The sequence below is a fragment of the Canis aureus genome, chromosome 1 (genome assembly GCF_053574225.1).
Source record: "Canis aureus isolate CA01 chromosome 1, VMU_Caureus_v.1.0, whole genome shotgun sequence".
Classification (NCBI taxonomy): Eukaryota; Metazoa; Chordata; class Mammalia; order Carnivora; family Canidae; genus Canis; species Canis aureus.
The window spans coordinates 101,599,134-101,743,312 of NC_135611.1; the positions used below are offsets into that span (position 1 = coordinate 101,599,134).

At 41.6% G+C, this 144,179-nt stretch overlaps 4 protein-coding genes and 1 long non-coding RNA gene across 10 annotated transcripts; 2 read left to right on the plus strand and 3 right to left on the minus strand.

Moving 5' to 3' along the window:
- Nucleotides 1-11,091: 11,091 nt before the first annotated feature.
- Nucleotides 11,092-31,004, minus strand: LOC144322631 (uncharacterized). Of its 4 annotated transcripts, none has more exons than XM_077912873.1 (4): nt 30,768-31,004; nt 29,046-29,130; nt 20,968-21,063; nt 11,092-13,893 (listed from the first exon to the last, which is right to left on the minus strand). In XM_077912873.1, the coding sequence occupies exons 2-4, from the start codon at nt 29,077-29,079 to the stop codon at nt 12,287-12,289; spliced, it is 1,737 nt and encodes a 578-aa protein (XP_077768999.1). In that variant the 5' UTR covers nt 29,080-29,130; nt 30,768-31,004; the 3' UTR covers nt 11,092-12,286. The 4 variants fall into 4 exon arrangements, with proteins under 4 accessions (XP_077768999.1, XP_077768991.1, XP_077768983.1 ...); XM_077912865.1 differs by having other exon boundaries at nt 30,581-30,909; XM_077912857.1 differs by having other exon boundaries at nt 29,046-29,172; nt 30,581-30,908.
- On the plus strand, nt 30,790-32,343 carry LOC144322667 (uncharacterized). The gene is made up of 2 exons (XR_013388319.1): nt 30,790-31,473; nt 31,820-32,343. It is a non-coding gene; the product is annotated as an uncharacterized LOC144322667 (long non-coding RNA).
- Nucleotides 32,344-34,352: 2,009 nt separating this feature from the next.
- On the minus strand, nt 34,353-38,018 carry AURKC (aurora kinase C). Its single transcript, XM_077912907.1, has 7 exons — nt 37,790-38,018; nt 37,668-37,704; nt 37,292-37,483; nt 36,818-36,956; nt 35,951-36,099; nt 34,794-34,968; nt 34,353-34,618 (listed from the first exon to the last, which is right to left on the minus strand). Exons 1-7 carry the CDS (start codon nt 37,848-37,850, stop codon nt 34,448-34,450), a joined length of 924 nt encoding a protein of 307 aa, XP_077769033.1. The 5' UTR covers nt 37,851-38,018; the 3' UTR covers nt 34,353-34,447.
- A 12,280-nt stretch (nt 38,019-50,298) lies between these two features.
- Nucleotides 50,299-67,138, minus strand: LOC144322647 (uncharacterized). Of its 3 annotated transcripts, XM_077912881.1 has the most exons (5): nt 66,736-67,138; nt 65,499-65,681; nt 65,032-65,158; nt 56,954-57,049; nt 50,299-53,370 (listed from the first exon to the last, which is right to left on the minus strand). In XM_077912881.1, the coding sequence occupies exons 2-5, from the start codon at nt 65,532-65,534 to the stop codon at nt 51,770-51,772; spliced, it is 1,860 nt and encodes a 619-aa protein (XP_077769007.1). In that variant the 5' UTR covers nt 65,535-65,681; nt 66,736-67,138; the 3' UTR covers nt 50,299-51,769. The 3 variants fall into 3 exon arrangements, with proteins under 3 accessions (XP_077769007.1, XP_077769015.1, XP_077769024.1); XM_077912889.1 differs by lacking the exon at nt 65,499-65,681; XM_077912898.1 differs by lacking the exons at nt 65,499-65,681; nt 66,736-67,138 and adding an exon at nt 57,513-57,657 and having other exon boundaries at nt 65,032-65,153.
- DUXA (double homeobox A) lies at nt 66,917-97,532 on the plus strand. Its single transcript, XM_077867852.1, has 5 exons — nt 66,917-67,094; nt 92,623-92,777; nt 93,268-93,376; nt 93,805-93,950; nt 97,272-97,532. Exons 1-5 carry the CDS (start codon nt 66,917-66,919, stop codon nt 97,530-97,532), a joined length of 849 nt encoding a protein of 282 aa, XP_077723978.1.
- The last annotated feature ends 46,647 nt before the right edge of the window (nt 97,533-144,179 follow it).

The window sequence follows — 144,179 nt, forward strand, 5'->3', positions numbered from 1 at the left end:
CCCCCCGGGTACATTTTAGAGCATACTGGAAACATTCCACCCTCCTAATAGCCTACAAAGTACTACACAATGTCTCCATTTATCTGTCTCATTTTGTCCAACTTCAACCCCTACAGACTGGACACTAGCCTTCTTGCCCTTCTTCAGGCACTCAGTGCTCCCCCCACTTGTTTCATTGTCCTAGGTATTTTCTGTGTGACACAGTTCCTTTGGATAGCTACTGGGCTGGGTGACTCATTATCTGAGTACAGACTCTGAGGAAGGAAATGATTATCACGGAGGAAAAATTTATTCTTATAGATCCCTAGACTCAGGATGCAGGGCACACAATGCAAGGCCACGTGAAAACCAGGATGAGTCAGGAGGCAGCAGTGGAGGACAAAAAAATGGTCCAGAACTTTTGTATTTAACACAGGAAAGGTGAGGCAGGGCAGGGGAGACAGCTTAGGATTGACCAGTTTGAATGCTATTGGTACGCTTTAAAGGAGAGGGGCTGTCCCTATTGGTCTGGTACTAGGACCTGGGATGGTCAGTACAGAATATTGTCTCCTGAAGTAAAAAGGCCAAAAAGAGCCTGTCTCACCACTCTCTGTACTTTGTCACCATTAAATTATACCCTACTTTGGAAGAATATCCACTGTGACCTAATTGATTTAGTTACAATGGTTTACATGTATATAAGCCATCACCTCAAAGCTAGGATTCTTTTTCATTGCAGTGGACTCTGTTTAATGCTTGTAAAAGATATTTGAATTTACTCAACCTTTTAGTACCATTCAAGTCACTGTGAAGAAGAGCTGATGTAACAGGCCTGAGACTGCTATCCATTGGGCTTCAAAGTTTGCCTTGGCTGGAGTTTGGGACTTTATATTTCAGGTTTCCCGTAATTCCCAGAAATGACAAATGGCTCAGTGTGCCTATTGTGTCAACAATGTGGCTTATGCTGGTGACCTGCTATCCGTCTGGAGGTCTAGAATTTGATTTTAGAGAAAGAGTGCCTAATAAAAACCCTGGACAGTTTCTAATGTGCTTCCCCGGTAAACATTTCACAAATGCTGTCATAATTCATTGACGGACCTTAAGCACTCAAAACCCCTGAAGAACTTCAGTCCTTCTGCCTTTTCCCTTGCCTGAGTTTGTTTGCATCCTTTTGTTGTAATAAATCATAGTTGTTAAGTATATGCTGAGTCCTTCGAGTTGCCTTAGTAAATCATTAAATCTGGGGTAGTCTTGAGGACTCTCAATACCACCATTCATTATGACTTTTCAAGTCTTAGAGATCTGGCCATAAAAGCCTGTGTGATTTCTGAGGTCAACATATGCTCTTTACTGTGCCGATTATATCACAGCTTTATGTAAACTCTGTGAGGGACCCAAACATTAAAATAAAAATACACTGCTGTGTATGGCCATTTACTAAGACACACATATATTAAGTGTCTACTAAGGAAAAGAAAATGTAAGGACAACAGAATGAGACACTGGCTGGATATGGGGATGATGAAAAAAAACATGGCTGTAAAGTATCCAGCTCAGGCAACAAGACAGAACATAATGGACTTTAGTGAGATGTTTCTCAGGCACCTCGAACACTGTGTGTAAAACCAAATGCCTCCTGTATCCCTCTTTTACCTTCCTACCACCTCAAATCCAGAGATTTTCTGAAATTTTCTACATTATAACAGATTATGTAGCAGTTAAAAAGTACAGTTGGTTTACTTCACTCATCCTGAAGGAATGATCAAGGTATATAGTCCAATGAAAAAAGGGGATTATAGCTAAATGAACATAATTTGATCCATTTTAATAAAAATGATGGTGACCAGGAAAACAAAAATGATATTATCCTATGAGAGGGAATATAGGAAAGGATACGGACATGAATCCTGCAGCTACCCTAACTGGCCTCAAACCCCTAATCATACTTCCTGGTTCAATGTACAACTCTGTTAATTCCTTACCCTTTCTGTTCCTCAGTTTCCTGATTTGTAAAATGGGGATAATATTACCTAACACAGGCTAGTTGCAAAGATTAAGAGTTGATGTGTATAAAACATTTAAAATAATGACGGAAACATAGTAACATACCATGTCTAGTTGCTCTCATGATTATTAGGGGCACATCCTCAAGGTGATGACTGACCACATGACACATGCATACAGGCTCAGTATGTATGAATACTGACAAGGCGTGGAAGGATGACCAGAGAGAAACAGTCAACCTGGAGACAAGGATTTAGGGAACTCTGTATTTCGCCAAGCATAAAATGCCTCAAGGGGGAAATTAACTCAGTCATGGAACACCTCACAAATGAGAGCAAGGGTGACAGATTCTGAACAGCACAAATGTTTAATAATAGATGGAAGACGATACAGACCCTCTGAAGTAGGGCAGGAGCTCACAGAAACCAGGAAAGTCTCTCTTTCAAGTCAGAGGTGGGCAGCAGTACAAAGTTCCAATCAGAGTGCATGTGTTGGGTGGAGGGGAGTGGGGGGGACAAGAGGGAACTTTGTGAGACTTGCTTAAGTCCAGTGACAGTGGTGGAGACCATGGTTTAGTCGTCAGTGGGGTGAAGGGACATGAGAAGGTGGGGACAGACAGTGGACAGAACAGTTACACAGGGTGTGTCTAGGAGAGAGAAGGGCAGAGCTCACTGGGCATGTGGGGCAGAAAGCACCTGGGGTGACACTAGAGACCAGTACACAAGTATAGATTAAGAGGATAGAAGGGGATTAAGAAGAAGTTAAAGACCAAGCAGTGAGGGTATAAAATAGGTCCTAGACAAATCAGGGATTTAGGACACGAGTGTCCAACCACAAAGAGTAAGAGTGATCCATGAAGAGGAAGGACCTCTTTCTTTTTTGATGCTATACAGGTATTTCCTTTGTTTACACCACTTTGCTTTTATAAAAGACCTATATTAGTACGTGTTTTCACTAACTGAAAGAAATCTGAGGATTTTCGCTTTTACCAAAAAAGTTGAGAAGCAAAAACAGAGTTCATCATGTTTTGTAGCGCGCTGTTATAGAGGCAGTGTACATTCCAAGCAGCAAGACTAGAACTGCCAAGGTCCTTTCCCAGGAACAATTCAGAATCTCAGCATCAAGCCACCATAGCTTTGAACTTTGTGAGCATCTGGGATTTATCTTGGCTTATTTTGTGCATCTGTTGCCAAGATGTCCAAAGGTATCAGAAAAGCCTATAAAAGGTTATTTTTTGAGTCTGGGATGCTAACAAATTTTTTCCATATAAATTAATATAATTGTTTCTTTGCTTTATGCCATTTCCATTTAGGAAAATTTTTAAAGAAATGCTCTACTTTCCAATAGTGAGGATAGCAGAGTATAGAGAGCTGGGGAATTTTACACAGAAATCTTTCCTGGAATATAATACTCTGAACATTCTGCAGATCACTCTCAGTTCTAATGTCTGTTCTTAGAAATATACATGGATACCAACACAGAAGACTGCAGTCCTTCCATTCCTCCATATAATCTAGGACTTCTATTCCAACATCAAGATAAACCACAGAAAATATTACTTTGGACTACATAGTATTGCCTGTTTTCTCAGAGCCCTTCTTTGGCATTACAAACTAGACAGAGAAAAAGACGCATAGAGAAACAAATAGAAAGTAAACAATTGAAAAATTTGAAAACCAAAATGAAAACTCACTGGGTGAGCTCACTGGATTAGATACGAGAGAAAAGGTTCAGTGGGCTCAAGAGAAATCAATGGAAATTAATCACTCTAAGCAATAGGAGAAAACAGAACTGGGGTAGGAGGGAGAAGTGGGAGTCCAAGGACCCTCTGGGATAAAAAGAAAAGATCTAGCACTCACATTACTAGAGTCCTGAAAGGGAGGAAAAAGTGTGGGGCTGAAAAAATACTTGAAGACTATCTAAAGTATACATCAACAGATCCAAAAAGCTAAGCAAATGCCCAACAGGATAAACCCCCAAAATTTCATGCCAGGCTCTATCATAATCAAACTCCAAACTCTATCCATATACAATAAAAAAAACCACTTGAAAAACAGCTTGACAGAAAAGTCTATTACAGATAGAAAAACAATGGGTCAAATGGCAGACTTCTCATCTGAAACTGAGAAGAGAAGGAAATGACATGCTTTTCAAGTACTAGGAAGAGAACTGCTGACCCCAAATACTAGATCCCACAAAAATATCCCTACAGAATGAAGGAGGCGTAATTTTTACGTAAAGGAAAACAAAAACATTTGTTACCTAGAAGACCTTCCCCATAAGATTACAGATGATCCGACTTAGAATGGTTTTATGATTTTTTTGACCTTATGATGACCATATGACTGTAAAAGTGATATGCATTCCGCAGAAACCATACTTCAAAATCTGATTTTGATTTTTGTCTCAGACTAGCAATATGCAATGTGATACTCTCTTGTGTGATGTGAGGGGCAGCACATCTCCCAGGCACCTGGGCAATCACAAGGGTAAACTACTGATGCTCCACAACGTACTATGTTGCCATCATTTTTGGATATTGTTTTGTGTTTTCACATCCCATCATGTCTACAAAACACCCATCTGTGTCTCCCACTTCTGGTGTGAAAACAAAGGCAATTATTCTTGTGAACAAACTCAAGATAATTACCTAGCATGGAAGGCAGCAAGCTAATAATGGCCATCACATGTGAGTTAGGATTTTCTTAATCAACAACCATATTAATGGTCAGTATTGGATAAATCTACTGTCATCATTAAGAAAAGAGATGGGCCAATTGATGACATGGAGAAATTACCTGTCACATGGATATCAGACAATACAGAAGGGCATACTGCTTAGCTGACAATCCAGGCTAAGGCAAGAAGTCTTTTTGATATACTAAAAGAGCATGCTGATGATCCTCTACATACACAAATGTTTATAGAAAGTCGTATAAAAAAAAAAAGTTGTATAAGTGATTCCAATGCTTCATAAGCACCCATAATTTTCATAATGTGAAGGCCAGCAGTGAGAAACGAATACTGCCAATACTGAAAGTACTGAAGCTTTTAAGGAAGAGCTACATAGGGTAATTGTGGATGAGAAATATTTTCCAGAACAAATATTTAATGTCAATAAAGGAAGCTTGTTCTGGAAGTGTATGCTGGGGTATTCATACATCCGTCAAGAGTCCAAGACAGTGTCAGGATTTGAAGCACTGAAAGACCATATAATACTGTTCTTGAGTGGAAATGTGGCAGAGTTCAAATGAAAGTCCTTTCTACTTTACTACCAGAGAACCCTAGAGTATTCAAGAATGTGAACAAGTATATGGTTCCTATTTATTATTACCATAACAAGAAAATTTGGATGACATTAGCACTGTTTAAACACTGGTTTTCAAACTGTTTTATTCCACAGGCAGAGACTATTGTAGTCAAGACGTCTCATTCAAGATTCTTCTTATCTGAGATAATGCTTCAGGGCATCCACAGCATTTGAGGGACATGCATCCTGATGTAAAGGTTGTGCAGTTGCCAAAAAACACAACTGTACTCATTCAATCAATGGACCAAGGTACAATAGCTATATTCAAAGCATACTATTTATTTATGTCATTCATGCAGGCCATTGAAGTGACTGAATCTAGCCAAATGCTAAAAGTTTTAGAAAGATTTTCACATTCTAAATGCTATCCAGAGTAGATCTACAAAATGAGAAGTCATGTAGCAATGCATGATGGAAGAAAGTTTTGAAGATATATGTGAACACATTCAAAGGCTTTAGCAAAGACTTGCTGTTGATAAAACAGTAAGTAACAAGATATTAGTGCTTGGGAAACAGCCAGAATTGGACATTAGTGATGAGGATATTCTTGAGCTTGTTGCATTGACGCTGAAAGCATTCTATTAAGGAGCTAATCAAACTAGAAGAGCAAAAAAATAAAGAAGCTGACAGAGAAGAAGTTGCACATGAAGTACCAAGAAAGGTCACAGCAAACAAACTAACAGAGGAATCTGCTACTATCAGCAGTGGCATTTAGATGTTAGAAGAAACACACGTCAGTCACAAGACATTCACAAGAGCTGATGGGCAGATACAGGATGCTTGCTACAGAAAAATATATAATAAGAAAAAAAATATATAGAAAGAAAAAACAAACTGCACAAAACTTGGTACCTTCCTAAAGAACACTACATGGCTAAACCATCAACAAGTGTTGATGCCCTAGGGCCTTCTACCAGCTATTCCTGATCCTCATCATAATAAACTGATGATCCTATCATTGTAGCATCACCATTATCCAGCAATTAATTTTAGTTCACCATTTCAAACATTCTTTAGGCTTGGCTGTGTATGTTAATGATAAGTACCCACACAATCATAGTTTTTCACTTTCAGAATAGTATTCAATAAATTACATGAGATATTCAACACTTTATTATAAAATAGGTTTTGTGTCAGATGACTCTGCCCAACTGTAAACTAATGTAAGTGTTCTGAGTATGCTTAACATAGGCTAGGCTAAACCATGATGTTCAGTAGGTTAGGTGTACTAAATGCATTTTTGACCACGATATGTTCAATTTACAATGGGTTAGTTTATCGACACATAACTCCATCATAAGTCAAGGAAGAGCTGTATGAGTTTGCAAAAAAAGAAAATGTTAACAGAAAAAAAAAAATCTTGAAATTTCAAAGAACAGAATGGAAAAAGTAAACACTACACTTCTCACAGGTTTTGTAAAAATTGCTTGATAGTTAAAACAAAAATGTCAACCAATATGATGCTCAGTGTATAAAGAAGAAATACTTAACACAATTATTAAAGAGTGGGGAATGTGAAAGGATCCAATGAAAGGAAAGCTTCTACATATCAAAGTGCTGATAGCATAGGCTGTGATAAATTATAGATGTATAAAGCAATACCTAAAATAATCAGTAAAATACAAAGAGATATACTCAAAAAATCACAGATATATCAAATGGAATTCTGAAAATTAAAGTAACCCACAGGAAGGCAAAATAAAAATAACAAACAAAACCCCCCAAAACAATAGAGGAAAAATAAACAGGGAACAAAGAAAAAACAAATCATAAACAGGCAAACCTAACACATCAATAATTATTTTAAACTCAAATGATCTAAACATAACAATTTTAAAAGAAATCAGCAAAATGGGGATGCCTGGGTGTCTCAGCAGTTGGGCACCTGCCTTTGGCCCAGGGTGTCATCCTGGAGTCCTGGGATTGAGTCCCACATTGGGCTCCCTGCATGAAGCCTGCTTTTCTCTCTCTCTCTCTCTGTCTCCCATGAATGAATGAATAAAATCTTAAAAAAAAAAAAAAAGAAAAGAAAAGAAAAGAAAAAAGAAATCAGCCAAATGGCTAAAAACAAAGCACGACCAAAAATATAAACCAAGAAATGCAAAATATTAACCAAAAACTGCAACAGTGGCTATATTAATAACAGATAAACTATATTCCAAAAAAAATTTAGAGACAAAAAGGTACATAGCATAATGATAAAAAGGTCAACACACCAAGATGAACGAGCAATCCTCAATGTGTACACACCTACAACAGAGCTTCGAAATACTCAAAGCAAAAACTGATAGAACTTAAAAGAAGAAACAGACAATTCCAGATTATACTGCAGTCTTCAAAGTCCCTCTCTCAGCAATTGAAATACTAAACAGAAAATCATCAAGGATGCAGAAAATCTGAATAACATCATCAATCAACAGGATCATGTGGACATTTACACAAACTCCATCCAACAGCAGAATACACATTCTTCTCAAGAAACCAAACATTCATCGAGATAGACCATTTTGGGTCATAAAGCAAACCTCAACAAATTTAGACAACCAGATCAAATACAAAACAAACTAGAAGTCATTAACAAGAACATGAAACACTCCAAACACTAGGAAATTAAGCAATATACTTCTAAATGACTTATGGGTTAGAGAGGAAGTCTTGAATAAATAAATTTTTAGAACCAAATGAAATGTAATTAAAATGTATTACAACTTGTGAGGAAAGTGCTGTGACGAAAATTTATAGAATATAAAGCTTACATTAGAAAAGTAAAAAAATCTCAAATTCTAAGCATCCGTCCCAAGAAACTACAGAGGAAAATACCACAAAAGCAGGTGGAAGAACAAATATAATAAAGGTCAATACAGGTATCAGTGAAATTAGGAAAAAAAGGTAACAGAGAAAAAACAGTGGTGTAAAGTGCTGTTTCTTTAAAAAGATCCAAAAAAAAAAAAAAAAAAAGGATAAATAAGAAGACTGACAAAGTGGCAGGATACAAAATCAATGCCCAGAAGTCAGTGGCATTTCTATACACTAACAATGAGACTGAAGAAAGAGAAATTAAGGAGTCAATCCTTAATTAATATGCACCCAAAAGCATAAGATACCTAGGAATAAACCTAACCAAAGATGTAAAGGATCTATACCCTCAAAACTATAGAACACTTCTGAAAGAAATTGAGGAAGACACAAAGAGATGGAAAAATATTCCATGCTCATGGATTGGCAGAATTAATATTGTGAAAATGTCAATGTTACCCAGGGCAATATACACGTTTAATGCAATCCCTATCAAAATACCATGGACTTTCTTCAGAGAGTTAGAACAAATTATTTTAAGATTTGTGTGGAATCAGAAAAGACCCCAAATAGCCAGGGGAATTTTAAAAAAGAAAACCATATCTGGGGGCATCACAATGCCAGATTTCAGGTTGTACTACAAAGCTGTGGTCATCAAGACAGTGTGGTACTGGCACAAAAACAGACACATAGATCAGTGGAACAGAATAGAGAATCCAGAAGTGGACCCTGAACTTTATGGGCAACTAATATTCGATAAAGGAGGAAAGACTATCCATTGGAAGAAAGACAGTCTCTTCAATAAATGGTGCTGGGAAAATTGGACAGCCACATGCAGAAGAATGAAACTAGACCACTCTCTTTCACCATACACAAAGATAAACTCAAAATGGATGAAAGATCTAAATGTGAGACAAGATTCCATCAAAATCCTAGAGAAGAACACAGGCAACACCCTTTTTGAACTCGGCCATAGTAACTTCTTGCAAGATACATCCACGAAGGCAAAAGAAACAAAAGCAAAAATGAACTATTGGGACTTCATCAAGATAAGAAGCTTTTGCACAGCAAAGGATACAGTCAACAAAACTCAAAGACAACCTACAGAATGGGAGAAGATATTTGCAAATGACATATCAGATAAAGGGCTAGTTTCCAAGATCTGTAAAGAACTTATTAAACTCAACACCAAAGAAACAAACAATCCAATCATGAAATGGGCAAAAGACATGAACAGAAATCTCACAGAGGAAGACATAGACATGGCCAACATGCATATGAGAAAATGTTCTGCATCACTTGCCATCAGGGAAATACAAATCAAAACTACAATGAGATACCACCTCACACCAGTGAGAATGGGGAAAATTAACAAGGCAGGAAACCACAAATGTTGGAGAGGATGCGGAGAAAAGGGAACCCTCTTACACTGTTGGTGGGAATGTGAACTGGTGCAGCCACTCTGGAAAACTGTGTGGAGGTTCCTCAAACAGTTAAAAATATACCTGCCCTACGACCCAGCAATTGCACTGTTGGGGATTTACCCCAAAGATACAAATGCAATGAAACGCCGGGACACCTGCACCCCGATGTTTATAGCAGCAATGGCCACGATAGCCAAACTGTGGAAGGAGCCTCGGTGTCCAACGAAAGATGAATGGATAAAGAAGATGTGGTTTATGTATACAATGGAATATTACTCAGCTATTAGAAATGACAAATACCCACCATTTGCTTCAACGTGGATGGAACTGGAGGGTATTATGCTGAGTGAAGTAAGTCAGTCGGAGAAGGACAAACATTATATGTTCTCATTCATTTGGGGAATATAAATAATAGTGAAAGGGAATATAAGGGAAGGGAGAAGAAATGTGTGGGAAATATCAGAAAGGGAGACAGAACGTAAAGACTGCTAACTCTGGGAAACGAACTAGGGGTGGTAGAAGGGGAGGAGGGCGGGGGGTGGGAGTGAATGGGTGACGGGCACTGGGTGTTATTCTGTATGTTAGTAAATTGAACACCAATAAAAAATAAATTAAAAAAAAAAAAAGAAGACTGACAAAGATAAAAAGAGAATTGACACACTTCTAATATCAGGAATCTAACTGGAGATGTAAGTACAGATTCTTCCATCATAAACAGTATATTAAAGGAATACCTGAAACAAATAAAAACATTTAGATGAAATGGAACAATTCCTAAAAAAGGACAACTATGAAAATTCATCCAATATGAAATAGATATTCTGAATAGTTCTATACATATTAAATAAAATAAATACATAATTAAAAAGCATTCAAAAGAAAAATCTCCAGGCATACATGGCTCACTGGAGAATGCTACCAAACATTTATAAAACAAATGAAAGCAATTCTAGACACTATCTTCCACATTATAGAACACTCCCAATACATACTTGGAGGCCACTATCACCTAGACACCAAAACCAATGACAGTACGAAACAAAGATAAAAGACAAACAAAAAAGAACAAAAGAAAGGAAACTACATATCATTACCACTCATGAAATTAGAGGAAGATTTCCTCAACAACATGCTAGCATATTAAATACTGTAACACAATATATAAAAGTAATTATACTCTACAACCACGTAGGGCTTATTTCAAGAACACAAAGCTGGTTCCACATTCAAAACTCAAATCAATATCAACAAGCTACAGAAGAAAAAACACTATTAATTGGTAAAGAAGTAGTATATGGTAATATTCAACACCCATTCACAATAACAGAAAAAAACCCAGCAAATTAGGAATATGGGAAACTTACTAAACTTGGTAAGAAAATTCTATAAAGAAAAAAAACCTTATACTAACATCATACTTGATGAAAAAGTGTTTTCCCACTATCAGAAACCAGACAAGGATATTCTTTCTTACTACTACTGATCAACATATTGGAAATCCTAGCTAGCAGACAAGAAAAGACAATACTAGGTATATATATGATGATATATATATGATGAGGAAAAAAAAGAACTGTCTATTTGCAGATGATATTTTTAAGTTTTATAACCCCAAGCATTCTACCAAAACAAATAAATGCCTACAGTTCAGCAAGGTTGCAAGATACCATAATGACATCCAAAATTTAATTACATTTCTGTATACTACCAAAACTTATGTGGAAATTGAAAGTTCAAAAGTCAATGCCATTTATAATAAAAGAAAAAAACATTTAGATGCAAATCTTATAAAATTCATACAAGACCTATTATTGAAATCTATAAAACAGTGATGAAGTAAATCAAGCAATAGAGACATCCTGTGTTCATAAATTGAAGAGTTAACACTGTAAAGATGCCAATTCTCAACTGATCTGACAATTTAACCCAATTTCTATAGAAATTCCATAGATTTTCTTCATAAAAATAGGCTTCTCCAAAACTTTATGTGAAGTTCAAAGTAATACAGAGTGCTAAATTAGGTTTAAATTAAAAAAAAATAAAGAGAGAGAAATCATTTTATAAAGCTGGAGGATTTACACTTAAACAATCAAGGAAACCAATCGTAAAGGACAAGAAAAAGTCTAAGTATCATCTCTTTAAAACCACATGAAGATTAAAAAAAAAAAGAGCCTTAAAGAGTCTTAAATGGTGCAATAAAATGGGCTCGCATTCGTATGTGTATTTTTATGTCCTCAAATATAAAGGTGTTTGATGGGTCCAGCCTTTATAGTTCTCAACAAAAATTAAGCTCCTTAAACAGAGACAATGTTTTAGAACAAAGAAGATGTTCATAAAAGTTTCCAAATCTGCCCTCAATTGTCTAACTCTCTTGACACTGGACAACAATGAATGCATATACACAACACATAAAAGTCTAGGTCCTTTACTGCTAAAACAAAACCCTCCTCCTGCCAAGTAAACTAGAGACTCCATGACAAAGTGCCAAAGGCTTGGCAAGGAAATCTGGGGGAAAAAAAAAGTGTTTGTTTGCCGTTCATTCTAAGTCTCCTTTCTTTATTTAAAAAAAAAAGAAAAAAAGAAAAAAATTCCTGAGATAATACTGCAGTGTAAATTAAGGAAAAATATGTAGCTGAAGGTTTTCCTATGTGCATATATAATCACTGAGTCTCTCTCTGGATGAGTTCTCAGATGTAGAATAAGGCTCTAGACTGGGTAAATTTTCAGTATGACTCCTTAGATGACAAATGATATCTTGCAACAAAAGGGTTTCTCATAGGGAAGGAAACTGAGGAGTTTCTTTTTGGTATGAATGATCAGATTCTGAGTAAGAGGTTTCCTCAGTGGTTACATTCAAGAAATCTTTCCCCAACAGAAGGTCTTGGAGGTGGACTGACGACTGCCCACTCGTGAAGGGTCTTCCCACTTCCGTTGCACTGACAGGCTTTCTCCCAGTATGAATCCTCTGATGCTGAGTGAGGGAGGAGCTGCGACTAAAGGCTTTTCCACATGCACTGCACTCATAGGGCTTCTCTCCAGTGTGGATAATAGAGTGTCGGATGAGGTTTGTGCTCCAGCAGAAGGTTTTTCCACACTCCATGCATTCGTAGGGCTTCTCTCCACTGTGAATCCGCTGGTGCCTTGTGAGCCCTGAGCGGCGGTTGAAGGCCTTTCCACACTCCATGCACTCATAGGGCTTCTCTCCAGTGTGGATGCTAAAGTGTCGAATGAGGTCTGCACGATTGCTAAAGGCTTTCCCACACTCTTTGCACTCAAAAGGTTTTTCTCCAGTGTGGGCCCTTTTATGCAGGATGAAAGTAGAGCAGTGGGTGAAGGCCTTTCCACACTCACTGCACACATAGGGCTTCTCCCCAGTGTGAATTCTCTGATGCCTCTTGAGGTAGGACCTGTGGTTGAAGGCTTTCCCACACTCTAGGCACTCAAAGGGCTTCTCCCCAGTGTGGATGACATAGTGGTGAATGAGGGCTGCACTCTCACAGAAGGCTTTCCCACACTCACTGCACTCATAGGGCTTCTCCCCAGTGTGAGTCTGCTGATGCCACATGAGGTATGATCTGTGTTTAAATACCTTGCCACACTCAAAGCATTCATAAGGATTCTCACCACTGTGGATTATGTAGTGACGAATGAAACCTGGCCTATCTCGGAAAGCTTTTCCACATTCTTTGCACACAAAGGGTTTTTCTCCAGTGTGGCTCCTGTTATGCAAGACAAAAGTGGAGCGATGGGTGAAGGCCTTTCCACATTCATTGCACTTATAAGGCTTCTCTCCACTGTGAATCCGCTGGTGTTGTGTAAGGTGTGACTTACGGTTGAAGGCCTTCCCACACTCCATACACTTATAGGGCTTCTCCCCTGTGTGGACCATGTGGTGTTGAAGGAGATAAGTGCTTTTACTAAATGTTTTCCCACACTCGGTGCACTCATAGGGCTTCACTCCAGAATGAATCCTCTCATGTCGAGCAAGGAGGCGTTTCTTGTTAAAAACTTTCTCACATTCATTGCATTTAAAGATATTTTCTTCTTGAATCATGGGATCTTTATCTGATCCACATGAGTCATGGTCACGGACAGCACTTCCCAGAGGGACTGGCTCCTGTATAATCCTTGAACGCACATTATTAGCTGTTCCTATGTTGCCATGTTCAGAGTTTGATTTCCCAGGGAGTTTCTCCTGGGGGTTTATCTCTGATCTCCAGTGTCCTTCTTGCATTTCCAATGATCCATCCTGATCCTTAGTTCGGCCCACCTGGGAATCCCCTGGGACTCTTTGTGTTAGTTGTTCCTGGAGGGCGACTCCCTCAGACAGGGCTGGCTCATTAGTGGTAAATTCTGTGATCTTGGGTTTTCCTTTGTCACCTGAAAGAAATCCAACACATAAAAAGGTCTGTCTGTAATGCCAACGTAGAATAAAAATGAGCACTTCAGTGAAATGAAGAGGGGGAAAAAGATGAAAATAGTATCTCTGTGTCTTGCTACCTCTAAATCCCAGGTAATAGTATCTTTCTTTCCTGGTCCTAGAACTGCTGACACCATGAAAGGGGAACCGGGAGAGTGATTGGGTTAGAGGACAAAGACATAGTCAATTCCAGACTGGATATTTATGCAAATAGGTAACTCATTAGGCTCCCAGAAAGTTCACACTTAAAAGATGACTCAGGGCAATGCTTGACCACATGTAATTAGAAGGTTGGTACTTTCAGCTATAAGATAGCAAGTAGGCTTCTGGAAAGAGATGGGGGAGGGGCAGGAGTCATGTAGGAAAGCATTCAATCAATTGTGCTTATATAATGACAGTCAATAAAACTTTGGATACTCAAGGCAGGTAAAAATCTTAGGTTACCAATACTTTCTGCATGTATTGTTATACATCAATGACAGAAGGGTAACTAGTTCCCGAGGATAAGGTAGCTAATGTATGCAATCCCTCCAAAAACTGTTTCTAAAAAATACCTGATGCAGACTTACTGGACATGACTTTACAACAACCATGCTAAAGAAGCTCAGAGAGCTAAAGTAAGATATGGAGAAGGTCAAGAAGACTATGTATAAACAAAGTGGAAATATCAACAAAAGCCAGAAACCTAAAAACAAACCAAAATGAAAAGTGTAATAACTGAAATGAAAAATTCATTACGAGGATTCAAAGAAAGATTTTAGTAGGATGAAGAAAGAATCAGAATACTTAAATATAGGAAATGGAAATTACATCCAAAGAACAGAAAAAAAAAATATGTAAGAAATAGAACATATCCTAATGGGCCTGTAATACAGCACTAAAGGAACCACTATACTACTCATTGTGGGATTATCAAAAAGAGAAATGGTCAAAAAAAGTATTTGAATAAATGGCTGAAAATGTCCCCAATTAGATAAAAGACATCAATATAAACATCCAAAAAGATCAGCACGTTCCAAGAAAGATGGAATAAAATAGATTCACACCAATAAAAAACTTACAATCAAACTTTTGAAAGCCAAACATAAACAGAGTATCTTAACAGCAAGTTTGAGGCAACTCAAGAAATTCTCAGTAAGATTATCAGCAGAATTCTCATATGAAACTTGGGAGCCAAAAGACAGGGTCAGTATATTCAAGGGTAAAAGAAAAAAAAAACTGTCAACCAAGAATCTTTTAAGAGTGAGGGGGAAATTAAGACAGTACCATATGTAAAACAGGAGGAATTCTGTTATCACTAGAACTGCCCTGCAAAAAATTCTCAAGGAAATCCTGCAGGGTGAGCTGAAAGACACTACACAGTAATTCAAAGGCATATAAAAAAATAAAGACCACAATAAAAGTAAATGCACAATTATAAAAATTTTAACTGCTTTATAATTCTACTTTGTTTTTTTATGTGACTTAGGAGACTAAAAAAATATACTAATCTAAAAGCAAGTGTTATTTTAAGTGCAGGTTATAACTCCACATGTTGTTTGCTACATAATTTGAAAGACTAATGCACTTAAAATAGTTACTAGTATAAGTTGAAGGGCACACAATACACATAGATATACTCATGCAACATGAACAACTCAGGAGGTGAGAACAGGAATGTAAAGGAGAATTTTTTTATGTGTTGAAGGTAGGCTAGTATAAAATCAAATTAGTGTTATAAACTTAAGATGCTAAATGTAATCCCCATGGTAACAACAAAAAAATAGCTATAGAATATACACAAAAGGAAATGAGAAGAATTAAACATTTCACTACAAAAAATCAGCTAAGCAGCACCTGAGTGGCTCAATGGTTTACACATTTGCCTTTGGCTCAGGTCATGATCCCGGGTCCTGGGACTGAACCCCTCGATGGGCTTCCTGCTCAGTGAGGAATTTGTTCCTCCCTTTCCCTCTACCTCTCCCCCTCTCTCATGCGTGCTCTCTCTGAAAAAAATAAAATATTTTTAAAAAGGTCAGCTAAACACAAAACAGGAAGGAAGAAATGAGAAACAAATCTATAATGTATATAGAAAGCAAATATCAAAATGATAGAAGTCTCCCCCCATCAGAAATTACTTTAAATGTAAATGGATTAAACTCTCAAATTGAAAAACAGAGACTGGGACACCTGGGTGGCTCAGCAGCTGAGTGTCTGCCTTTAGCTTAGGGCATGATCCTGGGATTGAGTCCCACATTGGGCTTCCTGCATGGAGCCTGCTTCTCCCTCTGCCTATGTCTCTGCCTCTCTCTATGTGTCTCTCATGAATAAATAAATAAAAATCGGGATCCCTGGGTGGCGCAGCGGTTTGGCGCCTGCCTTTGGCCCAGGGCGCGATCCTGGAGACCCGGGATCGAATCCCACGTCGGGCTCCCGGTGCATGGAGCCTGCTTCTCCCTCTCCCTGTGTCTCTGCCTTTCTCTCTCTCACTGTGTGCCTATCATAAATAAATTTAAAAAATAATAATAATAATAAAATAAATAAATAAATAAATAAAAATCTTTTAAAAATAATAAATAAAATAAAATAAAATAAAATAAAATAAAATAAAATAAAATAAAATAAAATAAAATAAAATAAAAAACAGAGACTGGCATAATTGATAAATTACATGATCCAACCATATGCATCTAACAAGACACTTACTATAGATCCAAAGGCACAAATAGATTAAAAGTGAAAGAAAGGAAAAAAGATATTCCATGTAAATACTAACCAAAAGAGAGCAGGGGTGGCTTTGTTAATATCAAACAAAATAGACTTTAAGTCAGAAAAGATTACAAAAAGCAATGAAGAATACTGTATTTTAATAAAAGGTGTAATACATCAAAAAATTATAACAATTGTCAACATGTACTTAAGGACAGACTATCAAAATACATGAAGCAAAGAGTGACACAATGAAGGAAGAAAAACACAATCCTAAGGTAATAGGAAACTCCAATACCTCATTCTCAATAATGGATAGCACAACCAGACAAAATATAAGTAATGAAGTAGAAGACTTAACATAATAAATCAACCAGACATAACAGACATATACATAATATTCTACCCAACAACAACAGCATTTAAATTCTTCTCAAGGAGGGGGACACCAGGGTGGCTCAGTGGTTGAGCGTTTGCCTTTGGCTCAGGGCATGATGACAGGTCGGGGGATCAAGTCCTGCAGCAGGTTCGCTGCAAGAAGCCTGCTTCTCCCTCTGCCTATGTCTCTGTACTCTCTGTGTCTCTCATGAATAAATAAAGTCTTAAAAAACAAAACAAAACAAAACAAAACTGGAGCCTTGAATAAATCTACTAAAAAAGGGACACCTGGGTGGCTCAGTGGTTTAGAGCCTGCTTTTGGTCCAGGGCATGACCCTGGAGTCCCGGGATCGAGTCCCACATTGGGCTCCCTGCATGGAGTCTGCTTCTCCCTCTGCCTATGTCTCTGCCTTTCTCTCTCTCTCTCTCTCTCTCTCTCTGTCTCTCATGAATAAATGAATAAAATGTTCAAAAAAAAAAAAAACAAAACTTAGACAATGAAAACTATAAATCATTGCTAAAAGAAATTAAAGATGTAAATAAATGTAAACATATACCATGCTCTTGGACTGGAAGTCTTCATACTGCTAAAATATTGATACTGCACAATGATCCACAGATTCAATGCAATCCCTATCAAAATCCCAAAGGCACTTTCTGCAGAAATAGAAAAATCCACAGTAACATCCATATGGTATCAGAATGGATCCTGAGTAGCTGAAACATCTTGAGAAAGAAGAACAAACCTAGATGACTCAAAATTCCTGATTTCAAAACTTCCTACAAAACTCCAGGAATCAAAAAACAAAACAAAGCTACAGAAATCAAAATAGTGTGGTACTGGCGTAAAGAAATATAGACCAAGGGAATATAATCAAGAACCCAGTAATGAACTCTAACATATATCATCAAATCATTTTTGACAAGGCTGCCAAGGCCACGTAACAGAGAAAAAGACAGTGTTTGAAAGAAATAGTGCTGGGGAAAACTAGATATCTACATGTCAAAGAATTAAACTGAACACTTATCTAACATCATATAAAAAAATGAACTCAGGGACATCTGGGTGGCTCAGCAGTTGGGTCTGCCTTTGGATCAGGGCATGATCCTGGGTTCCTGGGATCAAGTCCCGCATTGGGCTCCCTGCATGGAGCTTGCTTCTCCCTCTGCCTATGTCTCTGTATCTCTCTCTCTCTGTGTCTCTATTGAATAAATAAGTAAAATCTTCAAAAAAAAAAAAAAAAAAGAACTCAAATGGATCAAAGACTTAATTAAATGTAAGACTTTTAAAATATAAAATCCTTAGATAACATAGAGCAAAACCTCTATGTCACTGGATTGGACTATGACTTCTGAGATATGACACCAAAGGCATAAGCAACAAAAGAAAAAATAAATTTTAGTCATAACAATTAAAAAACTGTGCATCAAGTTATTATCAACAGAGCAAGGCAACAACCCAAAGAATAGGACATTTCTGCAAATCATATTTCTAATAAAGGATTAATATTCAGAATATATAGAGAACTAAAACTCAACAATAAAAAATCAAATACAGTCCTGAAAAAAAAAAATCAAATACAAAAATGGGAAAAGACTTGAATAGACTTTTCACCAAAGACGACAAACAAATCATCAATAAGCACAAGATGTTCAATACCACTATTACTATCACTTATCATTAGAGAAATGTAAATCAAAACTACAAAGAGGTATCCTCTCACATCCATTAGGATGGCTATCAAAAAATCAGAAAATAACAAATACTTTAGGATGTAGAGCAGTGGGAACTCTTGTACACTGCTGGTGGGAATGTAAAAAGATATAGTCTCTGTTGTAAACAATATGGCAGTTCCTCAAAAAGTTAAAAATTATGAGATGATCCAGCAATTTCATTTCTTGTTATATGCCCAAAAGAATTGAAATCAGGTTCTCAAATATATTTGTACACCCATCTTCACAGTGGTATTATTCACAACAGGAAAAACATGTGAACAATCAAAGTATCCATTGAAGGATGAATGGATACTTGGTATGTGTGGTATGTGGAATATTATCGAGCCTTAGAAAGGAAGGAAAATGTTGACATATGCTACACTATGGATAAAACCTGAGGACATTATGCTAAGTGAAATAAAGCCAGTTATAAAAAACACATAAATACTGCATCATTCCACTAATATGAAGTTCTTAGAGTAGTCAAAATCATAGAGAAAGTAAAATTGTGGTCATGAGGGTCTAGGGCAGGGAGATTGGGGGGGTTACTGAATAGTGGATATTGAGTTTCAATTTTACAGAATGAAGTGCCTTGGAGGTATATGGTGGTGATAGTTGCATGGCATTATGAACATATTTAATATCACTCAACTATACTTCAAATGGATAAAATGATGTTTTATGCTATGAATATTTTACCATGAAAAAAATAACACAGGGAATATACAAAGAATCCCTACGAATCAAAAGCTATGAGTTAATAGAAAAATAGGTACTAACAGGAAATGACATTTCTTTTTTATAAGATTTTATTTATTTATTCATGAGAGACAGAGAGAGAGAGGCAGAGACACAGGAGGCAGAGGAAGAAGCAGGCTTCATGATGGGAGCCCGATGCAGGACCCGATCCTGGGACCCCAGGATGACGCCCTGGACGGAAGGCAGGCAGCACAGGAAACCGCTGAGCCATCAAGGGATCCCCATAAAATGACATGTCAAAGGAAAAATTACAGACTGACCAATAACCATATGATCAGGTACGAAAGCTTCTCAGCAATGAAGGAAAAGCAAATCAAGACCACATGAGATACAGTTTTGGGTTCATTTGATTGTCAATGATTCAGAATGCTTAGAGTAGCAAGTATTGGGCAAAGTTATAGGTCGAAGGAACTTCCACGCTTTCCGGTGAAAGTGTAAATAGGTACATGTCCTTTAGAACACAATGGCAATTATCTAGTAAACTTGAAGGCTTACATAGCTTATAACCCAACAATTTCACTCCAAGAAACATCAAAGACACTATATTGTGTGCAAGATGACCCATACAAGACTGCTCCTGACAACATCATGTATGAGGGTAAAAAATGTGAATAACTGAATACACACAAAGTGGATGAATACAATGTGAGACAGGAACTTTCTTATTGATTTTTCTTTGAGGGTAAGGTATCTCAGCATATTTTTACATTGAGAGGAGAAAGGATGAAGTTACACTACAAGAAATAAGAGTATGAATGAAGAAAACATTTTCCTGAAAAGGTGTGCTCTAGACTCTGGTTAAGGGACTGGCCAGGGCCAGGAGCAAGACCCCTCCCGCTAGATGGAAGGGGAAGCTGCAGACACGAGAGCCCGAATGAGGGTGGTGGGGTGGAGGATCAAGCAATAGAGGTGGCGGACTGTGCTTTCAACATAAAGACCTGCTGACACCTTAGGGGTCATATACTGAGACATCCACGACTGGGTCAGCATCTGGGACAAAGTCTGAGCACCTGGGCTAGCTCATGCAGGACACGGAGCTGACTAGAGGCACCAAGCAGATGCAGAGACAGGTTATGAGACTAGCAGCATCTCCCAGAGAGAAGATGGGAGCGTGGGTCGAGTATGGGGATGGCTCTGATGGAGGTAGTGCAACTGATACATTCAGGAGATGTACAGGATGTGAAACGGACAGGATCTGGGGAATGGCTGGATGAGGGACTGAGGGAGGTGGAGGTGTAAGGAATTCTCTGAGGCTGTATCCAGCCTCTAACCTGCTTGAGTGGCAGGACCATTCACTGAAACTTGGAAGGTGGAAGGAACAACCAACATTATGGTCCCTTACTGGGCACGCTGACTCTGGGTTAAAGGGCTCCATGGCTTCCAAACCACCAAAGAGGCCAGAACAGGAAGCTTCCCCAGGGGACCAGGGCTGGTGGTCTCCTCCCAGTCTCCAGCCTGCAGGGTCTCCCATCTGCCCACATCTTGGCTCCTACCTGGATAGGTGCTTTGACACAGGTCCTTCTTCACCATCCATAGCTCCTGCCCGTGCTTCAGCTGGTAGAGCAGCTCAGGTCTAGGAACAGGACACCCTGTTCACAGACAAAGAAAGACGACACTAGGATTTTTGTGAAAAAGAAATAAAACCTCTCAATCTAGTCTGGGATTTCAGAATGTGGATATGACCCGGGAATGAAGCTACCCCCATCCACACAAACAAAATACTAACCTATCACCTGGAAACAGGCACAAAGTCCAGTGTTGGGATTCAAAGACTTTAGACAGTAGTGCTGGCTGTGTAGACAGCACCTATTCCCTCTGACTGCCAGCACACAGAATCCCAGGGAATATGACCCCCTCCCCTCCCAGAAAATATTTTCTAATTAACTCAGGTAAGTGAGTCTCAAACCATGTGTGCGTCAACATCTCCTGCGATGTCGGGTTCATGTCCAACTGAAAGGAAATTTCTGGTGAGGCCTGGATATCGGTAGATTTTAAAACCTCCCCAGATGATTCTGGCGTTAAAGGAAGGTTGACAAACCAGTCTCTACCAACCTGCAAGTGGCATAACTCAATCACCAACAGTTAGAGGTGTGCAACTTTAGAAAGCTTTATTCCAGGATGGCTGAGTAAGGGGATCTGCTGCTCCTGTAGTCTGTCAGCATCCCAGGACTTTTGTGAGGGAACCTGCCTATAAGATCTAGAACACAGAGAGGAAGTAAAGAAACCCACAGCTGGGTTATCACCCACCATTGTGAGATAATAAATTTCCTTCAGGATGAAGACTGAGCTGCTCTGTCACATGTAGCCAAACACAGATGCAGGGGAAGACGACACAGCACTCTGTAAGGAGTCAAGGGTAGAGGCACCAGGACCCACAGAAGGCTGCTCTGGAAGATCCTGAACCACAGCCCAAGATTATCAGTTGTCACTGAGCAAATCTCGCTCACATCTGCTACCCACTCAGGACAGGGTCTGGTGATAAGGCAGTGGAAAGGGAGTAAGCTCTCCCTTCAGCCATCAGGAGTCATGCTCCCTGTGATATAAGGAACCTACTGCCAACAGAGTATGGGGCACCCACCTCAGACACCATGGCACAACAGGCTTAAATTGCTTCGAGGACAAATCTCCCATTCGTCACTTACCTAACTGTTGTAGTCTGACTCTCAATCCAGCAAGGAATAAAAGACCCCATTCGTGGAGACCCGGGGTTCAATATAAAATGGAGGGAAAAACGTTATGGAATATTTTGTTCCTGCTCCCTCTTAAGATACCTCAGGATGTTTCCAGGCTTTACAACCCCTGGCCAATGAGTTTGGGGACTCCTGACTGCTGCTGCCCACTGGCATGTCACGCGTCTCCTCCTTAAAACCAAACTGACACAATCAGGATACTGATGCCACCACCACCGCTGCCCTAGAGGTAAGCTCCAGCCCCTGGGACTGCCAGAAGCTTATCAGGTAAATATCCAAAGAAAAGAAAAATGACCAGAGACAAGAGAGGTGACAAAAACAATTATGCTGTAGACCAGGGCCCATCTCAGGGAGGCTGCTGCCCAGAGGCCCCAGGACCTCCCCCACTCCTCTCACCAGCAGGAGACAAAGTCAGTATGGGGCTTCAGGAAGCTAAAGCCCCAAGAGAAAAAGGAGGGGGGTCTACTTTAGAACTTATGTACCAAAGAAATACCGGGTCTAGAAAATATAATACTCATTCTAAACTATTTAATGACTTAAAAATAGTAATAAAAACAAACTCCTAGAAAGAGAGGAAAAAATAAAAGAGAACTAAGTAAGACATAGAACTAAAACACTGTCTATAAAAACATGAGAGACTCCTAACTCTGGGAAACGAACAAGGGGTAGTGGAAGGGGACATGGGTGGGGGGGATGGGGTGACTGGGTGATGGGCACTGAGGGGGGCACTTGACGGGATGAGCACTGAGTGCTATACTGTATGTTGGCAAATCTAACTCCAATAAAAAAATATACAAAAAATAAATAAAATAAAACACTGTCTATAATTTGACCCAATGGGAAATGCAAAATTTATATATTAAAAACATATATGATAAATTACATATAATAACTATGTACAGCATAACAAAACTTATATTCCAAAAAAAATTGTATCACCAAAACAAAACACGGCACTGACAGACTTTTCTGACTCCACAATACAGGTTCTGAATTAACTTCAGAATTTGCTAAATTGTACCAACTGACAAAACTTCATAAATTTAATCAAAACTGGGGCTCAAATCATAGTTATACCTGGAGATTCCGCTAAATTTAAATATTGCTCTGCCCAAACTGAAAAAGTAGCTAAATACAGGGGAAAAATAGGTATGTCTCACTCTAACTATAGACTCACCTATACTTCCACTACTCAGAGTACCACTGTCCTAAAATACCCCACTTTGGGCAAGGATGCTCTGACACAATTAAGTAAATTTTTGGTGCTTAATTGGACTCGGTGCAATGGGACCCACAAAAAGCAGTTAAGATAGTGAAAGGCCCAATGGAAGCTGGAAAAGAGACTCCAGAGAGTAACACTTCACATAAAAGCTAATCAAAAAAGGAATGACTGCCACACTACTTCTCCGTTTGACAGCCTAGTTGTGTCTGTTATTAACCCCGGGGCCAATAAAAGCACTTCACAGTGGGTTCCAACAATCTTAACAGGGTGGCCCATCCAGGAGGGCTCCTGCTGCACTGAGTGTGCCTGCCCCTAGGTGTCATTACTATGTGCTCACACATGGAGAAAGGGCCTGTAGGGAGGTAATTCACGTTAAATGAGGTCACGGGGATGTGGCCCCAATCTGGTAGGACTGGTGACCTTAAAAGCCAGAGGAAAGGCCATGTGAGGACACAGCACAAAGGTGGCAGCCAGGAAGAGATCATCATCTGTCTGCCAGCACCTTGGGTCTGAGACTTCCAGTCTCCAGAATGACGTGAAAATAAAGCTGTTGTTTAAGCAGCCAGAGCTGGTTCACACAATCCACACACCCAACACCCCATATGAATAAATCAATAACATTATCCAATCAACAACCCGGTGATTGTTCTGGGCTTACAGATCTGGCTGACCCTGTTCTGTTCAGCACCTGTTTGGACAACTTCTCAGCCAGCCAGCCTCTACCCCGAAGGTGAACACTTCTTCCCCAGGCTGCCCTGTGAGCGTGGCTCCACAGCTCTGCCGCTGCACATGATCTCTGCAGACAAGATCTTCACTGCACCTACCTTCCTCCAGTAGCACAGCTATGACGGCACATCGATGACAACCGTGTCCGAGGAAATTCATTCCACACATTCATTACGGACACACAAATCCAACATCTCTAATACTAATATTAGAGATAGTTTAGTTTCAGCTAATACTACACTTAGTATTATTTGGGGGCTCGTTTATAAAGTTTATCTCACTGGTACTGTTAGTTACAAATCAGTCCACCTTAAATGGGGTTCTTGCCAACAAAGACTAAGGTCTACTCAAAATATTGTTTTTTTTGTTTTTTTTTTTAATTTTTTTAATTTTTATTTATTTATGATAGTCACACAGAGAGAGAGAGAGAGAGAGAGAGAGAGAGAGGCAGAGACAGGCAGAGAGAGAAGCAGGCTCCATGCACCGGGAGCCCGACGTGGGATTCGATCCCGAGTCTCCAGGATCGCGCCCTGGGCCAAAGGCAGGCGCCAAACCGCTGCGCCACCCAGGGATCCCTACTCAAAATATTGTTAACAGCACGAGCTCAGCACAGCTACTGAGGACTCTGTAAGACAGAACGGAACCCAATCTGGGCCCTCTGGCAGAACTCCACTTGTAGGAGGTGGCAGCTTCTCCCATCCTCTGTCCCTTGCCAGATGCTTTGGTGTTGGAGAGGGCCAGCCCTCCTACAGGCCCTTTGGCTACCTGGAAAGCCCTTTGAGTTTAACAGAGAGAACAGTTATAGGAGTTCATGAACCAGAAGAAGGATGCCACTATCCATCACACATGATAGAGACCAATGGAATGCTGCTGCTTTCTATCTCTTAGCCAGAATGTTCTAAATAAAAAATGGATCTAAGAAACATTACTGGGCCAAACTTCGGGGGGGCGGGGTATCTTAGCACTGATGAACAAATGGTCCCATCTCCAAATTCATTATAAACTGTTGAGCCACTGCCTAAAAATGGTCTCCTTTGGGGTAAAGAACTCTTAAGACTCTCTTGTCTCACAGACACCCCAAACAAAAATCAAAACCACACATCTCTACACATAAAAGGGCCACAATACAAGGCACTTGTATTCCTTACTCCCTTCAGAGTTGCAGACAATACTGTAAGACACACACATTTCACTTCTCGAATTATGCAAGGCTAGGCTCTGGGAAGAGATATTCCACAGAACTTTCATGCCCCAAACATGCCTCCAAAACCTGGTTTAAGTAAAAGACATAAAGGTTGCTTCAAATAACTCCTTTCCAAATCCCAATATGACAAACCCCTAAATGGGTCTCTCTCTTGCCTTAATAAGAAGCCTCTTGGCCAACTCACACCTCACATTAACACACTGTTTCAACCAAACATGGCAAAAGCTGAGGACCCCATCAACTTGCAATGGATACCATGGTCACACAACCAGACAACATGGTCCCACACTGGCAACTCATGGTGAAGACAACTCCACCCCCTCTGGCTAAAACTTGCAACCCCAGCAGATGTCCATGGACGGCCTCTCCTAAGACGAAATTGGACACAAGACCTTTTTGCTTTCTTGCATTAGGAATTCTATTTTGTTCCTGAGGTGACTTTTAAAAAACTCCTGAGGAGGAGGGGCCAGGGAAAGCAATCATGTGATTAGAACGCTAGAAAATCTGTTCTATCTCTTAACCTCTGTGGAGGCAAGAAGGGCTGGAGAAGGAGTTCAATCATCAATGGCCAATGAGTTCATCAGTCAGGCCCATGTAAGGAGCTTTAACAAGAAGCCCCAAGTAAAGTGCTTCAGTGGGTTGCCAGATTGGTTAACGCATCAAGATGGCAGAAGAGTGACAAGCCAAGAGGCCATGGAAACTCAGTGTGCTGTTCTACATACCTTGTCCTTTGCATCTCTTGCATTTAGCCGTTTCTGAATTTAATCCTTTAAATAAACAGGGAATATGCTTTTTTTTTTTTTAAAGATTTTACTTATTTATTCATGAGAGGCACACAGAGAGAGAGAGAGAGAGGCAGAGACACAGGCAGAGGGAGAAGCAGACTCCCTGCAGGGAGCCCGATGCGGAACTCGATCCCCAGACCGAGGATCATGTCCTGAGCTGAAGGCAGATGCTCAACCGCTGAGCCACTCAGGCGTCCCATTAACAGGTAATACTGAAGTGCTTTCTTAAGTTTTGTGAGCCACCCTAGCAAATTATCAACCCTGAGGAAGGGGTCATATCTCTGATTTACAGCCAGTTGATCAGGACAGGTGACAACCTGGCATCTGAAGTGGATTGTGCGGGGGTGTCTGTGGGGGTGCTGTCCTAGGAGACTGAGCCCCCAACCTGTGGGATCTGTGCTAACTCCAGGTAGTTATGTCACAACTCATGGTGTGGAAAACAAGATTTTGATATCAAGAACTGTTGCCGAGTAGAGGAAAAATATTTTTTTCTTATACATACAACTACCACACATACACAGGCATGTATGTACAGGTGTGCTCAAGCGTGTGCGTGTGTGTACACACACAAAATATGTACGTACGCTAAAGACATACATACAAATATGTAAAACGTACACTAGCATTAATCTCCCTGTATTGCCTGTCCCTAAGTCATCTCTACAAATTAAAATCTTAGAAGTGCAAACTCATACATGTGGGATACTGTGGGAATTTAAATGAGTAGAGCACCAATAAGCCCAAACAGTCCTGCTTAGTCAGTGCTCAGGGTATCTCAGCTGTGCTGATGATTATGAACTGCTTTCTAACATGACCCATATTTAATTTTTCTTATTTTCTTCAAAGAAGAAATCTTGCATCAGTCCAGTGAATGGGAAACGTTGAGTCACTTCCTTTGGTAGCAGGTCACCACGAAAACTCGGCAATGGAATACAAATGTTAAGCCCCAGTGAGCGCATACTGCCCATTCAGGGCTGCAAACTCAAGGCTACTCTGTTTTAAAGGGAAAAGGACCAACCATTGGAGGGAAGGAGGAGTGAAGAAGGTTCAGCACTAAAACCAGACTTGTCATCAAAAACAATCAGAAGGCAGGAAACGATTATGTCAGGGTGTCCCTCAATGCCAGTTGATGAAGTGTTCCTACCTCTCTGAAACAAGTTTCTCAACCTGGCGTAACTATTCGGGTTACATGGGCATGATTACTTCGGTCAAGATAATGCTTTGCTAGGAAAGCAGGGAGGAAACTGTCCTGAGCATTTTAAGGATGTCTGGCAGCATTCCAGGTCTCCTCCCACTAGGTGCCTGGCACACCTCTGTCCCACCTGTGACAACACTGCCCCAGTGTCCCTGGGGGATGACATCATCCCTGGATGACAACCAGGGGCACAGAGAGTTATAATCGGGATGATGAGAGAAAGTGAGAGGGATCGGGGAGGGGCCTCTACGAGATCTGGTGGTCAGGACACAGCTGGCGAGGTGTTCATTTTACACAGAAGGGGCAACCTTGTGAGTGGCTGAAATGCCCAAGAACACCAACCAGGCAGACACAACAGCAAGCAGAGGCCAGAGGCTGGTCCGTGTGTGGGGAAATCACTAGACACCCAGCATGGCCAGGGCAGAGTGAGCCCAGGGAAAACACTGAAGGTGAGTGATGAGGTCAGCAGAAGACAGAGGGGCCTCTTTATTCTTAAACATTTTGTTACGAAATACTAACCTATCCAACTTTCCTAATCTTGCTCTTTCTCTTCTCACTGACAGACGTAATTCTATTTCTCCCAAAATAGGCAGGTCTCATCCTAAGCTCTGGAATTACAGCCCTCCTTTCCCTCCAACTGAAGGGCCTTGTGGTGATTATCTTCAAGCAGAGAAGCATCTAAGCTGGTGTTTCTCAACTATGGCACTCTGGATTCTGCAGCGGGGACAATTCTTCAGTGAGGGGGCTGTCTTGTCCATCCAAGGATATGTGTGGCACCTTTGGACTCTAACCACTAGATGCCAATACCACCTACACTCCAGGCAGGACACAATACCACCTACACTCCAGGCAGGACAACCCATTGCCAAATGTGTCCTGGGGGCAAAACTGCCAAGTGCTGGGAAGCAGTACTCTACCTTCTCTCTTGCAGTGGCAGAGGACCTTGGCCCTGGAAACAAGTGACAATGACGAAGGCACATGAACACAAAGAAGCACCATAACCGAGATCATGTTGTTTAGAATAATACCTGTTGGCACTGAAGGCAAAGGCCTTCTGGAGGCCTGCCTGACTCACTCTCTTCTAGGAGAATATCCCATCACTCACAGCCCTGCTAAGGACACTTGAGCCAATCAGGCTCACACAGTCAGCTCCCTCTCTGGAATGTGAAATAAGAACCTCAGACGGAGGCCAGTGTGTACCAAGCACTGGGGTGGGAGGTCCTGACAAGTACCGGCTCGGGCGGCCATCCCTGTCTCAAGGACACCCCACACAGCCCAGCAGCAGACAGAGAAAGAGAACATAAGCATGCAAAGATGCAGAAACGAGGAATCTGGGGGCCAGTCCTGGCACAACCTGATGAGGCAGAAAAAACCTTTCTGTGTACAGTACTGTGAGCAGAGAGAGCCAGAGAGAGAAGCCAGGACAAGAGACCAGAAGCCAGGACCTAATCATGGTGGTTCCTAGTTCCTCTATCAGCCCCTCAGAGGGCCCAGCTGGAATCCTGGCTTTGGCTTCTGCCAACAGCCCCCTTTCCTCCCATTACTTTCTAGGAGCCAAAGAAGAACCATTTCTTGCCCAAAGAGACACAGGAGAGCAGGCACAAAGAGATAAGTCTAGAAAATGACTGAAGCTGCAGGCAGGAGGCAGGGGAAGGCTCCAGAGGCCTTCTTGACCAGCCAGGCCTGGAGCCACAGGGTGCTCTGACAAGGAGGTGGCAGGACCCCCATGGAGGAGTCGGGAGGACTTACCCAGAGACACCAGGAGTCCACAGTTTTCCAGCATCACCTCCTGGTACAGGGTCCTCTGGGCCGGGTCCAGCTGCCCCCACTCCTCCTGGGTAAATATCACGGCCACATCATCAAAGGTCACAGATACCTGGAAAGTCAAACAGAGGTAGCAGCGTTGGCCTGGGGGCTGTTGGCTGGGATCACAGCTCCTCTCTACATCCCTGGTAAAGATGCAGAGTGATCAAGGCTCGAATCACCGAGTACCTCCTGAGGGCCAAACTCTGTGCAGGGCTCAAGGGGGAGGTGGGCAATGCTCTGGATGTAATATAGGAACGTATGGGAGGAGCCTCCTCCCTGGGAGCCACTGGAAGGCCACACAACACAATGGAAATGACGCGAGGACTGGGAGATGCAGACAGCAAGGGCTCTAGGACATCAGAGGAGTGAGTGAATAATGATAGTAACGGTATCAGTAACAACAGCAGTACCTGAGCCTCAGTGGTCCTGCTAGCTGCCTGCCCCATGCTGAGGGTTTCACATCCTGGTTACAGGGACCACAAGTGCTCAGTTCTTAAGTTATCTTAGGTTTCCACTAGTGTTGCCTTCTGATTTAAAAAAACTTCATATATGTTTTGTTTTGTTAGTTGTACCTCCTCATTATATTCTACAGTTTTCCAACGTGAAATGTCCAGCACATGGAGGACCACATCCCCACATGTGATTAGACCCAGGGTAAGTATAAGTAAACTCAGCTACTCCACTGTTAGATGGGAGCCCCAGTACCATAGATGTGTAATTTAAATGCTCCAAGACACTGGCTCATGGTGTTTCATATTCACTTTCTTGCTTTGTCCTAATAGTGTTCTAGAATTTTATTTCAATTTAACCCCTGGAAATTCCTGATGAACTGGTTCTTATATAGGAACCCTGCAATATTACTCAGTTCTGGTGCTCGATAAATTCCCATTGCCAGGCACATTTTGGGCAGACAGATAAACAGAAAAGTCAAGGACGGCCTCCATTTGACTACCTGGTGGTATATGTGTAAATTATGAGAACTCTGACATGCACTCACCAAGCATCATAGATGAAGGGATAGGGATGCAGATACGGGTTTTTGTGGTCGGTCTTAAGTGGACAATGGGAGGAAAAATAGGGAGGGTCAGTTATTCACCAAATCCTGCCATCTTGGGCCATCACTCCTACGGAGTCCCTTTTAGCTTCCAGGACTGTGAGTAACGCTAGTAATCTGGCTTCCGGGAAGAGGGTCAGAGCGGACTGGTTTTCTGGGTCGCTTACGGTCGATAAGGGATTAGCTTCTCTGGGTCAGAGTTCTACTTTATATGCGGCCTGCCAACTGTCCTCCTATACGTTCAATATCTCCTGTTCTGAGGCTGGAGATCGAGTAAGTGACAAGCCTGCTCCACCCGTCTTAACGCGAACACACCTCGAAGAGAAGTCGAGGGCCTCTCTCGACCTCCAGCCTGCCCAGGAGCCGCCCCCCGTTCCCGTCCCGCAGCAGAGACGGAGAAGCGCCCAGAGCATCCTCCACTCACCTGCGCAGGGTCCATCCAGGCCGCCGCCATCATGGGACCCCGTACCCCGTGCAGGACCGGGGCGGGGGGGTGGGGGGGGCGGCCACAGAGGCGGGTCCAGCGGGCTCGACCGACCGCCACTCCTCCCCTGCCCCGGGAGGAGTGGCCTCGGCTGATTTTCGCACCCTCCGGTCACCACGAGGCTCACCGGTCCTTCACAGGCGCGGAGGTGAGTCGTAGCCTCCTTTCCGCTCTTCTTCAAAGAGCCTTCCTGGAAGTGGCCACAGAACAGCAATCCCCCTCCCCACAGCTGGCGTGGACGGAACCGTCGCACACAAATGACGTACGCCACCGGAAGACCGGAAGCCCCGTCCCCACCAAGAGGGACGCCCGGCGCACAGCCTTCTGGGCAATGTAGTTTTTGTTCTACAAAGGAGCAGAAGATTTTGTTCCAGGGCCTGTCTTCCTAAACCTCAAAGAATTATCAGAAAAAATGAAAATAAAATAAAAATAAAAATAAAAGAATTATCAGGCCCAGAGCTCGCTGTCAGACCCATCTCTTCACAGCGAACACAACTCGCGAGTACTGAGAAAGGGCGAGGCAGTCCCTTGCCTGTCCGGGGAAGTCGAGGCTCAGGAGGCGGGTCAAGGCATTTGCCGGGTCCTTTAACCAGGCCCTAGCTTGGCTTCTGACTTCCCCGTGCGCCTCGCGAGGACGGATGCTCTAGTGGCAGGGTGACCGCAAGGACCAGGACGGGGAAGCCCCTGCACCTTGGCGCATGCGCATCGCCCAACCTCTCTGGGGCATCCTCTGTCAGGGCACCAGCGTCTTGTGCTGCAGGGCTTCCTCTTGGGGAGTAGGCAACCGAGGACTGGAGGATCCATGTGTGAACCCGGAGGTGGGAAGGCCGAGCGTAAGCAAGGCTGGGGGCGGTCAGGACTCCTGTGTGTAGCAGGGGCAGTTGTGAGTGTCTGTTTGACGTGGGCACTTACTTGGACCTGTGTCTGAGTGCTGGCAGAAGGGTCGTGCGTGGATATGGAGATTGGGGAACTATTGGCGTGTACTGCAACCTCAGGTCTCCACCAGAGAGAATAGATGGAGGAAGGAATGGACACGGTGAACCCTGAACCCACCAGGCATTAGGTAGTTGCAGACAAGAAATCAACAAAGTCATGTTAGGAATCCTAAAAATCCTTTCAGAATTATATTGGTAAAGTCTTAAAAGTCACCATCAGTGACTTCTTTTGCTTTCTTCTCAGGACTATGAAAGTAAGAGAATGAAATACCACTTCTGGGCAGGGTCTGAGGAAGGGGCAGCAGGCGGTGTGTCCGGCTGAAACGATGGCAAGAAAAAGCCTCTGAAGTAGGCAAGAAGCAGGCCAAGGAAATGGACGAGGAAAATAAGGCATTCAAGCAGAAACAGAGGGGCGGAAGAAACTGGAAGAGCTAAAAGCAATGGCTGCAGAGAAAAGGCCCTCTGGCCACAGGTGGAATTAAGAAATCTGGCAGAAAAAAAAAAATAAAAAGAAATCTGGCAGAAATCTCCTTGTGCCCAAGGCATTGGTGATCCTTAATTCCATTTCTGTTTAAACATCTGGATTCCTTGTCATAGCATCTGTTCCCACTTATGGCTGGAATGAAGTGTTGTCTTACATTCTGTTGTACAATTAAGAATAAACTTTTCTAAAAAAAAATAATAAAGTGATCATCATTAAAAAATCTCACTTCTAGGGCAGCCCAGGTGGTTCAGCGGTTGAGCATCTGCCTTCAGCCCAGGGCGTGATCCTGGAGACCTGGGATCGACTGGCACATCAGGCTCTCTGCATGGAGCCTGCTTCTCCCTCTGCCCCTCTCTCTCTCTCCTCTCTGTCTCTCAATAATAAATAAATAAAATCTTTTTTTTAAGACTATTTATTCATGAGAGACAGAGAAAGAGAGAGGCAGAGACATAGGCAGACGGAGAAGCAGGCTCCATGCAGGGAGCCCGATGTGGGACTCGATCCCAGGTCTTCAGGATCATGCCCTGGGCGGAAGGCAAGCGCTAAACCACTGAGCCACCCAGGCTGCCCAATAAATAAAATCTTAAAAAAAAAAATCTCACTTCTAATGAGTTGAGAATACATATGGTTATGAAAATGGAAACAATATACAGAAAATGTGGAGATGTAATTTTATGGAGTATTCCTCAACCATGAGAAAGAATGAAATTTTACCATTTGTAATGACATGAATAGAAATAGAGTGTATTATCTGAAGCAAAATAAGTAGAGAAAGAAATATGATTTCACTCATATGTGGAATTTAAGAACCAAAACAAGTGATCTTAGGGGGGGAAAAAAAGAGGAAAATGAAGAAACACTCTTAACTATAGAGAACAAACTGACGGTTGCCAGAGGAGAGGTGGGTGGGGAATGGGTTAAGTAGGTGATGAGGCTGAAGGAGTGCACTTGTGATGAGCACCAGGTGATGTATGGAAGTATTCAATCACTGTTGTACACCTGAAACTAATATTACTCTGTATGTTAGCTGGAATTTTAAAAAAAAAGACAATTTTAAAAGTAGAAAAAAGCATAGTGACTGAATCAAGGATTGGGATGGAGTTAATTTCCTAGAAGACGCTTTTTATAAAAGGAGGTCGTGGAGAAATGTGACTTAATCAGAAATGTGACAAGGAACAGTGTGATCCATCATTGGCCATAGTAATTTGACCAAATTGAAAAAGACTTTTTTCAGATGTGGCTGACACGGTTTAATTGAATGGTTTGAGGAAAGGATGTACATCAGATAGCAAAGTTAAGAATTTATATTCTGTGTCATAGGAGGCAGAATGTCCAGAATCAGTGGTGAGGAAAACTATGTAGCTATTGGAGAAACTTTGAAATCCCTATTGTAAAGCATGTCTGAGAGTTTTCATAATTTAGACATAAATCACCTGATAGTCAATGTGGAAGCCCTAGTTGACTTTTCTCTGTGTATCTACCTCCCAAAAATGTGCCCAGTGATGTCCAGCACCAAACTGAGTAATATTGCAGGTACCTATGAACAAACCAGTTAATTAGGAATTTCTAGGTGTTTAACTGAAATATTCATTAAAGAGCACTGATAGGACAAAGCTAGAGAGCACAGAAATATGGGCCTTGGAGGTGCAGATGAAAACTCATGAGCCAGCGTCCTGGAGCATTTAAATTACAGATCTACAATAGTGGGGCTGTCCATCTGAGAGTCAAGTAGCTGACTTATATTACTGGGTCTGGTCATACACAGAGATGTGGTCCTGCATGTGCTGGACATTTCACATTGAGGAAACCATGTAGAATATGGTGAAGGAAGTAACATTAACTCCATATAAACTATTTTTAAGTTAGGAGATGATTTATTTCATGTAATCAGAATATGACACACCATGGAGGTGCTAGTGAATTCGAGAATTGAATGGCATTGTTGTGCAGTGAAACATTTTATCTCAGAGATGGTAGCATGCTGAATATCAGTATAAAGAGGGTGGACCTCTGGATTAATCAGAGTCCTGTTTTACAAATGGCATACTCCTGAAAATATGGGGTATAGTAAATTGAGTCTAGAAGCCAATGTAACAGGTAGTATGTTATACACCACCAGAGTGGTTATCTGTACAAAATAGTTACTAGTTTTTAAGGTGAATAGTTGAGTCACCATCCCTGGGGGCCAGGAGGGACATCATCTTGGGACACTCTTATGGGAAAGAGTTTCTACAAGAAATAAAGATTTTGCCCAGTCACATGCCAACTCAAATAACTATACACAACTAGTACAAAATGATTCAGCTTTTATTAATTAGCATCTTAGAAGAAACAAAAGAGAGCCAGCAAAGCTCTGAACAAACACAATGAAACAGGTGCAGACAGGCCTCAAGAAGCCATTTGAACAGATGGAGGCAACACCCTCCTCGAGTGGGCCCTGACCCAGGGGTGCTCCATGATCTGGGCCAAGGGTAGCCTTTCCAAAGGCTGGTATCTGAGAAGCTTGGAGACTAAGTCCTGGGCCCCCAAAGGTAATGATGGGGGAAATCGTAGGTCTACCTGATGAGGCCAGAGAAGACAGAAGAGAATGTGGTTAATTTGTGTGCTGTGTGTTTTATCCATTCCTTGAGACCATTCAAGGCACTGTTCTGGATCTTATTAGACAACTTTTGTGTGCACCCCAGGCCCTGCAGTCTTAGCTACCCAGTGAATGCCCAGCGTGTAGCCTTCCTACCTTGAGGATGCGTCTGTAGGTCTCATTATGGGAAGGGCTCTCAAAGGGTGGATATCCTACCAACAGCTCATAGCAAAGTACTCCAATGCACCACAGATCAACCTTCTCATTGTATGTTCTCCTCTCAATCATTTCTGGGGGCAAGTAGTCCAGAGTCCCACACATTGTCTTTCTCCTAGAAGACAGCAGAGAAGGGACCACTGTGCAGAGGCCCAGAACAAGGGTAACCCTCCTTTTCTAGATTCTGATGAGACAGGAGACCCTAAAAAGTCCAAGCAGTCCCTTCCTGTGCATAGGAATTTGGAAACACCAAGATTTTTTTTTTTTTAAGATTTTATTTATTCATGAGAGACACACAGAGAGAGGCAGAGACACAGGCAGAGCTAGAAGCAGGCTCCCTGTGAGGAGCCTAATGCAGGACTTGAGCCCCAGTCCCTTGGGATCATGCCCTGAGCCCAAGGCAGACACTCAACTGCTGAACCACCCAGGTGTCCCTGGAAACACCAAGTTTTTATAAGGATCAAGGGGGACTCCTGGGTGGCTCAGCGGTTGAGCGTCTGTCTTCAGCTCAGGTCATGATCCTGGGGTCCTGGGATCAAGTCCTGCATCAGGCTCCCTGCAGAGAGCCTGCTTCTCCCTCTGCCTGTATCTCTGCCTCTCTCTCTTTGTCTCTCATGAATAAATAAAATTTTTAAAAATAATAATAAGGGTCAAGTTTTAGGAGAGGAAAATACTGGGACCTATCAATTCCATATTTTGGAATTATTCATATAGTTATGTAGCTCATGATCCAGAATATTTTCAGAATATTCTGGGCATCAATAGAGATTTTGAACAAACTCATGATACATCAAGAGGGACCAAGTAAAATTCCTGGAATTATGGAGCAATGATTCTTATTTACATGGAAGCTAACTGGGAAAATTCTATGTTAACAGAGAACAAAAGGTAAAAGATAAGGTTGAGCCACATTCTTTCAATCTACAAATGTACATTAAATATATGCATATGAAAAAGGCAGTACTAAAAAAAAAAAAAAAAGGAAAAGGCAGTACTCAAATACAAACCTAACTTTGTATCTGGGTCTTATACGTGGAATAAATTAAATTGGATCATTCCTAACTGGCACCCAGGGCCCATGCCATCACCTGACCTACCTCAGAGATGGTGTGTGCACAGACCAGCCAAAGTCTGCAATTTTCACCTCACCCTTGAACCCGAGCAGTAGGTTCTCTGGTTTAATATCCCGGTGAATCACCTTTTTCTCGTGGCAGTAAGTCAGAGCATCTGCCAATTCCTCCATTATCTGAGTGAGCAAAGAAAAAGTCGAGAAATGAAGCCAGCCACAATTTCCATGATAAAATACTCACATGAATTTTATAGTTGTAATGGAATCTTTTTATTTCCTGCTTACCAACCATTACTTCCTTAATGGCACCACAATTATTGGTGGGGAAGGGATTCATCTCATTTTATGAAGTCTTATAGGATAGATGCTAAAGTATACAGAACCTCCCTTTTGCCCTACCACAGCAAGTAGCTAGACACAGGTCCTGAGGCCTGAAGAAATGATACAAAAACAGGAGGAAAATTGCAAGAATATTCAGATAGCAAGTTGACCCAACCCGTCTGCTGGGATAATTGTTGCTCTGATTTCCCATCTGGAGCCCTCTAGAAATCTCTTGCTTCCTATTCTAAGCCGGCTCCACTCACTTATTCAGTGAAATCCTCCATAGGCTTTCAACATGCTTTTCTGCATAAAGTAGTGGAGTTAGATTGTCTTGCTTACAACCAAAGAATCCAAATTCATACACACTAATTATTAATATTCTGGGGTAATTAGAGTATCAAAATTTGAAGTTATGGGATATATGTATCATTATATCAAAGGTATAGAATTCAGAAATAAAGGAAAAAAAACACTGGACACTAATGACAACCACAAGTAGTGATGCACCCCCCACACACACACACTAGTCCACAGTAAACTCATGGGCCCCAAAGCCCGCAGGCCTCCACCTCACCGTGGCTGTGTGCTGTTCATCTAATGTGTGGCTCTTTTGCAGCTCCTTATAGAGCTCACCCCTTGGAGCATATTCCAGAATCAGGTACACGCGGCGTGCATCATGGAAATAGTTGTACAGGCGTAGGATATTGGGGTGTCTGGAGAAGGGACAGAGGAAAGGTCAGATTTGTAAGACCCAATTCCTGATGCTATTACAAGTGACTGGTCACACAAGGGGCAAACTGCTGGGACCAGAGTAATAGCAGTTTGATACTCGAGTGTGTGAGACAACCGGAGCACACATCAAGATTTTGGCATCTGAAACGGAGGATACATGGTATAAGTGTAATGAAATGCAGAAACAAATCTTCAAGGTGGAATCAAGGTGGCCTATTTGAGGGTCGTTTGGGGGAAATGGGTTCAGACTCCAGAGATGGAAGAGAGAACAGAAGAGTGGGAAGCCAGTGCCAGATTCTCATGCAGACTGTCCTACTGTAGATGCGCCTGGATTTCAATTTCCCTGCGCAGCTGGTGCTCCAGTCCTTCCTTTTCTATCTGGGACTTGAAGAGGACTTTCAGGGCCACAATGAAGTGGCTTTCCTTGAGCCGAGCCAGGTACACGTTCCCAAATTTTCCCTTGCCAAGAGGGCGCCCGATTTCAAAGTCATCGATGGTGAGGCGCCGCCTGAAAGGAGTGGAAAAAAGGAGCCTGTTTAGGAGGTGGGTGGAGGGCAAGCGGGGAGTCTCCCCCGGCCCCGCCCCTGCCCCTTGCCCTTCTCGAGGCACAGCGCTCAGGCCAGAAGCGGACACACCACACGTGCCGCCAGCTCTTCATTTCTTTGCTCCCCCTTCCCACTCCAGTCTCTCACCCGGGCGGGACGCTGAGCTCCACGTGGCCTGCTGCATCTACGTGAGGCAGACGAACAGACAGAAGTCAGCACTTCCTTCTGGGCACCCTCCACCCCAACAACTGACACCAGCCCTTCTCAACCTTTGCTCTGTTCCTGGGTCTTCTCGCCTTCGCTTGCGGGCTGAGCACTGCCCGACAGCATCACGGTGTCCGGGCGACTCCCGAGGGGAAAAGGCGAAGGCGCAGGACGCTTTCGTGGAAAGGCGCAGGGGAGGTGGCACTGAGCGCGAGGCTCCTTGGACGCCACCCTGCTCCACGCGGCCTGCGTGCTCCCACACAAGGCACCCCAGGAGGCTCCCCGGATGAGGGTCCCTGGATCCACCAACGCCTAGGATACCCGGAGGATGGCGCCCGTGGGCTTTTATTCCAGCGTCCCACTCATTGGCTGAGCCGACAGTTCCTGGCCGACTCCCATTGGTGGAGGCTTATGAGCGCTTAGGCAGCGTCTCCAATAGAGGAGGCAGGAATGGGAGCTTCCGCTCAAGCTTAGCGAAGAGACCGGCGGGGGGTGGGGGGACACGGGGAGCTGGGGCTTCAGGAGCCTCAGAAGACGAAAGAATTGAGGGCCGCGGAGAGGGTACGTTGCCAATGGTCTCGTTGGATGAGGCCTACATGGTGGACTCCATGAAAGCGCGAATGCATTAATGAACTGACACGGTGCACGTGTGAATGAGTAGACACCAACTGCAAGAAGTTGCCGGGGTGCCCACGTGGCGTCTGCAAACCCTCAAACCACGTGTGCGCCGCCCTCACGGCCCCCACGTGTCCGACTCGGGGTTTGTTCTCCAGGGCCCTTCTCCATCACGCTTCCCAATATTTCTGCCTCCTCCCCCAATGTCCTGCAGCTCTTACTCTGTCCAGTTCATCCCCAACCCCCGAGGCCAGCCCCCCCACCCCCATCCCAGGACTACAGGCTCGTTCAGAGCGATGACGCACGGTCAATTCACCCCTTGCCTCCATGTGTGTGTTGGACCAGCAGAAATATTTTACCAGCAAAAAGAAAAAGGATGGGGGTTATTTGGAAATAACAAGCTATTACAATTAGAGACAAGGAAGCTACAACAAAAACCATAGGCTAGTCCCTCAAACCTAGGAAAGGAACACATGTTATGGAGAAGGAAATTTGGGAGTTGTTTTGAAGGAAAGTCCGTTGGAGAAAAGCAACAAACACTTTAGTAAAAGGCAGTTTCTCATTGTTCGAGTTGCAAGGGGTGAGGGTGGGGGTCGATTTCTTATAGAAAATGCTATCTTTTCTCCTTGGGGCTTATTATTGATGATTTTTTCCTGTTGTGGATTTTTCTGTTGGGGTCTGTGATTGACATCCGTAGGCCACATGTGAGAGCTTCTCCTCTGGCCTCCTGACTCCATTTTAGTGAAATTTCCTTTTATTAATTTTCACAGACCGTGTAATCAGTTTTCATTTGGGGTCTCAAATAGTAAAATCAGCCCCCATGTTTATTTGTTTGGCAAACACAGAAGTTTCAAAAAGTTTTAAATGGAATTCTTTTAGATAACAATATAAGTTGCTGGAGAAATATAACTTAAAAAGAAAAAAATCTTTTCCCAACCCAGAAAACTCCACAAAGATAGTAGACAAGTAAAAAAAGTTTATTACTGAAATAGCTTTAAACCAGAATGTGATGCCATATCACAAATTATTGCTGAGAGATGGCAAAGTCAGAAAAATACCCTTTCATACATCCATGCAGACACCGGCTTTCTCAATGTCTCCCATTACATATTTTCAACATAGACAATAATTAGTCCTCTCAAGTAGGAAAACATGACAGCACCATTTGTTATACATAATTCATCCTCAATTTACCTCATAATTGGGGTAAATTGGCTGCTATATTGGCTTTCTATAAGGGAAAACAAACTTCTCATTACCTGAGGGTAGAAGGTAGTGTTAACCTTAAAAAGTTATTTTACCAGCAAAAAATGAGGTTATTTGGAAATAGCATAGAATTGCAACTAGAAACATGCAAGCTACGGTAAAACCATAGGCAAACCTAACAGAAAAGTTATTTTATGAAGGAAGAGGAAGTTGGGACAGTTGTTTTGAACAAAACCCATTGGAGAAAAGCAACAATTCAAGGTGATGACAGTTTCTCATTGGCAGAGTTGCAGGGTTGATTGATCTTGTTTTGCAACTTGGAGCAAGGTGCCCACCAAAGTTAGGTGTCTACCTTCCCAGAGGAACTGGGAGATAAGGATTCTCTCTCCCATGATGTCTGCATTTCAAAGAGATAGCTCCTAAGTCTTTTGAGAAAGACATTCTTGGTTTGGGAGAGCACAGGGTGCCTGAGGAAAAGCCAGAAGGCTAGTGTGTCTAGAGCTGCAACTGCAGGGGTTCAACTGGGATTACATGAGTTAGAGAGATAAACGGAGACAAATTGTGCAGAAACATACCAGCCTTTGTAAGGAGGTTGTAAATGCTCCAGAATGTTATCTAAAATGTACCTGTGATTTGTTTAATCAGATATGGTAAGGCAGCAGACCTAGAAGTAGTTGTCATGAACGAAGTTTATGCTCCCACATCCCTAACAAATAAGAGTTAGGGCATGTTACTGGTAGGAGATTCTGTGTTGTATATTTGGAGATCTCAGTTCTTGGATTCCCCACAAAAGATTTACTTGGGGATCTACTCTCAGATAAAGACAGGAAGAAGGAAGGGAGCAAGCACAAAGCAGTTTATTAAGGACAGTACACTGTCAAGGTGGGAAAGCAGGCAGGTCCAGAGGTGATCACTCCCTAGGCTACAGGGATCTTCTTAAGTAAATGGGGGTCATGGCTCAGGGAGGGAGTGGTCTCTACTTCCAATCATTTGGGAGATTCCTCCCACTGGTTGGGAGGGGGAGTTGTCTACCCTACAAGATTTTTTCTTTTTTAAGATTTTATATATTTATTCATGAGAGACAGGGAGAGAGAGGCAAAGACACAGGCAAAGGGAGAAGCAGGCTCCATAGAGGGAGCCTGATGGGGGACTGGATCCCAGGACTCCAGGATCATGCCCTGGGCCAAAGGTAGGCTCTAAACCGCTGAGCCACCCAGGGATCCCGACCCTAGGAGATTTGTATCAGAACCCTTTTGGCAACCTTCTCTCATGGGGGGGGAAGGGGACAAAACTGCAATGCAAATGCATTATAATGACCCTAGGGGTTACCCTAGTGTACGGTGGAAGAGGAAAGCACGGGCTCTGCACCCGTGGCTCGAGATCTGTCAGCCCTGGGGTGTTGGAAGCCATAGGCAGGATGTTGTGACTATCCTTGCCTCCAGCTCATCTGTCTTTTTTATCAGGCATACCACACAAGGTGATATGGAGAAGCACCAGGGTGGGTCAGGAGGCGACAGCCGTGATGTAGAAAGCACATTTATAATGTGTAGGTTTTTTGTTTTGTTTTTTGGCAGGAAAGGTAAGGCAAGACAGGTAAACAGTTTAGGACTGACTTATTTGAATAATACTGGAGGGACTTTAGAGCATGTGTCACTTCCGGTCTAGTACCTGGTCCTGGAGTTTCAGGGCAGAGGAATATTACCTCCTGGAGTTTGGGAGCCAGGGAGAGGTAGGTAGTTTGCGTATGAATAGTGAGGTCCTGGCAAAGCTGTTAGCTAGTCCTGGTGGGGGGTGGGGAAGGGTGGGAGTGGGGGGAATGGGATAGTGTCTCCCCAGGCAGAAAGGCTCCAGATGCCAGACCACAGAGAAATAAAAATATATAGTTAGTACACTGTGAAATAGATAACCATCCTGGGGGGGAGGGGGAGTTGAGCTGAATGGTAATGGAATCTGGTTCACGTCACTTAAAAGACCAATCTGAGGGATCCCTGGGTGGCGCAGCGGTTTGGCGCCTGCCTTTGACCCAGGGCGTGATCCTGGAGACCCGGGATCGAATCCCACGTCGGGCTCCCGGCATGGAGCCTGCTTCTCCCTCTGCCTGTGTCTCTGCCTCTCTCTCTCTCTCTCTCTGTGTGACTATCATAAATCAATAAAAATTTGTTAAAAAAAAAAAGATCAATCTGGGTATTGTGTGGAAATTAAACCATAGAAGGGGCATGAAAAGGGAAGATCTATTAGGCTATTTTCCAGATGGGTGAGGATGAGGATTTAAATTAAGATTCGGACAGGGGAGGCGGTCTATCACAAATTACAAATATCGGTTGATCAAAAGAGACAAATAAATTAGTACAAAACTTATGAATATATATGTAATTATTCTGCAATATGGTTGTTATTTAGCTCTACCCATACTCCACACTGCCCCCTTCAACAATAAGATTTCTGATACTACAGTTACCTTCATAGAAATGCTTTACTACAGAGACACCATGCAGAGATCACTGTTCTGTCACAGAGCCCAGGCCAAGGGCCAAGGTGGACTGTGCAGGAAGTGTTAATTGAACAGGCTTTCATGGCTCAAATGCTACACATTCCAAAGGACTGGCCCTTGAGCAGCTCCAGGAAGACAACCTGCGTCCTTGTAGTATCTCAACTGGTTAAGAGTGACTTTATGCCTGTTACTGTTATCTGCAAGCCCCGCTGCATCAGTTTGACCAGATTTATCCAGTTTGTATGCCTGAGTCTCTGTATCTTTGCCTTCTGCGACCCCACTGAGCATCCGTGTTCAGTCATGAAGGTACTGCATGCCTCATAAGAAACCCTGGACACTGAAGCTTGTGTGGCTTTCCCTCATCGGTGATGTTTGCACATAATGTCACACATCTTTGCCAAAGACTTCAGCAAACCCCTGTACAACTGCACTGGGAAGGAACACCTGGCAGCTTGTGCTTGGTTTCCCCTGGACTTTTTACCCTGTGTGACCTTGACCTTGGTGACATTGACCTGTGTCCCTGTGCTGTACCAGACAGTGTGAATGTAAAAGCAGTTCTGAGTCGAGCGAATCCGCCTAGCACACCATCAAGCAGGAAGGTGGTTTAAGGGAGCAAAGAACCCTATGTGTACATGATTATGATCTAGATGGGTGTTCCAGTCAAGGTTCCCTGATGAAATGCCATTTGAAATTATATGGGAGGGATGAATGTGCCCTAAATGTGCAGCAGGCAGAGGGAAAAAGGCCATAGCAGGTGCAAAAACGAAGGAAAGGGAAGCAGGAAGTGGAGACCAGAGTCTTGCAAGAGAAAAGGTAGTAAATTAGGCACATCTCACCCCAGTAAGGCTTTATGGATGGGCCATGTGAAGGATTTGGTTTTTCTCCCCAGAGTGAAGGGAAGTCATGAAACATTTCGGGGAAAAGGCTGGGGGTGAGCCCTACACGACCAAGTCTGAGCCCTATCTCTGGCCTCCGGGTGGAGAATCAACTTGAGGATAAAAGTGGAAGGTAAAGCAGAAGCTGAGGTGTTAGATGATGTCTGGATGGACCAGGGAGATGGCAGTGGATGCATGGCAGCAAGGTCACAGTGGGAAAACACCTGTTTGACACAGAAATAGAAGCAGAATAAATGGACTTTTAAAAGTCATCCAGCAGCTAAGAACAAGCCAGGAAGTATGTCCAGGCAGTCTGACGAGGGGCCCCATGCTCTTAATGCTCCACTGCTACAAGAAAGGCAAAAAGAGCTGCCTATTTACTATTTAGTTCAAACCATTCAACTGTGAGACGTGTAACCTATCTGTAAGATTACAGGTCGTTGACCCTCAGAACTCAAGGATGACATCACTGAGCATTCCTGATGCATCCCTGCATGCCACAACTGAGACAGGAAAGACTGTCCGTGGGCCAGGGTGTGAGGAGAGGGAGCTGCAGATTCCCAGAGGCCAGACTCCCACAGGTTTCCTGCATCATGTCTCTGTGGAGGGCCCTCTCAGCTGGAGCCCAATGCTTCCACTCCCTCCCAGTCACACTGAAGGATCCATCAACTTGATGATGCCTGCAACACACTAATCTCAAGTAATACACATATTTGGTATTGTTTGTTAAAGTCAGAGGTGGCGTATGAGCAGCAGGAACAAAGAAATGAGATTATTGCTGACATGTACTATAGAAAACACATCACATCAATCTGGCCTATTTTTATAAAGGTAATAAATGGGTATACTTGGAAGTCAGGCCACTTGAAGCCATATATACACACACATACATGTAACATACATCTCAGGTATATACATATGTATGTGTGTATATAGTCATTAGTGGTGTGTATACACACAATCAGCATTTGTAAGAAATAAAGTCCTTTCTCACCAGATTTCCCTGTACCTTGTGTTCACTAATTTAAATCCTGGCTTGTTTCTAAGTTCAACTGTGTCTGTTTTTTTGGTTTTGGTGCATTATGCTCATAAGCCTCCAAATATACGACTCTTAACTTGGTGCTGTAAGAACTGCCTTTCTGTTGTTACAGAAATTTAATCAGCTTTTTTTTTTTAAGATTTTATTTATTTATTCATGAGAGACATACAGAGAGGCAGAGACACAGGCAAAGGGAGAAGCAGGCTCCATGCAGGGAGCCTGATGTGGGACTTGATCCAGGGTCTCCAGGATCACGCCCTGGGCTGCAGGTGGCACTAAACCACTGCGCCACCGGGGCTGCCCAGCTTTTCTTTTTTAAACCATTTCAGTCTGTATAAGGAAGGAACACTGCAGGTCAGAGAACAACTCTCCTCTGAGTTTGTAAGGTTTGCCCTTGGCTGAGGCTTGAGAACTTAGGTATCAGTAGGTTTCCCAGTAGCCAGGACAGGAGTAGCTCAGTGTGCCCAAGTTTCTGGGGTAAACAATGTTGTTTACATTGAATGCCTGCCATCCCTTTGGAAATCTAGAGCTTGTTACATGATAGGAGAGCCCCACCCCTAGAAAAAACCTGGGTACTGAGTGTCGTATGAGCTCCCCTAGAAGAGTTTTTAAATCCTGGTCGTAATTCTTTTTTTTTTTTTCCCTGGTCGTAACTCCTTGATGGAACTCAAATTAAGCCTGTCCTGTGTGACTTCCCTGAGACAGGACTCTGGATGCTTGTCTCATGTCCTCTGGCCTTCCTCAGTCCTTGTATCTCATCCCTTGGCTGTGTTTGCTTTCTCTCTTTTTGCTATAATAAGTCATAGCTATTGAGTCTGATAAAATGTCAAGTCCTATGAGTCTTCCTAGTAAATCACTGCAACTGGGGATGATCTTGAGGATTCCTGACACAAGCATTCACTGGGATTTCTAAAAATTTACTAATATGGCCATACAGGCCTGTGCAGATTCTCTTTGAGGTCAACAGGTCATGTACTGTGCCAACTATACAAACAGCTTTGTGTGAACAGTCTGTGAGAGACCCAAACATTACGATAAACTAAAAAACACCCTGTGCTGTGTCAGCATCGTTAAGTCACACATACTGAATCTACAAGGGGAGGGGGGGCAGAGGTAAAATGAACACCACAGTGAGACAATGGCTAGAAGTGGGGATGATCAAAAATGGGTGCAAAGTGTCCGACTTGGGCAACAAGGCAGAAGACGGTGACATTCACTGAGATTTTGAGCACCTCAAACAACACTAAAAACCAAATGCATGCCTTAGCTTCTCTCTACCTCACTGCCACCTCAAGCCCTCCTCTGTACTTTCTGCACAGTTGTAACAGATTATGCAGCTGTTAAAAGAGTTTGATTTATCCAACGTATAGGGATAGTCAAGATATACTGGCAAATGAGAAAAATAATTTGCAGACAAATGACAGCACTCTATTCTGTTTTGAAGGAGTGCATAGACCTGCCCTGGGAGAGGCAGTAAAGTGATAAGGACATGGATTCTGCAGCCTGTCTACCTGACCTCCAATCCCAAATCCCACACTTCCTAATCAACTATGAAACCTTCGACACACGCTTTTCACTTCTTTGCGCCTTAGTTTTCTGATCTGTAAGATAGGGATAACACAATCTGCCACATAGAATTATCACAAAAATTAAAAGAATTAATGTATATAAAGGTGTAGAGCATTCAAAACAATGAGGGAAACATAATAACATACCATATCTGCTTGCTCCCATGATTATTAGGAGTGCATCCTCAAGGTGATGACTGTGACCACATGACACATGCCTACAGGCTCAGTATGTAAGAATACTAACAAGGCGTGGAAGGATGACCAGAGAGAAACAGTCAACCTGGAGACAAGGATTTGGGGAACTCTGTATTTCACTGAGCATAAAATGCCTCAAGGAGGGAATTAACTCAGTCATGGAACACCTTACAAGTGAGAGAGCAAGGGTGACAGATTCTGAGCAGCACAACTGTTTAGCAATAGATGGAAGACGGTGCAGACCCTCTGAAGTAGGGCAGGAGCTCACAGAAACCAGGAAAGTCTCTCAAGTCAAAGTGGTGGGCAGCAGTAAAAAGGTCCAATCAGAGTGTGTGTGTTGGGTGGAGGGGAGTGGGGGGGACAAGAGGGAACTTTGTGAGACTTGCTTAAGTCCAGTGACAGTGGTGGAGACCATGGTTTAGTCGTCAGTGGGGTGAAGGGACATGAGAAGGTGGGGACAGACAGTGGACAGAACAGTTACACAGGGTGTGTCTAGGAGAGAGAAGGGCAGAGCTCACTGGGCATGTGGGGCAGAAAGCACCTGGGGTGACACTAGAGACCAGTACACAAGTATAGATTAAGAGGATAGAAGAGGATTAAGAAGGAAAAGTTAAAGACCAAGCAGTGAGGTTATAAAATAGGGTCCTAAAAAAATCAGAGATTGGAGATATGTGTCCAACGGCAACGAGCAAGAGTGACCCTTGAAGACCTCCTCTGGGACTGTAACAAGGCTTAGAGACCTGGGGAATTTTACACACAATTTCCCATGGAGACTAAAACCCTGAATAATCTGCAGTTTTCAGTTTTAAGATCAGTTTTAGAAATATTTGTGGATAACAGGATCTTCATTTCTCCAGATATGTTAGGACTTCTATTCCAACATCAAGATAAACCACTAGAGAATCACAACTTTGGACTACACAGTATAGCCTGTTTTTTAAGAGTCCTTCTTTGGAATTATATACTAGATACTAGACAAGGAAATAGAAAATGTAAAAAAGAATTAAGTAGAAATTAAACTGAGAAAAAAACTGGGGTGCCTCAATCAGTTAAGTGTCTGCCTTTGGTTCAGATTATGATCCCAGAGTCCTGAGATCGGGCCCCATGTTGGGCTCCTTGCTCAGGAAGAGCATCTACTTCTCCTTCTGCCCTGCCCCTCCCCTCACTCATGTGCTTGCACTCTCTCAAATTAAAAAAAAACAAACAAAAAAAACAAACAAAAAAAACCCCTAAAAAAACCTTACTAGAAAGCCAAAAGCACAACACATAAAACTGATGAAATCTATAGATAAAAACACCGTAAAAGTCCTTGACAGAAAGGATGCACTACAGACAGGGTAACAATGGTGAATAGCAATAGATTTCTCATCTGAAACCAGGAGGACAGAGGGAGGTAACATGTTTCTCTTCTACTATAAGAACTGTAAACCCCAAGTCTTTTTTTTTTTTTTTTTTTTTTTTATGATAGTCACACACAGAGAGAGAGAGAGGCAGAGACACAGGCAGAGGGAGAAGCAGGCTCCATGCACCAGGAGCCCGATGTGGGACTCGATCCCGGGTCTCCAGGATCGCGCCCTGGGCCAAAGGCAGGCGCCAAACCGCTGCGCCACCCAGGGATCCCAACCCCAAGTCTTTTATCCCACAAAAAACATCCTTCAGGGATGAAAGGGACATAGAAACCTTTTTAGATAAAGGAAAACAAAGTCCTTTGTCAACAGCAGACCTACCTCAGAAGAAAGGGTACAGGAAATTTGCAGGGAAATGTTAACAGAAGGCCTGGGTCTTCAGGAAGGGAGAAAGAACGGAATGGTTAATAATAGAGGTAAACAGACCATACACTTCATGAATTTTGTAGAAAATCTTTTGACAGGTGGGGCACAAATTATAACATCCAACATAGTGCTCCATGTATAAAGAGAAAATACTTAGAATAATTAAAAATGGAAAATGTTAAGGAATCTAATGGAATTAAGGTTTCTATACATCAAAGTGCTAAAATGCTGATATTAGACTGTGATAAGTTATGTATAATACTTAGAATATAAAAATTAAGACAATACTCAAAAATGTTATAGATACATCAAATGGAAATCTAAAAAATGCTGAAGTAACCTACAGGAGAGCAAAATAACAAACACAAAACAGAAAAGCAAAATAACAAAAACAACCAGAAAACAAGACGTACAATATAAAGGGAACACAAACAAAAAACAAATTTCATGTAACTTACCAATTAAAAGATAGAAGAATGGATTAAAAAGTAAAGTATGACCCAACTATATGCTGTTATAAGAAACTACTTCAAATATAATGATACAGATAAAGTTGAAAATTATAAAGATATAAACCATGCAAAATATTAATCAAAACATGCAGTAGGGACCATATTAATCACTCAAAGTATGCTTCAAAGGCAAGAAAATGAACAGGTACAAAAAGGATATTACTTAATGAAAGGGTTAACATACCAATATTAAATGTGAACCATTTAGTGCACCAAACAACAGAGCTTTAAAATACCCGAAACAGGGATCCCTGGGTGGCTCGGTGGTTTAGTGCCTGCCTTTGGCCCAGGGCGCGATCCTGGAGACCCAGGATCAAGTCCCGCATCAGGCTCCCAGCATGGAGCCTGCATCTCCCTCTGCCTGTGTCTCTGCCTCTCTCTCTCTATCATGAATAAATAAAATCTTAAAAAAAAAAAAAAAATAAAATACCGAAATAGAAAATGATAGAATTCAAAAGATGAACAGTATACTTCAGGACAGCTATACATCAGAACTTCATCATCCCTCTCTTTGGAATTGACAAAAATACTAAACAGTTTAGGTCAGTAAGGTTATAGAAAATTTGACTACTACCAAGAGGACTGTCCAGACTGTGAAGGCTGAGAAACTGGGGCCGTTGGGTTTAATATTACACTTTGTCAGCCATCTCAGACCAAGAACTGAACACCATCCCTGTTACAGGAAGAAACCACTCCCCCACTCTAGACAAGCCACCGGCTCATATAGGAATGTGGAACACCCAACCATCAAAGAATATAAACCCCGCCCTTTGCCCACCAAACTTGCGTACCAATTCTGACCAGAATAACAGGCTAGTTCAAACGGACCTTAGAGGGTGAATCGTAATTCAATTGGTCACCTGCTTGTGGACCGACATGACCATGTAACTTTCTGTATGTTATAATCCTCATTGGCCACTGGCCCCTATAAAACTGCTATACCTCTTAACCTCGGGTCCAAGCCCCTGGTCTGTTGTGTCGGGTATACTTGGACCCAAGCTCGAGCTTGTAAATAAACCCTCGTGCGTTTGCATCGGTGTCGGCTCCTTGGTGGTTTCTCCACAATCTTGGGCACAACACAGACATTTACAGAAACTCCACTCAATGACAGCAGAACACACATTCTTTTAGGAGGTCTTTTAGGATATTCAATAAATTAGGCTATATCTTAGGTCATAAATACTTTAACAAATTTAAACATACCAAACATAAACTAGAAATCAAAAGATAAGGAAAATACTCCAGAACACTAGAAAACTAAACAATAATCTATGAACCCATTAGAGTTTCTAAAGAAATCAAGAATCATTAGAGCTGAATAAAATGTAATGAAAATTTGCAGGATGAAGTCACAATGCTGTGAGGAAACATTATTGTACTAAATGCTTACTTTAGAATACAACCAAGGTAAAGGAGAAGATATAAAGATCAGAACAGAAATTAGTGAAATTATCAACAGCAATAGGGAACAAAAGAATAAATGAAATAAAGTGCTAGTTCTCCAAAATGATTAGTACGATTGATAAATGCCTAAGAAAATGGGCAAAAATAAAGCAAAGAGTGAACATATTTCCAAAATCAGGAATCAAATGGGATATTATAAGTACAGATACTGCTCCCATTAAAATGGTAATAAGGAAATATTTCAAACAAGTTTATTAACTAAACAGAAAATTTAGATGGAACAATTCTGGGCAGCCCCGGTGGCTCAGCGGTTTAGCGCCACCTTTGGCCCGGGTTGTGATCCTGGAGACCCAGGATCGAGGCCTGCGTCGGGCTCCCTGCATGGAGCCTGCTTCTCCCTCTGCCTGTATCTCTGCCTCTCTCTCTCTCTTTCTCTGTGTGTGTGTCTGTCATGAAGAAAGAAAGAAAGAAAGAGAGAGAGAGAGAGAGAAAGAAGAAAGAAAGAAAGAAAGAAAGAAAGAAAGAAAGAAAGAAAGAAAGAAAGAAAGAAAGAACGAACAATTCCTCGAACAGGACAAAGTTCAAACTATCAAATGTATCCAACATCAAAATTATTCTGAATTCAAGAAATTAGAAGGACGCCTGTGTGGCACAGTGGTTGAGCGTCTGCCTTCAGCTTGGGGCATGATCCCAGGGGTCCAGGATCGAGTCTGCATCGGGCTCCCCGTGAGGTGCCTGCTTCTCCCTCTGCCTATGTCTCTGCCTCTCACGAATAAATAAAATCTTAAAAAAAAAAAAAAAAAAAAAAAAAGAGAAATTAGAGGAAAACTTCCTCAACAAAATACAATCAAATGGAATGTTTTAATATCTGATATGCAAAAAAAATTCATACACTTCAACCAAATGGGATTTATTCCAAGGATGCAAGGCTGGTTCAATATTCAAAACTAGTCAATATAATACATTATATCAACAGGCTATAGAAATCAGATGATCACATCAATTGATGGAGGCAAAGTATTTGACAACATCTAACACTCATTCATAATAACAAAAATCTCAGCAAATTAAGAATAGATGGAAATTTTCTAAACTTGATAAGAAAACTTCGGATAAAAATACTTCAACTAACATCATATCTACCTAATGAAAACCTGAACATTTTCCTCCTAATATGAGGGATCAGTCAAGGGCATTCTTTCTTATTACTCCTATTCAACATCATGTTGGAAGGCCCACTAGTGCAGTAAGAAAAGAAAGTAACATAATACAGATAGGAAGGAAAAAGAAGTAAGACTCTTATGCAGCTGACATATCTTTGCAGAAAAGCCTGAGGATTCTACCCAAAGAAATGGCTACAAATAATGTGAGTTCAGTATGGTTGCAGGATGCCAAAATATCACTCCAAAAAACAATTATCTTTCTGTGTACTACTAAAGACCATATGGAAAAATAAGTGTAAAAATCAACACCATCACTCAAAACAAAAACAAAAAAACCAAAAAACCCTAGATAGAACTCTTAACAAAAATGTACAGGCTCTGTATGCTAAAAATTATAAAACAGTAGTGAAATATCAAGAATTACTTAAATAACTGAAGTGTATATCATTTTTCAGTGTTCATGATGCTGCTTTTCAACAAATAGATCTACAGATTTCAACCAATTCCTATAAAAATGCAAGATTTTTTGCATCCTACGATTTATAAGAGAAGTCAAAGGAACTACAGAAAACTAAATCAATTTAAATAAGAATAAACAGAGAGGAATCACTTTACCCAATTTTGAGATTTACCATATAGCTACAGAAATTAAATAAATTGGATCAAAAACAATTCTGGAAAAGTCTGTTTCATGTTTAAAACCATATAAAGAACAGTTTGTTTTCTGAATATGTAAGCTTTAAAGTCTTAACTAATGCAATAAAATGTGCTGTTTTTATATGTATACTTATCATTTTAATACCTGTCTGCAATTGTCTAACTCTTCTGACACTGGACAGCAATGAATGTATATACATGACACATACAGGGTGGTCAAGGCTCACTGCCTCTGAAACATCCCCTGACCCCAAGTAAACTAAAGAATCCATGACAAAGTGCTATAAGCTTGACAGAGAAGTCTCAAAAGTTTTTCATTTCATTTGCTGTTCTATATCTCCACCTTCTTTTAACAAAAATTCCTGAGATATTACTGCAGTGTAAACTAAGGAGAAACATGTAGCTGAAGGTTTTACTCCGTGCACAATAAACGCTGCTCTCTCCCTCACAAATGAATTCTCAGATGTACAGTAAGGCTCTGGGCTGGGTCAACCTCTAAAATGCATCTCTACAGGACTACTGATGGTCTGGGATGGAAGATCTTCTCAAAGTGAAGATACTTGGGAGGTTTCTCTTTGGTATGTCCGATCAGATGCTGTAGTTGATGTTTTCTCTGGCAAAAGGTTCTCCTCAGTGGTTACATTCAAGAAGTCCTTCCCCAAAAGCAGTTCTCGTAGGGTGACTGAGGATTGCCCACTGGTGAAGGCTCTTTCCACTTCCGTTGCACTGACAGGCTTTCTCCCAGTATGAATCCTCTGATGCTGAGTGAGAGAGGAGCTGCGACTAAAGGCTTTTCCACACTCACTGCACTTATAGGGCTTCTCCCCAGTGTGGATAATAGCATGTCGAATGAGGTTTGTGCTCCAGCAGAAGGATTTCCCACATTCCATGCACTCGTAGGGCTTCTCTCCACTGTGAATCCGCTGGTGCCTTGTGAGCCCTGAGCGGCGGTTGAAGGCCTTTCCACACTCTGAGCACTCAAAGGGCTTCTCCCCAGTGTGGATGCTAAAGTGTCGAATGAGGTCTTTTCTAGTGCTAAAGGCTTTCCCACACTCTTTGCACTCAAAGGGTTTTTCTCCAGTGTGGGCCCTTTTATGCAGGATGAAAGTAGAGCAGTGGGTGAAGGCCCTTCCACATTCAGTGCACACAAAAGGCTTCTCCCCAGTGTGAATTCTCTGATGCCTCTTGAGGTAGGACCTGTGGTTGAAGGCTTTCCCACACTCTAGGCACTCAAAGGGCTTCTCCCCAGTGTGGATGACATAGTGGTGAATGAGGGCTGCACTCTCACAGAAGGCTTTCCCACACTCACTGCATTCATAGGGCTTCTCTCCGGTGTGAGTCTGCTGGTGCCACACAAGGTATGACTTATGTTTGAAGACCTTGCCACACTCAAAGCATTCATAGGGATTCTCGGCACTGTGGATGATGTGATGTCGAAGGAATCCTGGCCTATGTCGAAAGACTTGCCCACATTCTTTGCACACAAAGGATTTCTCTCCACTGTGTCTCCTCTTATGCAAGACAAAATTGGAGCGGTGGGTGAAGGCCTTTCCACATTCATTACACTTATAAGGCTTCTCTCCACTGTGAATCCGCTGGTGTTGTGTAAGGTAGGACTTGCGGTTGAAGGCCTTCCCACACTCCATGCACTCGTAGGGCCTCTCCCCTGTGTGGATCATGTGGTGCTGGAGGAGGTGAGTGCTCTTAATAAATGTTTTCCCACACTCAGTGCATTCATAGGGCTTTACTCCAGAGTGAATCTTTTCATGTCCGGCAAGAAGGTGCTTCTTATTAAAAGTTTTCCCACATTCATTGCACTTAAACGTATTTTCCTCTTCCTGAATCATGGAATCTTTACCTGATCCACATGAGTCATGGTTATGGACAGTACATACACCATCAGCTATCCCTAAACCATCATGTTCAGGGCTTGTTTTCTCAGGGAGCTTCTCCCTCTGGGGTTCTAACCCTGGTCTCAAGTGTCCTTCCTGCATTTCTGATGGGCCACCCTGATCGTTGGTTTGGCTCAGCTGGAAGTTCCCTGGGTCTCCCTGTTTTAGTTCCTGGAATAAGGGCCCCTCAGGGGACTTATTCAGGGCTGGTTCACAAGTGGTAAGTTCTATGGTCTTGGGTTTTCCCTTGTCACCTGAAAGAAACCCAATACACAAAATGGCCTGTTAGTTATGACAACATAGAAAAAAAAAAACCCAAAATCAGCATTTCAGTGAGAAAAATATAGGTGAAAATAGTGCCTGTCTCTGTTATGTATTATTACCTCTGAATCTAAGGATTCCAATTTCTTTTTATGCCCTGAACCTTGGACTGCTGATACCATGAAAGGGAGACCCAGGAGAAGCTAGGTGATAGGACAAGGGGTCTGAAGTGGAGACACCACTACATTTCCACACTGGATGCAGCTGGAAAGACTAACAATAATGCTGTATGTTTTACTTCCTGTCGGCGAGGATACTGCTATAAGAACAGTAGGAAAGGGCCTAATGTAGCCCTGATAGAAGAGAGAAAGTAATCCAAGATTAATTCTCCCCTAAAAGAAGTTTGGTCTTTGTTCCAGCTCTAAGGAAGTAACTTCTATACCCTGCATACTTCCAGAGTGATAGATATATCATCTTTGTTATTTACGGTGGGCATGTAGGAATATATCTGATAATTCATGATAACACATAACTCATCATGGCTATACAGTTTATATTAAAGAAGATGATTCAGAGTAAGGTCTGGCCACATCAGAAAAACCAACTGTATAATTAGAAAGTTGGGGCTTTGAGCCACGAGATATCACCTGCACCTCTAGAAAGGAAAAAAAGGGTTAGAGACAGAGTCCCATTGGCAATGATTCAATCAGTCACGCTTATGCAATGAAAGCTCAGTAAGTCTGGATACTGAGGCTCTGGCCAATTTCGTGGGTTGGTAATATCCATGCACTTATTGTCACACATGGATGCCAGCCAGCAGGTAACAAGTCACCAAAGACATGGGAATCTTCTATTTGGAATACTTCTGGCCCCTCTTCTAAGTTGTACCTTTGTCTGTAACAAACATGATTGAGAGTATATACTTTAATAGACTTTAAGAAGTTTTTTGAGTTTTTCCACCTGAGAGTAGTTTTGGGAAATCTCTGAAATTTCAGTGGTTTTGGATGACCTGGGCAGACCTGACAGTCTTTGGAGTTCTGTGTTCTTAGCCTTGAGCTTGCCTGGCTAACTGTGCAGAAAGTTATCAAAGAGTTTTCCAATAGGAGGTGCCCATGATGTGACGACTTCCACTGGTATAAAAGGAACTGCTACAAAAGACAAAGTACAAAGGGCAGAGTAGCCTAAGGAGACAGAATGTACAAAGGGACTGACCACATGAAGAGGATACTAATAAGGATTCAGGAATGGGTAGGAGAGAAGGGAACAGAATTCCTAAGGTTCTGATGGGAGTGACAGTGAGACCTCCCAGGACAAGGCTCATAAGCAGGAGGTGAGCAGGACTGGACTAGACATAATGAGTCTGGTTTGCCTGAGGAGCACACTGATGAAAAAACTCACAAAATACACATGATCTAGACAAGAAAATGAGAATACTATACTTAAAGACATCAAAGAAGAACTCTATCAATGAAGAATTTAATGTGGCAGATAGGGGAGTTGGAGAAAAGTGAGCTGAAAAGTATAAACTTCTAGTTACACTCCAGTACTAGGAATGTAATATAAAACACAAGAAACACAAGCTAACATTGCTGTTATGATGTGCAAGAGAGTGAAGAGAGTAAATCATTACAGTTCTCACAAGACCAATTTTTTCCTTTTTAATTTTAGACCTACATAAGCACCTGTTTTTACAACTGAAAGAAATTAGATTTTCACTTTTATGAAAAACGACAAAAAACAAAAATAATGCTCAGCATTATTATTATTATTTGTTTTGCAGCAAGTTGTTAGAGGCAGCATGCACCAGGGGCAGCTCTTTCACCAAAACTACACTCAACAGCAAGCCACCACAGACTTGAACTGTGTGAGCATCTGAACTTTCATTTCAATTTATTTTGTGAATATGTTAGCAAGATGGTGAAAGGTATCAGAAAACTCTAAGAAAAATTATTTAGAGTCCACGAATGGTCAGAACATTTTCCATATAAATTAATGGTAATTTCTCCTAACATTAATGCGATTTCCGCTAATGAGAAGTTTAACAGGAATGCTCTACTTTCTCATAGGGGGAAACCTGCATGTATGTCAATCATTACTCAACAAAACAAAAGTTTAAAAATTATTAGCATAAAATAAACACCAGTATCTTTTTGTTTGTTTTTAAATATTCATTCATTCATTCATTCATTCATTCATTTATGAATGAGAGAAACAGGAAGAGACACAGGCAGAGGGAGAAGCAGGCTCCATGTAGGAGGCTGATGCAGGCTTTGATCCTGGGACTCTAGGATTGTGCCCTGGGCCAAAGCAGGAGCTAAACCTCTGAGCCACCCAGGAATCCCCTCAAGAGTATCTTTTTGATGTTGGGGATAAAGCAAGATTTTTATACAAGACAAAATCATTATTTATATAAGAAATGGCATAAATTACACTGAAATAAGACCTCTATTCAATAAAACGTACTTTAAAGGAGTGAAAAAACAATATTGAAAAGTAGAAAATTATATCTGCAGCACCTATTAACTGATGAGGTAAGTATAAGGAAGATACAAAAAAAATCCCTACAATCAAGAGCATGCGGGTTGAGTGGAGAAAGGATGAAGTTACATTACACAAGAAATAAGAGTATAGGGATCCCTGGGTGGCGCAGCGGTTTAGTGCCTGCCTTTGGCTCAGGGCGCGATCCTGGAGACCCGGGATCGAATCCCACATCGGGCTCCCGGTGCATGGAACCTACTTCTCCTTCTGCCTATGTCTCTGCCTCTCTCTCTCTCTCTCTCTGTGACTATCATAAATAAATAAAAATTAAAAAAAAAAAAAAAAAAAAGAAGAGTATAAATGAAGAAAACATTTTCCTGAAAAGGTGTGCTCTAGACTCTGGTTAAGGGACTGGCCAGGGCCAGGAGCAAGACCCCTCCCGCTAGATGGAAGGGGAAGCTGCAGACACGAGAGCCCGAATGAGGGTGGTGGGGTGGAGGATCAAGCAATAGAGGTGGCGGACTGTGCTTTCAACATAAAGACCTGCTGACACCTTAGGGGTCATATACTGAGACATCCACGACTGGGTCAGCATCTGGGACAAAGTCTGAGCACCTGGGCTAGCTCATGCAGGACACGGAGCTGACTAGAGGCACCAAGCAGATGCAGAGACAGGTTATGAGACTAGCAGCATCTCCCAGAGAGAAGATGGGAGCGTGGGTCGAGTATGGGGATGGCTCTGATGGAGGTAGTGCAACTGATGCATTCAGGAGATGTACAGGATGTGAAACGGACAGGATCTGGGGAATGGCTGGATGAGGGACTGAGGGAGGTGGAGGTGTAAGGAATTCTCTGAGGCTGTATCCAGCCTCTAACCTGCTTGAGTGGCAGGACCATTCACTGAAACTTGGAAGGTGGAAGGAACAACCAACATTATGGTCCCTTACTGGGCACGCTGACTCTGGGTTAAAGGGCTCCATGGCTTCCAAACCACCAAAGAGGCCAGAACAGGAAGCTTCCCCAGGGGACCAGGGCTGGTGGTCTCCTCCCAGTCTCCAGCCTGCAGGGTCTCCCATCTGCCCACATCTTGGCTCCTACCTGGATAGGTGCTTTGACACAGGTCCTTCTTCACCATCCATAGCTCCTGCCCGTGCTTCAGCTGGTAGAGCAGCTCAGGTCTAGGAACAGGACACCCTGTTCACAGACAAAGAAAGACGACACTAGGATTTTTGTGAAAAAGAAATAAAACCTCTCAATCTAGTCTGGGATTTCAGAATGTGGATATGACCCGGGAATGAAGCTACCCCCATCCACACAAACAAAATACTAACCTATCACCTGGAAACAGACACAAAGTCCAGTGTTGGGATTCAAAGACTTTAGACAGTAGTGCTGGCTGTGTAGACAGCACCTATTCCCTCTGACTGCCAGCACACAGAATCCCAGGGAATATGACCCCCTCCCCTCCCAGAAAATATTTTCTAATTAACCCAGGTAAGTGAGTCTCAAACCATGTGTGCGTCAACATCTCCTGCGATGTCGGGTTCATGTCCAACTGAAAGGAAATTTCTGGTGAGGCCTGGATATCGGTAGATTTTAAAACCTCCCCAGATGATTCTGGCGTTAAAGGAAGGCTGACAAACCAGTCTCTACCAACCTGCAAGTGGCATAACTCAATCACCAACAGTTAGAGGTGTGCAACTTTAGAAAGCTTTATTCCAGGATGGCTGAGTAAGGGGATCTGCTGCTCCTGTAGTCTGTCAGCATCCCAGGACTTTTGTGAGGGAACCTGCCTATAAGATCTAGAACACAGAGAGGAAGTAAAGAAACCCACAGCTGGGTTATCACCCACCATTGTGAGATAATAAATTTCCTTCAGGATGAAGACTGAGCTGCTCTGTCACATGTAGCCAAACACAGATGCAGGGGAAGACGACACAGCACTCTGTAAGGAGTCAAGGGTAGAGGCACCAGGACCCACAGAAGGCTGCTCTGGAAGATCCTGAACCACAGCCCAAGATTATCAGTTGTCACTGAGCAAATCTCGCTCACATCTGCTACCCACTCAGGACAGGGTCTGGTGATAAGGCAGTGGAAAGGGAGTAAGCTCTCCCTTCAGCCATCAGGAGTCATGCTCCCTGTGATATAAGGAACCTACTGCCAACAGAGTATGGGGCACCCACCTCAGACACCATGGCACAACAGGCTTAAATTGCTTCGAGGACAAATCTCCCATTCGTCACTTACCTAACTGTTGTAGTCTGACTCTCAATCCAGCAAGGAATAAAAGACCCCATTCGTGGAGACCCGGGGTTCAATATAAAATGGAGGGAAAAACGTTATGGAATATTTTGTTCCTGCTCCCTCTTAAGATACCTCAGGATGTTTCCAGGCTTTACAACCCCTGGCCAATGAGTTTGGGGACTCCTGACTGCTGCTGCCCACTGGCATGTCACGCGTCTCCTCCTTAAAACCAAACTGACACAATCAGGATACTGATGCCACCACCACCGCTGCCCTAGAGGTAAGCTCCAGCCCCTGGGACTGCCAGAAGCTTATCAGGTAAATATCCAAAGAAAAGAAAAATGACCAGAGACAAGAGAGGTGACAAAAACAATTATGCTGTAGACCAGGGCCCATCTCAGGGAGGCTGCTGCCCAGAGGCCCCAGGACCTCCCCCACTCCTCTCACCAGCAGGAGACAAAGTCAGTATGGGGCTTCAGGAAGCTAAAGCCCCAAGAGAAAAAGGAGGGGGGTCTACTTTAGAACTTATGTACCAAAGAAATACCGGGTCTAGAAAATATAATACTCATTCTAAACTATTTAATGACTTAAAAATAGTAATAAAAACAAACTCCTAGAAAGAGAGGAAAAAATAAAAGAGAACTAAGTAAGACATAGAACTAAAACACTGTCTATAAAAACATGAGAGACTCCTAACTCTGGGAAACGAACAAGGGGTAGTGGAAGGGGACATGGGTGGGGGGGATGGGGTGACTGGGTGATGGGCACTGAGGGGGGCACTTGACGGGATGAGCACTGAGTGCTATACTGTATGTTGGCAAATCTAACTCCAATAAAAAAATATACAAAAAATAAATAAAATAAAACACTGTCTATAATTTGACCCAATGGGAAATGCAAAATTTATATATTAAAAACATATATGATAAATTACATATAATAACTATGTACAGCATAACAAAACTTATATTCCAAAAAAAATTGTATCACCAAAACAAAACACGGCACTGACAGACTTTTCTGACTCCACAATACAGGTTCTGAATTAACTTCAGAATTTGCTAAATTGTACCAACTGACAAAACTTCATAAATTTAATCAAAACTGGGGCTCAAATCATAGTTATACCTGGAGATTCCGCTAAATTTAAATATTGCTCTGCCCAAACTGAAAAAGTAGCTAAATACAGGGGAAAAATAGGTATGTCTCACTCTAACTATAGACTCACCTATACTTCCACTACTCAGAGTACCACTGTCCTAAAATACCCCACTTTGGGCAAGGATGCTCTGACACAATTAAGTAAATTTTTGGTGCTTAATTGGACTCGGTGCAATGGGACCCACAAAAAGCAGTTAAGATAGTGAAAGGCCCAATGGAAGCTGGAAAAGAGACTCCAGAGAGTAACACTTCACATAAAAGCTAATCAAAAAAGGAATGACTGCCACACTACTTCTCCGTTTGACAGCCTAGTTGTGTCTGTTATTAACCCCGGGGCCAATAAAAGCACTTCACAGTGGGTTCCAACAATCTTAACAGGGTGGCCCATCCAGGAGGGCTCCTGCTGCACTGAGTGTGCCTGCCCCTAGGTGTCATTACTATGTGCTCACACATGGAGAAAGGGCCTGTAGGGAGGTAATTCACGTTAAATGAGGTCACGGGGATGTGGCCCCAATCTGGTAGGACTGGTGACCTTAAAAGCCAGAGGAAAGGCCATGTGAGGACACAGCACAAAGGTGGCAGCCAGGAAGAGATCATCATCTGTCTGCCAGCACCTTGGGTCTGAGACTTCCAGTCTCCAGAATGACGTGAAAATAAAGCTGTTGTTTAAGCAGCCAGAGCTGGTTCACACAATCCACACACCCAACACCCCATATGAATAAATCAATAACATTATCCAATCAACAACCCGGTGATTGTTCTGGGCTTACAGATCTGGCTGACCCTGTTCTGTTCAGCACCTGTTTGGACAACTTCTCAGCCAGCCAGCCTCTACCCCGAAGGTGAACACTTCTTCCCCAGGCTGCCCTGTGAGCGTGGCTCCACAGCTCTGCCGCTGCACATGATCTCTGCAGACAAGATCTTCACTGCACCTACCTTCCTCCAGTAGCACAGCTATGACGGCACATCGATGACAACCGTGTCCGAGGAAATTCATTCCACACATTCATTACGGACACACAAATCCAACATCTCTAATACTAATATTAGAGATAGTTTAGTTTCAGCTAATACTACACTTAGTATTATTTGGGGGCTCGTTTATAAAGTTTATCTCACTGGTACTGTTAGTTACAAATCAGTCCACCTTAAATGGGGTTCTTGCCAACAAAGACTAAGGTCTACTCAAAATATTGTTTTTTTTGTTTTTTTTTTTAATTTTTTTAATTTTTATTTATTTATGATAGTCACACAGAGAGAGAGAGAGAGAGAGAGAGAGAGAGAGGCAGAGACAGGCAGAGAGAGAAGCAGGCTCCATGCACCGGGAGCCCGACGTGGGATTCGATCCCGAGTCTCCAGGATCGCGCCCTGGGCCAAAGGCAGGCGCCAAACCGCTGCGCCACCCAGGGATCCCTACTCAAAATATTGTTAACAGCACGAGCTCAGCACAGCTACTGAGGACTCTGTAAGACAGAACGGAACCCAATCTGGGCCCTCTGGCAGAACTCCACTTGTAGGAGGTGGCAGCTTCTCCCATCCTCTGTCCCTTGCCAGATGCTTTGGTGTTGGAGAGGGCCAGCCCTCCTACAGGCCCTTTGGCTACCTGGAAAGCCCTTTGAGTTTAACAGAGAGAACAGTTATAGGAGTTCATGAACCAGAAGAAGGATGCCACTATCCATCACACATGATAGAGACCAATGGAATGCTGCTGCTTTCTATCTCTTAGCCAGAATGTTCTAAATAAAAAATGGATCTAAGAAACATTACTGGGCCAAACTTCGGGGGGGCGGGGTATCTTAGCACTGATGAACAAATGGTCCCATCTCCAAATTCATTATAAACTGTTGAGCCACTGCCTAAAAATGGTCTCCTTTGGGGTAAAGAACTCTTAAGACTCTCTTGTCTCACAGACACCCCAAACAAAAATCAAAACCACACATCTCTACACATAAAAGGGCCACAATACAAGGCACTTGTATTCCTTACTCCCTTCAGAGTTGCAGACAATACTGTAAGACACACACATTTCACTTCTCGAATTATGCAAGGCTAGGCTCTGGGAAGAGATATTCCACAGAACTTTCATGCCCCAAACATGCCTCCAAAACCTGGTTTAAGTAAAAGACATAAAGGTTGCTTCAAATAACTCCTTTCCAAATCCCAATATGACAAACCCCTAAATGGGTCTCTCTCTTGCCTTAATAAGAAGCCTCTTGGCCAACTCACACCTCACATTAACACACTGTTTCAACCAAACATGGCAAAAGCTGAGGACCCCATCAACTTGCAATGGATACCATGGTCACACAACCAGACAACATGGTCCCACACTGGCAACTCATGGTGAAGACAACTCCACCCCCTCTGGCTAAAACTTGCAACCCCAGCAGATGTCCATGGACGGCCTCTCCTAAGACGAAATTGGACACAAGACCTTTTTGCTTTCTTGCATTAGGAATTCTATTTTGTTCCTGAGGTGACTTTTAAAAAACTCCTGAGGAGGAGGGGCCAGGGAAAGCAATCATGTGATTAGAACGCTAGAAAATCTGTTCTATCTCTTAACCTCTGTGGAGGCAAGAAGGGCTGGAGAAGGAGTTCAATCATCAATGGCCAATGAGTTCATCAGTCAGGCCCATGTAAGGAGCTTTAACAAGAAGCCCCAAGTAAAGTGCTTCAGTGGGTTGCCAGATTGGTTAACGCATCAAGATGGCAGAAGAGTGACAAGCCAAGAGGCCATGGAAACTCAGTGTGCTGTTCTACATACCTTGTCCTTTGCATCTCTTGCATTTAGCCGTTTCTGAATTTAATCCTTTAAATAAACAGGGAATATGCTTTTTTTTTTTTTAAAGATTTTACTTATTTATTCATGAGAGGCACACAGAGAGAGAGAGAGAGAGGCAGAGACACAGGCAGAGGGAGAAGCAGACTCCCTGCAGGGAGCCCGATGCGGAACTCGATCCCCAGACCGAGGATCATGTCCTGAGCTGAAGGCAGATGCTCAACCGCTGAGCCACTCAGGCGTCCCATTAACAGGTAATACTGAAGTGCTTTCTTAAGTTTTGTGAGCCACCCTAGCAAATTATCAACCCTGAGGAAGGGGTCATATCTCTGATTTACAGCCAGTTGATCAGGACAGGTGACAACCTGGCATCTGAAGTGGATTGTGCGGGGGTGTCTGTGGGGGTGCTGTCCTAGGAGACTGAGCCCCCAACCTGTGGGATCTGTGCTAACTCCAGGTAGTTATGTCACAACTCATGGTGTGGAAAACAAGATTTTGATATCAAGAACTGTTGCCGAGTAGAGGAAAAATATTTTTTTCTTATACATACAACTACCACACATACACAGGCATGTATGTACAGGTGTGCTCAAGCGTGTGCGTGTGTGTACACACACAAAATATGTACGTACGCTAAAGACATACATACAAATATGTAAAACGTACACTAGCATTAATCTCCCTGTATTGCCTGTCCCTAAGTCATCTCTACAAATTAAAATCTTAGAAGTGCAAACTCATACATGTGGGATACTGTGGGAATTTAAATGAGTAGAGCACCAATAAGCCCAAACAGTCCTGCTTAGTCAGTGCTCAGGGTATCTCAGCTGTGCTGATGATTATGAACTGCTTTCTAACATGACCCATATTTAATTTTTCTTATTTTCTTCAAAGAAGAAATCTTGCATCAGTCCAGTGAATGGGAAACGTTGAGTCACTTCCTTTGGTAGCAGGTCACCACGAAAACTCGGCAATGGAATACAAATGTTAAGCCCCAGTGAGCGCATACTGCCCATTCAGGGCTGCAAACTCAAGGCTACTCTGTTTTAAAGGGAAAAGGACCAACCATTGGAGGGAAGGAGGAGTGAAGAAGGTTCAGCACTAAAACCAGACTTGTCATCAAAAACAATCAGAAGGCAGGAAACGATTATGTCAGGGTGTCCCTCAATGCCAGTTGATGAAGTGTTCCTACCTCTCTGAAACAAGTTTCTCAACCTGGCGTAACTATTCGGGTTACATGGGCATGATTACTTCGGTCAAGATAATGCTTTGCTAGGAAAGCAGGGAGGAAACTGTCCTGAGCATTTTAAGGATGTCTGGCAGCATTCCAGGTCTCCTCCCACTAGGTGCCTGGCACACCTCTGTCCCACCTGTGACAACACTGCCCCAGTGTCCCTGGGGGATGACATCATCCCTGGATGACAACCAGGGGCACAGAGAGTTATAATCGGGATGATGAGAGAAAGTGAGAGGGATCGGGGAGGGGCCTCTACGAGATCTGGTGGTCAGGACACAGCTGGCGAGGTGTTCATTTTACACAGAAGGGGCAACCTTGTGAGTGGCTGAAATGCCCAAGAACACCAACCAGGCAGACACAACAGCAAGCAGAGGCCAGAGGCTGGTCCGTGTGTGGGGAAATCACTAGACACCCAGCATGGCCAGGGCAGAGTGAGCCCAGGGAAAACACTGAAGGTGAGTGATGAGGTCAGCAGAAGACAGAGGGGCCTCTTTATTCTTAAACATTTTGTTACGAAATACTAACCTATCCAACTTTCCTAATCTTGCTCTTTCTCTTCTCACTGACAGACGTAATTCTATTTCTCCCAAAATAGGCAGGTCTCATCCTAAGCTCTGGAATTACAGCCCTCCTTTCCCTCCAACTGAAGGGCCTTGTGGTGATTATCTTCAAGCAGAGAAGCATCTAAGCTGGTGTTTCTCAACTATGGCACTCTGGATTCTGCAGCGGGGACAATTCTTCAGTGAGGGGGCTGTCTTGTCCATCCAAGGATATGTGTGGCACCTTTGGACTCTAACCACTAGATGCCAATACCACCTACACTCCAGGCAGGACACAATACCACCTACACTCCAGGCAGGACAACCCATTGCCAAATGTGTCCTGGGGGCAAAACTGCCAAGTGCTGGGAAGCAGTACTCTACCTTCTCTCTTGCAGTGGCAGAGGACCTTGGCCCTGGAAACAAGTGACAATGACGAAGGCACATGAACACAAAGAAGCACCATAACCGAGATCATGTTGTTTAGAATAATACCTGTTGGCACTGAAGGCAAAGGCCTTCTGGAGGCCTGCCTGACTCACTCTCTTCTAGGAGAATATCCCATCACTCACAGCCCTGCTAAGGACACTTGAGCCAATCAGGCTCACACAGTCAGCTCCCTCTCTGGAATGTGAAATAAGAACCTCAGACGGAGGCCAGTGTGTACCAAGCACTGGGGTGGGAGGTCCTGACAAGTACCGGCTCGGGCGGCCATCCCTGTCTCAAGGACACCCCACACAGCCCAGCAGCAGACAGAGAAAGAGAACATAAGCATGCAAAGATGCAGAAACGAGGAATCTGGGGGCCAGTCCTGGCACAACCTGATGAGGCAGAAAAAACCTTTCTGTGTACAGTACTGTGAGCAGAGAGAGCCAGAGAGAGAAGCCAGGACAAGAGACCAGAAGCCAGGACCTAATCATGGTGGTTCCTAGTTCCTCTATCAGCCCCTCAGAGGGCCCAGCTGGAATCCTGGCTTTGGCTTCTGCCAACAGCCCCCTTTCCTCCCATTACTTTCTAGGAGCCAAAGAAGAACCATTTCTTGCCCAAAGAGACACAGGAGAGCAGGCACAAAGAGATAAGTCTAGAAAATGACTGAAGCTGCAGGCAGGAGGCAGGGGAAGGCTCCAGAGGCCTTCTTGACCAGCCAGGCCTGGAGCCACAGGGTGCTCTGACAAGGAGGTGGCAGGACCCCCATGGAGGAGTCGGGAGGACTTACCCAGAGACACCAGGAGTCCACAGTTTTCCAGCATCACCTCCTGGTACAGGGTCCTCTGGGCCGGGTCCAGCTGCCCCCACTCCTCCTGGGTAAATATCACGGCCACATCATCAAAGGTCACAGATACCTGGAAAGTCAAACAGAGGTAGCAGCGTTGGCCTGGGGGCTGTTGGCTGGGATCACAGCTCCTCTCTACATCCCTGGTAAAGATGCAGAGTGATCAAGGCTCGAATCACCGAGTACCTCCTGAGGGCCAAACTCTGTGCAGGGCTCAAGGGGGAGGTGGGCAATGCTCTGGATGTAATATAGGAACGTATGGGAGGAGCCTCCTCCCTGGGAGCCACTGGAAGGCCACACAACACAATGGAAATGACGCGAGGACTGGGAGATGCAGACAGCAAGGGCTCTAGGACATCAGAGGAGTGAGTGAATAATGATAGTAACGGTATCAGTAACAACAGCAGTACCTGAGCCTCAGTGGTCCTGCTAGCTGCCTGCCCCATGCTGAGGGTTTCACATCCTGGTTACAGGGACTACAAGTTCTCAGTTCTTAAGTCAGTCTCCTGTGGCTTGCATCCAAACTCTTGAAACCCGACTCTGCCAGGTGTGTTACCTTGAAGACATCACTTCATTTCTCTGAGCCTCAGTTTCTGGATCAATACAATAATAGTTCCCACTTCACCAATAACAGTTGTGAGATTTAGACAAAAAATACCAGTGGTCTGCGTGTTCTGGGATTTTCATTGTTTCTTCCACAGCCTGTGAGGTAAACATTTCATCACCTCCATACTAGTCAATGATAGGCTAAGGGTGCTCCACCAATTCACCCAAAGTCTTGCATCTTACAAACCAGAGGTGAGATTTAGATTAGCACAAATTAGCACAGACTTAGAGTAATCGAGGTACTCCTCCAAAATCAGAGTGATTAAAGTAAGGAGTTTATAAAGTTTCTACCCTAGTTTCTGTTGTTAAAAACATTTCCATCTACCCCCAAGATATTTGTGAACATGGACAGAGGAGCATCGGCCTCATCACTCTCCTCACAGGTAAGGCATCTGAGGGGGTGGCAGCTCCTTGGGTAAATGGCGGCAGTGATGCCCTCTGGGTCTCCCAAGCTAAGGGGAGGTGCCACAATGAACCACTGGCATCTTTTTCCTTCCTGAGCTCTGACACCACTTCCCCTTGAAGCCAGGATACCTCAGGGAGGGGGAGCACAAAAGGCTACATATAACACGGGAGTTGACCACAAAGTTTGTTGGCTAAGGGTGAGTGGAGCCTCCTGCAAACTACCCGCAGGATCTCGCCCTTCCAACGGGGCTCCGCGGCTGAGAGGACCCAGAGCAACCTCTCAGCCCTCCCAGACCTCTAAACAACCACCGAAGTCTGCCTCTGTCCATGCACTTCTCTGTGTCTGCAAAGCTGTCCCCCCTGACGCCCAAGGTCGCCCGCTGGAGGTCAGGTGGAACAGCGTCGCGGTGAATTCACTGTAAGAACGACAGAAGAATCATTCATTCCCACAACTTACTGAGCAATCAGAGACCAACCCCCTCACAGACGTGGAGGTCGGTCAGGTGGCACGCCAGCCCCGCACGCCACAACACACGACTGCGGAGACGCGTCGCGGGAGGTCTGGACGCCAGGCCCCTGCAGGCCGGCCTCCGCCCTCGCAGAGCAGCAGCAACCCTGAAACCGACGTCCACTTACCTGGGCCTGGCCGGTCGGCGGCGCCGCCATCGCGGGCCCTGGGGTCAAGCGCCGGGGTCGCTGCTAGCCCCACCTCTGCTCCGCGTGCCCCGGAGACTTGGCGACTGGTGGCAGTCCAGCGGCAGCGCCCCCGAGGTAACAGGCACCGCGACTCGGGGCGCCGCCCGTGGCAACCGCGGGGATGAGGGCGCTGCAGAGGCCGTGGCCTGGCGAGCGGCCGGGGAGAGGCACCCCCGCTACACAGGGTCACGAAGCCTACAGAACGCGAAGGCGAGTCCTAGCCTTCTTGCCGGCTCGCTACCCACGAAAGGCCGAAGAAGCGGTACCTGCCCAGTCCTCAGCAAGTCAAGGCCGTCCCAGTACTATCGGCTGAGGGAAATGGCCGCGGCAGGGAAACACTCGGAAGTCCCGCCCACGTGCGCGGAAGGAAACACTCCTGCCCGGGGCTGTCTTGGCCTGCGCCGCCTCAGGTGCCTTCTGGGTAATGTGGTTTCCCTCCTCTGTAACTCACAGCGCAAGGCGGGTCTTCAGGGGGAGTCTTCCTCTCAGGGGAAGGAGCACAAGCAACTGAGAAACCCTAGCTGATTCATTAGCACCAGTGGGGAGGAGCGAGAGCCTCCATTCTGTGCCTGGGGAAATTCAGGCTCGGGAGGCAGGAATGTTTATCAGGATGGAGATCAATACAAAGAACAGAACTCGCCCTCCACTCGAGGCTGGCCTGGTGACTTCCCCTTTGTGGTGCCACCTTCCCGGATCCTCTTCTTAGGGAGCAGACAAAATAGTAGTTTAAAAATCCTCCCAAAGGAAAAAAAAATCCTCCCAAGGAGGTCCCTTTCACAAATGGCACACTCTCCCGGGCCTTTTTTTTTTTTGGCTCAGGACCTTTTTCATATAATGAATGAACTTCTTTCTCTTGTAATGGGCCCAGATTACTAAAAAATATATTTGCCATTCTGTGAGTTAGGGAGGAGCAGGTAGAGGAAGCTTGGAGGGAAACTCAAAGACTCAGGTTACCAGCAGTGTCAATTTGAAATGTTTTTTTTTTTTTTTAATTTTTTTATTTATTTATGATAGTCACAGAGAGAGAGAGAGAGAGGCAGAGACACAGGCAGAGGGAGAAGCAGGCTCCATGCACCGGGAGCCCGACGTGGGATTCGATCCTGGGTATCCCGGATGGCGCCCTGGGCCAAAGGCAGGCGCCAAACCGCTGCGCCACCCAGGGATCCCTCAATTTGAAATGTTGATGAGGGGCGCTTGGGTGGCTCATTTAAGCGTCTGCCTTTGGCACAGGTCATGATCTGGGGGTCCTGGGATCAAGTGCTGCATTGGGCTCCCCACAGGGAGCCTGCTTCTTCTTCTGCCTATGTTTCTGCCTCTCTTTCTGTCTCATGAATAAAGAAATAAAATCTTTAAAAAAAAATGGCAATGAGACCACAAGGCATGTGTTACATAGGCATTTCAACCAATGACTGAACTTTGGAAGAGAGTTCAGCCTTGATAAAATAAAGGAAATTTTCAACTTTTCATGTTTGTGGGCCCTGCTCTTGGGCTCCCAGGGAAGCTATACTTTAACATTTACCAAGGTCAAAATGACTTGGCAAAACCTCAAAGCATGGGCTCTATTTCTACCCCAAGCATACATTGCACATCTGCTTCGTTGAAAAAAATAACTAAAAAGGAGCATTCCAAATATAAAGGTAAGAAAAGGGGGAAAAAATCCCTCTCTGGTTCCCATAAGATTACAGTTATACAGTTTAGCACATACTAAAAACATAAGACAAAGTCTATAACTTTCTGGAATGTCCTTGGTCATGATAATTTGAAACTTCTTTTAAAGATTTTTATTTGAGGGGATCCCTGGGTGGCTCAGCGGTTTGGCGCCTGCCTTTCGCCCAGGGCGCGATCCTCGAGTCCCGCATCTGACTCCCGGCATGGAGCCTGCTTCTCCCTCCTCCTGTGTTTCTGCCTCTCTCTCTCTATGTCTATCATAAATAAATAAATCTTTAAAAAGATTTTTATTTGAGAAAGAGAGAGAGCACAAGCAGGGGGAGAGGGAGAGGGAGAAGCAGACTCCCCATGTAGCAGGGAGCCCCAAGTGGGACTCCATCCCAGGACCCTAGGATCATGACATGAGCCAAAGGCAGACACTTAACCAACTGAGCCATCCACGTGTCCTGATTTGTAACTTTTCATGTTAAAAAAAAACAAAAAACAAAAAACAAAACACACAAAAAGCCATATATAACCCTGCACTGAATGTTTTTTTATGCAGAGCATTTTTTTCGTTGTTAAGATTGTATATATTGCACAGCTCTCCTAATTTGAGCTTAAATAAAACTCTCTTCCTTTCTTTTTAAAATTTAAAAAAGGTTTGTTTATTTTGTATAGACACTCCCATATATTTGGGAATTGTTGGCATATACTGCTATTTCAAATCATGATACAAGGTAAGACCTTAAGAGGAATGAATGTACATTGAAGAGAATGGACAGAGCATGAACTCTGGACCAGCCTGAATTTGTTAATTGGTTTATGTCAAGAAACCAACAAATTCACATTAGGGGTTCTAATGTCCACCCAGAGGTACATTTTAGAAGTTACCATTGGTGATTTTTTTTTCATAACTGTGAAGCTAAAAGAATCAAATACATCTTTGATGATTTCAGGATGCATACAGACTGAGCACTGGAATTGGGGAGTATAGAAATGCCCTTGGGGCACATGGGTGGCTCAGTGGTTGAGCATCTGCCTTTGGCTCAGGTTGTGATCCCAGGGTCTAGGATCTAGTCCCACATCAGGCTCCCTGTGGGGAGCCTACTTCTCCCTCTGCCTATGTCTCTGCCTCTCTCTCTGTGTCTCTCAAGAATAAATAAAATCTTAAGAGAAAAAAGCCTTTGAGATTTAATATTTCTAAGATGAGAGAGATTCATAGTGATAAGTTATTAATTACATCAAGGAATGAAGAATGTATTAAGAGTTCTGCAGAGAACTAGTAATATGTAAGTTTTATAAATACATGTACATATCTTTTATAACTATATGTATGATATATATATGTGTGTGTGTGTACTGCATATACATATGTAGGTGTAATATGTATCTGAGATTTGTTTCAAGAAATTCACTTATGTGATTGTGAGGCATGGCAAATTTTACCATATCCATAAGGTAGAGGGTAGGCTAATGGGCTGGAAAGTCTCCTGACAAAGCTAATGCTGTAGTCTTGACACTGAATTTCTTTCTCAGGGAACTCTTATTTAAACCCTTAAAGCCCTTTCACTGATTGGATAGGGCCCACCCATGTTAAAAAAAATAAAATCCTTGGTTTAAAGCCAATCAATTGTAGGTGTTAAGCATATTGATAAAATATCTTCACAGCAACCCTAAATTAGTGTTTGATCCAATAATGTTAAATTCTATGACATTAGAAATTGTCCTCTGGTTGTGTAAGATAATATCTTTGCTCTCAGAAAATACAAAAAATATGAAACATGAAGTATGAAGCTCTTAAATGGTTCAGGAAAATATAAATTGATGAATAATAGGAAGGAAAAAGTGATAGAAAAAATGTGACAAAAATGGGAATTGGTAAATTTGTGTGAAGGATATACAGTTTCTTGGTGCTAGTCTAGAAACTTTTCTGTAATTTTGAAATTATTTACAAATAAGTATATGTTTGTGTATGTATCACTGATTAACTTCTGATACTTTACTTATTATAACTATTGTTTATTTTCTGTTTTCCTTTCCAGGTATTGCTCCATGAGGGCAAAGGTCTTTTTTTGTTCACTGTTCACTGCTGTATCCCCCCAAATTTTAAAAATATCTCACACAAAGCAGACACACTATAGATATTTCAGTAAGATAGAATGGAACACTGGTTCACAATATTGAAAAGTTATGTCTTTTTAAGCAATGTAGTTGATCTTGCAAACTTTTTTTTTTTTTTTTTTTTTTTTTTTTTTTTTTTTTTTTTTTTTAGAGACAGCAAGTGAGTGGAGGGACAGAATCTTAAGCAGGCTCCATGCCCAGTGTAGACCCCAAGAGGGGCTCAATCCCATGACCTTGAGATCATGATCTGTGCCAAAATCAAAAGTTGGAGGCTCAACCAACTAAGCAACCCAGGCACTCCAAAACTAAAAATTTTTTTGAATAGGAAATGAATGCATATGGTACAAAACCAAAATGATATAAGAATAGCAATGGGAAGCTTCTTTCCTACCTATTCTTTTACTCACAAGTAAGCAATTGAGTGGCTTTTCTTTTTATATATATATATTTTTATTTACTTATTCATGAGAGACACACAGAGAGAGAGAGGGAGAGGCAGAGACACAGGCAGAGGGAGAAGCAGGATCCATGCAGGGAGCCTGATGCGGGACTTGATCCTGGGACTCCAGGATCACATCACACCCTGGGCTGAAGGCGGCATTAAACTGCTGAGCCACCGGGCTGCCAGAGTGGCTTTTCTTTAAGGAAAGATAAATAAATACATTAGAATTTTCCTCCTTCAGGACACCTGGGTGGTTCAAGTTGGTTCAACTATTGATTTTGGCTCAGGTTATGATCTCAGGGTCCTTGGATTGATTCTCATGTCTTGCTCCTCCTTCAGCAGGGAGTCTGCTTGAGGATTTCTCTCCCTCTCCCTCTGCCCTCACTCCACTTGTTCTCTCTAAATAAATAAAGCTTTTAAAAAAGATTTTCCCTCTGTATTAACCAAAGGGTAGCATGACATACTCAGAGCCTTGGACTTTATATATTTTTTACTTAACACTATATCCTAGAGATATTTCCATACCAGCACATGAAGGGTGTCCACATTGTTTTTAAAAGCTATAGGCCCTTTAAACTTCTGCAAATGGAGTCTGCAAGGTAAGAAGACAATATTCCCTGGTTCCCCGTACCTGCAAGGGAAGCCGATATAGTCATCTAACTTTACAGAAGCAAATGCTTAGAAAAGAGTTACATATGAATTTACAATTCATATATATGTATTGGAAAAGTAACCCCTGACTTCTGAAAGGTCTGTTGTACTGGTTGATTTCCCTACTTAATAATCCTGGATATGGTAATAGAATTTATTTTTCTTTTCTTAAAGATATAAATCCCTAATCAATTTGTTAGCTAGAAGTGCAGTCATGGCATTTCACTTGTACATAGCCAATACAAAAAAATGAATCTGCAGATTGCTCAGATAAATGAAGACCATGACCATTCCTGTTCATTTAAGTGAAGAGCAAACATCTTTTGGGTTCTACAATTTGCCGTGCTCTTTCTTTTCTCTAGACCTTCAATTCCTTTTTTTTTTTTTAAATATTTTATTTATTTATTTATTTGAGAGAGAGCAAGAGCAAGAAAGAGAAAGAGTGCACAAGCCTTGGGGGAGAAGAAGAAGCAGACTCCTCACTAAGCCAAGAGCCTAACAGAGGGCTTAATCCCAGGGATCATGACCTGAGCTGAAGGCAGACACTTAAATGACTGAGCCACCCAGGTGCCCCCAATTCCCTTTTTTTGAAAAAATTAACCAACTTGTGTTTTTAGAGGAATTTTAGGTTCATACCATAAATGGAAAGTACAGTGTTCCCATGTGCACTATCCCCACACATGCAAAACCCCTCCTACAAACACACCCACACCACAGTGGTACATGTTATAAATGATCAATGTACAACTTATCATCACCCAACATCCATAGCTTACAATAGGGTTTACTCTTGGTGTATATTTCATGGGTTTAATAAATGTTTAAACACATGTATCCACCATTATAATATCATACAGAATAGTTTTGCTGCCCTAACTAAACCTTCCATGCTCTACCTATTATTCATCCCTCATTCCCCCTAATGCTTGGCTTGCCTTACTGCTGCCATAGCCAAGCCCACTTTAGCTTGGAAAGGTTAACTCTGGATAATGAGTACAAAATGATGACAGGAATGGATTATAACACACTAGATAAAATAAGAATGGTAATATGCCATATAAAACAAGAATCCTGAAGGATTCTTGAGTCCATGTGTCTTCTAAGAGAATTAACTAATTTAAAAAGGGCAGGATGAGAAAATTTCTTTACAAAGAGTACCAACTTATTGGGGTGCCTAGGTGGCTCAGTCAGTTAAGCATCCGACTCTTGATTTAGGGTCAGGTCATGATCTCAGGGTCATGAAGTCAAGCCTTGAGTCAGGCTCTGTGCTCAGAGAAGAGTCTGCTTAAAATTCTCTCTTCCTCTGCCCCTGCTCCCTGCTCTCTCTCTAAAATAAATCTTAAAAAAAAAGAAATTTTGGAATATGTATAAATTTTTCAAAAATTTAAAACATGGTTCCCAAAACTCCAAATTTATTGACTGCTTGACCTTGGGCAGATTATCTCTCCTCCTGGGTCTGTTTCCTCACACATTAAAAATATGGGAATAATATTAGTACCTGCCCCACTCAATTGTAATGAATATAAAATGAAAATATGCAGTTAATAACTTAGTTCAGTTCCCGAGGTACAATCAGGGCACAATAAGTGTTAGCTATTCCAAACCCACAACCACTTGCCTGTAATTCCAAAATAAAAGTGGTATGAGAGCTGAAAGTTTCCTCATAAATTTGGAATAAACGCTTTTGGTAGAATAAACTAACCAGAGGCTATGTATTATCTCTCTTCACCTTGCTTAGCATGAAAATACGAAAGATTTATGGAAACACTAACATGTTTGATCATAGGGTATTTTGCATGCGAAGGTTTTTGATGGTTTGGGATGTGTATTTCATTATTATCCTTGCCACATCTATGCTCTATGGACTTAGTTCACCATGAGGCAAGATTCACAGAAGGTGGGAGACAAGGAAGAATTAGACATGGGGGGAGGGGCAGGGGTGAGTGTGTAAAGGGAAGGTTGGCCCAATGATAGAGGGATTCAGATAATTTCGTTAGCTGTGGCTGTTGCCAGTGACCCTCTTCTCATGTCTTTATTTCTTCTTTTTCCTGGGGATACCAATGCCCACTATGAGGTGTGGGTCAAACCTTCCACCCTCATGCAGTCTCTCATGCTCTCAGGAGACAGAGACATCATTGAAGTCTTCCTTTGCTTGGGCACCAGGGTCAGGGGCAGATTCTGGCCCAGAGAGTTACCTGCGATCCTTCCTGGAGCGCCAGGCTCCACCCAGACGTTCCACTAAGGGGCTAAAAATTGGAACTCTATGATTCACTGGAAAGAAAACCATAGCAAGGATCAAGGCTTGAAAATGGCACAGAACCAGATGTAGGGTGAGAGTGCCCTCCTCCGCATCCCCTTCGGGAGATCATCAGCAGATGGCCAGGTTGCCCTGGGACCCGGCTATTCCCGCGCTGCCTCCAGTCTCCGGCCATGCAGTGCAGACGTGTCGTAGCTATAGGAAGAGGTCCTCGAAGTCTGTGGCCCCCAACCCTGAGCACCCACCGTGCCCTACCTCCCACCCTCCGCACACACCAAGAGGAACACTGCCATCCATTTGTGCGCGCTCAGCCCATATGCACACCTCATACCCCCTATTACGCCCGCAATGCCACACCTGCTCCATGGCTGTATCTGCCCCGGCTTGCTTTGAAGCTTGCAAAATGGTGGCCATAGCATTGCAGAACGCATGCGTAGAGCCGGCTAGAGTGACTTTCCTCAGGAGAGCAGTTTTTGTCTCCCTGTGTCTGCAGAAGAGGTGAGAAAGAGAGCAAAGGTCACAGGAAACTGTATTGAAAAGTTGAGAGAAAACAGAATCCCGCTATTCATTAAAATAGAAACAAAAAAATAAATAAATACATGTTAAAAAAAAAACCTGTCAGGGTTTGTTTTTATACTTGTGTATTCATGAACTGTACAAATGTCAAAAAAATGCATAACAGGAATTTAAAAATGGATTACTTCTGATTGCTGCCTCCAGAGATGACCACCTTTTCATTTGCTGTACACCTTTCCTCATGATTTAATCTTCATTTTTATGCATAAATATTAAGGATTTTCCATATAGTAGAAAATGGGATCACATTGCATTGCTTGAAAAACATTTTTATTTTTATTTATTTATTTTTAAAGATTTTATTTATTTATTCATGGTGACACAGAGAGACAGGCAGAGACACAGGTAGAGGGAGAAGCAGGCTTTCCATGGGAACCTGATTCAGGACTCTATCTCAGGACCCCAGGATCATGACCTGAGCCAAAGGCAGATGCTCAACCACTGAGTCACCCAGGTGGCCCTGATAAACATTTTTAAAAACTTATTGTCTCTCAAAAACAAACAATTGGGTAATTAAATTAAATAAAACTCATTGCATCTTGTTCTGCGTTTTCAAAAATTAGGCTTATCATTAACCAGCTTCAATACCGTAACCATATCCAGTACTTTAACCAGTTAGGAAATTAAATTAGAAATAGAACCAATTTAGAACATTATATAGATATAAAATATATAGAAACAAAATGATTAGTTCAAAATAATGAATTTGGAAAGCACACTTGCAGGACATAGAACAAATATAACATAATTTACAAGTCATAAAATATTGTAACTGAGAAGTAAGGGAGGTCAGAACAAGCCACCCCAAAATATGCCGTTTTGGCACAGGGATTATTTTGAGCTAAAGGGGCAAGAAGGGCCCACTGACCTCCCGTTTTACTCCCTGAAAGTAGAAGATAAAACTCCCATGTGAAGTATGCCCTTTCTACACTAGGAGGAAAGGAACATTCTTATCACTAGAGATGAGGAGTCAAAATCAAAAAAAATTCCAGGGGCACCTGGGTGGCTCAGGGGTTGAGCATCTGCCTTTGATTCAGGTCATGATCCTGGGATCCTGCCTGCTTTTCCCTCTACCTATGTCTCTGCCTCTCTGTGTGTGTCTCACATGAATAAATAAATAAATAAAATTTTTAAGAAAAGATTCTTTAAAAAATATTTTTTTAAAGATTTTATTTATTTATTCATGAGAGACAGAGAGAGAGAGAGAGAGAGAGAGAGAGAGGCACAGATACAGGCAGAGGGAGAAGTAGGCTCCATGCAGGGAGTCTGACGTGGGACTTGATCCCGGGTCTCCAGGATCACACCCTGGGCTGGAGGCAGCGCTAAACTGCTGAGCCACTGGGGCTGCCCAATAAAATCTTTTAAATCAAAAAAATTCCATACAAATAGACCTGTTAAATAACTTTTATCTTCCTTTAGTATCCCTATATATTTTAGCTACTTGTGTACAATTACCTCTCTTTGCTCAACCTAATACATAAGCACTCAGGTTTTGCTACTTCTTTAGATCTTCATTTCCTTATGAAGCCTTGTGTAGCAGGTAAAACATACATTAAATAAATGTATAAACTTCTGTCTTATCTGTCTATAAACTTTTGTGTTAATCTGTCTTATGTCAATTTAAATCTCAGGCCCATCCAGTGATCCTAAGAGGGTAGAGGTAAAATTTTGCCTCTTTTACATAAGCCAAGAATCTGAAAAGATAATCAAGGAAACAAAAAAGTAAAATATGACCAATATATTTAGTTAAAAGTGTTCAAACACATTAATACTCAAATAAAAAAATAGAGCAATGAGATATCATTGTTTCCAGGATTAGATTTACAGTGATTAAAAGATTGATTATAGGGACGCCTGGGTGGTTCAGTGGTTTAGTGCCTGCCTTCAGCCCAGGGCATGATCCTGGAATCCTGGGATCGAGTCCCACATCAGGTTCCTGCATGGAGCTTGCTTCTCCCTCTGCCTGTGTCTCTGCCTCTCTCTCTCTGGGTGTCTCATGAATAAATAAATAAAATCTTTAAAAAAGAATAAAAGATTGATTATGTAGTGTGTGAATAGGTTTGAGAGAAAAATATGAATAAAATGGAAGTTTCATATTACATTTTTCCTGAAATTATATGTGAAAAATTTAAATTAAAAGCCAAAAACAGGGGATCCCTGGGTAGCTCAGTGGTTTAGCACCTGCCTTTGGCCCAGGGCATGATCCTGGAATCCCGGGATCAAGTCCCACGTCCAGTTCCCTGCATGGAGCCTGCTTATCCCTCTGCCTGTGTCTCTGTGTGTGTGTGTCTCTCTCTGTGTCTCTCATGAATAAATAAATAAAATCTTAAAAATAAAATAAAATAAAAGCCAAAAACAACAAATATAACAATATTTTGGGAAAAAATACCAATCTAGCACCTGGTGATAGGGGAGTTCAGTTTGTAAAAATTCTCCAAGCTTTGTACTTATGATATGTGTACTTCCAACATTTGTATTATATTTCAGCAAAAAGTTAAAATATTGACAAGGAGATGTCCTATGACAAATGGAAGAAAAAATCCTTGCTTCAAATGGTAATAATAGTTTATCCTTTTTAATATAGCCTCAAGGACATAGAATTTGATAAATCATAATCACTGATTTATGATACATTGTCATCATTGTTTTTGTTCTTTCATGACTTATTACATTTAATAAAATTTAATACATCTGTAATGATCATCAGTGAATTTACCATCTGAATCATAAATTAGAACACCACCAATCATTTGTATCAAATATAGCTGAGAGATAATCACTGCCATAGATTTTGTGTGGATTACTTATTTATTTTTTAAAATTACATATGTATACACGTGTGTGCCTAGACGAGAGTTTGGTTTACTTGATTTGGAACAATAAAAGTGAGATATATGGACCTTGCTTTTTGACTCAACATTATGTTACCCTGATTTATCTATTTGTTTTCATAGCTATATGATTTCCTGTCATATGAATATATCGCGATGCATTATGACCAGTCCACTTTCAATGGACACTTGGATTGTTTGCAGATTTTTTTGCTGTTAAGAACAGAGCTGCAGGGGCACCTGGGTGGTTCAGTCCATTAAGTATCTGCCTTCAGCTCAGGTCATTATCCCAGGGTCCTGGGATTGAGTCCTACATTGAGTTCCCTGCTCATCGAGAAGTCTGCTTCTTCCTCTCCCTCTGCATCTCAACCCCACGGTGTGCATGCTCTCTTTCTCTCACTCTCTCTCAAATAAATAAATAAAATCTTGAAAAAAAGGAACTGTGCTGCAGTGAACATGTGGAAAAGTTTCACTTTGTGTGTAATCAAGATGGAAATTGCTACATCAGGGGAGAGTCCAAAGATTTTCAGTTTTTAAAGATCATGCCAAGTTGTTTTTTTCTCAAAATTTTTGGAAAGAGATAAGAGATGTTATTAATACACACCTTATTCAATACTTGGAATCGTCAAACTTCTCATATTTTGCCAATGAAATAAGTATAAAATGGAATTTAATAGAAGTTATGATTTCCTGTCCCAGATACTGATGAGGTTGAGAATCTTCTCATCTTTCCTAATTGTGTTTCCTCTATTCTAAAATGTAATGTAATCTCCACAAACTCAAAGATTTTCACTGACAAAAGTTTGAGAAAATCTTTTTCACAATGGCCAATGATTTTCTTTTTTTAGTTTCTTTTCTTTTTCTTTTATTGGAGTTCAATTTACCAACATATAGCATGTCACCCAGTGTTCATCAAGTCAAGTGCCCCCCTCATTGCCCATCACCCAGTCACCTCAACCCCCCTCCCACCTCCCTTTCCACTACTCATTGTTCGTTTCCCAGAGTTAGGAGTCTCTCATGTTCTGTCACTTTCACTGATATTTTCACTCATTTTCTCTCCTTTCCCCTTTATTCCCATTCACTATTTTTTATATTTCCCAAATGAATGAGACCATATAATGTTGTCCTTCTCCAATTGACTTATTTCACTCAGCGTAATACCCTACAGTTCCATCCACCTCGAAGCAAATGATGGGTATTTGTTGTTTCTAATGGCTGAGTAATATTCCATTGTATACATATACCACAGCTTCTTTATCCATTCATCTTTCGATGGACACCAAGATTCGTTCCACAATTTGGCTACTGTGGACATTGCTACTATAAACATTGGGGTGCAGGTGTTCCGGTGTTTCACTACATCTGTATCTTTGGGGTAAATCCCCAGCAGTGCAATTGCTGGGTTGTAGGGCAGTTCTATTTTTTTTTTTTTTGTTTTGTTTTTAGGTTTAGGATTTTCAAAAGTATATTTGTTTGTTTTATTTTTTTATTATTATTTTTTTAATTTTTATTTATTTATGATAGTCACAGACAGAGAGAGAGAGAGGGGCAGAGACACAGGCAGAGGGAGAAGCAGGCTCCATGCACCGGGAGCCTGATGTGGGATTCGATTCGATCCCGGGTCTGCAGGATCGCGCCCTGGGCCAAAGGCAGGCGCCAAACCGCTGCGCCACCCAGGGATCCCTGTTTGTTTGTTTTAAATGTGCTGATGTCAAATCAATTGGTCATGACTGGCTCACTTATTCCAAAGAATATTTATCTTTTTTCATTTTCTGTGAATACATTTCAGTAGTAATGCAAAAGGATCAAACATTTTCATCTCAAATAAGATTTTAAAAATTGGAATAATTTAAGGGTGTCTGGGTGGCGCAGTTGGCTGAGCCTCCAAGTCTTGGTTTTGGCTCTGGGTGTGATCTCAGATCGTGAGATGGAGCCCTTGTTGGGTTCCAAGCTCAGCATACAGTCTGCTTGGTATTCTCTTTTCCTCTCTATCTGCCCCTCCCCATCTGCATGCGCTCTCTCTCTCTCAAGTAAATAAATAAATAAATAAATAAATAAATAAATAAATAAATAAATCTTTAAAAATTGGAATAATTTTAAAACTATGTGATGGTGAAAATTCCATGTTTCATGATGATGCCTTCTAAAATAAATATTTTTAAAAATATATTCAAATTGACCTTTTAATCAGTGATGCTTTTCAGAAGACTTATCAGAAAGGTTCAGTAATTTTTCCAAAGTCATACAGAACTTAAGTATAAAGCTAATGTTTAGAATCATGTATCTGGTTCCAGGATCTATATTCATAACCACTTTACTATATTGTCTACCTGATGTGGTAAATATTTTTCCATATGTGTAAAATATTTTATTTTTATCTTTAAATTCCGAGAATTAAAAAAATTACTATTATGTGAATGGGATCTGTTTTTATGTGGTATAATGTGAACTAGGTTTTTTAAATTTATGATTTACCTATTTGAGATAGAGGGAGAGTGAGCAAGCATGATGGGGGGAGAGGCAGAGGGAAAGGGAGAGAGAGAGGAAAAGAAACAGACTTCCTGCTAAGCACAGAGCCCGATGACACAGGGCTTGATCTTACCGCCCTGAGATAATGACCTGATCTGAAATTAAGAGTCAGACACTTAGCCAACTGAGCCATCTAGGCATCCCTATTGTGAACTAGTTTTATAAGAAAGCTAATAAAGTTGTAGAGATAGATATTATTGTAAGAAAGCTATTAATATTGTATATACATTTATTTATAAGATGGGTGTCAATATGTTGATACATGAAAAATAGCTTAGCAAACTGTATATACATACCTGGTAAGAACTACAGAACTCAGCAAATAGGGCAGCCTTGGTGGCCCAGTGATTTAGCACCACCTTTGGCCCAGGGTGTGATCCTGGGGACCTGGATCAAGTCTCACGTCGGGCTCCCTGCATGGAGCCTGCTTCTCCCTCTGCTTGCTTTTCCCTCTGCCTGTGCCTCTTCTCTCTCTCTCTCTCTCTCTCTCTGTGTCTCTCATGAATAAATAAATAAAATCTTTTTTTTTTTAAAGAACTCAGCAAATAATAACTCTATCCAAACCTCTGCACCAAGATACTCGACCAAACTCTTTACATAGCTTCTTCTTGTAGCTTAGGGCTACGTCCTCAACGTGACCCCAGATTCCCCTTAAAATGCCTGCCTAACAAAACACAACAGGCCAATAGCTGAGACAGGCCCTTAACCTCCCTTTCTTAGAGCATTTACTAAAAAAGACTTATAATTGTGAATTCTTCCTCTCTGCCTTTGAGATTTTTATGTACCTCCTACAATTCTGGGGTGTCTTTCTCAAGGATATGAAAGCCATTTCTTTGAAATGTTATCTTCAGGTACCTCAGTCTCCCACTCTCTGTGGGAGGACAGAATGCTAACTTTGATAACTAGCAGGTATCAGACACAGTTGGCCTGACCAACTTTTATAATTTTTCACTTCCCTGCTCTACTTGATCCCTGCTTGTTCCTCCCCACTCCTCTTTGCCCCTGCCATCCCAAGATTCGATTACTTTCACTACATTTAGGTTTTCTAATTGAGTGGCTGCAGTTCCCACTGTAAGGTGTGGCCTACAAAAACAACCATGGAGCTCTTCAAGGATATTGGGGATTCTGTCATTAATTTGTTTCTCAAAGTATTGGTAAAAGGTATATCTTACAGACCCTCCTCCTAGTATGGCTAAATAGGTCCTAAATGACAAATACACTTAAAAAAAAAAAGATTTTATTTATTTATTCATGGGAGAGAGAGAGAGAGAGAGAAAGCAGGCTCCACGCAGAAACCCGACGTGGAACTCGATCCTGGGACCCCAGGACCATGCCCTGGGCCAAAGGCAGGTGCCAAACCGCTGAGCCACCAGGGATCCCCAACAAATACACTTTAACATTCAAATGTCCCTAAGCCTTTGAATCCCTTCCTCTTCAGTCAGTAAACCCTGGAAGTTGAGCATTTCCAGTTCTCTTTTGGTGAGCCACTTTTTGGTTCATGGTTCAACCAACAAACCAAACAAACTGTTAAGGGCTAACTCCTTGAATTGCAAATGCAACTCAGAAGCAATTAGATGTAGAATCTTTGCTTTATGGGCCCATATCAATAAATTCTATGTGACACAAATTTATATTCCTTCCACCATTATTCTACACTCTTAGTTTCCATTCCCACACCTGTTCCCCAGATTTCTGCTTGTATAATTTAGAAAACTCAAGCAGTTCTTTGCAAGTGTAATGTATCTCCTGCTAGGTGACATTCTGTTATCTCACCTTTAGGAGCTTGATGACTCTCGAGTCTAGTTGTAAGTTTAAAAGCAAAGAGGTAGGTCCTGAGGAAAATCAGCATTGTTTTTCATGGCAACGCCTCAGGGAAGGCCGTCAACATTTCCTTAGGCAATGCTGTGTTAATTCCCTCAGAGGTAGATACCCCTGGGTGTTGGGAGGCTACTTCTACCAGAGGAAGAAAGATCTCTACCAATGGCAAAGACTCATCAGAATTTAGGATCTCAGTGACCTCATTTTCATCAAGGTTTTCCCACATATCCCCATTCCAACTTATATGATCCCATTATTTCTCTATCAATGCTCTCACTTTAAGAGATGACAACTGTGAGGCTGAGAGTTCAACTTGTGTTCTAACTCAGCCAATCACAGGATGAGGTTTTACATTGGATTTTTGTCAGTTTTAGCCCTGTGTCTACAGGAGATAAGGCACACAGGGAAGCCCTTGGGTTATTTACGTGGTGTGTTGAGCTGGGAATTCAAATTCCTGAACTCCTCCTTTTCTTTCACCACTTTGTCAAGCAGCATTAGGAGAAACCAACCAACATTATTACGTTCCTTAATTTTCCACAAGTATTTGGTAGTATCATATACAGAATCACTTAGTACCTTGCTCCCAAAGGCGATTGATTAGGAGCATCCAATGCAGGTATTTTACATATCTCCATAAACAGTTCACCCCATACTGTCAGTGCTTTGTTTACTACTGGAAATAGAATCACTAGTGTATTTAAATCTAATCATATTTGAGAGCAAATTCCAGAAGCCCCAGAACCAATTCAGGAAACTCATCCTTAAAATTCCATTCCTCTAGAAACCACTCTTGGTACCCAAACCTATATTAATTAGGGCTCTCCAGAGAAACAATAAAAAAATAGAAATATATAGAAAGATATTTATTATGAGGGATTGCTCATATTATTATGGAGGCTGATGGTTTAATCACATTTGCACAAACCATCTTTGTCATTTGTCACTTCCCTGATCTACTTGAGTCCTGCTTGGTCCTCTCCTTACTCTTTTAATTCTCCCTTTAAAACATCCAGTCATCTCCTTGCAAATCAGAATTGAGCTCAGCTCTTTATCCTATTGTTTGTATTTAGTGAACAAAATGTTTTCACTGCTTTAATGTTCAGCTTCATTGATCTTTGACAATGGGTAGGCTATATATATATTAGATATATAGACTTATTAGATGTTGACTCTGCTCAATTTTGCATATTTTCTTTAATTTTTACTCTGAATACATATATATACTACATATGCTTTACTCTGAAATCTGTTTTTTCTTCATCATCTGATGAAACTCAAGAAATGTATGTGAAATGTATGAATGAATGACTGTTTATATATTTTGCCCATTTTCCTATCTGGTTGTATGTCTTATTCTTAATTATTTGTAGGAAATTTTACAGATTCCCAATACTCTTCACTTTTATTACATAGGTGATACATAATATTGTAGAAAAATTAGAAATTCTGATGAATTTCAATTGCAAATGGAAAACAAAATAAAGCCAAGGATTCTTAGGAATATATATGAACCAGTCATGATGAAGTAGCTTGTCTTAGAACATCTATAAAACAACAGTTTTTTGGAAATTGGTGGCCATCATGTAAAGTAGCTTCTCTAAAAATCTGCATCTTGTCCTGGGTCAGATACATTTCTGTTAAAATCATTTATATTTATTGGGGAATGGAAGCTGTAATGGAAAATTATTAAAATTTATTTCAAATAATATCTTCTTACTTATATTTTATGTTTAGTAGTTCCTGAAATTCTAGTATTTTTATTTCTTCATTATTTTCCTCACTTGAGAAAAACATTATTTAGTTAATTCTGAATTTGGTGACAATTCTGCTTTAACAATGTCAATGTTGGACATATGATAATTTACAGTGGTTTTACATTTTTTCTAGTTAACCTTACAACTGCTTCTTAAAATTTTGATCCATTTTGCATTCATTTTTCTTTTTTCGAACATCACACTGGGTGGCTTTTTAAATGCCACATATATTTTAAATTTATACTAAATTTATACTCAAAATTTATACTCAAAGTTTTGAGTATAAATTTAAAATATATATTTTAAAATAAATACAATATTTAATTGGAGTAAGTATAACATAATATTTACTAACATATTTAATTTATATTCCTTAACAAATACAAGTTATGATATTTAAACCCAAATAGGTATACATGAAAATATGTATCAAAAATAGAAATATTAATAAATACAAATGGCAGAAAATTGTGCTCTATGTTTCCAGACAAATTTGATGGAAAAAATAGTGGAAAAGATTTAATATACAGAGGTGAGTAATATACAAGGTATCACTGTTTTACATGAATATGGTATAAAAGTTTCCCAATAAGTATATTATTCTCTGGATTAAAAAACTTTCAGGAAAGGTTTAATATTTGATCACATTTTACTTGTCAAAAGTCAAATATATCAATAAATAAAAGTTGTATTACTTATCTAATTCCTCTTTAGAGTGTTTTAAAGTCACACAAACATATATGTATAATAAAACAAAACTTTCCCTTTTATCCTGCAGTGGCTGTGGATTACAGCTCTGAACAATTAAAATAATTTGTCAATTTTCATTAAGGTTGATTAGTAACTTCAAGAAGAAATTGCAAGGGAGAGATCCTTATGTTCATTACATATACAACCTCACCTGAAACTACAACTGCTAGTGTAGGGTAGGATCTTGTTTTTTTTTTTTTTTTTTTTTAATTTTTATTTTTTATTTTTTATTTATGATAGGCACACAGTGAGAGAGAGAGAGAGAGAGGCAGAGACACAGGCAGAGGGAGAAGCAGGCTCCATGCACCGGGAGCCCGACGTGGGATTCGATTCCGGGTCTCCAGGATCACGCCCTGGGACAAAGGCAGGCACTAAACCGCTGCGCCACCCAGGGACCCCAGGATCTTGTTTTTATTTACATTTTTATATCTTATATACATGGACTTTTGCAGTTATTTTTGTTTTTTTTTAAGTATTGCATTCAAATATTATTTATTTTGAACACATAATTTTTTGCACTCCTTTAAATTGCTCCTGAGGTGAGATCTTCACTTTCCTTACCCTAATCCTGGCACTTTAAAATAATTTTTGATTTTTGTGTTTTGTTTGTTAGCTGTTTTTTAAAATAAGTTCCTTGACCAACATTGGGCTTGAATTCATGACCCAAAAGTTCAAGAGTCACAAGGTCTACTGACTGAGCCAACCAGGCACTCCCCTCCCCAAAAACTCTTTTAATTTAATAAGAGCAGGTCGCCACTTTGAAAGATAAGTGAGGAGCACAAAAGAAGCAATTAAAAAATATATATGTATACAATAAACATTGAAAAAAATGTGTGAATACAGTAGTACCCAGAAATGCTCCTTTAATGATTTAAGTGTACAGCTTAGTATAAATGATTACTTTTCTATTAATGGAAGAATAGGAGGCTTATCTAGCCCTTCCTAGGTTAAGAGGGTCTATGTTTCTGAGCACCTGGGTGGCTCAGATGGTTAATTGTCTGCCTTTGGCTCAGGTCCTGGGGTACTGAGATTGCCCAAGAGTTGGGTTCCCTGATCAGTGGAAAGAAAGTCTTCTTCTCCCTCTCCCTCTGACCCTTTCCCTGCTCATGCTTGCTCTCTCTGAAATGAATAAATAAAATCTAAAACAAACAAAAAAACCTATGTTTCTAAGACATGATGCAATTAGTAAAGATAAAACTTCATTATCACTAAAGATTAAATAAACAGGAGGGGCCATGCAAGCTGATGATATAAAACCATCCTTGAGGCCTACTGTCTCCCAGTCTAATTCTTAGACTTCAGAACTCTCTTCTAACATGGCACAAGACAACTCTCCAAACAGTAAGTTCCCCACACACCTGACTAAAGTTTCCATTTCATTGTCTTTCCTTCCTTTTGGGAGGAAATTGGATTAAAAACCCATTGGGCTTGCCAGAAGTTGTGGAAATTCCATCTTTAAACTTTGAAATAACTGTTAGGGTTAGGAAAATAGGGTTAGGGAAAGAGTTTCTCTCATTGAGATGAAAATATGCTGTTTTCTGTGCATTGAGCATTGGGAATTTCAGAAAGATACAGGCATTCAAGAACTAAACAAGATAGATTTCTTGCTTCAGGATGAAGGAGAGGGAGGGAGAAACACTTTATTTTATTTTTTTAATTTTTTTAAATTTTTATTTATTTATGATAGTTACAGAGAGAGAGAGAGGCAGAGACACAGGCAGAGGGAGAAGCAGGCTCCATGCACCGGGAGTCCGATGTGGGACTCGATCCCGGGTCTCCAGGATCGTGCCCTGGGCCAAAGGCAGGCGCCAAACCGCTGCGCCACCCAGGGATCCCGAGAAACACTTTAAAAAAGGAATTATGGGAGGCATGAGAAACTTCAGAGACCAGAATATCTTTGGAATCAAAGAAGCTTCCAAATTTCTTAATCTAGACTGAACTTTTCTCCTGAACTTTGAATTTGTATATCTAAAGTGTTTACTTAGCTCTAACAAGCATCTCACCTGCTTATGCTTTATTCCCTCTTCTCCAGACTGTCTAACCTTCTTGCTGTCTCTTAAATAGGCCAGGCAGGCTCCCACTGCTATCCTCAGTTCCTGCAATGTGACTTTCTAAATGTCAACATGGCTCCCTCTTTCATTTGCCTCGTCTTTGCTCAAGTCATTTTTCTCACTGAAGTCTTCCCTGATTCACTTAAAGCTGTGACTTTACCCTATGCATTCTCTCCTTTCCCTCCTTTCTCCTTTTTTTTTTTTTTTTTTTTGCCATGGAAATATTCACCATCTGGTATACTATATATTTCACTTGTTTGCTTTCTATCTCCTGACTCCATGAGGTCAGGGCTATCTTGTCTATTTTGTTCACATTGCCTAGGATAGGGTCTGACTTTTAATAGGCACTCTAGAAGTATTTTTATGAACAATTAAAATTAGATGAAAATATTATAGTTCATCCTACCTGGACTTATCTAATAGTCCTATGAGTTAACGTGTATTGGGTGAAGAAAAGTGGAAAAATCCAAGCTTTCATAGGAAAATTAGAATTTTGGAAAATTCGGATCTGTCACTTTAGGCTTGACGTATCACAATACTTTATAAAGACTTTTCTTATGGGATAAGTAGTAAATTTAATGAATGTGACTTGATCCTGGATATTATCAATTTTTGGAAGATTTGCAGAATATGGTAAGCCATTATTTTAAATCATCAATCTTTATATGCTGTGTATCTTAATATAGCACACAGCACAGTTCACTGAAATGGTTTGACTCTATGTGGCAACTAATATTTAATAAAGTTTAAGAAGCTTGTTATAGTGTATTTTTCAATTATCTGAAGGATTATTAAAGCACAACTCTGTCCAACTACATATCTGTTTGAGTAGGTATGTGCTTCATATTAAGTTAAAAGAACATTATCAAAATCAAATGAAGATGTAAGAATCCAGCTCTCTTCTATTAGTCTAGACAACAAAGATATTTCCAAAAATGTAAAGCAATCCTCTTATCTCAGTAATCATTTTTATTCAGAAGGTGATAATTTGGGACACAATTTGGTGGCTCAGTGGTTGAGCATCTGCCCTTGCCCTGGAGGTCCAGGATTGAGTCCCATATCGGGCTCCCTGCATGGTGCTTGCTTCTCCCTCTGCCTATGTCTCTGCCTCTTCTGTGTCTCTCATGAATAAATAAATAAAATATTTGAAGAAGTGGTAATTTTTAATTTTTATTTTCTCCCCTTCCCCCGGGAGGGGGAAAATACTTTATTTTATTTTATTTTATTTTATTTTATTTTATTTTATTTTATTTTATTTATTTTAAATAAAAATGCTACTTTTGTTAAAGTGTAATGGGTTTATTGACATTTTAAAATGGATTAATGTTCTCACTTAATTTTTAATAAGGTATAACAAAATGGTCGTTGAGTATTCATTAAGATTTATTTATTTATTTATTTATTTATTTATTTATTTATTTGAAAGAGAGAGAGAAAGAGAGAGAGAGAGATCATGAGAAGGGGGCAAGGCAGAGAGGCAGACTCCCCACTGAGCAGGGAGCCTGATTCAGGACTCAATCCCAGGACCCTGGCTGGGATCATGACCTGAGCTGAAGGCAGACACTTAAAACTGACTGAGTCTCCCATGTGCCCATTCATTTTTAAAAGTGTAAATGGGTCTTGAAGCCAAAATCAATTGGGAATTAGTGATCTAAGAATCTTTTCTGGAGAAAAAAATTGCAAAGTTTTCATGTCTTTTTTTCTTTTTGTTATCTGCTCTTCATGACACAAAATTCCTTCCCCAGCTCATCCACAGGCATCCATCTATTTTAGTGCACTACATGCCCTTTAGGTATGTGTCTATTTTGATATGTGTGTATCCTTGACAAATATACAACATTATTTTTATGTAATATATTTTATTTATATTAGTTGATCTTTATTGAATAACTTGATATTCCTCAATTTTTTAAATTATTTTTTTAGAGAGTGCATGCATGTGGGTGAGGGAGGCAGGTGTGGGGCAGTAGGGAGAGGGAGAGAGACTATACCTTCAGCAGGCTCCATGCTGAGTTGGGGCTTGATCTCACAACTCTTGAGATCATGACCTGAGCTGAAATCAAGAGTTGGACCCTTAGTTGACTGAGCCATGGCACTCACCCTCCAATTGGAAGTTATTGAAGTAAACAACTGTATACAGTAAAATGCACAAATTGTAAGTGTAGACTTTATGTTTACTCATGTAGGTATATACATTACTATATAGAAATAATGTTGCTAAAAAAAGAAATAATATTGCTCTCTGTAAACCTCATTTTGCATCTTCCTTTCTTAATATTGTATCTTTGAGAGCTATCTATTTTACTTCTCTGTCCTTTTTTTCTTCATTATTTTGGTCTTAATGCATAAAATTTCATCATGGGGATATACCATATTTCACTTATCCATTCTTATGTTGATGGGCATTTAGTTGCTTCAACTGCTATTACAAACAGCATTCTGAAAAAAAAAACATCATGGAGATCTGAGTGAGAAATAAATTACAGTATTACAATGACTTCTTACACATAATTTAAACAAGCATAGCCCAATTGCCGTACAGACTTTTTTTTTTTTGAGATTTTATTTATTTATGAAAGACACAGTGAGAGAGGCAGAGACACAGGCAAGGGAGAAGCAGGCTCCATGCAGGGAGTCCGACGTGGGACCCGATCTTGGCACTCTGGGATCACTCTCTGAGTCAAAGACAGACGCTCAACTGCTGAGCCACCCAGGCATCCCCCGTACAGACTTTCTTAATTTTTCTAGACTTTTGTTTATTTTATAGCAATTGTCATGATTAGAGAAGTAAATAACACATTTAAAAACCTTCTCACAGACTTTCTAAAGTACATTCCAGCCAGCTCTCTGGAAGGGTTTCCATCTTCTCCATGCCATCCCCATCATGCAAGCATCTGACTTTATCTAATTTTCTAACTTTTGAACTGCTTTCAATTATAATGTGTTTAGTCCAGCAATTTTTCCCATTGCATTTTGGCATTTTATTCAAGTAATTCTTTTCTATCTCAGTGTTAACATAGGCTTTCTTTACATCATCTTCCATTTACTGTTACATTTTACATGTCTTTAATTTGGCATTTTTAGATATACTGTACATAGTAGGACTTAACTTCATTTTTCTTCATACAGTAAGCCATTCTCTTTACCCAACACTGTTATTTCACACTGATTTTGGAGGCTATAGCTATCCCAAGTTCTCAGATATAACAAGATTTTTTAAAAATTTTATTTATGAGAGACACAGAGAGAGAGAGAGAGAGAGAGAGGCAGAGACATAGGCAGAGGGAGAAGCAGGCCTCATGCAGGGAGCCCAATGTGGACTCGATCCCGGGTGTCCAGGATCAGGCCCTGGGTGGAAGGCGGCGCTAAACTGCTGAGGCACCCGGGCTGCCCTATAACAAGATTTCTGTTTCTTGGCTTTCTCTTTGGTTCCATTTGTCTCCTTGTCTGTTTCTGCATGAGTACCATAGGAAAAAAAATTCTACTGCTCTATTTTATCTGGATAATTAAATCTATCGTCTTTATCCTTTTAAAAAACATATATATATATATAATCTACTTTGTGGGCTTTTATTCTCCCTGTACATTTTAGGTTGCTCTCAATCCTATTTGATTCCTCCTCAGATAACATAGCCCTCATATCTTCATCAGAAAAATACCAGATAACTCCAATGAGGTTCTATAAAATACCTCCTCAGTACTCCTCAGAACTGTCCATAACATGAAAAACTAAGTCTGAGAAACTGTCAGAGCCAAAGGGAGCCTAAGGAGACATGATAACCCAATGTAGTATATAGTACATTGAGGAGCATCCTAGAACAGAAAAAGGATATGAGGTAAAACCTTTTTATTTAGAAGAAAACTTTTAAAATATGAATAAAGTATGGACTTTATTTACTAATAATGTATCAGTATCGATTCATTAGTTGTGACAAATACACTGTACTAATGTAAGATGTTAATAAGGGAGGGACACCTGGCTGGCTCAGTCGGAAGAGCGTGTGACTCTTAATCTTGGGGTCATGAGTTTGATCCCCACATTGGGTGTAGAGATTGCTTTTTAAAAAGTACAGTGAAGGGGCAGCCCAGGTGGCTCTGTGGTTTAGCGTCACCTTCGGCCCAGGGTGTGATCCTGGAGATCAAGTCCCACGTCTCTCTGCATGGTGCCTGCTTCTCCCTCTGCCTGTGTCTCTGCCTCTCTCTCTCTGTCTCTATGAATAAATAAATTAAAACAAAATCTTAAAAAAAAAAAAAACAATGTCACACTTACCTATGAGGTAGGGAGGACTAATTCTGTTTTAAAAAAAAAATCTGCCACAGCTACTTAAGGGCTTAACGTTTCCTTTAAGCTTTTCACTGTAAAGGGATTTTCCTTCAAGAATGGATAGTCAAGGACCTGTGCACAGAGAAAATGTGACAGTATTAGATGGGTGGGGTCCTGTAAGGGCTTTTGAACCTAAAATCAACCTCAGAGCAGATCAGTTTGCCATCAGAAAAATTCCATCACAGGGGCACCTGGATGGCTTAGTCAGTTAAGTGCCTGCCTTCTGCTCAGGTCATGATCCCAGGTGCTGGGATCAAGGCTCACAAGGGGCTCCCCACTCAACAGGGAGTCTGCTTCTCCCTCTTCCTTTTCCTCTGCCCCTCCCCCTGCTCATTTTCTCTCTCATGAGCTCTCAAAAAATCTTTCAAAAAAAAAAAAGAAAGAAAAATTCTGTCACAGACTATTTGGAGCATGGAGCATGGGCCTTAGACTGGAGAGTCAGAGAAGGACTGAGAAGATAGTGTTCAAGCTAGAACCTGTTGGACTAACAAGCTAGTCCATCATCATAGGAAGAGCATCACAGGAAGAGAGGAACAAGTACCTAGCTCTGGAATAGGAGGAAGTTGGCCTGGTTAGGAGGCAGAAAGAAGTTATATGTGGTGGCTGGACAACATACTTATTCCAGGGTATAAGGCCAAATAGATCACTATATGATGATGTCAAAGATATAGATAAAAGCCTGATCAACATGGTACGATTTAAGAGGAATTGTGAATGATAGTAAAGTTAACTTTCCTGTTTCAGGGTGACTATCTGGCTCAGTGGGTAAAGCATGCGACTCATGCTCATTGTGAATTCAACCCCCACGCTGGGTGTAGAGATTATTTTAAAAAATTAAAAATCTAAAACTAAGTAAAAACACATACATAAAATTAACCTTTCCCTTTCAGTGAAGTACAATAGACCAGGAGATAGTAGACTGATATGCAATTGGAAGATTTAGGCTTTTAGGAGGGATTAAACAAAAAGAATCCTTATAGACTAGAAATCCAAATGAATTCTTTTGCTTAAGGAATGTAATGAGTAGCCATAGTTAGATTTTACTGGATTTTATTTTTGCATAAATGTGGAGTTTGATTTTTCTGAGAGTGACTTCAGAAATATTGCAAAACAATTGTATTAGAGACAGAAAGGAAGTAAGACTCAACTTGCTCTTTCCTATGAGGTCCCAGTCAAAGCAACTCAATACATTAAAATCTTCTCTCATAAATACAGCTATTGCACTTCCAAGCGAACCTCCAGAATCCTCAGTAACTTCTAATTCCAATTCACTAAGTCTGATTTTGTTACAAAATCATTTGTTCCAAACAAATGCCCAGGCTTTCCAGATTTGGCTATTTCAAGGTGGTGTCCCATATCTAAAACAATGTAATGTGGTATTTATTCCTTATTTGAAGATTCTACTGAAAGTTTTTTTATAAAGATTTTATTTATTCCCTTGAGACACACAGAGAGAGGCAGAGACATAGACAAAGGGAGAAGCAGGCCCCCAACAGGGAGCCCGAAACAGGACTCAAAACCAGGACCCAGGATCATGACCTGAGCCAAAGGCAGAGGCTCAACCACTGAGCCATCCAGGTGCCCTCTACTGAAAGTATTAATTTATGCTCCCCACAGTGTTTTAAAAAACATTTTGGAAAATGATCCTATTTACCCACTACTGATGGCAATAGACTTCAAAATGATTCATAAGCACCAGACTTTTAACCAGAAAAACTGAAAGGAGCTTAATGATACTTCATTTGCTCTTCATTTCTATGGGTTTAAGTATTCATAATTGTAATTTAATTATAATTTTCTTGACTCATTGCTTTTAACCCATATGAACAGAACATATCCATTTTTCATTATTTTTAAAGATAGAAGACCTTGACTTCCCAGTCATGGCATTCAGATCAACTAGAGAAGTTCAAGAATCATCCTTGTGTGTTTAAGAGCTTTATAATTGTGTCAGAGTTCTTTCCTACTGGGTTATGGTGGATTCCAAATGAGAAGAAATCAGAGATTAGCTTGAGCCTGAAGTTTGAAATGTTTAACTGGCCTATTCAATTCTCTCTCCTAATCTTTCCACAGAGACCATAGCAATGAATCATAGACGTAGCCGCACCAAATTCACAGAAGATCAACTGAAAATCCTAATCAAGGCATTTGACCAAAATCCTTATCCAGGTTATGCTACCAAACAAAGACTTGCTTTAGAAGTCAATGCTGAAGAGTCTAGAATCCAGGTAAGTTATAAATTCTGTATCTCCAAGACTAAAAAGAGAAAGGGAGGGAACTGTTGATCAAGCACATGTTATGAGCCAGTGTGCTAAAGGGCTTTGCGTGGAGTATCTTGATGGACACCCAGAACTCAAAAGATGTTGCTTTGTCTCACTTCACAAATGTGGATACTGAGGATGAAAGAGCTTGCAGGAGTGGAAAGGAAATGTGCAGATACTCCTTCAGAGAAAAGAAAATGCTTGAGCTTCTTGTTAAATGCATAATCGCAGCATTTATTTACTAACTTAAAAAGATTATTATGGTCATTTTGGGATGAGATTGTGAAGATGCCAAATGCCAAGCCTTGACCTAAGACTTGTCAGATGTGACAGGTATCAGTAACAATCCTGAGCTTTGATCTAATAACAATCATGCATACCCTTTGAAGAAAGGCAGTGATGGGGTTGAGATGACATAGATATATTTAATTCTCTCACTTTCTTTTCCTCACTTGAGGTTTGGTTTCAGAATCGAAGAGCTAGACACCAGTGCCAGAAAAAATCAGAACCTGATGAGGACTTAGAATCAAGCCAAGACCAAGATTACCCTGAAGAGGAGATTCCAAGTAAATAGTCTACTCCAGTCCTGTTCCCCAGCAGAGTCTCTTGGGTACCCAAGTGTCTCTCTACACTGGAGCTAACTGCTACTCTGAGTGGAAAAGGAATGTTCTCTCTCTCTCAGGACCTCCTGTTCAGGGTCTTCTGGTTCAAGCTTCAATATGGCCCCTGGAAAGTCTTCCATGCATAGTTCATGGACCTTCTGAGACTCTCTTGCTTACCTTCTTTCCACTGGAAAGAAACAGCAACCTAGCCATAAACTGAGTCTCCTCTAGAACCTTCTGCCAGGAATAAACTGGGGCAAGGCCCTCTTAAGGAGAGGCAACAGGTTCCTAATTGGATGGGAGACGGAGTGGGACATGTTTGGGTTCCTTGTTTGAATATGCAAACTGACCTCTGAAATATTCCTTGGCCCTCAGTCTTATATCTATCCTAGGTAGAGAAGACAGACGGTGTCGTACCAGCTATACCTCCTCACAATTACACACCCTCATTGAGGCATTTACAAATAACCCTTATCCTGGCATTGACACCAGAGAGCAACTTGCTAAAGAAATTGGTATTCCAGAGTCAAGAGTCCAAGTAAGTAATAAAGAATCTGACTGCTCCATCTCCTACGAAGGGGAGCCACGTGGACATGCCAGACACATTCCTACTCTAGGGCTTTTCCACAAGCTGTTCTCTCAATCCAGGATCTAACCCACGTTCTCCCACAGCCAGCTCTCTCACCCCCTTAAGTTCTTTTTTGTTATAATGAATATTTTATTTTTGTTTTTTCATCTTTTCACCACATTTATTACTAATATTAAAAGGTGTTTAAAAAATTCATTCTCAGTTCTCCAGTGGCTCACATTCCGCTTGCCCACATACTTGACCCATTTCCTCAGGACCAGTTCAGAATTGAATCTGTCCACTGCCATTTTCACAGAAAACAACCAGTGCCATGGATGTAGCAGAAGGTTGGAAGAAGGCAAGTACTGCCCAGGTTCCACCCAAAGGTCAGCTGGATGGAGATCACAGAATTCTACAAAAGGGCTAATGGCCTCACAATAATTTAGTCTGAAAAACTGGGTTGGAGAGGAGATAGGGTAGCCCACCAGAGCCTTTAACGAGGCTTTAACGAGTCAGAACACCTCAAAGATTTGCATCAAACCCAGAAGAAATGATACCAGTTGAAGAATGGGGAAGACCAAGGAGGCAGTCTTCCACAATTCTCCTATGTTGGGAGGTATGGAAAATCTAGAGGGCACAAAGAGCCTTGCTCATTTTTGCAGAAAAGCTTAACTCTAGCATTAGGAAGTCTCAAAGCTGCCACCCACATTGAGAAAGGCTACAAAGGGATGCACAATTTCACAGGCACAGTGATCACAGATCAAAGCTGTGGGGATCATAGTACTGACACAGAAACTACAAGATACAAAAGCGAAGAGAGTGGCCTTTCAGGGGGTAACTCCACCAGTCATTCAAACTTGAGCCCAGGCCAGATGACTTGGTGAGTATCACAGAGCAGTTGGCGATATTGGAGGTAGGTGATGCCATGTAAAAAGGACTTAAAACAAGCAGCTAGAAGATGGGAATGGTAGGAAACTGCTCCAGGGCTCTCAGGAATTGACGACAGTACTGGGTACTGGGCAAATAGATGCACAAGCAATAACATCAAAGAGGTTTCCTGTTTAGCAGTCAGTTGGCGAGGGGGAAGAGGACCCAGAAGGCAGTTGAAGGTAGCAAATATGTGGTCCTGAAGGCAAGTCTGGAGGCTGGATCAGGAGTGCACATTATACACCACTGATGAAACAACTCTAGATCCCAGGTGAGGAGTTAAGATGGTGAAGGACTAGGGGGGGCCTAAGTTTGTCTCATCCCTTAAATACAACTAGATAGTTATCAAATCATTCTAAATACCTGGAAAATCAGAGGTCTGAGGAAACAAATACTGCCAAGTCCACAAGTAGAAAAGTGACCACCTTTTGGAAGGTAGGAGTTTTTTTTTTTTTTTTTTTTCCTGGACCAAATGATGAGAAGGAGAAATTCACCTCACAATAAAGAACAATGTGAGTAGTACTCACATCCAGGGATTTTATCAATGTGGGTATAAGTAAGATGTCTGAACTATAATTTAAAACGATGAAAAAAAAATAAAACAATGATTATAAAGATATTAGCTGGGTTTTAAAAAAAGCATAGAAGACACCAGATAATCCCTTACTGTAGAAACAACTCTGGACCCCAAATGGGGCAGGTGGCCAATGGAGGTGGGTGTCACTGACTGAGGATGACGGGTAGAACAGCCTCACAGTAGCCATCACAGGGCCACAGGGAAATATACGGCCTTCAGGTGACAGAGGGCTCTTCCCAGCCTGAATGGGAAGGCAGCCTCACAGAGTAGGTCTATTGATGCATAATTGGGGTGTAGAGGACAGGGATGGCATGGAAAGGGAGAGAGATGAGACAGGCAGGAAGATATGATGGGTTTGGCTTGGATAGCTGGCTGATATTGGTGTTACCAGCAGGAGGATTGGGTTCTAAAATATAAAGAGTTCCACAGGGTTGGAGGTGTCCAATTGAGATACCTAGAACAGATATCTAAGAGGCAGCTTCCATAAGACTCCAAAGCTCTGGGGAGGAGAGGATACACCCCAGTAAAGGCTGGGAGATTTTATAAAGAAGATGGATATAAATGGCAGACTGACTTTTGAGTAAAAGGTTTGGTAAAATTCTGAGAGTGTGAGTTGGGAGAGAAGAAAATAGAAGTCAGTGGTAAAATATGAAGCAAATATGTCCTAATATAGCCATTCCAATATTCTTTGGGCTAATTTTCTCCTCAGAATTCAAAGCTGAGGGACATCTGCTGGGTGGTTCAGTGGTTGAGTGTCTGCCTTTGGCTCAGGGCATGATCCTGGGGTCCTGGGATCAAGTCCTGCATCACGCTCTCTGCAGGGACCCTGTTTCTCCCTCTGCCTATATGTCTTTACCTCTATCTGTGTGTCTTGTGAATAAATAAATAAAATTTTAAAAATTGAAAGCTGAATGTATTTTTTCTTAATTAAGATATTGGTAGGTGCAGAAATGAGAAATGTCTGAATGACTTTGTCAACAGGGAACTAATTCTTGTAGATACTATAAGCACGGCAGATGGAGAAAGGGATTTATAATTTGGGTGTAGAAAACCATATATACAGGTCTACATATATACAGATCTTTCCAAAACAAGCATTCATCTGTAGAGTGGTCTATACTCTCAGGAAGGATGTGAAAGTTCCAGTGATATTATGTGACTTTTCCAAAGCCTGGTGTTTGGACTCCAGACCAGTGCTTTATCCTCCTTGCAACCTCTGTGAAAACCAAAAGTAGCAGCTATGGAATGTGAATGTGTTTGTGCATAATATATAAAAAATGTTTTTCTAAAGTTGTATTATAAATTATGTATATAGACATTTAATAAGTGTTTAATGTGCATATATATATATGTGTAATTGATTGGCAGAGACTAGGGGTAGCAACCAATTATGTATAGTGGGATGAAAAATATCTTCCTAGACAGATATACTATCCTGGGTCATGGAAGAAAAATTGGCATTTTTGAGAGGTAGGCAAAAAGATGGGGAAGGAATTCCAGGGCTTCAGTCTAGGCATGGCACTTTCGGGAAAAAAAACAGCACTGGTAATGAGGGATCATGGAGACCTTGAAGATATGAAACTCATCATGAAGGTACTAGGTGTGAATTTTGGGCTTTATCTCCAGACTGGAAAGACTTTCCTAGATGTCATATGTAACGTCAGTAATTTTGGAATTAGGCCTAAAGCAAACCATCTCACTCTTCCTTCTGCCTTATGAAAAAAACAATGGTGAAGCTTGCGTGACATCACTGGTTTTAATTAATTCTCAATGTTTTACCCACTTAGATTTGGTTTCAAAATCGCAGATCCAGATTCCACGTTCAGAGAAAAAGAGAACCTGATGATAAAGACTTAGAACAGAGACAAGACCAGGAACAGGATCTCTGGGTTGAGAGAGTTCAAGGTAATCACTCTGTTCTCATTTTGGCTCACAAGCAGAGCCTCCTGACTGTCCAGTTCTTCCACATGGTGGAGTCAACTCTCAACTATCTCTTGGGAAGTAGAAGATATGCCTATTCAAGTGCCTCATCAGACTCCATGGAGTGAGGGGATTGGTTATAGTCTCTGAAGGCTCTTCCCAAGTTGGTGATTCCCCTAAGGAATTCATTCCTCTGGCCACTTTTCCAGCCAGAGTCCAGACACCCCAGTAGAATGTGATTTTTGTTCATTGATGTCTTCCAAGTGCCTGGTACATAGTAAACAATCAGTAAACTTTTATGGAAGGTATGGTTGAATGAATGGAAGAATCAGTCCTTTGGTGTGTTCTGCCAGGGGCCACCTAGTGTGTGCCTTTCCTAGGAGATAGTAAGTTCCATATTGGACTAGGAAGGTGGGAACGATTTTACTTTCATGTTTGAATGTATAAACTGGCTTCTATTTTTCTTTCTTCTTATCTTTCTCCCTTAGGCATATAAACTACACAAAATGGTACCAATCTCACTCTCAGCTGTCTTATTTTTCCAGGGCCAGAGCAAGATGGATAGACATTCAGTAAGTTTGGTGTCTTCAGCTTGGGCTCCGAATCTCTCTCACTCTTCTTGAGAACATATCTTTACATACCTTCAGTTTTTCCAGAAGCTGAACCTGCTGGAGATGGTAAACAGAACTTCAGGAGGCAGAGACAGACACATAACATCACACAGCCCTACTGATTGGTTGTGGATCCAGAGTTCAGCAGACCATGAAGACAATGAAAATAAACAGTGTTTTTCAGTCATCACAGTAATTGTGCTTTTTAAATAAGAAACATTTATTTGGTTTTCATCCCCATTTCTGGCTTAGAGCTTCTAAAACCTTTGGAATTTTCTGTGATGAGAGAAATTAGAGCATTGGCACTTTTGGTTCTTCCTCCCTGACCTCCAGGAAGTGGAGAGAGGCTGGAGGTTGAATTCTTTGTCAATGATCAATGACTGATTTTTAAAATTTTAATTCCAGTGTATTTAACGTACAGTGTTAATAGTTTCAGGTGTACAATATAGGGATTCAACTATTCTATACATTATTCAGTGTACATCATGGTAAATGTATATAATCCCCTTCACCTATTTCTCCCATCCTATCTACCTCCCCTCTGCATACCATCGGTTTGTTCTCTAGAGTTAAGAGTCTGGTTTTTTGTTTCTTAAATTCACATATATGTGAAATCATATGGTATTTGTCTTTCTGACTGATTTGTTTTAACATGTGGCTTTTTAAAAAGTTTTTCTTAAGGTTTATTTATTTGAGAGAGAGAGAGCCCACGAGCACTTGCAGGGAGGGGTAGAGGGAGAGAATCTTTGAAGCATCTCAGAGCCTGACACAGGGCACAATCCCATGACTCACGAGATCATGACTTGAGCTAAAACAGAGTTGGATGCTTAACGGACTGAGCCACCCAAGTGCCCCCTCTTTTAAAAAATTTTATTTATTTTTATTTTTTAGTAATCTCTACCCCCTGTTAGGGCTCAAACTCATAACCTCAATATTAAGAGCTGTACGCTCTACTGACTGAGGCAGCCAGCACCTCTTGATTTATTTCATTTAGCATTACACTCTCTAGATCTATCATGGTGTTGCAAATGGCCAGATTTTTAAAAATTATTTTATTTATTGGAGAGAGAGAGAGAGAGAGTGAGCAGGAGCAAGGAGGAGGGACAGAGGGAGAGGGAGAAGCAGAGTCCCCACCGAGCAGGGAGCCCAATGTGGGGCTCAATCCCAGGACCCTGGGATCACCACCCAAGCCTAAGGGAGATGCTCAACCGACTGAGCCACCAAGGCACCCCAATGTTATTATTATTTTTTCCCAATGTTATTATTTTTATGGCTGAGTAATATTCCATTATTTTTAAAGTTTTATTTATTTAAGAGGGAGTATGAGTGGGAGGGGCAGAGAGAGGGAGAAAGAATCTCAAGCAGACTCTGTTCCAGGCACAGAGCTCCACATGGGACTTGATCTCATGATCCTGGGATTAGGACCTGAGGTAAAACCAAGAGTCAGCCACTTAACTGACTGTGACACTCAGGTACCCCATAATTTATTTTCATTTATATGTTATAGTAACTCTAGGAAACAAACTGAGGGTGGCCAGAGGGGAGGTGGGTGGGGGGATGGGGTAACTGGGTGATGGGCATTAAGGAGGGCATGTGATGTGATGAGCACTGGGTGTTGTATGCAACTGATGAATCACTAAACTCTACCTCTGAAACTAATACACTGTATGTTAACTGGATTTAAGTAAAAAAAAATAAAGGCATAAAGTGTAGTCACATGTGTCTAGTGGTTACCCTATTGAATGGTGCAGATCTAGAAAGCATTTTGTGAACTATTTAAACATTACATGGGCAGTGTCTTTCTAATTTTATAAATGTACTTCTCAAACACTGGTACCTGTTTATTTGATGGTGTTAGTAGCTTAGAAAGTAACGTAAAACTCTATCTTAATCACGCAACACTGAAGCAGTGTGCTATTGGTTAATGAGGTTAAGACTAGTAGAAAAATTTAAGCTTGTTTCCTAGACAACTTTTACCCCAATTAGCTATTGTGCCTTTTAAGACCCCACTAACAAACCTATTAGCTAGCTGTCTCTGCAGAAGCCTGGACTCAAGGTCAACTGATAACGGTCTCAGCTCATGAACAAGGAAGGACCTGCATTACTCAAGAAAATGAGCCAAGATCCCACATATTTTTAAAGATAGTTTATTTATTTGGGATAAAGGGAGCACAGAAGCAGGAGAAGCGGCAGGCAGAGGGAAAAGCAGACTCCCCACTGAGCAAGGAGCCCAATGTGGGACTTGATTCCAGGACCCCAAGATTATGACGTGAGCTGAAGGCAGACACTTAACTGACTGGGCCATCCAGGCTTTTGGACCCCATCCAGTTTATACCAGCTCCCAGAACATGCCCATCATTGCTTCCCCTTGTCTTAATATAACCACCTGGTATCAGGAGCTGTGTTTTGCTTTGTTCTGGTGTTGTCTTTACTTCCAATGAATATGGAATATAGGTTATGTATATATATGCTCATTACGCATGCTCTATCTTTACTCATGAAAAGTCATGCTTCTCTACCCTTTTCATCAATATAATGTAATGTCAATCCCTTTGATTATAAAAAACTTGTTCTGTTCCCCTTCCAGAAGGTGGACTTGAAACTTTTCTTCTCACCTTGTACACGACTCAAATGAAGAAACCTAATATATGCAATAAGGCACATGAATATTAACAGTGGGCTGGCATCAAACCCAAGTCAGAAAAAGAACTAAAGAAAATGAAAGCATAAATACTTAATGAAGATAAAGTAACCTGGGTGGTTTTGGGGCAAGAGCTCCTTAAAATAAAAGGGCATGGATCTGGAGAATAAACAGAGCCAATAAATTTGGGGAGGCTATCGAAAGAGAACTGGGTTGTGTGTTAGGGATTAACACCAGTCCTGGACACTACAGGGTTAAGATGAATGTGGAATTTCTCATCTACCTCGCTTGCTATGAAACCCCTGAATCTGTGTGTGTACAGCAACTTCTGGGACAAACAATAATGAATATATGCAAGTACTTTGTACCAGGGGGCCTTCTGCGTTCTTTTTGTGTCTCAGACCAGTTAATCCTCACTACATTGTGACTCCCTCCATTGTGATTATGGCAGATGAAGCAGTTGAGGCCAGAGTGATAATGTCATTTATTGGAGTTCTGACAGCTAGTACAAGGTGGATTAGAGAAGTATGGCTCCAGAGTCCATTTGTTTAACCACTAGCTATCCAGCTTCTCACAGCTTCCTGGGGATTTTCAGAGCAAGTAGCCTTTTGTTCAGGGAAGTGCTAAAAGTTGGTTGGAGGTTTAAAGGTCATGAGCTTACATACGGCATGGTAAGAAGATGCAGTAGCAAGTTCCTCCATAATTCTGAAGTGTTAGGTAATAGTTACTTATAAATTATTTAAGAAGGATGCCTTTTAAATTTATTTACTAGAGAGAGTGGGGGAGAAGGGGCAGAGGGAGAAGAAGAGACTCTCAGAGTCCTGTTGAGCCTGATGAGGAGCTTGATCTCATGACCCCGAGATCATGACCTGGGCTGAAATCAAAGAGTCAGGTGCTTAACCAACTGAGCCACCCAAGAGCCCTTAAGAAAAATGCTTTATCACTCGATTCCAGTTCTGCAGTTTGAGAATAATATCTACAGTTTGAGACATTGTGGTCACTTTTAGGTGGTGCTTTGGAGTTAGCAGAGGTATTTTCAAGTGAATTTCCACACAGACAGTAAACCAGCATGTGATGCTTCTGCATGTTGAGCACCCAGCTCAACAGTATCACCACTTTTACCATTCATACTACTCTGAAATTCTTGTTCTTGCCATGTGGAGATAGCAATGATGCTGTCAAATTAGATCTTGGGACTCTAAACACATTGGAAAATGTCTCGAGGCTCTATCACCATTTATTTTTTCAAACCATTAGTCTTAAGAAACCCTCTCCACTAACACTAAACCATCACCCTGACATTTCTGAAGGATGATAAAGCAACTTTCCCGTAGCAATTCTCACTTCTGCCACAGTTAGGGAGAAAAATAATATAAATCATTCCTTTCATTTCACCCTTCAGATCAGGGCTGATCAGTAGAATCAGTTCATTTTTTCAGAAATACCATTTTTAAAAAAAGTTTTACGTTCACACCAAGGTACAGAAAATTCCCAGTTGGCATGCCATTTTTAGTTCAAAAAAGGAAAGTTCCCATATCCCCTCCCCCATAGCTTCCTTTATTATCAACATGCCTCACCAGAGTGGTACATTTGTTGCAGATGATGAATCTACATTGACCCATCATTACCCAAAGACCATTGCTTACATTTGGGTTTGCCCTTGGTGTTGTACATTCTTTGGGCTTGAGCCAGAGAATTTGGACAAATAGTATCTACCATTATAGCATCATAGTATTTTCACTGCCCTAAGAGTCCTCTGTGCTCTATCTCTCCCCTTTAAATTCAGGTTATTTTACAAATAACCACCTTCAGTTATGTTTGGGAGAATATCAAATCTGTTGTAGCCTATCTCGTAAAGTCTGGTGTAATCTTTCAGAATTAAGTTGGGCACTCTGTTTTGGAAAGTTGCTATATCTATAAGCAGAGGTTACATAACAAGTACTTAAATTCAAGACCCAGGGGCGCCTGGGTGGCTCAGTTGGCGTCTGCCTTGGGCTCCAGCCCACATTGGTTTCCCTGCTCAGTGGGGAATCTGCTTCTCCCTCCCTCTGCCACTGCCCCTGTTTGTGCTCATGCTTTCTTTCTTTGTCAGATAAATAAAATCTTTTTAAAAAATAAATTCAAGACCCAGATGAGGGTGGGACCTAATCGGCGTACTGGTTTCATTTTGAGAGTATCCAGACAGCTGAAGAGGTACCTTGCTAGGAGCATGTACCTTCCCTAAGGATGAAGGGCACTCCTTGCTCTTCTGTGGACCCAATTTTATACAGGGTTGTCATCTCTCTTCTGCTCTTCTTCTTACTTAAATTCAAGTAATGTGTTTTCAGTTTGCAAGTTATTCTCAACCAGAAGCAAAGAATGTTGATGAAGATAAAAAGTTATTTTTAACTTTCATTTTTCAAAAAGATTTTATTTATTTATTCATGAGAGACAGAAAGAGAGAGGCAGAGAGATTGACAGAGGGTGAAGCAGGCTCCTCGCAGGGAGCCTGATGCGTCACTCGATCCCAGGACCAGGATCAACTCCCTGAGCCAAAGGCAGATGCTCAATTGCTGAGCCACCTAGGCATCCCTTAACTTTCATTTTTACATCAAAGTTTACTTGCCTGAGATTTAAAATTTTTTCATTGGAAACTGAACAGATTTTTCAAAATATTTTTAAAATTGCAAATTTTATGGGAGTTTATTAGGTTTGGGGGACGTGGTGGATGAGAAGGTCTGATAGGTCTAATTTAGGTGGAGTTTAATTCTTCTGGTAGGATGTGAGTATTGTGGGTTTTTTCCAGACTGCATTATCATGTAGGATGAGCTAAGGAGGAAGCTGACTAAATTTATTTTGATCCTTAATTTAGCTTTTCAGAATACATGTCTTTTCATTTCTAATCCATCCAAGGAGACAAAAAGACCACGGGCACTGGGAATCAACTTGCCAACTTATATCAGATCCTGTTGGAGGTAGGCTTTTTTTTTTTTCCCTTGAAAGTGAAATGTAGGTTGTAGGTTGGATTTTAAATTTTTCATATTAGAAAGTAATGCTCCCAGGACACCTCATATCCTTTTCATGGTTTGAGTCTTCAGCATCACTGGTCCATGGTTAGTTTTCTGACCTTATTATTTTCCATTCTCAGCTTTTTTGCTGTGTTCTAGCTGACACCATCTTTGCCTCATGGTCTTGGCACAGGCTCATTTCAAAGGTGCAGTTGAGCTTCTGTTTATTTTATTCTCAGTTCATCTCTATTTTATATATTGATATATCTGTGCCCATGTAGATTCCTCTTACCCCTTCAATATTTAGCCTATCAATTTTGTGTGTCTTCCTAGAGATATCCCTCCTGAGCCTTTGTGACCCTGTGAACTCCTTGCTGTCAAAACTTACATACAGCCAATGTCCTGGAGTCCTCTTGGTTCATCCTCCATGTTGGATCCCCTGTTTTCTGGAACCTTCTCTTGGTTTATTCCCTCATTTTTTTGTGTCAGCTCCTCCAGTGGTTTCCAGAGAAATGATATATGGAAGCTTTAAAAAAAATGCTAGTTTTATGAATTTTGCTTCCCAGTTATTGTTCATTTGGGTAACTGACTTCCATTTTGATCCAAGACTGCTTTCAATAATTTTTTTATTAATTTAATTTTTTTACTGGTGTTCATTCTCTTACACCATACACAAAGATAAACTCAAAATGGATGAAAGATCTAAATGTGAGATGAGAGTCCATCAATATCCTAGAGGAGAACACAGGCAACACCCTTTTTGAACTTGGCCACAGTAACTTCTTGCAAGATACATCCATGAAGTCAAGAGAAACAAAAGCAAAAATGAACTACTGGGACTTCACCAAGATAAGAAGCTTTTGCACAGCAAAAGAAACAGTCAACAAAACTAAAAGACAACCTACAGAATGGGAGAAGATATTTTCAAATGACCTATCAGATAAAGGGCTAGTATCCAAGATCTAGAAAGAACTTATTAAACTCAACAGCAAAGAAACAAACAATCCAATCATGAAATGGGCAAAAGACATGAACAGAAATCTCACAGAGGAAGAGACATAGACATGGACAACAAGCACATGAGAAAATGCTCCACATCACTTGCCATCAGGGAAATACAAATCAATAATTTTTTAAAAAGATTTTATTTATTCATGAGAGACACACAGAGAGAGGCAGAGACATAGGCAAAGGGAGAAGCAGGGAGTCTGATGCGGGACTCCATCCCAGGACCCCGGGATCATGACCTGAGCTAAATGAAGATGTTCAACCACTGAGCCATCCAGGTGCCCCAATAATTTTGTTTTTAAATTTCCTCTTTGCAACACTCTCCTTTTAATCTCCAGAGAAAAATGAAAGATGAAAATAAAACATCTTCAGAAATTGAATCTAATAAGGCAAAGGGCATTTATTGTTCTTACCCAGGCTCCATCTGTCTGAATTCTTGCCATCTTATGAATCCAGCTTCTGTGGGTGGTTGTGTCTTCAAGTGTCTGCTTCACGTATGTTGCTTCTGCAATTAGGGGAAGACTGCATGGTTTGGGAGACTTTGGGAACAGCTCAAAATAATTTACAGACCATGTGTTCTCTGATGAGGCAGAAATTTCAGGAAGACATTGTCTCAGGACAGTTCCTTCTTGAATTTCCCCTGGGCCTAAAGTTGGATTCTGGGAGGCTGTGGCTTTCCATCCCATCCACACTGGCAAGTTTATGATGACACCAGGAGGACCATCAAGAGTCAGCCAAGCTGAATTTGCACTGAGAGACAACTGTGCCTTTGAAAACTCTGTGACACACACGTGAAAAGCACATAGAGTGGATTCCTGGAGTGATTTGTATGTGTTTGACAGTATGATCCCCCTTGTATACATTGAGATTGAGTCATAATTTCCTTAAGTGATCATTTATCATTGCCTGTATATACAGTTATTTGAAAATAAGTTGGTACATGAAATGTCTTATACTTGACTTTTTTTTTGCACTTTGGCATTTATTTATTTTAAGGCAAAAGTGTTATAGGTAGAATTTCATGATCCAAGGGCTGCATAAATTAGGAAGAGTCATGGGCACTCCATACATATATGGCATTCAATGGAACTCAGAGGCATTGACAATAAAGTCAGCACTTGTTCAGACAGAGATCACCGAGGGAGAAGGGAGGGCTTTTCTGAGGGGTCCAAGAGATAAATAAAGTGTATGGAGCTCTCTATAATGGATATCCAGGCAGTTCCAAAGAAAGGAGCTGTCTTTCATTTTCATGCCTGTCTTTCATTTCCTCTCACACCTTCCTTCCCAAGACTGTCTTGGTTCAAAAAGGACAGGAAATGAACCGTCTCCATGTAAGTTTATGTTTTATTTTTTAAAAGATTTTATTTATTTATTCACAAGAGACACACACAGAGAGGCAGAGACATAGGCAGAGGGAGAAGCAGGCTCCATGCAGGAAGCCCAATGTGGGACTCGATCCTGGGACTCCAGGATCATGCCCTGAGCCGAAGGCTGATACCCAACCATTGAGCCACTTGAGCGTCCCTCCATGTAATTTTTTTTTTCAAAAATTCAAATCATCATAACAAAACATGTCACCCATATTCCTATTGTTCAGAATTAACCTCTGCTAATATTTTGGCATATTTTCCTCCTACCTTTCTTCCTTCCATACCTTTATCAAAAGGGGCCACACGCTCTGATTTTTCCTTTCATATCAAACTAAAACATTTCAAGTAAAACTAAGCATCTCTTGGTCACTACCTTCACACACCTAGTCCACTGCTAAGCCCCAGATGTATTATACTATGTATGTGTCACCCCAATATATTTAAATTTTAAAAATGTATTTATTTGAGTGAGAGAGAGCGAGAGAGCAAGCATGAGCTGGGGAGACAGGCAAGGAGAGAAGCAGACTCCCCGTAGAGCAGGGTGCCCGACATGGGGTTCGATCCCAGCACCCTGAGATCGTGACCTAAGCTGAAGGCAGATGCTTAACTGAGCCACCCAGGCAGCACTATCCCAATATATCTAAAAAAAGGAATTTTACTGGTGTTTTGAAAATTTGTCCTTTACTTTGTTCTGTGTGCATTTGAAATAGGTTTTTTTTTAAGATTTTATTTATTTATTTATTTATTTATTTATTTATTCATGAGAGACACACAGAGAGAGGCAGAGACACAGGCAGAGGGAGAAGCAGGCTCCATGCAGGGAGCCCGATGCAGAACTCAATCCTGGGACGCCAGGATCATGACCTGGGCTGAAGGCAGACACCCAACCGCTGAGCCACCCAGGCATCCCATTGAAATAGGTTTCATGAATCTGCCCGATAAGCTGAAGAATCATAAACTGATAAAAAAAAATCACAACTGAAGTAAATCACAGATAGTTCAAGGACCAGGGACAAGGTATACACAACTATGCAGATGGTGGTTTCTTCACATTTTAAAAACTTAAGCCTGATGTTGGAATCTGGTCTCTATAAGAACAGCAAACTGGAACATAAATGCAACTACATTTTTTTTCTGTCCAATAGGACAACACATGCCAGTTCTTAGAGGCAAAAAGATTTTTAGTTGCCAATAAGAGTTGGTTTTGCAAGTATGATTTCCAACACTTTGACAAGAATAAAATGCTACCATAAGCCCCGAATGGCTGGAGAAAGGAGACTAAGGCAAGCATGGAGTGACACAGGCATTGAGTGGGAATGTGGCATGCAATGGCAGAAACCATGATCCATGTAAAGGATGGATGCTCTTTCCCAAAAGCAAGGAAAGTCAATAAATTGGAGCATGCCACTCTCTAGTTTCCATCCTGACTGTGAGAAATAGATTAGAATTTGGTCTCCATGGGTAAGCACAGCTTCTTGGCAGGATAACTTAAAACTGGAAACCTGAAATGCCTGGGCACTCACCCTTGTGTGGCTTATCAGCTTTGGCTTTTAGGTGGATTTTGCTTTGGATATGTTGGTGGCAGGACTGGGATTAGGATGAGGCATATGAAGTGCACATGTGCTAAATGTAAGGACCCTTCAGTGTCAGGGTCATGTAAGCACTGTAAGAATTTTTTTTTAAGATTTTATTTATTTGTTTGAGAAAGAGAGTGAGCAAGAGAGAGCACAAGCTAGAGGAAGAGGCAGGAGGAGAGAGAGAGAAGAAGACTCCCTATTGAGCAGGGAGCCTGATGTGGGGTTGGATCCCAGAACCCTGGGATCATGACTTAAGCCAAAGGCAGATGTTTAACTGACTGAGCCACCCAAGTGTCCAAGCACTGCAAGAACTTTTAAATTGTCCTAGGGTCAATGCTTCTCTCTCCAGCCTAGTCTGGGCCTCAATTTTTTAAAAGCTTGATCATCCAAGGAAAAAAGCTTTTTTTTTTTTTTTTTATTGTATGTGAAATGACTTCTCTGGGAAATCCTTGAAACTGTTTCTTCCCCATTCACCCTTCAAGCAATGGCATATACACACAATGTCACACAAACACCCACACAACACTTATAAACACACACGAAAACATCTGCACACAAATACTCACATACCCTTACAGAAACACACAAATATCTACATGCAACTCACATATGCAAATACACACAATTGATGGTCTCTTCTGTTCATGGAAAAACTGGAGTTTGATGTTTGTGAGTATTGTGTGATTGTGTGAGTGTTGTACGTGTGTGTGTAAATACAGAATTATCTAGATTATTTAGAAAAAAGAAACCCAGAATACACACAGTGCAGGTAACCTAATGACTATAAATCTATAGTGGATGTTAAACTTTACTTATTTGAAATTAAAGCTACGGTTGTTATACAGCATCCTATTTTTAGTAAGCAGCAGTTACTCAACTTGTGTCAATTGTTCTATTAAGCTTAATTTGACATCCTGTTTTTGATCATTCTTGATCAGTACCACCTGAAATTGCATCTATTCTTTCAATATTGCTCAATAAGGTTAGATCAAGTTCAGTTCCCTACAGACATTAAGTCTGAAGGCAGAATGATCACTGCAATAGATTATAACATTTCATTTCAATTATGTGAGTGGAAAGATTCACACAGGACATTTTCATTATACTCTGTTTTAGAAAAAGACTGGGGCATTAAAGATCAGATTTGGAGATTCCAGGATGTGGAGCAGAGTTATAAGAGGGAATTTGTATCAAACAACAAGCAAATACTAACGAAGCAAAAAGGCATTGAACATGACAAGTTTAAAGAAATCTTACTACTGGGAATAGACAGTGTTCCTTTAAGATTCAGACTGCTTGACTATGGCCTGTTTGGAAAAGATTTGAAACATAGTTTAGATATGAAAATCTATGTAAAAAAATAATTCTTACAAAACATACAGAAAATTAGTTGGTCATAATCCACCCAAATTCGTGGGAAAAAAATTGAATGTAATGCTTGTCAAAGTTATTCAGCTCAAAGCCATGCCATCAGAGTGACCTAATGATGCATCCCTTGAACATAATAAATGTGGAAAAGTATCTAAGGTTGAGTGGAGGATCAATAAACATCAGAAAACTGATACAGAAAGAAAATTTTCTAAATGTGATAAATATAGAAAAGTCTATAAGCAAAAGCTAAGTCCCATTCAATTTCAGAAAACTCATATTGAAGAGAAACCCGAAGAATGTAAAACATATGGAAAAGCCTTTTCCTGAAAATCATCCCATATGAGAAAATTCATGATGTAGAGAAAGCATATCAATGTAACAAATATGAGCTATTTTCAAACAGAACTCAATCTTCATTTAACATAAAAATCTTCACATGGGACAAAAACCCTATAGCTCTAATGACTGTGCAAAGTGTTCATTGACAAGTCAGATCTTGTGAAACATCAGAGAACATGCACAGGAGACAAACCTTATGAATGTAGCATATGTGAAAAGGCCTTTGCCCAGAAATCAAATGTCATTGATCATAAGAAAATTCATGCTGGGGAGACAGCTTATGAGTGTAATCTTAGTGACAATACCTTCATGCAGAGCTATAAGTTCAAGCCCCATGTTGGGTGTAGATATTAGTCTTAAAATAAAATCTTAGAAATAAAAAATGTATGGGATACCTGGGTGGCTCAGTGGTTGAGCATCTGCCTTTGGCTCAGGGCATGATCCTAGGTCTGGGGATCGAGTCCCACATTGGGCTCCCTGTGAGGAGTCTGCTTCTCGCTCTGCCTGTGTCTCTGCCTCTCTCTCTCTCTCTGTGTCTCTCATGAATAAATAATTTAAAAAAAAAATTAAAATAAAATAAAATTTGTGCCTGGTATATAAAAGGCATTTAATAAATATAATAAATAATAAAATTTTGCTGAACAAAGAAGCAAAATCAATCTTTCTTCAAAAATGAAGAAAAATCTAAAAGAAGAAAAATCTTACCCAACATAAAAAAATCCATATTGGAAAAAAATGTTATGAATATAATACATGTGGGAAAGCTTTCTTTCAGAAGTCAAACGTTCACACCCATCTGAAAATTCACAGTGAGAGAGGGCCTACGAATGTAATGAGTGTGGAAAGTCCTTCAGCAGGAAGCCAACCTTCACTGGGCATAAAAAGAACCGTACTGGACAAAAACCTTCTGAATGTTCTAAATGCAGAAAAGCCTTCACTGATGATTCAGATCTTGTTAGATTACAGACAGGAACCCTGTGAACATTAAAAATATGGGAATATCTTCACTTATAGCTTAGCCAGGAATTCATACAAAAAGGGCCTTAACTTGAAGCCTGTAGCTGAGGCAATGAAGTCTTAATATATGGAGTTTCCTTTGAAGATTGATTTTGCTTCTTTGGTCAGCAAAATTTTATTATTATATTTATTAAATGCTTTTTATATACTAGGCACATATTTTATTTTGATTTAAAAAATTATTTATTCATGAGAGACATAGAAAGAGAGAGGCAAAGACACAGGCAGAGGGAGAAGCAGGCTCCTCACAGGGAGCTAAATGTAGGACTCGATCCCCAGACCCAGGATCATGCCCTGAGCCAAAGGCAGATGCTCAACCACTGAGCCACCCAGGAATCCCATACATTTTTTATTTCTAAGATTTTATTTTAAGACTAATCTCTACACCCAACATGGGGCTTGAACTTATAGCTCCAGGTCAAGAGTTGCCTAGTCTCCTGACTGGAGCCAGACAGATACCCCGGGAACATTTTTAAACATTGGAGATGTAGCCAGAAATTAAACACAGCAAAGGAGCAGAAAGTATTTGTTGGGAATAAGAATGTTTAAGCTTAAGTGTATGGTATGGATCCAGGTGACAGGAGATTGGGTTGCCAGGCCAGTGTCTCTAGCTTTTTTCGTTCATATTTGCTGTGTTGGTGTGGACTAGAGGAATTATGGGCTTGTGCTGAAGAGAAATTATTGCTTTGTACATGGTCAACAGCAAGAGAAAACAGAATAAAGATACTTTGAAGTCTAGAACTGAGATTCTGGTCTTAAATATTCTCACAGTTAATGGAAACCAGATGTGTGAACCATTAAGTAAAGATATTGTTAGGAGTGTGGCAAGTTGTATGAGACAAAAGAAGAGTATATGTCCACCAAAGACAGTGTGTCAAAGAGTTTCATTTCATAGCAGACTAGTGGGAAGATTCACACAAGTGATAATTCTGATTTCTATTTCAGGAGGTAATGGGGAGATGCAAACCAAATAGAGATGAACCAAGAAAAAGATTTACTTAACTGTAGAAGAAAGAACCTTTTTGAATTTAACAGAGATGAAAAAATTGTTCTGTTATAGTTAATTTCAAATCAAGTATGAGAAAATTCACAAAAGTGAAAAAAACCCTATGAATATGGTGAATACAGCTGTGTTCAGTCTGAAATTACACCTGACTGGAGACCAGAAACTACATTCTGGGAAGAAATCTTATGGATATAACAGGTATCAGAAAACCTTTACTTATTGATCATTTACTCCCTCATGAAATACATGAGGTCTCATACAGGTGAGAGACCCTATTAATGTGAGCTCTACCAGAAAGTCTTTAGGAGAAAAGCACACCTCATTATACATGAGAGAATTCACACTGGTGAGAAGCGCTATAAATATAATGAATTGTTTTCTATAAAATATCACTGAAATTAAAGTCTGATTCTTTACCTGTTTTGACTGCTGATTAATGACATGATTTGCACACACTTTGAAAAAACCAGGGGCATCTGGGTGGCTCAGTTGGTTTAGCCACTGACTCTTGGTTTCGGCTCAGGTCGTGATCTTGGAGTTCTGGAATGGAGCCCCAAGGAATCTTCTTTACTTTCTCCCCCGCATCTCCCTCTGCCCCTCCTCCCACCACTCTCTTTCTCTCTCTCTCTAAAATAAAAATAAAATAAATCTTAAAAAAAGAATAGCATTAATATTGCCATCACTAACGAAGCCTGAGAAGACATAATTTTCCAGGATCCCCCTCTCCACAATTATGGGAATTGGTGGGAGACAGACATGGTATTTCATTTGAACATGGAAATTATAATGTTATGGGGCTACCCAGGAGTGATCAGGCAACTCCAGGTAGGTCCTGGGAGAAACATAAAAGAAGGAACAAAGGAGAGGATCTTGATTTAGGATATATGCATTAATCAAGGCATATGGTTACAAAATTTCTGGGTATTGCTCACCCTGCCCAAAATCCCCATGAGTTGGTCAGTCAGTGTAAATAGTAATGGTTGTTCTCAGCTTATTCTAAGCACTTTATATAAACTGAATTATATATTGAATGTTGTAAGACCCTATGAAAGAGATTTCATGACTAAGCCGCTTTACAGGTAAGGAAATTAAGTAATTTACCCCAGGTCACACCATTCATGAGAGACAAAGTCCATATTTGAATTCAGGTGGTTTGGTCTCATGTCTTAGTACATCTATTTTTGCTTTATAACTCATGCCTGCAGTTTCATTGCTTTGCCTCCTCTGTGTGTTAGAACCCTGCATTGACTGGTCTTAGGTTAGGGATCTGGGGAGCTCACTCATCTGGGCTATAGGAACCCCCAAAGCCTTTGCCATCTCCAAGGCTCATAACAGAGTATGTGGTGTGAAGAAGAGAGTGGCTGGCATGCATATATATAAAGCTGCAAAGCAACACTGTAAGCCCCCTCACTTATTCATTTCACATATACTGATTGGGTGATGAATGAAAACTGAGACTAGACTCTTACTTTTGGGACTCTTCTTCACAGATTAATTGAGTAAATGGAGAAATACACCATGTTTATAGATGAGTAAAATGACTGTAAAGTTCAAAGTTCTCTGAAATAATTCACAGCACTGTGAATTTAATCCAAGGTTGGATTTCTATCCACAGTTTGATCACTGGAAGTCTCCTATGGACAGAGGGCTAGATAGAGTGATGGCTACTCCCTCTGTGCTGCTCCTGAGAGGGGCTGAGGAGCTCAGCTCTAGCTGGTGTGAAGGATGTAGTTTTATCAGACTGCTGGGTCAGGGGCTTCCAGCCACATCTGGTCTTTCAGAATGCATCTCTTCTATTCTAGATCATCTTCTTAAAGCTCAGTCCATACTGGAGTGCTCAGCTCTATTTCTCTATTATTACTAGGGGTATTAGTTTTCTACTGTTGTATTACAAATTAACCACAAACTTAGCAGCTTAAAGCAACACTCATCTGTTAGCTTACAGTTTGGTATGTCGCAAGCCCAGGGATGGTGAGGCTGACTTTTCAACTCAGGTTCTCACAAGCTGAAATTAAGATGTTGGCTGGAGCTTCATTTCTATCTGGAGATCAGGGGCCTCTTCCAGGTTAATTGAGATCATTGACAGAATTTTGTTCCCTGTTGGATGTTGGCCAGGGATCACTTTCAACTTTAGAGACCACTCTCAAGACTTTTCTACACAGATCCCTCAGTTTTCAAAACCAGCATTAGAAAACTTTGTGTGTCAAGTCTCCCTAATGCTTCAAAGCTCTTGAATTTCAGGCTGGGCTCCATTACTTTTAAGGACTCTCATGATCAGACCATGACCACTGAGGATAGTCCCACCTTTTAGAAGTCAACTTTCCCTCTAATACAACTAATCAAGGAGTAAAATGCCATACTCCTATTCCTAGAGATTTTACAGAACATATAGACAAAGGAGTGGAAATCTTGGAGTCCATCCTCACACTCTATCCAGCACACTAGGGAATATTTATTGAATATTTACTCTGTACCAGGCCCTGTTCTTTTTTTTCAAAGAATTATTTATTCATTTTAGAGAGACAGAGAGAAGGAGCAGGGGGAAGAGCAGAGGGAGAGAGAGAATCTCAAGCAGACTCTAAGCTGAGTGTGGAGCCTGACACAGGGCTTGATCCCAGGACCCTGAGATCATGACCTGAGCCAAAATCAAGAGTCAGATACTTAACTGACTGAGCCACCCAGGCACCTTGCCAGGCCCTGTCCTAAGCATTTTACATGTGTTAGCTCACTGAATCCTCACAGTAGTGCTAAGAGGTAAAAATGAAAAATTATTCCCACATTAGAGACAAGAAAACTTATCTATGAGGCATGAGGACTTTGTAAACTTGCCCAAAGACATATATGGCAAACTGCAAAGCCTAGATTCAAATCCAGGCAATAGGACCCCAGAGCCTATGCTCTAAACAATAAAGAAATGTGTGCTTTCTGGCATGCTATCATATACAGTTGTGTAGTTTGTGTACTGCATAAAAACTCCTGCCCAGGACAGAAGTAGAAGCTGAAATCCAGCCCAATGTCTGCTCACCATGCCATGGTCACTACTCTCTGCTCAACTTGCCTGGAAGTAGGGATGGCGTTTTTCACCCACAAAAGTATTATCCATAAGTCAAGCCATGTATCTATAGGTCTGTCTGACGAAACGGTATTTTTTTTTTCCTAATTTGCACACATTCATTCTAAATCCCAGCAGCTCTGGACACATAGTTTTGAGGCTCTGGTCACACTGGTTTCCCAGTAAATAGGACTTTTCTTTACCTTCCCCCAATCCCACCGTGGCTCCCAGACTGATTTTTTTTTTGTTTTCATCTTGGAGCTTCCAAGGTTCCTAGGCCTAAATATTATCCTAGTAGCCTATACTTCTATCAATGGTGATGACCCAGAAAGAATGTATCTTTCAGTGGCTCAGCCTCCAATGCCCATTACTGTTGGGCCATCCATTCACTGCTCAATGCAGAGTGACAAAAGAAGAGTAAACTTGAGTTTTGGGAGGGGGGAAGACAATATTTGCACATACTTAAAAAATTTTTCCAATATTACTATACATAAAACAGCTTTTGGCAATCCCTCCTTATCTTCTCTATCGTGGAGAGTTTGAAGCTGAAGTACCCCTCAATAGCCAGAGAGATGTGGCATTTGAGCACATATACTTATATACATCCATGTATTCAAATTAAAAAAAAAATTTTTTTATTTATTTATGATAGTCACAGAGAGAGAGAGAGAGAGAGAGAGGCAGAGACACAGGCAGAGGGAGAAGCAGGCTCCATGCACCGGGAGCCTGATGTGGGACTCGATCCCGGGTCTCCAGGATCGCGCCCTGGGCCAAAGGCAGGCGCTAAACCGCTGCGCCACCCAGGGATCCCTCATCCATGTATTCAAATGTCATATCTCTCTGGATATTTGAGAGACACCTCAATTTCAACAATCCAGTATTCACCATATCACTCTGTAGAACATGCCCCTTCTGCTTACTCATTCCTTTAGTGGGTTGTGAAGCCAGATATCTGGGGGCATTATCATGGATACCTTCTTCTCTCACATCTCCCATAAGCAAATGATGGCCCATACTGCTATTCTATCACCTTAGAACACACTACTCATCCAGAGCACCACCTCCTCTGTTCAGTATCTCAAAAGCAATATCAGGCTGGCTTAAAAAAAAAAAACACAAGAATTCATAGATGTCCAGAGGGAGGACTGATATGTGGGAATCAGGTAAGGCTCGATCCAGCAGCTTAAAAAGTGTTGACAGTAACCCCATTTCTCTATCTCTGTCCATGCTCCTTCCACTGTGTTGACTTAATCCTCAGTTTCTACCTGGTGGTCTCTCAGTTGCCCCAGCCTGTTTCTTTTTTAAAAATATTTTTATTTACTTATTCATGAGAGACACACACACACAGAGGCAGAGACATAGGCAGAGGGAGAAGCAGGCTTCATGCAGGGAGCCTGATGTGTGACTCGATTCCAGGACTGTGGGATCATGCCCTGAGCCGAAGGCAGATGTTTAACCGCTGAGCCACCCAGGTGTCCCACCCCAGCCCCTGTCTTTTGAGCAGCAACACACCATACCTCACCAAATTATCCTGGAATAAGAGAGCAAGCATCTATTTTCCAGAATCCCTAACAAATGTCCCCTGTGTTCTCATTGGCTCTGCCTGAGATATGTACTAACCTCAGGACCAATTGCTGTGGTTGAACTGGAGGTAGGGTTCACTAACTAGTTAGACTCAGGAACATTCTTAGAGTTGAATGTAGAGTCAATTCTATCCAAACAATGTGGGTTAAAATGGAGAGGGGTCTCCTAATGGAAATCTCATGCAATTTCATATTCTCCTCAAACTAGTCAATAATCCAGTGGCTCCATTTTCAACATATCTAGAATCTGACACTTCCCAACACTGCTGTCCTGATCTGAACTACCATTTTCTCTCCCTTGGATTTTACAGAAGTGTCACTACATACACCATTGTCCCTCACAGACTCAGAACAATTGCCAGAAACTGGAAACAAATCCAATGCCAATTAGCTGGTGAATGGTTAAATAAATTGTGATATAGCCATCAATGAAATATTACTCACCAAAAAAAAAAAAAAAAAGGAATGAACTACTGCTACAGGAACCTGAATGAATCTCAAAATCATTATGATGCATAAAAGAAGCCAGACACAAAAATGTATGTATCATATAATTGCACTTATATAATAGTTTAGAAAATGCAAATGAATCTGTAGTGACAGAAAGCAGACCGGTGGAAAAGTTTTCTGACGAGAGGATTGCTGGAGGGCATGTGGGGACAGTAAAAAGGTGCACAAGGAAACTTTTGGGCATGATGCATAGGTTCACTGTCTCAATTGTGGTGGTTTTGCAGGTATACATTTATCAAAAAGAATCACATTGCTTATTTTAAGTATATCTCGTCTATTGTAGGTCAACTTTATATCAATAACATTGTAAAAAATTTTAAAAATCTAAGAAAAACATCAATAGGGTTAAAACCAGCAATCAAGGAATCATAAGATAGAAGAGGCATTGATATGCAAATATCAGAGGCTGAGCTTTGAAAATAGTCCAAAAAAGAAAAAAAAAAGAAAAAGAAAAAGAAAATAGTCCAACAGTTGGCAGACCTAACTAGGTAAAAAAGACAGAACACACACATTATCAGAGTCTTGAATGATCAAGAAGTAGCCACATATACAGAGCAGATTTCAAATACGGTATATGCTAATTTAGAGCAATAAATTTGAAAATCTCAGATGAGTGATTTTCTAGGAAAGGCTGAGCAGAGTTCTTTGGGTAAAATTTAAAAATATTTGAGAAACATAGTTAATAGGAATGTTCCAGAGCATTGAAATAGTGGAAGATTAGTTCTGATACCATATAATACTCCTAGTGCACACCCTATGTAGGGAAATACTTGCAGGGTCTCTATACTCTCCCTCGTACCCAAAGCCAGGGACATGACCTCCGTCAGCCTTAACCTTGACTTTTCCCATGCTTCCTACTTCCTGACTGCCAGAAAGTCCTGTTTATTCTCCTTCAAAGCACCTCCCTCGTCCATCATCCCCTCTTGCTTCCTATTGCCAAGTTCCAATCATCTCTTGTATGGACCTTTAAAGTGGATTCTGTTGTCTTATGCATGGTTGTATCCTGAGACTACAGAACTGTCCTGGGCACATATTAGATGCTCAATAGTTATTTGTTGTGTAGACGAATGAGTGATTGAACGAATGGATGCAAATATAAACCTCATGTTTATGCGTCATCTGTGAACCCAGCAGTGTTTATAGACATCATGATATTGCTTGGTTTCTATCACTACCTAGTGGCAACAGGAAGAACATCCTCATGCGTGTATGTGTGTGTGTGTGTGTGTGTGTGTGCAGGCGGGTGTGCGGATGTGTGCTCACACACGTGCAGACGTATCATGGATCAACTCACTGTTAAAGCTGGTTTCCATTTCTTATACAAATTAAGGGCTGGGACTGGTTGTGTGGTTGCACAATTACCCAAGCCACTGGGAATAATAATGCTATGTAGCTCTTACATTTGCTATAGAGATCGAATCAAGACTCACTGAATGACCTCATAAGGCACAGAATAAGACCTGGCAGAGGAGAATCATTGAATAAATGTTTATTATTATTATCATTATTATTACCATCACGCATGCTCTGAGATCTCTCTTGGCTCTGAAATACTAGAACTTTGAGCACAATTTTACTAAATAATGTATTATAAAGTGTATTATTTGCTGAATCTTCATCATCCATTGCTTGACAAATACAGAATCTATTTCATTTCCCAACATGAGAGGTAATTTTAAGGCTATATATATGGACATGCCATATACTTGTCTTGCAGCCCAGCTGCAAGGGCCAGGCTGGGTAAGGAGCTTGCCTAAGTGTCTCTCTCTGCTTCTCCTCCCCACCCCCTGCAGGCATTTTCCCCCCACCTCTTAAAAAATAAAAATTAAAAAATAAGTAAGGGTGCCTGGGTGGCTCAGACAGTTAAGGTCTGCCTTGGGCTTGGGTCATGATCCTAGGGTCCTATGATGAAGCCCCCCAGTGGGCTCCCTGCTCAGCAAGGAGCCTGCTTCTCCCTCTCACTCTCCTTCTGTGCATGCGCGCTCTCTCACTCTCTCTCAAATAAATAAATCTTTAAAAATAACAAGTGAATCAACCTATTTAAAGGAAAACTGTCAGGCAGAGTTGGATAATATGGAAAACTCTGTAATGGCAGCACTGGAGTATCTAACTGGTGGGGGCTCTTCTTTAAACCGGGAAAGAAAGCCTTAAATAGGCAACCCCCTACCGGCATCTAATTTCTGCCGGAGTCGGATCACTTTATTACTTGGCTTCCACCACCATCTAGTGGTCATACATAGCAATCACCACAGAAATTCTCAGGCACAGGCTCGCAGGTGCAAGGCAAGTTAAAAAACAAACCAAAGGAGGCCTCTGTGTCCTCAGGAATGCAGAATCATTGTTCCCTTCTGGACAGTACTAACCTTAAGGCTTTAGCACAATGCACACGCACCGAGGGGCTCTTAACTCACCCCCATATGTTGATGGCTTTAACATTTCCCTGCAACATTAAATGTTTCTATTAAACAGAAAAAAGAAGAGGAAGAAGAAAAACAACAACAAGACAAATCTTGATTATTTAGAGCAGGGACTTCTCCAGGTAAGATTTCCAGACCTCCTAAACCAGAAATTCTAGAGGTGGGGCCCAGTATGGTTTACACAAACCCCATACTCCCACGCTGTCCCCTACCACTCCCATGGGATTCTGAACTCCAATCTGTGTTGAATCATTTAGAGTAGTAGTGGTTCTCAACTAGAGGTGATTCTTTTTTTTTTTTTTTAAGATTTTATTTATTTGAGAGAGAGAGAGAGAGCACAAGTTGAGGGAGAGGCAGGGGAGAGGAGGAACCCGACTTCCCACTGAAAAAGGAGCCCAGTGCAGGGCTCTATGCAGGGCTCAGTCCCAAGGCGGTGGGATCATGACCTGAACTGAAGGCAGACACTTAAGCGACTGAGCCACCCAGGTGCCCCCATCAGAGGCAATTCTGCCTTCCAGTGGACATTTGGGGGTGTTCAGAGACATTTTGGTTGTCACAACTGGCCTGAGTGTGGGGGAGGTGGTGCTACTGGCATCTAGTGGATAGAGGCCAGGACACAGGACATCCTACTACTACAAGGAATCATCAAGCTTCAAATATCAATAGTGCTGAGGTTGAGAAGCCCCACATCACAGTACTGAATCTCCTCACTGCCCCCCTACTACTGCCTTACCTCCACCAGTTGCTCATCGGTGGGATCCTGCTCCATGTGCCCGACTGAGAGGCAAACAAGATATTCCAAATATTTCACACTTAGAGCACTAGCCAATCCTAAAGAGGTCCTGACCAATTCCAATTATATGGGATCCAACTGGGAGCACTTGGCACAGCTGTCCTATCCATTCTGGCCGCCCATGGGCATTTGCCTTTTTAACCCTTACTTAATTTTTTTAAAAAAAATTTATTTATTTATTCATGAAAGACACAGAAAGAGAGAGGCAGAGACATAGGCAGAGGGAGAAGATTTCCCGCAAGGAGCCCGATGTGGGAACTGATCCCTGGACCTCGGGATCACGCCCTGGGCTGAAGGCAAATGCTCAACCGCTGAGCCAGCCAGGGGTCCCAATCCTTCTTTAATTTTAATCAGATCTCAGATTTATAATTTTATTATTGTAATTTTTAAAGTTTATTATCATTTTAAAAGTAATCTGTAGGGCAGCCCTGGTGGCGCAGCGGTTTAGCGCCGCCTGCAGCCGGGTGTGATCCTGGAGGCTCAGGATCGAGTCCCACGTCGGGCTTCCTGTATGGAGCCTGTGTCTCTGTGTCTGTGTCTCTGCCCCTCTCTCCCTCTGTCTCTATGGATAAATAAAATCTCTTTAAAAAAAATAATCTGTATACCCAACATGGAGCTCAAATTTACAGCCCCGAGATTGAGTCACATGCTCCACCAACTGAGACTGCCAGGCGCCCCAAATTGTAGTAATTGTTTTTTCAGATTTATAATTTAAAAAAATCAAGAGCAATACATAGCCACAATTTAGGGGAACACAGGTAAATGATGGGGAGGAAACCAAGATGGCAACATCCACATTCGTGCAAGGGTCATGTTGACCATAAAGGGACCAAAGAACGTGCCTCTGTATTCCTTCCAAGAATGATGGTGTCTATCTGGTAGAAAACATAAGTGAGCAAGATGATTTATGATTGTCATAAATGCCTGGAAGAATAGGTAATAATGCAGTAAGAGAGGGAGTTTCTGGGTGAGGCTACTCTAAATGGGATGTTCTTGGAAGGCTCCTCTGAGGAGGTGATGTTTGTGCTGAGGCTTTAGTGATGAAAGGGAATAAGGTTTGTGAAAACCTGGAGCAAGCACTTGAGTCATGGAAGAGTGACCACATCCTGAGCTACAGCAGTAAATTCGGTAGGTCTAATTCACTCATGGAGGTCCCGTTCTCCTTGCCAATAATTGCATTACGGATGCTTAGGTGACCAAGATCTGGGCAATGGGACATGAGATAGTGTCTGCTGAGAGGTCTTTGGAGAAAGTTTTCCTCAATCCTAAAATGGTGACATTAGAAATTTTTTCTCTTGAGACTCTGGGTATTTCTGCAGCTGGAGAGGATCTTGAAACCACAGTTGCCATTGTGCTCCCTGCCTGAAACAAAGATCTGAGGTCTGTGGGATGCCTGCAGTTCACAGAGGAGATGGCATTTCTCTCAGACCCCTGCACTCTGCTCCTTCTGGGGCTTTCTTCTACAAGGAGAGAAGAGGGAGAGAGACAGATAATATGAATAGGAGGCAGAAGAAAGTTCCTGGGTTTTGTCCTTTTCCCCTTGGGTTGATGGGTGTTGGTGAAGGGAAAAGAGAAAATATGAGAAAATCAGAAAGAGAAAAATAATTTGAAGAAAGAAACAGGTGGAGCAGGGTGCTAATTTGACCTCATCTACACACGCTGAGGCATCTCATCCTATGTCTATGCATGCCTCCAAAAATGACAACGTGTATATCACAGTATATCAAATTTATTTTAATCATTTCAGAGACTCACCACCAACAATACACTGAAAGAATAATATTTATCCATTTCTTTCATGAATGTTTATTTTGTTTTTAAAATTGACGGTTTTAGTTGAGTGTGTGTGTAGTGAGAAAGCATACGTTCTACTCTCTTAGCAATTTCTTTTTTAAAAAAGATTTTATTTATTTTTTTGACAGAGAGACAGCAAGAACACAAGCAGGTGGAGGGACAGGCAGAGGGAGAAGAAGAAGCAAGCTCTCTGCTGAGCAGGGAACCTGACTCAGGGCTTGATCCCAGGACCCTGAGATCATGACCTGAGCTGAAGGCAGGTGCTTAACCAACTGAGCCACCCAGGTGTCCCTCTCTTAGCAATTTCAAGTACACAATATAATATTGTTAACTACAGTAATTATAGGGACCAAGGGCAGGCTGCCCCAAAATGTGCCACTTTAGCATATTGATTATTTTAAATTAAAAGTTTCTTAAGAAACAACCAGTGCAAAAAACAAAACAAAAAACCCCAATCAAACAAAAAGCCCCCACAAAACCTAAAACACTCTGACTCCCCTCAACCCCGTCTCCTAGAAAACAGGAAAAATAAATCTCTCATGTAAAAGGGACCCTGCCTATACCGGGAGGCAGAGAGGTGTCCTTATCACCAGAGTTAGAAGATTTAGAGCCCAGAAGTCTGTATAAACAACCCCTATTACTTTTCACTAATTTACTACCTTAGCCCAAATTCTGTTTAGGATTCTTCACTAATTGAAGCTCCTAAACAAACATTTTCTTTGTCCTGTCAATTCCTCACAGATTTGTCACTTTGTCTAAAAAGTATAAAAACTGCTTGTCTTGAACGTAAAGACTGCTAAATCTGGGAAACGAACCAGGGGTGGTAGAAGGGGAGGAGGGCGGGGGGTGGGAGTGAATGGGTGACGGGCACTGGGGGTTATTCTGTATGTTGGTAAATTGAACACCAATAAAAAATAAATTAAAAAAACTGCTTGTCTTGGTCATTTCTTTGGGTCTCAGTTTCAGTACTGGGCCTCCTTGGTGTGTACATAATCAAATGTTGGTTTTTTTTCCCCCTCTTGTCAATCTGGCTCCTGTCAATTTAATTTTTAAACCCACTGGAAGAATCTTGAAAGATAGAAAAAACTTTCCTCCTCAACATCAGTATGCTCGCTATACATTAGCTCCCCAGAACTTATTCTCTTTTTTTAAATATAAATTTATTTTTTATTGGTGTTCAATTTACCAACATACAGAATAACACCCAGTGCTCATCCGGTCAAGTGCTCCCCTCAGTGCCCGTCACCCATTCACCCCCATCCCCCGCCCTCCTCCCCTTCCATCACCCCTATTCTCTTATAACTGAAGGGTCTTACACTCTAACCAACATCTGCCCATTTGCCCCACCTGCTCTCCCTTGGTCATCAACTTTCTGCTCTGAGTTTGACCCTCTGTTCTTCTTCTTCTTCTTTTTTAAGATTTTATTTTTTTATTTATTTGGGCAGCCCAGGTGGCTCAGCGGTTTAGTGCCGCCTTCAGTCCGGGGCGTGATGGCAGACAGCCCTGATTGAGTCCCGTGTTGGGCTCCCTGCATGGAGCCAGCTTTTCCCTCTGCCTGTGTCTCTGCCTCTCTCTCTCTCTCTGTCTCTATGTCTCTGTCTCTATGAATACATAAATAAAATTAAAAAAAATGATTTTGTTTATTTATTCATGACAGACACAGAAAGAGAGGCAGACATATAGGATGAGGGAGAAGCAGGCTCCCTGTGGGGAGCCTTACGTGGGACTTGATCTTCCCGCCCCAGGATCACCCTCTGACCCAAAGGCAAATGCTCAACCACTGAGCCACTCAAGTGCCTCCTCCTCCACATTCTTCTTCTTCTCCTTCTTCTTCTTCTTCTTCTTCTTCTTCTTCTTCTTCTTCTTCTTCTTCTTCTTCTTCCTCTTCTTCTTCCTCTTCTTCTTTCTTCTTCTTCTTCTTCTTCTTCTTCTTCTTCTTCTTCTTCTTCTTCTTCTTTTCTTCTTCTTCCTCTTCTTCTTTCTTCTTCTTTCTTCTTCTTCTTCTTCTTTCTTCTTCTCCTTTCTTCTTCTTCTTCTTCTTCTTCTTCTTCTTCTTCTTTTCTTCTTCTTCCTCTTCTTCTTTCTTCTTCTCCTTTCTTCTTCTTCTTCTTCTTTTCTTCTTCTTCCTCTTCTTCTTCTTCCTCTTTTCTTTCTTCTTCTCCTTTCTTCTTCTTCTTCTTCTTTTCTTCTTCTTCCTCTTCTTCTTCTTCCTCTTCTTCTTTCTTCTTCTCCTTTCTTCTTCTCTCTTCTTCTTCTTCTTCTTCTTCTTCTTCTTCTTCTTCTTCCTTCTTTCTTCTTCTTCTTCTTCTTCTTCTTCTTCTTCTTCTTCCTTCTTTCTTCTTCTTCTTCTTCTTCTTCTTCTTCTTCTTCTTCTTCTTCCTTCTTTCTTCTTCTTCTTCTTCTTCTTCTTCTTCTTCTTCTTCTTCTTCTTCTTCTTAAGATTCCACATAAGTGAGATTATGTGGTATTTCTCATTCTCTGTCCAACTTATCTCAGCATGATGCCCGCAAGGTCCACCTGTGTTGTTGCAAATGGCAGGATTTCTTTCTTCCTCATGGCTGGTAATATCTCATCCATCATATGTTTTATTTTTAGTCATATAAGTAATTATACTTTAAGCCACTGCACTTTCAGCAGTGCTGTCTAGAACATGGGATTTCTTTAGGCATCTGTAAAAGACCACAAAGCCATTTTATTAAATTTTTTTGTACTGGTGTAAGAACTCTTAAGTTTCTGTTTTAGTCTGGGCTAAAATGTACCTGATAGACTTCTTGGGGCCACTGGAGGTTCAAGTCCTTGCTCAGCCCTCCCTTTGTCAGCCACACTGGTCTGGCATCTGCCCCTGCAGTGGACAGAATGTCTGTGTGCCCCAAATTCGTTTGTTGAAATCTAACCTATAGGTGATGGCAATGGGAGGTGGAGCCCTTATTCTGGGATGAGTGCCCTCATTAAAGTTTGGACCCTAGAACACTCCTTATTTCCTTCTCCCACATGAGGACACAGAAAAGACATAATCTGTGAACCAGACAGCTGGTTCTCCAGACACCAAATCTACCAGGACCTTGATCTCAGACTTCCAGCCTCCAGACCTTGAGAAAGAAACTGCCCCACCTGTGGTTTCTTTTGATAACAGCCTGCCTATGAAGACACCCTCTCCCTTCCTGTCACAGAAACTCCCACCTCTGTGAGGATAGAGGCTACTCAAGCTGTTGCCATGGAAATGGGGGCTAGAGGGTCTAGAGAAAGGACTGGGGCCCAGAGACCAACTGAATTCTCCCCAGCTTTGCAGTCAGACTGTGTGTGGGATCCAAATCACAGCCTAGCCACACAATAAAAAATATTGAAGCTTGGCAAGTGATCTTTCCTCTCCAAGCCCCAGCTCTTCTTCTAGAACACAAATTATAATCATTCCTGGATTATAGGGTTGGCATGAGCATAAAGCAAATCATCCTATAAAATGCTCAGCACCAGATCTGATTTCCTTTTAGCCCGTCTCTCAAAGTGGTGCCCCGAGACCATGTGCCTCAGAGTGCTTGGCTAGAGGGGCTTATTAAAAATGGGGAATCCTGAGGTCCCTAAAACGAAGGAAGCAGAACCTTTCAACTTCAGTTCACTCTCTAAAATATCACCTGCTTCATTTTCTTGAGAGCATGTGCATGTCCGTATCCAAAATGATTTTTTAAAGTTGATTGATCTGCTAATGATCTGTCCTCCTATCTTATAGTGTAAACTCCCTCTGGGCAATGACCCAGCTGGTCTTGTTCTTCAGAGTGTCCCCAACCTAGAGCAGGCCTTGCAGAGGAGCAAATCTTCAACATCGCCTTGTTGAAAGGACAGCAGTGCCAAAAGTCTATTTTGAGCAGCACCTAGGTGGTTAAGCCTCCAACTCTTGGTTTTGGTCTTGATTAAAGACTGGTCTTTGATCTTGTGATCTCAGGGTCTTGAGATCAAACCCCACGTGGGGCTTTGTGCTTACAGCATGGTTTGCTGGAGATTCTTTCCCCTTCCCTCTCCTTCTTCTCCTTCCCCCACTCATGCTCTCTCTCTCTCTCAGATAAATAGATAAATAAATACATAAAGTCTTTAAAAAAAACCCAAACAAAAAATATATTTTGAGAGAGGGCAGCTCTATGGAATGCCAAAGTCAAAGGAGGAGAAGGAGAGGCAGGGAGAGGTTGGAGAACTGTAGCGGAGCATGGAGAGAGGTGGCCTCAACTGGGATGGAGCCCTCCAGTGAGAGAATGCCTTGTCCAAACTTGAATCAGATGGAGGAACAGGAGGTAGGAAGAGAGGGGGTTTGAGGTGCCACTCTTCTGTGGGGTGAGCTCACAGATTCTCAGGTACTTCTGAGGGACAAGGCAGGACCTCCATCTCAGAAGGCCCAGGTTGGCAGTGCTTGCACATAACTGCTTCCTCCCCACCACTTGGTTCAGGTGCTTTGGGTTAAGAAGTTGCACCTGGACTCAAAAAACTCACCAGTGATTGAGGTCAATTGTCAAAAGATGGCGCTGCTAGAATATTTTCTAAAATTTCCTCATTTGAGGAAAAAAAGTGTCCCACTGATCTTGAAAATAAAGAATGTTGTTGCTCCAGACTTATTTCAATACATTGTTTTTCAAAGAGGCAACTACCTCCCCAGAGGGGCAACAGGTAAATTCAGAGAAGGAGAAGGCAGGGGAGCAAATTCCACCCATGCCCAAGAGTGGTGGTGCCAATCCAGCAGCAGGGCTCCAGAGCAAGGGCTCCCAAAGTTGCATTTACAACTCTCTCCACCACATAGCCACATTGTGTGTCTCACACCACATTGTGTGCCCTTGCCCAGATGCCCCCTGCCCCCAAGCTTCAATTTTATCATTGATCATTTCATTCAAAAGCTATTTGTCAAGCTAGTCACTGTGCCAGGCAGAATTTCTGTCCTCAGTGTACGTTATAATAGGGCAACAGACAATAAATATGATGATGAGGATGTTAGTGTTGAATTCTAAGGAGTGTCCAGGAAGACACTTGGAGTTGAATACAACAGTTTACTTTTTTATTTTTAAGATTTTATTTATTTATTCATGAGAGACACACACACACACACACACACACACACAGAGAGAGAGAGAGAGAGAGAGAGGCAGAGACACAGGCAGAGGGAGAAGCAGGCTCCATGCAGGGAGGCCAACGTGGGACTCTATCCCGGGTCTCCAGGATCAGGCCCTGGGCCGAAGGCAGACACTCAACCGCTGAGCCACCCAGGCATCCCAACAGTTTACTTTTGAAATGCAGAAGAAGGCATGGTAGAAACTGGGTTAAGACTGTGCTGTGAACAACCTATCCTAGAATTTGAATTCCCTTTAGGGGATTCCGAGGAAGTGTTTAAGGAAGCTAGGCTTTGTTTTAGACTAGATGTGGTCAGAAATAGAGGGTGATGCTATGACTGAATATCTCAGTCAATCTTATGGAGAAGGAGCATCAACTAGAGCAAGGCTAAAGTTGTAACTGGCTAAGAAGCCATGCTTACCAGTGTTGGCCAGGAGAGAGGACTGCTTGTTTGTTTTTGTGTCTTGGACAATATTCACATTTGTGTTCAGACATAATTATGGAGTGGGTGTATTTTGTCCTGATCCATTATGACTACAGAGTGGCCTCTTCCAAGGTTGATGTTCTGGAGGACATTGTTGAAGGTTGATGTTTAACAGAACACCACGGCTGGGCTTCCCGTTCTCATGACGTGCCAGGCCTGATCCTCCCAGAGATCAGGGGCTGCTTTTTCTCTTCTTCAGGAGCAATTAATACAAAGCAGAGAAGAGGGACATGGATGCAGAAGGGTGACACTTCAGGTAGGGCGTCTAGAGAAGACGTCTTGAGGAAGTGAATGAAGACATGTAGCCATGCTGTTTTCCTGATAGAGGACAGGGGTAGAAATGTGGAGTCATGTCTACCCTGCTGGAGGTCTGTATAGCTGACAAGAGGCCAGAGTAAAGATATCTGATGTGGGAAAGCAAAGAATATAGAGGTCTCAGCCTTCAGAGAAGCAGTCTTTACTCTGAGCAAGATGGGAACTGTGGGAGGACTTTAAACAGGAAGGACATCCTCCAATTTACAATGAGGATTATGATGCTCTGTTGAACCTAACTCAGGGAAAGGATAGAGGTTGAGAGAACAGATGGTATGTGGGGGGCTCTTGCAATCATTCTGTCAAGAGCTGTTGGTTGCATGAACCAGGGCAGTGACATTGGGCATGGTGTGAAGTTGTTGAATTTTTTAGTACATTTTTGGATGAGGATTTGCCCTGATCTTCTGATTGGCTATGAGATGTGAAAGGAGTCAAGGATCCTCCTGGGTTCTGGGCCCGGGCAACTGAAGAAATGAGATGCCTTTATGGGAACTTTGCAGGAGCAGCTGGCTGAAGGGATGAGAATGGATATCTGTAGCTTAGATTGGAATTTGTTATTTTGAGGTGCCTTTCGGACATCCAATAGTGGGATGTCAAAAATACTTGTAGATATATGGGTCTAGGGTAAGGTTGCCAGATGAAATGCAGGATGCCCAGTTAAGTTTGAATTTCAGACAAACAACAAGTAACTTTTTCATGTGTGTCTCAAAGATTGCATAAAACATACTTACACTTAAAAACAATTATTAGTACGGCCCCTGACTGGCTTAGTCTGTAGAGCATGCAACTCTTAATCCTGGGGTCATGAGTTCAAGTCCCATGTTGGGCCTAGAGCTTTCTTTATAAATAAATAAATAAATAAATAAATAAATAAATAAATAAATAAAATAAAATAAAAACAAGGGGCACCGAGGTGGCTCAGTTGGTTAAGTGTCTGTTTTCAGCTCAGGTCATGATCTCAGGGTCCTGGGATCAAGCCCAATTCTAGCTCCTTGATCAGTGGGAAGTCTGCTTCTCCCTCTGCTCCTCCTCCTGCTTATGCTCTCTTTCTCTCTTGCTTTCTCTCTCTCTCACTTTCTCTCTTACAAATTAATAAAATCTTTAAAAATAAAATAAAATAAAAGCAATTAAGAGCTTTGCAGGGGGAACGGAGAAATTTCCCATACAGAAAAATTCCAAATAATTTATGTATATTGCCTGCAAGTAGGTGGAGCATAACTCTAACTCTTTAGGTGTGGACTGTACTTCTAACTTCCTTCTAAAAAAGTACAGTATGGGGACGTCTGGGTGGCTCAGCGGTTGACCTTCTGCCTTCGGCTTAGGTCATGATCCTGGGGTCCTCGGATCAGGTCCTGCATTGGGCTCCATGCAAGGAGCCTGCTTCTCCCTCTGCTTCTCTCTCTCTCTGTGTCTCTCATGAATAAATAAATAAAATCTTTAAAAAAAATAAAAAATAAAAGTACCGTATGGAAAGGGAAAGAAAAGAGTAACTTTATGGGAAAGAAACCTGACAAATGCTACCTTGTCCAGGTGGTCAAGCCATGAGCCACATAAACAGTATGTATTCTAGATATGAAGTGATATAAAACGGCACTTTCCCTTATGGGTTCTTCTTCTCCAAAACCCATAACTCTAGTCCAATCATGAGAAAAACATCAGACAGCCCCAGTTGAGGGACATTCTATAAAATACCTTTCCAGTCTTCAAAACTGTCAAGGTCATTAAATACAGGGAAAGTTTAAGAAGCTGCCACAGCCAAAGGGAGCCTGAAGACACATGAAAATTAAAAATGTGATGAGGCGCCTGGGCAGCACAGTCCACTGGGAGTCCAACTCTTGGTTTTGGCTCAGGTCGTGATCTCCTCAGGGTCGTGGGATCAAGTCCTGCATTGGGCTCTCCACTCAGTGTGACGTCTGCTTCAGGTTCCCTCTATCTGTCATTCTGCCCCTCCCACACATGCTCTCCCTCTCTAAAACAGACAGGTAGCTCTTTAAAAAATAAAGAAATAAATAAAAATATAACCCTTTATAAATGTGATGCCATGTCCTGGCTCAGATCCCAGAACAGAAAAGGAACAATAGGTAAAAATGAAGGAAATCTGAATAAAAGTATGGACTTCAGTTAAACAACAATGTATTGAGAATTATTCATTAATTGTGACAAACCATGCTAATGTAAGATGTTCATAATCTAGAAAACCAGGTGCAGGGTATATGGGAAATCCCTGTGCTAGTTTTGCAACTTCCTCCAAATCTAAACTTTTTCTAAAACAAAACATGTATTAAAAATTAGTTGTTTGTCTGAAAGTCATATTTAACTAGGCGTCCAGTATTTTTTATTTGCGAACTCTGGCACCCCTATTTTGGGCTCTCTAACCCAGATATGCATTCCGGCACCATCAACATGTTTATGATAAAAACCAGAGCCTGCATGAAATCATCAGTGGAGTGAGTGTGATGAATGAGCAGAGTGCTGGGTGGGAGGTGAAGACATGGCCAGTGGGGGTGTTTGGGATGTTTGGTGTTGGGGCAAAGTGGTTGGTGGCACTCATACTCTGTGACTGCTATGTCTCTCCATGCCTCAGTTTCCTTGTCTGTTAAAGTGGAGATTAGACTCACTTATGCTCACCCCTTGGGCTCCCTGGGAGGGCAAATATATTGACTTGGATAAAGCACTTGTCATCATATTGGGTGCAGACCCCAAACCACGGAAGTTAACTTCCACTTGAATTTATCCACCTAATCTTCTTTATGGATATGCCTCTATATATGCACATGTTGTCATATACTTAGGTAAATATAAAATAGATATCTACATTTTTAAAAAGAGGGTACATTAGGCTAACCTGAAGCGTTTCATTCTTTCTGTGTTGGGGAAATTGATTCCAGATAAGCTGCATTGAGCACTTTTTTGTGTGCCAGACACCATGGTAAACACCTCGAAATAAATAAAGGCCATAGATTATAAAATTCAATGTTGTCAGTTCTTAAAATTTAGATGAAAACTAGTGGAGGATCAAATCCAGGGATAATTTGCTAAACAAGTGAGTATTCAGACATATGTGATTTTAAACAGATGTCTCCAGAATGCTGTCCACACTGTTTTGTGTCTAAAAGAAACCTTCCCTATCCTTGATTACACTGGATGCATATAATTCTTGGAATCTGGCCTGGCCTTTAGCTCAGTGGAAAATTCTATTGATGATTGTCATCTGGCGGTGGGAGAGATGGTCAACTCGCTGACTGTTCTCCCTATGCACAAGCTCTCAATGCTTTCAATGCTTTTATTCTTCTCACATTGTCTCTCACTAAGGTCCCTCCACATTCCTGCTATCCTCAGAACCCCACACCCCTGGATAACGAGAGTAGAAGCTGTCATCCCTCCCTTATGTGTTTCAGGCTGGCCTGCCTTGGCAAGAGCCATTGCGATCCACCAAGTTCCTCAGGATGAAACCCCAGAAAAGAAATCCCCCATTTGCTCCCTTCTCTGGGATCTCTGTGGCCAACCCACTGTAAGCCCCACTGAGTCAGTGTCAGCATACCCCATGCCTGGATGCTTCTCTAACAGATCGTGCATGCATTTCTCATTCCTAGACCAGATCACCACCAACTCAGGCTGGGAACCAGGCTGCCACCTTTGCTCTGGGCCTAGTTGCAAAGGGGCCACATTGGCATTAATCAGTCTTTTTTGGTCCCTTTGAGACCATTCATTTGGTCATCATCCTATTGCTGTGGAAACAAAATCTGTATATATATTTTAATATTTTATTTATTTATTCATGAGAGACACAAAGAGAGAGGCAGAGACACAGGCAGAGGGAGAAGCAGGCTCCATGCAGGGAGCCCTATGCGGGGACTCGATCCTAGGTCCCCAGGATCAGGCCCTGGGCGGAAGGTGGCGCTAAACCGCTGAGCCACCCAGGCTGCCTGAGATGTGGTATTATTAACTATAGTCACACCTGGGGTCTCTTATAAGGGCACCAATCCCATTCACAAGAGCTCCACCCTCACAACCTAATTACCTTCCAACTCCTCCACCTCCAAATACCATCGCATTGGGGATTAGCTTTTAACATATGAATTTTGGAAGGATAGAGCAGTCAATCTATCCCATCAACCTAGGACATCATCCATGTCCACCAGCTACTCAGTGGCTCCCCCGTGCTGTAACAGAGATGGCCTATATATATACACGTATTCCTATATGTTATATTACACATATTTTATATATTATTACATATATTTTATGTATTGCAATATAATACATTGTATTGCATTACACACATATTTTTTTTTATTTCTTTAAAATTTTATTTATTTATTCAAGAGAGACAGAGACACAGGCAGAGAGAGAAGCAGACTCCATGCAGGGAGCCCGATGCTGGACTACATCCTGGGTCTCCAGGATCACACCCTGGGCTGAAGGCAGATGCTCAACCACTGAGCCACCCAGGCATCCCTATTTTTATATATGTTTATTTTCCCCTTTTGTCCATGATGGTAGCCACCCTCCCCATTATTATACACCTTGCTTTCACTTCACTATGCATTTTGCTCTTTTAAGAAGATATTCTTAAGATATTCTAAAGAATATCCTTAGAATTTTACACAGCTGCATAGAATTCCATTGAATGATTTCATTAGAGTTTACCAAGTCCCTTCTTGAAGAATATTGAGTGTTTCCAACAGTGTGTTATTATAAGCTGTGGTACAATAAAAACTGGAGTTGGTAAAAATTTAAGTTTGTGTATGACCAAGCAGAGGGATGCCAGCAGGAGTAATTAATGTGCTTCAGTGTCCCTGGTTAGCACTGACTCTCTCATACTCTGTGTATTTCAGAATATCTATCTGCAGGGACATGTGTCATAATCTGAATTCTTCACTTTCTGTCTATTCTGCTTAGGGTCACAAAGATAAACATTTTAAGTTTATTTCCCCCTCTAAGCTGTGATCATTTACTTATGACCATGCTATGTTAGAGCTCGAATGGCCATGCTTCTGAAGAAACAACCTGTGAAAACTCGCATAATCATTAGAGGAAAACAGTAGCAGTTTATACAATGTCATGGACAAAACAAGCAAACATTTGCTCAAGCAGATGTTCAACTCTTTGTCCCTCATGCCATCTGCTTCCCTTCTTGAGGCACAAATTTATTGAGCATTTCCTCAGGCCTCCACAGTTCCACTGGGAAGCACCTGTCTCAAGATTTTGAATTGTGATTAATAATAGCAGCATCTTGAAATTAATAGCAATCAATTTCTGAATGCACTGCTAAGAATAAGCTCTGTTTACAACCCCCTCCCCTTCACCCCTTCCACTGATTTTGAAAGAAATGTAATTTGGGTTATGAGTTCTGATTGATTCTTTGGTTTTATTCAAATTACTATTAGTCTCTTGAAGCATTTGGGCACTAATGGGCGCCAGAAAACAGGTGCCCAACATCTTTTGAATCAAGGATAAATGGAACCCCCACACTTGTGTTTCTTGGGAAGAAAGATCCTTGAAGCTTTCACAGCCCTATTTTCACTCCTTATAATAGGGGTTTTTTTGCAACTATTTTCAAGTGCCCACAGTTCCCCAGGCACTCAATCAACTTGTGTGGAAGGAAGAATGAGATGCTGTTAAGTGGTGAGAATAGGTCATGGTATGTCGCTGGCACCTACAGCTGCAGCTTCATGGCAAACCTGAAATTTCTTTAAGAGTCTCTCAGCAGCAGCTTGCTTGGCCATTTTTTTTCTTTCCTCTTTTCTTCTTTCCTCTTCTGCAAAAACCTCATCCAAAGAAACCTCTTAATGAGTACTAAAGGCTTGAGTGACCAGTGATGTGGGGTGGGGTAGGGATTGCAGGGCTTCACACTCCCCCAGCCACACCACCCCCAGCCCAGGCTATTCTGATGTCAACCATCTCTCGCTCCCGCTCCCCTCAAGGGTGTTTAGCTGATGTTAGGCAGAGACTGTTGCCACGGAAACCACAGCTGGAGGGGAGGTGGGCAGGGAGGGAATTTAATTTTCCAGGTCCTCAAGACACCCAATGTGTGGATGTGAAATCTCAGTCTCAGCACAGAGCAGGTGGTCAATAAATATCTGTGAACTATAATTTTCCTCACAGCGGTCTTTATTAAAATTTTATTTATTTACTCATGAGAGACACAGGCAGAGGGAGAAGCAGGCTCCATGCAGGGAGCCTGATACAGGACTAGATCCTGGGACTCCAGGATCATGCCCTGGGCCAAAGGTAGGTGCTAAACTGCTGAGCCACCCAGGGATCCCCTCACAGCAGTGTTTAGTTCTGTGTCTTCCAATATGGTAGCTGCAAGCTTGTGACTACCGAGTGCTTGAAATGTGGCTAGTCCCAATGGAGATATGTTGTACTCGTGAAGTAAACACCAGATTTTGAAAATCTGGTGAAAATAAATTGATAACTCATAGATGACTTTATCGCATTGGTGTCCTTGGTGTAAATGGTAATATTTTGCATATATTGGGTTAAATATAATCTATTTAGATGAGTAAAACCTGTTAAGATTGATTTCACTGGTGTCTTTTTACCTTTTTAAATATGCCTCCTGGAGGGGTGCCTGTGTGGTTCATTCGGTTAAGCATCTGTTTTCTGGTCATGGTCCTGGGGTGTTAGGATAGAGCCCCACATTGGCTCTCTGCTCCGTGTGGAACCTGCTTCTCCCTCTACCTCTGCCTGCCACTACCCTTGCTTGTGCTCGCTCCCTCTGTCAAATAAATAAATAAAATCTTTAAAAATAAATAAACATGGCCCCTGGAAAATTTAAAATTTCATGTGCGATGTGCATTTGAGGCTTTGCACAGTTTTAGAACCTGCTTTAGAGTATGAAATAATCTCACTAATTTATTTCTTACTCATTTGCTTTCTGCATCCCTGCATGATGGTGAACGTTCCATGAAAGTAAAGACCTTATCTATTTTGTTTATCCTGTATTTTCAGAACTTAGGACAATTAAATGCACACACGTGGCCCCCCACATGTATTTGTTTGATGAGTGCTTGAAATATCAAGTAGAGATTTGGCAAGAGGGCTGATACTTGAAAGTCAGGAAGACATGGAGGAAAACTCGGTCACTGATGAGCTGGGGAGTGTGATCCTCCAATATGAGGAGCCTTTTTCTTCTGTCATTCACGGATGCTATTCCTTTGGCTAAACCTGGATCTCATCCGATTTGTTAACTTTGGGTCCTGGAAAAACTCGGGATAAATACTTGTTGAATGAATGATCAGTCAAGTAACTAATTAGTATTGTTAAGAACAAAAGCTGTTTACATCATTAGTACTGGTGGCTGCCACAGAACAGAAACTTGTGATTTCTACTCCTGTCTGCAATGGCACACACAGCCAGGTTTTTTCTCCCTTCTGCTAAGATACCATTTTAAATGTGCCCATTTTACATTGTGATGTGTCCAAAAGATGTGCCCAAATCCCAGATGGAGGTGCATCAGGGCTGTGTCCTCCCCCAAACCTCCCCCTGCCCCAGCTCAACTGTTCCAGCATTTGTTACTCTGCGCTGGTCCTTAAGAGAATTCAGCAGGCTACAATGATGCAGGTAGGCTCTGCCCATCACCATGGAAACTGCAGCCAGAGCCGAGATGGGGAGGAGGCTGGGAGGCATTCAGAGAATGGAACTTTCTAGACTGTAGGTGGGTTAGAATCGCAGCCTGCCATACTAATGGTTCTCAGTAAATATTCGTGGGGGGATTAAATGAAAATACAGGGTCATGGGAAAGTGACTTCACCTTCCTGAAACTACGTTTCCTCTTCTAAAACTGGAGAATTCTCTCCCTGGAGCCCTGGATTGTGGTGAGGGTTGTAATAGGTGCTGCTTGTAAAGTATGTGGCACCATGCCTGTCAGTGTAGCTAGAGTTTTTAAAAAGCATGTTGCAGACTTCTGCATTAGAATGTGTGTGTGTGGGGGGGGCAGGTGGATGATTAACAATGCAGAGTCCTAGGCTGCCCTCCAGACCAGTCAAAGCAGAAGAACCTGCACTGCTTGCTGCCCTGTCTTCTACTCACACTCTGGCTTTGTTTTATGTGCAACATCTCAGCACCGGAAATTGGCTTCTTTGTTTCTTTTTTCCTTCAGCTTTAGTGAAGTATAATTGACAAAAATTGTATATGCAGGGGATCCCTGAGTGGCTTAGCAGTTTAGGGCCTGCCTTCGGCTCGGAGCATGATCCTGGAGTCCCAGGATCAAGTCTCGCCATATCAGGCTCCCTGCATGGAGCCTGCTTCTCCACCTCTCTCTCTGTGTCGCTCATGAATAAATAAGTAAAATCTTAAAAAAAATTGTATATGCGTTTACATAATTTTGATCTGTGTTTGGATACACATATACAGGGATGCCTGGGTGGCTCAGTGGTTGAGCTTCTGCCTTCAGCTCAGGTCTTGATCCTGGGGTCCTGGGATCGAGTTCTACATTGGGTTCCCAGCAAGGAGCCTGCTTTTCCCTCTGCCTATGTCCCTGGCTCTCTCTCTGTGTCTCTCATGAATAGATAAATAAAATCTTTTTTAAAATAAAAGGATACACATATACATAGTGAACAATTATGACAATCAAGCTAATTCACATATTAGCCACCTCATATGATGATGATTTGTGTGTGGCTGTGTGGGTGTGTATGGCTGTGTGTGTGTGTGTATAGCAAATGTCAAGGCTACAACACAGTCAATTGTTCACTAGAGTCACCATGCTGTACCTTAGCTCCTCACAATTCACTCATCCCCCATGACTAAAACTTCACTCTTTAACCAACATTTCCCCATTTCCCACACCCTTGTTTTTTTAGTGTCTTTCCCTCACTATAGACTAAGTTCCATTCCGTGAGAGTGGAGATCTGCCTTTCTTGGTCTCTCTCCTCTTACACCCTCAGCCCATCACAGGGCATGTTCTCAGGGTGGTGAGATTGAGCCCTGAGTTGGGCTCTGTGCTGGTCATGGAGTCTGCTCATGATTCTCTCTCCTTTTCTTTGCCCCACTCCCACCAGTTGTGTGCACACACTCTCTCTAAAATTTTTTTTTAATTAAAAAAAATTTAAAAACCCACAAAATGCAACAGCTAAAAATGGTGGAATAAACCATGTGAATAGTTATGTATCTGTTAAAGACATGGAATGTGTCATTTCAAAACATCTCACAAAGAAAATTAGCCCAATGTCTTTACTACTGAATTATGCCAAACAGTGAAAAAGATATCATATTGACCTTACACAGATTCTTTAACAAAATAAAGGAAGAGGTTATGCTTCTTAATTGGTCTCATGGAATCAGCATAACTTGGATACCAGAACTTAACAGGGATATTACAAGAAAAGAAAATGAAAAGTATTTATCATGAACACAGGTGCAGAATTCCAAAATAAAGTATTAGCAAACTGAATCCAACAATGCATGAAAGGACAATATATTAGGAACAAGTGGGATTTCTACCCCCCAGGAATGCAAGGTTGTTTCAACATGCCAGAATCCATGCAATTCATCACATTAATAAGATTAAAGGAGAAAAACCCACATGATCATCATAAAAGATACAGAGAAAGTTTTTGACAAAATCCAACATCCATTCATAATAAAAATTCTTGGCAAACTAGGAAGGGAGAGGAACTTCTTCAGTGTGATAAAAGATGTCTGTGAAAAGCAACAGCCAGCACTACACATAATGATAAAATACTGAACACATTCCTCTAAGGTCAGAAACAAGAAAGGATGTCTGTTCTCCAACGTGTATTCAATCCTCTACTGATGGTCCCGACTGATATAATGAAGCAAGAAGAGCATAAAAAAAAAAAATAAATAAAAAGAGTTTTTATAAAAAGCAATAGTCTTTATTTATAGTTCATATGACTGTAGAAAATACAAAGGAATCTACAAAAAGATCCTTTAAATTTATTTATTTATTTTTAAAGATTTTATTTATTTATTTATTTAATATATTTTTAAATATTTATTTATTTATGATAGTCACAGAGAGAGAAAGAGAGGCAGAGACACAGGCAGAGAGAGAAGCAGGCTCCATGCACCGGGAGCCCGATGTGGGAATCGATCCCGGGTCTCCAGGATCGCGCCCTGGGCCAAAGGCAGGCGCCAAACCGCTGCGCCACCCAGGGATCCCTGCATCATCATTTCTTATAACAGGATTGGATGCAACCTCAGTATCCATGAGGAGGGGAGAGGTTAAATAAGTCAGGAAACATCTACAAAATCAGATACTCTGTATCTGTATCAAAAAAGAGTAAATTGCTTAGGTACTGGTATGGAATTATCTCTGAGATTTATGTTTTATTAATCTCATCAGGCACCAGTCTACTCACGCAATCCCCACTTCAGAGCTGAGGCAGCAGTTAACCAAAAAGTGGATAATGGGTTCCATCCACGTTTTTAAATCACCATGCTATTCTGACTTCATATTAAGTGGAAAATAGGAAGTTGAAGAAAAATGGATGCAAAAATTACTATTCTGTTAAAAAAAATAGGGGCTGACAGTACCATATGTTGGAATTACACATTCAAGAATATGTAACAGATGTGTCTTCCAGGAAAGGTACAGGTGGCATGGGCCAGGGAAGGAAGGTGGGATTTTCACTGCACAACATTTACCATAAGATTATTACATTCACTGAGTTACAACATAACTACCACTTAAAATGTTCTACCATTAAATGGGGATCCCTGGGTGGTCAGCGGTTTAGTGCCTGCCTTTAACCCAGGGCCTGGTCCTGGAGACCCGGGATTGAGTCCCACATCAGGCTCTCTGTGTGGAGCCTGCTTCTCCCTCTGCCTGTGTCTCTGCCACCTCCCCGCCCCCCCCCCCCCCCCGCCGCTTTGTGTCTCTCATGAATAAATAAATAAAATCTAAAATAAATAAATAAAAGAGGAAGAAAATGAAATTGAAGACAACATTGATGGCTTTGTCTTCCCAAAACTTTCTGATGCCCGATATCATATTATATACTTACTTCCGTGTAGGCACTCTCACACCTAAGATGGAATCAGCATCAGGGAAGGAGGCACTGTGAATTTTTCCTTCAGCTCTAGAACAAAGCTGGGAGCTTGGAACAGGTGTGGAATTAGTAAATTAATAGAATCATCCATGTTCATCATCTATTTAACAGAATAACTATTTGTGAAATAAATGAGTGGTGTAATAGGTGTATGAATGAATGAGTTGGAGGACAGATAAGATTTTATCACTGGCTTTTTCAGGGGCTTAGGGATTTCCAACATAGGCTGGAGAGACCCGCACAGACCTATTTTTCCTCTTCAGCAAAGATCCTGTCTGAGGATGCATTTTAATTGCATAGAAGTCATGAGCAGACTGCTCATGGGGCCCCAGGCCTCTGCAGGATGACACCCTTGCCCCATCTTCCCAGCCTCAGGAGCTGTCACCTGGTGACCATTGCTGCCATGGAAACTACAGCCAGCCTGGGAGGAGAAGGGGGCTGCATGGGGTCAAGGCTCAGGAGTTAGCCTGTGGGCATGAGCACGTTCAAATCCCAGCCTATAATCCAGGAGGGACACCAAGGGCTTGTGGAGGGGTCACTGAGAGGAGCCATGGGGCAGGTGGCTTCTCCAACAGGAGGACTCAATGACAAAGATGGGGCACATTTACCACCCAATGGAGATCCTGAATTATTTTTGTAGTTGTTGTTCCAGGTTCATGGAAATATAATTGATGAATTAAAATTGCATACATTTAAACTATATAATGCAATGATCTGATATATATATATATATATATATATATATATATATTTATAGTGAAATCATCACAAAGTATCTGTCACCTCACATAGTTACCATCTTCTTTCCTTCCCTCTTTCTTTGTGTATATGTGGTAAGAACACTTAAGATCTACCCTCATAGGAAAAGCAAAGATAAAGTATTGGGACCTCATTAAGGTAAGAAACTTTTGTACAGAGAAAGAAGCAATCAATAAAATTAAAAGGCAAACTATGGAATGCAAGAAGATATTCACAAATGGCATATTAGACAGGTGATGGGCTAGTATCCAAAATCTAGAAAGAACGTATCAAACTTAACACCCAAACACCAAAAAAATCCCATCAAGAAATGATGCTTCACATTACTCAGTATCAGGGAAATACAAACCAAAACCACAATGAGATACCACCTTACACCAGTGAGAATGGCTAAGAACAAGCCAGGAAACAACAAATATTGGCAAGGATTCAGAGAAAGGAGAACCCTCTTATGCTGTTGGTGGGAATGCAAACTATTGCAGCCACTCTGGAAAACAGTACGAAGGTTCCTCAAAAAGTTAAAAATAGAACTACCCTATGACCCAGCAATTGTTCTACTGGGTATTTACCTCAAAGATATGATGTAGCACCAGCATCCCAATGATTATAGCAGGAATGTCCACAATAGGCCAAACTGTAGAAAGAACCCAGATGTTCATTGACAGATGAATGGGTAGAGAATATGTGGTGTATATATATAATGGAATACTACTTAGCCATCAAAAAGAGATGAAATCTTGCCATTTGCAACATGGATGGAACTAGAGTGTATTATGCTAAGCGAAATAAGTCAAAGAAAGACGATTATCAGATGGTCTCACTCATATATGGAATTTAAGAAACAATACAGAGCATCACAGAGATGGGGAGGGAAAAATAAAATAAGATGAAAACGGAGATGGAGACAAACTGTAAGAGACTCTTAACTGTAGGAAATAAACTGAGGATTGCTGGAGGGGAAGTCGGTGGGGGGATGGGGTAACTGGGTGATGGGCGTTAAGGAGGGCACTTGTGATGTGATGAGCACTGGGTGTTATATGCAACTGATGAATCACTAAATTCTACCTCTGAAGCTAATAATACACAATATGTTAACTAACTTGAATTTAAATAAAATCTTGGAGAAAAAAAAGATTTACCCTCTTAGAAAATTTCAAGTATAGAATTTAGTGTTGCTAACTATAGTCCAGTAGCTGTACGTCAGATGCAGATCCTGGATTCCTATAAATCAGCCCATGAGTGTGGGACACACTCTTATCTCCCTTCCACCAACGGTATGCCTGGACTTGAATTCAGATTAATTAGCTGCGTACCCCAAGGGCAGTCATTTAACCATCCTGTGTTGCAGTTTCCTTGTCTGCAAAACAGGGAAAATAATGATGCCCATTCCATGGGGTCATTGTGAAGATGAAAGGGAAAATGCACTTAAGCACTCTACACAGAGCTTGCACATGATGGGGGCTCAGAAAGTATTATGTGTAGTTATATTTCATGTTTTTTTCATTTAATAAATACATATATGTTCATATGTAATCATCAATTTATTTCTCTCTATAATTACATATACAAATATATACTTATACAGATATATGTAATCATATATAGATAGTTCTTAACTGAGGGTGATTTTTGTCCCTCAGAAGACAATTTGGCAATGTCTGAGACTTTTTTTTTTTAATGATTTTATTTATTTATTCATGCGAGACACACACAGAGAGAGAGGCAGAGACATAGGCAGAGGAAGAAGCAGGCTCCATGCAGGGAGCCCAATGTGGGACTCGATCCCAGGACTCCAGGATCATACCCTGGGCCAAAGGCAGATGCTCAACCGCTGAGCCACCAGGCATCCCTGAGACTTTTTAAAAAAGATTTATTTATTTATTTTAGAGAGAAAGAGAAAGAGTGTGGGGTGGGGCAGAGAGAGAGGGAGAGAGAATCCTCCCGCAGACTCCCTGCTTAGCAGCAAGCCTAACTCGGGGCTCGATCCCAGGACCCTGAGATCATGACCTGAGCCAAAATCAAATGTCAAATGCTCAACTAACTGAGCCACCCTGGCACCCCTGTCTGAGACATTTCTGATTGTCACGACTGGGAGGGGGCCGCTACTGGTATCTAGAGGGTAGAGGCCAGAGATGCTGGTCAATATCCTACAACACACAAGGTGATTCCCACAGCAAAGACTGAGCTAGCCCCAAATGTCAGCAGTGCCAAGGCTGAGAAACCTTGGTACATACACATACATTTATAGTAGTACAGACCAGTGAGAAGTAAAGAAATATAATGAAAACCACATATGTGATTTAAAACTTGCTAGTATCCTCATTAAAAAGGTAAAAAAGAAACAAGTGAGATGAATTTGAAGACCGTATCTATTTAATCCAAGATATTCAAATGTATTATTGCATAATCAACATGTAATCAATATAAAACATTGTTAACGAGATATTCCACCTTTTTTCTCTTACAAGTAATCTTCAAAATCTAGTGTTTTACACTTTACAGCACATGTCACTCTGCTCTGGCCACATCTCCAGGGCTCTGTGGTCACATTTGCCAGCTGCCTGCCCAGGGACAGACCATTGTTACATGCTGAGAAAAGTGGGCAGCAGAGGGCATCCAAGAATATCGTCAAGTTACCTTAAAACTATGCAACTAGAAAGAATTGGCAGAGCCTGAGAAAGAAAAAGGCTTATGGCCATAGACTCCATCCTTTCTCTGTTAAGGGAAAGGGGGTGCAGAGAGGAGGAAAGTCAGGACTGCGGTCTTCTCTTGTATGCTATGTGTCCTCTTGCTGAGAGGTAGAAGCAGTTGAGAACACAGACTTTCCTGCCTGATGAGTTGTATCCAAATCTCTCCCCTCTGACCATGCCTGTCCATCCTACCGACCCCAGAGGTGTCCAGTTTCTGCCTGGGTCTCCCCACGGTAACTTCTGGCCTCCAGTCCAGCCCCAGTGGCAGTGAGGGCCATTTTGCTTGGATGCAAGTCTTACTATGGCCCCCTGCTGCCTGATGTCCATCAGGGGCTCCCTCCTGAAGTCAGGGTGAAATCCAAGCCCCTGATCAGGGGCAAGAATATATCTCTACATCTGGCCCTTACCAAGCCCTCCAGCCCCATCTGGGCAGCCCCACCTGGGTTCCAGGTGCTATAGGCCAAGTTGTGTGTCTCCAGAATTCATGTGTTGGAGTCCTAACCCCGGGACCTCAGAATGTCACTGTATCTGAAAACGAGGTCTTTAAAGAGGTGATGAAGTTAAAATGAAGTAGTTAGGCCCTAATCCAGTGTGACTGGTGTCCTTATAAGAAAAGGAGATCAGGGAGTGCTTTGCTGGCTCATTTGGAAGAGCATGAAACTCTTGATCTCAGGGTTGTAAGTTTGAACCCCACTTTGGGTATAGAGATTACTCAAAAATAAATTCTTTTTTTTAAAAAAAGATTGTATTTACTTCTTTGACAGAGAGAGAGAGCATAAGTAGAGCAGCAGGCAGAGAAAGAGGGAGAAGCAGGCTCCCTGCTGAGCAGGAAGCCCAGCCCAGGGTTTGAGCCCATGGAAGGCATATGCTTAACCAACTGAGCCACCCAGATGCCCCTAAAAAGCAAAAATTAAAAAAAAAAAAATTAAGAAGCAATGTTAAATTCTGGAAAACACTCCTATATAATTGATATGAGATCAATTGGTTACTTAATATATTAGAAACTCTAAAAAAGAAAAAAAAAAAAAGCCAAGAGCCCAGATACCTTAAGTGAAATGCAAACAATGGAGACCAGCAGGAGAATCCCCCCCCCCCCGCCCCCCGCCAAAAAAAATGCAAACTCTGAGTCTCATTTGTCATTCTCCCTATCTAGAGAAAATCACCCTGCCTGGGTTCACAGGTCAGCTTTATACAAGCGTCTTCCTCTGGAGGACACAGGCACTGAAACATTTATGGATGAAATGGTATCGTGTCTTGGATTTGCTTTAAAAGAATTGCAGGTGGTGTGACCAGAGCATGGCTATAGTAGGCTGAGGGTGTATGAGAGGATCATCGTGGAAGCGGTGAGTCTAAGAGGATTCATTATGCTCCTTTGTCTACTTCTGCATATTTTCAGGCTTTCCCACACACAACCCCCCACCCACCACTTTTCGAACTCAAAGCCAGAGTCACCTTTCTGTTAAACTTTCTGACCACTGCACTCTCCAGTTTTAAACACCACTGCCCTCCTGAAAAGAGCCAGAAAGTGGAGCTCTTTATTGTACAGATTAATAATCTTTTTTAAAAAAAGATTTTATTTATTCATTCATGAGAGCCAAAGGGAGAGAGGCAGAGACCTAGGCAGAAGAAGCAGACTCCCTGTGGGCAGCCCAATGTGAGACTCAATCCGAGGACCCTGGGATCATGTCCTGAGTCGAAGGCAGATGCTCAACCACTGAGCTACCCCAGATTAATAATCTGTAATTTCAATCTTGCTTAACTTCCTCCACACCCTGGGCTTTAGATGCTTATCCATCTCTGGGGGATACAATGAGAGTCCGCTAAAACCTCTGATGACACCTATGGCCCCTCTGGCCACAGTTCCCCCTTTGTCTCCTGTGATTCTTTTACTGCAAAGCACCCTGCTTCAGAACTCTGAGCAAGAAAGAGAACATCTCAGAAACCACCAGCGCTGCATGCGAGCAAACCACCGAAGGGAATCTCTGTGCAGAACTCCCAAACTGACTGCTCTTTATGGTGCACACAGCCTATGTGTGATTCACACCTAGTGTTCTGTTTCTCTGGGTACGTTCAAAGATGTCTCCATCGCAACTCTCCGGGGACTCAGAAAACAAACATGTTCTCTATCCTTTGATACCATCAAGTTCTATAATGCAAACCTTCAAGCACATGCTTCCCAGGGGCGGACATACCTGAAACGTTTGTCATGGGATTGTCTTTCCTTACAGCTAATCCCCTGACAGCTGCACTGGTCCTGTGGCACGTCAAGCTGCCCCTGACCAGCACGTGGTCTCCACTGAAGGCGGCCGAGGGCAGTGCTGACTGCTCTGATCACTGGCAGCTGCGGC

Bases quoted from the DNA above. Each gene is read 5' to 3' on its own strand.
- AURKC (XM_077912907.1), bottom strand. From the start codon at position 37,850: ATGCTGTCGGGCAGTGCTCAGCCCGCAAGCGAAGGCGAGAAGACCCAG. The intron at 36,957-37,291 runs GTAGGACAGTCT...TCCCTTCTCCAG, and splicing joins GAAATCCAGGCGCATCTACA to ACACCCCAATATCCTACGCC. The intron at 34,969-35,950 runs GTAGGTCAGGTG...GCTGTCTTCTAG, and splicing joins GTGCACACACCATCTCTGAG to GAGAAAGACAATGTGTGGGA.
- DUXA (XM_077867852.1), top strand. From the start codon at position 66,917: ATGAGGGCGCTGCAGAGGCCGTGGCCTGGCGAGCGGCCGGGGAGAGGC. The intron at 67,095-92,622 runs GTACTATCGGCT...ATCTTTCCACAG, and splicing joins AGCAAGTCAAGGCCGTCCCA to AGACCATAGCAATGAATCAT. The intron at 92,778-93,267 runs GTAAGTTATAAA...TCCTCACTTGAG, and splicing joins CTGAAGAGTCTAGAATCCAG to GTTTGGTTTCAGAATCGAAG.
- LOC144322647 (XM_077912881.1), bottom strand. From the start codon at position 65,534: ATGGGGCAGGCAGCTAGCAGGACCACTGAGGCTCAG. The intron at 65,159-65,498 runs GTACTGCTGTTG...TTGACTTTCCAG, and splicing joins GCAGGACCACTGAGGCTCAG to GTATCTGTGACCTTTGATGA. The intron at 57,050-65,031 runs GTAAGTCCTCCC...GTCTGTGAACAG, and splicing joins TGGACTCCTGGTGTCTCTGG to GGTGTCCTGTTCCTAGACCT.
- LOC144322631 (XM_077912849.1), bottom strand. From the start codon at position 29,548: ATGGGGCAGGCAGCTAGCAGGACCACTGAGGCTCAG. The intron at 29,173-29,512 runs GTACTGCTGTTG...TTGACTTTCCAG, and splicing joins GCAGGACCACTGAGGCTCAG to GTATCTGTGACCTTTGATGA. The intron at 21,064-29,045 runs GTAAGTCCTCCC...GTCTGTGAACAG, and splicing joins TGGACTCCTGGTGTCTCTGG to GGTGTCCTGTTCCTAGACCT.